Source organism: Canis lupus, chromosome 30, assembly GCF_003254725.2.
Source record: "Canis lupus dingo isolate Sandy chromosome 30, ASM325472v2, whole genome shotgun sequence".
Lineage (NCBI taxonomy): Eukaryota > Metazoa > Chordata > Mammalia > Carnivora > Canidae > Canis > Canis lupus.
In genome coordinates this window covers 37,445,292-37,571,489 of record NC_064272.1, presented here as the reverse complement: position 1 = coordinate 37,571,489, position 126,198 = coordinate 37,445,292, and the positions used below count along the sequence as shown (strand labels likewise).

General features: G+C 53.1%; 4 protein-coding genes, 2 long non-coding RNA genes and 2 pseudogenes across 34 annotated transcripts; 5 read left to right on the top strand and 3 right to left on the bottom strand.

Moving 5' to 3' along the window:
• Positions 1 to 1,053: 1,053 nt before the first annotated feature.
• Positions 1,054 to 3,437, bottom strand: ISLR (immunoglobulin superfamily containing leucine rich repeat). Its single transcript, XM_025472204.3, is given in 3 exon segments — positions 1,054 to 1,924; positions 1,926 to 3,085; positions 3,286 to 3,437. Coding segments are annotated over 3 exon segments (1,305 nt in total). The 5' UTR covers positions 3,296 to 3,437; the 3' UTR covers positions 1,054 to 1,789.
• Positions 3,438 to 33,393: 29,956 nt separating this feature from the next.
• On the bottom strand, positions 33,394 to 41,105 carry ISLR2 (immunoglobulin superfamily containing leucine rich repeat 2). 9 transcript variants are annotated; one of them, XM_049104333.1, is made up of 4 exons: positions 40,946 to 41,092; positions 40,527 to 40,623; positions 37,915 to 38,025; positions 33,394 to 36,469 (listed from the first exon to the last, which is right to left on the bottom strand). In XM_049104333.1, exon 4 carries the CDS (start codon positions 36,459 to 36,461, stop codon positions 34,218 to 34,220), a length of 2,244 nt encoding a protein of 747 aa, XP_048960290.1. In that variant the 5' UTR covers positions 36,462 to 36,469; positions 37,915 to 38,025; positions 40,527 to 40,623; positions 40,946 to 41,092; the 3' UTR covers positions 33,394 to 34,217. The 9 variants fall into 9 exon arrangements, with proteins under 9 accessions (XP_048960290.1, XP_048960289.1, XP_035564856.1 ...); XM_049104332.1 differs by lacking the exon at positions 40,527 to 40,623 and having other exon boundaries at positions 37,875 to 38,025; positions 40,946 to 41,105; XM_035708963.2 differs by lacking the exon at positions 40,527 to 40,623 and having other exon boundaries at positions 40,946 to 41,105.
• On the top strand, positions 40,427 to 43,157 carry LOC125754066 (uncharacterized). The gene is made up of 2 exons (XR_007407379.1): positions 40,427 to 41,194; positions 42,499 to 43,157. It is a non-coding gene; the product is annotated as an uncharacterized LOC125754066 (long non-coding RNA).
• A 2,494-nt stretch (positions 43,158 to 45,651) lies between these two features.
• On the top strand, positions 45,652 to 58,751 carry LOC112675612 (uncharacterized). 2 transcript variants are annotated; one of them, XR_007407499.1, is made up of 8 exons: positions 45,676 to 46,210; positions 46,650 to 46,728; positions 47,550 to 47,664; positions 49,987 to 50,305; positions 51,134 to 51,236; positions 54,311 to 55,150; positions 55,644 to 55,798; positions 56,306 to 58,751. It is a non-coding gene; the product is annotated as an uncharacterized LOC112675612 (long non-coding RNA). The 2 variants fall into 2 exon arrangements; XR_007407498.1 differs by having other exon boundaries at positions 45,652 to 46,210; positions 54,311 to 58,751.
• PML (PML nuclear body scaffold) lies at positions 51,995 to 98,068 on the bottom strand. 13 transcript variants are annotated; one of them, XM_025472208.3, is made up of 10 exons: positions 97,810 to 98,068; positions 95,095 to 95,561; positions 73,424 to 74,004; positions 71,649 to 71,719; positions 65,295 to 65,441; positions 64,661 to 64,916; positions 64,396 to 64,548; positions 63,554 to 63,606; positions 55,625 to 55,775; positions 51,995 to 54,519 (listed from the first exon to the last, which is right to left on the bottom strand). In XM_025472208.3, the coding sequence occupies exons 1-10, from the start codon at positions 97,942 to 97,944 to the stop codon at positions 53,732 to 53,734; spliced, it is 2,802 nt and encodes a 933-aa protein (XP_025327993.1). In that variant the 5' UTR covers positions 97,945 to 98,068; the 3' UTR covers positions 51,995 to 53,731. The 13 variants fall into 13 exon arrangements, 12 of the variants coding, with proteins under 12 accessions (XP_025327993.1, XP_025327994.1, XP_035564851.1 ...); XM_025472210.3 differs by having other exon boundaries at positions 54,375 to 54,514; XM_025472209.3 differs by lacking the exon at positions 64,396 to 64,548.
• LOC118352928 (60S ribosomal protein L35a-like) lies at positions 76,564 to 76,896 on the top strand (annotated as a pseudogene).
• Positions 82,352 to 82,919, top strand: LOC112675610 (transport and Golgi organization protein 2 homolog; annotated as a pseudogene).
• A 76-nt stretch (positions 98,069 to 98,144) lies between the features above and the next one.
• On the top strand, positions 98,145 to 109,487 carry STOML1 (stomatin like 1). Of its 8 annotated transcripts, none has more exons than XM_035708959.2 (8): positions 100,443 to 100,608; positions 102,276 to 102,382; positions 103,530 to 103,679; positions 103,970 to 104,173; positions 107,042 to 107,237; positions 107,854 to 108,066; positions 108,165 to 108,250; positions 108,575 to 108,684. In XM_035708959.2, exons 1-7 carry the CDS (start codon positions 100,476 to 100,478, stop codon positions 108,236 to 108,238), a joined length of 1,077 nt encoding a protein of 358 aa, XP_035564852.1. In that variant the 5' UTR covers positions 100,443 to 100,475; the 3' UTR covers positions 108,239 to 108,250; positions 108,575 to 108,684. The 8 variants fall into 8 exon arrangements, with proteins under 8 accessions (XP_025328002.1, XP_035564854.1, XP_048960454.1 ...); XM_035708960.2 differs by lacking the exon at positions 108,165 to 108,250 and adding an exon at positions 101,884 to 102,043 and having other exon boundaries at positions 100,478 to 100,608; positions 108,575 to 109,487; XM_025472217.3 differs by lacking the exons at positions 100,443 to 100,608; positions 108,165 to 108,250 and adding an exon at positions 98,145 to 98,271 and having other exon boundaries at positions 108,575 to 109,487.
• The last annotated feature ends 16,711 nt before the right edge of the window (positions 109,488 to 126,198 follow it).

The window sequence follows — 126,198 nt, the reverse complement described above, 5'->3', positions numbered from 1 at the left end:
CTCTCGCCTGCTGCTTCCCACCAGGTGCGCAGTCGTCCTTGACCCTTGACGTGCGCTGCTGGTGACCTCAGGGGGAGGGGTCTGGGGAGGTGCTGCCTGTGGACCAGGAGGACTGGGAAGGGGAGCCAGCCAGCCTCCAAGGCTCACAGTTGCCTCCCAGGCTCCTGGGCATCCCTGCCTCCACTTTGCCGGCCTCAGCGGTCCTGAGTGCAGAGCTCGGGAGGCCGCAGAGCCTCCTGCACGGGGGGTCCTGTCCCTCTGTGTAGCACCCTTCGGTCTGGAAAGGGGTGGGGGTGGAGATCCATCTCTGACTCACACACATCTGGGGATCAGTCTCCAGGTTCTGACTCCATTTCCACGTGCTCCCCACTCTGAGAGACCTGCGGCTTTCTGCTAGGCCCTCACCACCCCCCAAGTCCACCTGCTGTGTGGGGAAGACTCCCACAAATGACTTTCCTCCAGGAATACCGTTTCTTCTTCCTGGAAAGCACTACTCATCATCTCCATCATCCCCCTCCAGGACGCTCTCGTCCTCAATCCCTGGGTCTTTCTCTCTCCCCTGGTCTGTGTCCCCACCTCCTCCTTTCTCTTTCTTCTCCATCTTGCCTTGTCTGTTCCTCATTTCCTCTCCATTCCCCAACGTCTCTCCCAGGAGCAGGACTGGGAAGAGGGGCCACAATCCGGGTGCTTCCATCCTCCGTGCCCCCCAGACCCCATGCGTCCTTAGGCCACTGCTGGCAGAAAGCACTGCTCTGGGCCAGCAGGACCCTAGGGAAGCTCTGTGATGGTTATCAGGCCCGCACCCCCACTTGACCCCTAGGCCAGTTGAAAGACAGGGAACACCTGCCGCTCTGCTCAGCTTGAGGCCCGGCCCCTGACCCACGGGCTCCCCCCTCTCGTGCTGGCTCCTCGCAGTCTGGGTGTGCCTCACAGGCCCCTTCGCATGTTGACGGGCAGGCTGGCCTTCCTGACTCTCCAGTTCCCTATCCTTTCCCCAACCGGGGTGATAGGGAGGGGTCCTCGATTCAGACAAAACGCCAGGCAGTCACAAGAGAGCATCAGAAATGCTGTTTATTTCTCGGCCGCCCCGGGCTGGCTAGCCTCTGTGGAGGGGCAGGCTACAGATGCATACTTGGAGAGAGAGGCGGGACAGGTGTCCGGGGTGGAGGGGCACAGAGCGGGAGAAGTTGAAGGCCGTCCTGGATCCTCCAGTCCTGTCTGAGATGAGGGCACAGATTCCCGAGCCCCCAAACCATCAGAGAATGCCAAGAGGCAGCAGGAGCTTAAGCAGGTCACCAAGAGCCCAGAGCCATGCCAGCCACTGCCCCTAGACCCTAGTCCTCTCTCCTACGCCCTGTCTGCTTCGGGCCACCTCCCCGCCAAGCCCCCAGCCCCAGCCCCGGGGCCCCAGCCTTTGCCAGCTCTTTGGTCCCAGCGCCCGGAATTCCATCAGTGAGGCTTCACCCGGTCGGTCAGGCATGGCCCTGCTGGCAGGCCGCCCCGCTCGGGGAGCATGGGCAGTGTGGTTAGCAGCAAACAGCACCGTAGACGGTGAGTACGGAATCAAATTCGGTTCTAGTCCCTAGCTTTGAGCAAGTTTACAAGTTGGGGGTGGTGAGCGTTCCAGGAGAGACGAGAAGGGAGGTAGGAAGACGTGGAGGCCCCCACGCAGGCCTTGGGAGTTGCCATCCTCAGGCCCCTCGGCACAGTGTCGGGGTGGGTGGGGGCGGGAATCAGGGAGGCCTTGGGGTTGCTCCAGCCGGCCCAGGGCAGGGCGGGTGGGGGGAGGCTAGAAGGAAGTGAGGAGGACGAGGAGGAGGCTCTGGCCTAGGAGGAGCAGGCCCGGGGGCTGCTGCCCAGGGACCCCTTCTCCTGCTGCTGCAGCCTCAGGCGCCCCGGCGCGGCTGAGGTAGATGATGACAACAGTTGTCCTCCGGGCCTGAGGGCTGCACCTCGTTGTCAACCGTGTAGCAGCCCTTCCCCTCGGCCGCTTTGCCGTGGAACCTGCGCCCCAGCACATCCTCGCCACCCTCGCCCGGTGTGGCCAGGGCCACGTTCACCGAGCTCTCCGCGCTGCCCAGCTCGTTGGTGGCCAGGCAGCTGTAGGTGCCCTCCTCCGGCTTGCCAAAGTCAGGGATGAGCAGGCTGCCGTTGGCAAAGGCCTGGAAGCGCGGCCGGCTGCTGGCCGCAGGGGCGCCGGGCAGGGCGCGCCCGTCGGCACCCACGTTGGGGCTGGCGATCTCCACGGTGCCGCCGGGCGTCTGGATGTGCCAGTGGAGCTGGGGTGCCGGCTGCCCATCCACGTCGCAGTGCAGGGCCAGCACGAAGCCAGGCCGCAGCTCAGCCCCGTCCTGGCTGGGCTGGTAGGTGAGCTGCACCGAGGGCGCCGAGCAGGGCAGCGGCAGCAGGCGGCTCAGCGGTGTGCCCTTGAGCACGTGGGGCGAGGTGCAAGTGATGTTGTCCTGCTCCGGGATGGACACAGCCGCGGTCAGGGCCCAGGTCTTGAACCACACGATGCCGCAGGTGCAGTCGAAGGGGTTGTCGTTGATCTGCAGGTGGGACAGCGCGGTGAGCGGCGTGAAGATGCCCTCGGCCAGCGTGTGCAGGCGGTTGTGGTTGAGCTGCAGGGAGCGCAGGGCACGCAGGCTGCGGAAGGCGTCCCGGGGGATGAAGGTCAGCTCGTTGCTGTCCATCTTGAGCAACTGGAGGGCACTGAGGTTGTGCAGGTCGCTCCAGGCGAAGTCAGAGAGGAGGTTGTGGCTGAGGTCCAGGCTCTTGAGGTGGCCCAGAGGGGCCAGGGCGCCGGCGGCCACCGCGCGGATCTCGTTGTGCGCCAGCCACAGCGACTGCAGCAGGGGCACCTCTCTGAAGGCCCCCTCTGGCAGGCTCGGCAGCCTGTTGGCTGACAGGCTCAGCGTGGTCACATTGGCCGGGAAGCCGGGTGGCACAGCCTCCAGGTCACGGTAGGCGCAGTCCGCGATCTGGAAGCCGTACTTCTCTCCGCAGTCGCAGGGCTCGGGGCAGGCCCGCACCAGGCCCAGGAGGAGCGCCCAGCACAGCAGCCTCAGCTCCGGCATCCTACCTCCTGCAGAGAAGGACATGCCGCCAAGGTGACCCGAAGGACCCGTGCGAGGTGCTCGGCCCTCTCGGGACCCCAGCCAGCCAGAGCTCTTCCCCATCGGAAGGCCCTGCCCCCCAGAAATCCAGCTAAGCCCCAACACCACCTAGCCCGCAGGCCATTCTACAGAAGGGGACACCGAGACCCAGAGAAGGGCCAGGACTTGCCCGAGGTCATGCAGCCAGGAGAGGCGAAGACGGACCCCAGCTCCTCCTCCAAGCAGAGAGCTCTCCCTGCCTCGCCCGCTCCCCAGCTCCGAGCTGACTTTATGACTTGAAATCCGCTCTCAGCGGCCCCCTCCCCCAGCACTCCGGGAACCTCCCTCCTGCCCTCCCACATCCTGGCCACCGCCCCTCCCACCAGAGCCCCCCATAGGTATGCTTTGCCCCGGCCCAGACAAGGCCCCTTGTGCAGTGCACGCTGCCCCCATCCACCCCGTCCACCCCCTCCCGTCCTACAGGCTCTGACCACAGCAGACACCAAACCCTTTCTACGGAGTCAGACCCGTGGCCTGTTCTGTTCAAGCTGCAGGGGCAGCTGCCTAAATAAACCCCCGCCAGGACCTCTCCGCTGGCTTGGGCGAGGCCAGTGGCTCAGCCCAAGCGCTGTTGGGGTTTCCGGGGATGCGGTTGCTGGCGGGGCAGACGCCCGGTGCACAGATCCAAACAAGGGATCATCCCCAGCACCCCGACCCAACGGGGAAGCACCGGGCCGTCCAGCTCCGGGGCCCAGCAGGCCTCCCGCCTTCCAGCTGGCTTACCTTCAAACTAGTCTTTCCTAGCCAAGTGGACGACTGTCTTCTACGGTGGAACCAAAGAGCAACAAAGGACCGAGTTGGCCCCGGGGAGGCCGCAGGGCCACGGGTGCCCGAGGGAGGACAGGAGGCCGCGGCAGGGGCAGCCCGTCCCGCCCCAACCGTGCCCGCCCTTCCCCAGACAGGGTGCCTGGGGCCTCGCCGAGAGGAGGCTGCAGGAAGGGAGCCCAGGCGGCCCGGACACTCCCTCCTTCTAGCAAAACAACTGCTGCTCTGCAGCAGCGAGGACCCGTGTTTCATAAGTGACACCAGAAACTTGAGAGGGAAAAGATGCCAATTTTTTTTTTCTTTTTTTTCCCTCTCTCTCACTCACTTTTAGCAGCTTCAACTTCCTTAAAGACACAGCACTAGCTGGACAGGACCCAGGAGAAGATGGGGCTAGAAGACTTTTTACGGAGCGAAGCATAAGAATGAGTCTCCTGGAAGGCGGGACACTCTGAACCCCACTTCGAATAAGAGAATGCGCGGGGTTGCGGGGGGCGGGGGGGTCTGGGCCAGGCTGGGGCCGGAGAAGTGCTTGTGTAGGCACACGTGTGTGACATTTCTGTGTGGGGGTGAGTTTGTATGTTTGTGCGGAACGGAGGCGTGAGACCATGTGTGTGAATCTGTGTGTTTGGGAAACGTTTGAACGTGTGTTTGCGTAGGCGTGAGACTGTGCCTTTGTGCGCCGTCTCCGCGTTTGTCCCGGTGTGTGCGAGTCTGTGTGTGGATGGGGGGTGTGTCTGCGTGTAGAAGTGTGGGTCTTTGTGTCCACGTGTCTGTGTGGGTGATGGTGTGTCTCAATGAGAAGCTGAGAAGGCCAAAGTGTGTGAAAAACCTGCCAGGCTCCCACACCTCAGTAAGAAGCCAAAATGTTAGTCCCATTTTTGTGAGAAAACACAGCTTCCTTGTCTGTGTCAGGCCTGCCTGCTGGCTCCGAGGAGAGGCTGCTGGAGACACAGTTGTCCGGGGAGTCCCCGGGCGCCCAGGGGCCAAGCTGGGCTCCCTGCTGTGCCGGGAGGGGCAGGGTCGGGGAAGCAGGCAGAGGGGTGACGAGGCTCCCAACCCTGTGGCCCAAAACTCAGGACAGGGACGGGTCAGCCTCCAGTTTCCCCGGCCAGGAATCTGGGATACCCAGGCTCACAGAGACAGTTTGTTACCCAGGATGGCCCACCTGACAGGCCGGGGTGAGGCTGAGGGTCTCACTCCTTCCAGAATATTCTCTCTGTGTCCTCCCACGGTGCTTGAAATGCCACCGCTGGTGCTGGATGTCTGTGGAGGCGGCTCTGCTCTCTGGGCTCCACTGTCCCAACGCTAGCTGTGTGTGGAAGGGACATATGCCTCCAGGGTGAGGGCATCCGACCTCTTCCTCCGAAAAGGAGGGCTCAGAGGAATAGGAACGGGGAGGAGAAGGTGGCCCAGAACAAGAGAGCCTCAAGAGAAGCCAGACGGTGGGAGAGCCCCCGAAAAGCAATTTGTAGACTGGATCCTTTTATCCTCCACACCTTAAGCCTGCTCACGTCCCCTCAGCCCCCTCGTCCCCCAACCTTCCTTTTCCTTCCATCTGTATACCGGACTGAATCCTGCTCAGGACTCAACTTACCGTCCTGGCAGGGCCAAAGACAGTGTCCTCTTTGGTCAAAAGCATCCCCGGGGGAGCCCTCGTCGCAGTTCATCACCACCCCCACCCCCCATTCCCATCGCCAAGCGAGGCTGCAGAAGTCCGGGCAAGGACAGTATACCCCCTGCAAAACCCCGCAGTCTGATCCTGAGAAGGTTCTGGCAGTCTGAGTTCTGTCCCACTGCGGGTGAAGCCTTGTCTGGCATCGTCGTTGTTGCGCTGGGCAAGTGGGGAGAAAGCCCTGAGCTCGGTGGCTCCGCTGGAGGCTGGAAGCGCGACACCCAGAGTCCATCACGCTGCAAAGGAGAACTCAGCAACCTCCATACCAGTCACGGAGGGTTTCCTGGTGGAAGGGGCTTCCCTGTGCTTCTGTGCAGCCCCTACACCACCTGGCTCACACGAGGGCCGTGCCACCTCCAAGGTGCTCTGAGGAGCTCACGGTCTCCACCCGGCCCAGAGTGTGAAGATCCTCCGCAGCCCGCAGACCCCTGCTGTGGCGGGCACCTGCCCCCATTTCAGGCTTCCGTCAAACATCTCATCAGAGCAGCGCCTTCTGAGCCCGCCAAAACTAAAGCAGGCTCGCCCATTAATTGTCCTCATGGGCCTCCCTGGTTTTTCTTTTCTTTCTTTTTTCTTTTTTTTTTTTCCCCTAGTTTTTCTTGAGAGAGGGAGGCTTGTTTTTAGTTTTATTTATTTATCTTTTTAATACTTATCACCATTTCATTTCCCCACTCTCCTTGAGCTGGGTAAATCTCTCAGTATGAGTAAACACATGCGGTCCTCTGTCAGCTTTGCCTTGGAGGATCCCCCCTGAGGCCTCTGACTCTCCTACCCAGTGCACCTGAAGGGTGGCCGGGCCGCAGGCACAGCGGGTGGCCCACCTCCATTGCTTGGGGGTCCGGGGGTCCGTTACTCAGCTCTCGGGGCCTGGACCTCTTGCTTCCTGATCCCACTCTCACTTTGGCAGAACCCACCCTCCAACGCCTCGCAGAAAAGGTGCATGGGAGGGGTGTTGGGAGAGCCGCCTGTCTGGAGACTCTGGTGCCGCCCCTCCCCCCACCCAGTGATAGTTGGGCTGGGGATAGAACTCCAGCTGGAGCTCTGCACCCCAGAACTTTGCTGGACGCCCTCCCTTTAAAGCCGATGCTTTGCTGGTGCTTACAGGGCTGGTGTGGGGGCTGCACCGCTGCTGGGGCGTCGATTCTGTGCGGGCCACCTGGGCTTTGTCTTTCTGGCAGCCCGTAGGACCCGCTGTATCTCCGGCTTCTGATAATCCACCGTGTTGTTCTCCAGCTCCGGGAAAGCCTGTGGTTTCCTGACCTCCCCTGTCTCTGTTCTCTCTGGAACCCCAGGTAGCCAGGTGTCTTGCTTCCTGGAGGGACCCCTCACTTCCTCGTCTCTCCCCTCCTTCGTCACCTCTGTGTATCTTCCTGTCGCTGTTTCGGGGAGGTCTCCCCTGTGTCACCATTCCACCCTTCTCATAGAGTGGTACATAAATTTTTAATTTCAGAGATTCCTTTTTATTTGCTGAATGTTCTCCTTAAATTTTTTTTTTTTTATGATAGTCACAGAGAGAGAGAGAGAGAGGCAGAGACACAGGCAGAGGGAGAAGCAGGCTCCATGCACCGGGAGCCTGATGTGGGATTCGATCCCGGGTCTCCAGGATCGCGCCCTGGGCCAAAGGCAGGCGCCAAACCACTGCGCCACCCAGGGATCCCTGAATGTTCTCTTTAAAACATGCTGTACCCTGTTCTTGTTTCAGGGATACTTTATTTCTGCAAAGATAGTAATAGCTCTCTCTCTTTTTTTTCTGTTCAGGCTTCCTTCTGTCTGCACTGCCTGTTTCCTTGTTGGCTGGCTGGTTTGGGACTCTGTCTCTCCTGTGAGAGCTCTCCTCAGTTAATTCACTCGGCAGAAATGTTTTCCCATGTGTTTAATGTGAGAGCCCTCCGCAAGAGAGAAAGCCTGTTGAAGGCAGACGTCTTATCCTCCCGGTTGCTGGTAATCCCGGGCACAGAGATGTTTAATAACTATTTCTTGACTTGATGAATGGGTGAATGGGGTGGCCATCAAATGCCAGAAATGATACTGTAGAGGTCACTTTCTCTACCTCCTCGTTTAGGGAGAGGCACTCAGGGTCCAGCCTGGGACAGGGCTGTGCCTGGGGTCACACGGTGCCTTAGGACAGGGCATTTTAAGAATATTTCACACAATGTGGGAGAGCCACACTCTTGGGTGGTTGAGTATGTCAGCAGCCTTCCTGAAGGAGGGGAGCCCTTGAACCCCCATTCCCCATCATGAAGGCCTGATGACAGCTGAACACTAGTCTGCCCTCAGAACCTCACTGTGGAACGGCCAGGGGGTGCTAAAGGCAGAAAAAGTAACAGGGAGCCGCCTACCCAGGCAGAACTGGGTCCACACACATTGGGCACTGACAGCTCTTGCCCACTGTCCAGGGTGTAGTCATGCCCCACCTCCACCAGGAAGGCCAATAGCACAAGGGCAAGGGCCACCATGGCCAAGTGGGCCTTAGCCAAACCCATCTGACCCTCCAAGATGCTTCACAGTGGGTCACACAAGAGCACCCCTGTAGACCTGAGGGGTGGTGGTGCAGCTCCCAGTTGTTCATACACCTTCAAGGATGCGGGCTTATTATGTCCTAGGGAGCCCCTTGCATCTCCCCATGGCTGTCAGAGGCTTAAAGTTCTTCCTGAAAAGCCCGTCCCATAGGAGATAACATGATTGATTAGGCAGGAGACAAGCCTGAGGTTGGCTCCCCTACCTCCTCCTGGGCTACCATCTCCTCTGTCCCTGCCTCCTCTGAGCTGGCCTCAGGGCCCCAAGCCTGGAGAGCCCTTCTCAGACCCCGCCATCCCTCCACCCCCCTGGGTCCTCAGTAGCCCCGCAGCCGTGGAAGGCAGAACTGGGGGGCACAGGGTTGGGAGTCCTTCCTTCCCACCCCAGCCCTGCCTCTTGCAGACCTCACTAGTTATCAGAGAGTGACCAGCTGTCTCAGTTTGCCTAGGATTGAGGCGTGTTCTGCGATGACAGACTCTTGGCACTAAAATCCTGACAGTCTCTGGCATGACTGGTCACCGAGAGGGGGCAGTTCTCACTTGTTCCCACAGGGATTTTCTCTCCTGTGCCCCGTTGTGCACCCTGTGCCCTCGGCAGAGGCCAGCCCCTCCTCCTCCCATTTGTCTGCCCCCTCCCAGGGCGCTGCTGCCTCTGCTGTGAGCCTGCATCCCCTCACCCCCAGGAAGCCTCGCTCCTGCTTACCAGAGGCTGCTGGCCGGGCCACTCCAGCTTTTCCTGGAAAGTTAAAACAGATCCCAAAGAGACAGAGAAAACAGAGGGAGAAGGACAGAGCCCCACAGACAGAGAGGCCTGGAGACACTGAGACGCAGAGATGGGGGCGAGAAAGCAGAGGTGCGGGCACGGCTAGGGCTGGACCTGAGGCAGGGAGAAGGTGCGAGATGCAGACGGGGGTGGGGATAGAGGGTGCGGCGGGCCTGGAGTCGGCTCCGGGCCGGAAGGGCCCGTGGGTGCCTGCTGCGCTGGGGGCCGGGGTCAGCACGCTGCCCGGCAGGGCCGGGTCCACCCCAGCAGCCCCCCGCCGCCCTGCTTAGGTGGGCGGAAGCTCAGCAGCTCCAGGCAGAAGGGGTTGCAGCTCCCCGGGGCTCTCCTGGGAGGGAGAGGCCTGCGCCCTTGACTAGCCGAGGCCGTGGGGGGAAGTCTGCGTGGGCTGTGGGTGCATGTGCATGCGTGTGCTTGCGGAGGGCATCGAGGTCCACCCACACCACCAGCTCACGGGATTCGAGAAAGTCCCTTCCTTTTCCGGGCCTTGGTTTCTCTGTCCTGTGTGCGAGTTGGACGAGAAGATCTAATGTCCTAGAGCCCTGATATGTTTATTTTTTTTAAGATTTTATTTATTTATTCATGAGACACACAGAGAGAAGCAGAGACACAGGCAGAGGGAGAAGCAGGCTCCATGCAGGGAGCCCGAAGAGGGACTCGATCCCGGGACCCCAGGATCATGCCCTGAGCCGAAGGCAGATGCTCAACCCCTGAGCTGCCCAGGTGACCTGAGCCCTGAAATTCTAATGAACGATGAGTCTGCACGCGCGCGTGTGTGTGTGTGTGTGTGTGTGTGAGTGAGTGTGTGTGTGTGTCCACATGCAATCAATCCTACTCATGCACATGAGAGCCTTGCCGGGTTTGCGTATGTGATGGTGAGTGTCGCTCACGTGTGGGTCCAGGGGCGGAGAGTGCATGAGCTCACGAGTGCACCTGGTGGGACCTTCTCCCCTGCATCCTCTGCCGCCCAGAGGCCCAGCCGGGGCAGAGGCGGCCTGGCCCCAAGCTGACCCCCAGCAGATGCCTCACTCCCACCCATTCCCTTTCCCGCTCTCCCCCTTCCTCTCCGCACACCCCTCCCTGTCACACAGATGTGAGGCTCACAGTTCCCCCCACCTTGGAAACCTGGATGTGCCTCAGTGGTCTGCCCCTGGCTCCGTCTCCAGCCTCATCGCTGCCCAGCTCCCAGTGTCCGGCCCACCCTTCAGCTGCTCCCACCTTGGGGTCATCCCTGTTGCTCTTCTCTCGAACTAGACTCTGTCCCTGTGTATTCGAAGAGTTCCGTCTCTCTTGTCTTTGGAGCCTTTGTTCAAATGCCAGCTTCCTGGAAGGGCCTTCCTGGACCAGCTTATTAAAAAAAAAAAAAAAAAGGCCTGGTCAGTCTCGGTCTCCCTCTCCCAAAGAAAGATCTACCACGGACATATCTGGGAGTGTTTGTCGTCCATCCTCCCAATCTGAGAGTGAGCTCCATGTGGGTGGGCACTTGGTTCTGAGTAAGTGCTCAATAAATTGCTGTTGAAAGGATGGATGAAGAATGGCCTTGGTGCATCCAGCAGGAAGCCTCTGCCCCCCGGCCGTCCGCCTCCCGCCGGGGGAACCACCACCTCCTCCCTTCTGTGTGGCCCTGACCTCCCTCTCCCTGGCCCCTCTCCAGCCTGTATTTCTGGTCCTCCTCCCGGCACCATCCTTGCTGCCCTCTCCTGACCTTCCCCTAGTCTGTGGAGCCGTTTTTAGCAGCAGCACTAACTGGGGCATATTTCATGAGAATTATTTTTGTTCTTCCCCAGGCTGATCCCACAATTTCCAGGAATCCAGACCTTGGCCATAGCCCAGGGCACAGAGCAGATTCCAGTTTTCCACCCCCGCCCCTCCCAAAGGCTGGGGGTAGGATGGGGAGCGGCATGAATGAGAGTGTTTGAATTGAGGTTCTATGACACTGGGACAGAGTTACAGGGTCGGGATTCCAGGCCCTACGTTAGCTGTGGGGCACTGGGCCTGAGCCGAGGACCATCTGGTAGCCTGAAAGACCAGGACTGGATGTGGGTGCAGGTGTGGGGGGTGAGGGTGGGGTGGTGTAACCCCGTGGGTGAAGTGGGGCCTGGGGTGTGGAATGGGAGGGTGGCAGTGCCCCTGTGGCCCGTAGCGAAAGTGGAAGTGAAGCAGTGGGCAGAGGGCTAGAGAGCGATGCAGTGAGAGCCCAGAGGAGAAATGGGGAGACAGGGCGGGGGGCGGGGGGGAAGGAGGCAGAGACTGAGCCATGAAGAGAACAGGAGTGGCAGAGGCTGGGGACAGCGGGGAGCAAGGCTGAGCCTTTCACTGACAGCATAGGCATCTGACACAGCGGTCACTGCTTCTCATCAACAGGCAGGCCGCAGCGAGGCTTCCCTGTCACACTGCTCCCCGCTACCAACCAGCAAGAGGCTGCAGACAGGGACCCTGGCTTTCCCACCCCTGAGGGCCTTGACTAGGGGTTCAGGTGCGAGCCCCACCTAGAGACAGAGGCATGGGAGGAGCTCCAGCCGGGGCTGCTGACCGCAGGCAGGGTACGCAACCGGCCATGCTAACCTCAGCCCACGGCCACTCTTGGGGGAGACAACAAGAGGAGACAGGCGGCCAGTCTGCCTGGGGAGGGGACATGGCTGCAGAGGCCTCTGGGAGAGCAGTCCAGGCCGGATAGAATGTTGCACAGCCAGTGAGGGTTATAGAAGCTCCTAGAAGAGAGGTGAGAGTCGGGGTCAGGAAGACTCCGGGGAAGGGTTGGGAACTTGAATAACTTTCAAAACAAAGTAAAGAATGCAAATGTTAACACAGGAAATCAGATTCCCCTCTCTCCTCTCCCCCAATCCATTCCCCAGAGTCAGCAGTTTGGGATGGTTTCTGTTTTTAGTTCCGCTATGGCCGCACATCAGGCCTTGCCCCTAACGTCTGCAGGGCCTGGGGTAAAGGACATTGGGAGGCACACATACCGTATGTCTAAATATTTAAAAGTTATAAACCCTACAAACTGCAATGTGTTTTTTCTTCTGCCTTGACAAATGTCCCTCACAGCCATTTGAAAGCCAAGCTCTTGGACTTCTCCGAGGCCCTCACCTGAGCTAGACGGGCAGCCCCTAGCCTCCAGCTCCCAACCTGCAGCTGTCCTATTTCTCTTCCCACCTCCAGCTCCATCATGCAGCATGCAGGGCGCTGTGCATACAGGCAGGTAGGCAGGTAGGTAGGTAGGTAAGTAGACACCTCAGTCTTCACAGTCAAGGTCTGTCCACGTCCCCAACCTCCCTCAAACGGACTTGGGCCTAGGGAAACACATGCCTTGGTATAGTCCTCTCTGGGGAGGAGTGGTCAGGGTGATAGGCTTACAGAGGCCCTGGAAACACGCTCAGACCATTTCATTTAGGCATAGAATTCCAGGGTCTCAGATCCTCAAAGGCTGGTCCAGAAGCAGGATGTAAGCTCTAGGTAGAAAGATGCCTTGGAAAATTGCCAGATTGCCAGATAAGAATCAGAACACCCAGTTGAATTTGAATTTCAGGTAAAGAACGATAATTTTTTATATAAGCGTGTCCCAAATATTACATGGGACATATTAATTATAAGAACAAGTAAATAAACAGAAAGCCCTATTCCTTGTTTAAAATTCTACTAAATCTGGCAACACTGGGCCAAAGGAGAGTCAGAGCAGAGCCTTCTAAAGCATGGGGTTCCGGGAGTGAAGTGATATTTACCCACATAAGTCTAAATTACGTGCACAGACGACCATGTCTTAGTGTGGAAACTTTAGACAATATCTCCCTATTATGACTAATGACTCCCTATTATGGGTTGGATTGCATTCCTTTCAAAAAAAAAGTATGTTGAGGGGCTCCTGGGTGGTCCAGTCAGTTGAGTGTCCAACTCTTGGTTTTGGCTCAGGATGTGATCTCAGGGTCATGGGATCAAGCCCCACATTGGGCTCTGCGCTCAGTAAGGAATCTGCTTGAGATTGTCTCCCCTTCTCTCTTCCTGTCTCTCTCCACCTCCCATTTGTGCTCTCTCTCTCTCTCTCTTTCAAATCAATAAATCAATCTTTAAAAAACAAAAGGTATGTTGAGGTCCTAACCACTCCCCTCCCCAGTACCTCAGAATGTGATCTTATTTGGAAGCAGGGCCTTCAAAGAGGAATCCGCTTCTGTTAAGTCACCGGGTTTTGGCACTTTATTATGGCAAACCTAGGAAACTAACACATGCATCTACAAAATAAGCTTTAAGCTCACTTACGTGCTCCTGTTCTTCCCTCCCTTCCTCCTTCCGTTTTTTGCTAGTTAAAATATTCTTGGTTCCCCTATTGGTGACATTTGTGCTTTAAACAATGCCCCTTACTTCCTCCTCTGTAGAGTGGAGATGCTATTTAATGACTATTTATGAACATGAGAAATCTTCCACTCCCATCTTTCCTCTTCCCCCAACTCTTCTACCTCTTAGCCTGTCTGTAATAGCCTTACCTTTATATTTCAGAGGTGATAGTGTTTAAGCACTTTTGAAGTTGTTTCAACAGTTGCGTTTTGGCCATATATTGATTTTAAAAGTTAAAAAAAAAAAGTGACAAACCAATATTACATTCTCATGCCTGTGTGAGTACTGAGCCCAGGAGTATGTACCTAAGGATTACGTTTCCTGTCCTTTGATCCCATGTCATGATGGCCAAGCTACACAAAGGGTGACTAGGAACACATCAAAGTCAAATGTATTCAACTTTTTCATGCTCCACCAGTTGCTCAAAGGCAAAGCGCATTTTGCTTGTATGCCATGTCTTTTTGTACAGCTTTTGACTTTCCTGGAGTTTCTAATTGCTGTCTTTATTATTATCGTCAAAAGAATAATATGCCTTCACCAAATACTAAAAATGACCCGGCTTTGCACACATCTCCTTATACTGACATTGCCTCATATTTATAGCCCCCACTTTCCTTAATTACTTGCTATTGACGTATGACCATCTTCTGTTTATGTTTACTTTTCAAGCAGCTGAAAGGCTTTCAAAACCCCAGAGCTTTCTCAGTTGCAGGACTCAGAATGAAGCTGGGCTTGCGAGGACATCTAATCAAAGAGCCTATTTGAAGCTTCAGGCTCTTCCCCAGTGCATGATCATAAATGTTCCTTCTAGAATACTATCAATGGTGGGGAACTTCTATTCCAAAGGGGCCCATTGCTTTGGAGAAGCTTTAAGGTCCCCTTCTTGGAAGATCTCCATCATTTGTCTTTTCTGGTCCCTGCTCTGGACATTCCTGGCTCAGTGGCTGCCCTCAGGGAGCTCCTAATCAGGAAATCAGGACCCCGTTCTGTCTTGTTGATTTTTTTTTTAAGATTTTATTTACTTATTCATGAGAGACACACAGAGAGAGGCAGAGACACAGGCAGAGGGAGAAGCAGGCTCCCTGTGGAGAGCCTCATGCAGAATCGATCCTAGCACCCTGGGATCATGACCTGAGCCAAAGGCAGATGCTCAATCACTGAGCCACCCAGGTGCCCCAGGAACACATTCTATTGGCTTATCCTGACCGTCCTCCTTTGTGAGGCTCACACATGAGATGACCCGTATTGCCTACATTGGAAAATGAGAGTTCTTCACTGGCTGGTCTCCCTATTCTTCCCATTGTACACTTGATCTTTTAGCTCATCTCTTTCCCAAGGAGGAAGGCTAGCCAGTGGGTAGGAAGGGGGTAGAAGGGACTAGTGGGGAGCATCTTGACTGACCAAATTCTGGGTTATGGGAGCTATTAACATGGATGAGGAGACCCTAAATGCCATGGTGAGGGCACTTTTCTGAGAGGCAGCAGCAGCCATACTTAAAACTCTATTTCTTCCAGACAGTTCCTCTGATGTTTTTAGGGAAGTGTCCCCCCAGTGTTTTGGCTGGATGGGGATTAGAAAAAAAGGCTTAATTATCCCTGTTTTTAGCCTTTTTTTCTTTCTTATTCGAGGCAGAAATTACCAAAAATATTATCTACCATTCTTTAAACACCTACTATGTGCCAGAGACCCTTTATACATTCCATCTCCTTACAGCCACCCGAAACGTAGGTTATTTTTATTGCCCATCCTGGAGAAGAGGACATTGAGGCTCATGGTAAAGAATCTGTCAATGTCCCCTTGGTTAGGAAATAAGGGGACCTGCAATGTCTGTCTGATTCTCAAGCCTTAGTTCTTTCATTCCATTGAGGGGCTTCACAGGCTAGACAGGAAGTAGCATTAGCAGAAAAAGGATAGAAGACATGAAGGTGCAAGCTGACCAAAATCCCCAGCCCTGCAGAGGGCCGGTGGGAGCTGGGATGTAGGATGGGAGCAGGGCCAGACTGCCCATTGGCTTTTCTCCAGTGGGCACCAAAGGGCCAGCGGAGATGTGTGCATGCAAAGCTACCAGGAAGGGCTGGGAATGATGAATTTGGCACTGGTGCAGGATAGGATAGATCAGAAGTGAGGGCGCAGGGAGGGCTGTTAGGCAGCTTGTCAGTGGTCCCAGAGGAGGAGCAGTGGGGTGGGTAGGTGTGAGGGGTATGAGGAAGCAACCAGATGGGCCACAAACTGGGCCTCGGGGGAACAGAAGGGGCTTTCTCCCAGCTGGCAGGAGGTGGAGTTGCTACTCCAGGGCCAGATCCACAAAGGAGTGGGGAGAGATGGCAAGACAGGCAGTCTAGTGACACTCCCTCATTCATCCCGCTGTGTCCCAAGGGCTCCTGTCAAGGGGCAGGCAGCGAGCCAGGTTCTGGACAGAGCAGGGGACCAGGCCGACGGCGGATGGATGGGCAGTTCATGGAGCTCGCATGAATGCCACCCTCTGAGAATGGACTTTGAGCAAGCATCTCCCCTCCCCTCCCCTCCTCTATTCTTTCCTCCCTCTTGGGAACTTTCAGGGTTCTGGTGTGAGCTTCTGGGGGAGGGGAGGGTCTGGGTCATCCTGACGCTAAGCTCAGCCAAAACCGGATTCCTTCCCCGGAACATGCTCAGGGTCACGTGCGTTCCCAGGCCCCTCGCCACACCTGTCCCATTCTCCAGCTTCACAGGAAGAATTATCTTTCTGTTTTCTTTTCGTCTCAGTTCCATTTGAGACAGTTGTGAATGTCCATCAAAATAGCTGCGGTGGAATTTTTAAAAAACACAACATTAGAATGGCTGAAAAGGGGGAAAAAATTTAAACTCAAATCACCAAATGCTATTTAGGATGTAGAGCAACTCGTATTGCTGGTGGGGGGAATGTAAAATGGCACAGCCTCCTTGGAAAGAAATTTGAGACTTTCTCTCTCTTTTTTTAAAAAGATTTTATTTATTTATTCATGAGAGACACAGAGAGAGAGACACACACACACAGGCAGAGGGAGAGGCAGGCTCGGTGCTGGAAGCCCGATGTGGGACTCGATCCCAGGACCCCAGGATCAAGCCTCAGGCCGAAGGGGACGCTAAACCGTGGAGCCACACGGGCAGCCCTGGAGACTTTCTCACGAAGTGAAACATCCATTTACCATCCAACATACCAATTTCCGCCAAGGTAGTTACTCAAGAAAAAGAAAAACATACGTTCATACAGAGCCCTACATGCATGTGCACATAATCACCGAAAACCAAACACAGCAAGAATGTCCATCAGCTAGTGAATAGATTAAAAAAAAAATAACAATAGTATATCCATCCTACAAAATACCCTTAGTAGATCTCCCAATAGATCTATTGAAATACATGATGCGGGTGACTCTCAGAAGCATTAGGCTAAGTGACAAACAGGATGACCCACTTTTAGAAAGACAAACCAAGGTGGGGCCTGGGTAGCTCAGTTGGTTAAGCGGAAGACTCTTGATTTTGGCTCAAGTCATGATCTCAGGGTCCTGGGATCCAGCCCCCTGTCGGGCTCTGGTCGCAACGTGGAGTCTGCTTGTCTCCCTCTCCCTCTGCCCCTCCCCACACTTGCAAGGATGCTCTGCCTCTCTCAAATAAATAAATCTTTATAAAAGGGTGGGGGGTACCTGGGTGGCTCAGCGGTTTAGCGCCGCCTTAACCCTGGGGCCTGATCCTGGAGACCCGGGATCGAGTCCCACGTCGGGCTCCCGGTGCATGGAGCCTGCTTCTCCCTCTGCCTATGTCTCTGCCTCTCTCTCTCTCTCTGTGTCTCTCATGGATAAATAAATAAATAAATAAATAAATAAATAAATAAATCTTAAAAAAGAAAGAAAGAAATGACAATGATATGTTTCCTTCCATCCTATGCTGCAGGTGGGTGTTTTTACTCTTCCAGCTTCCTCATTCAGCAACGGTTCTCTGAATCTCCTGCAGCCTTTAGAATATCCTTTTCTTTCACGTCCTGGTAAACCCAAATAGAGACAAATGTAAAATCCTCTCTGCTCTTCTCAAGCCCACGTTGCACGTGTCCCTCGTGTCCATTCAATGTGATGACACCGTGCTAAATATCCTCTCAACCGAAGTGTTTGATCAGGGAAAACTTAAGATTTCACTTAAGCAGTAGTAGCTTTTCTTACACCTGTAGGAATTAATTCCCACCTCTCCAAAAATGCCCATCCTCTTTGTGCTCACAGGCTTGTTTGAATAGACCAACTGTTTGTCAATCAGGTCCTGACATCCTTAAGTTCTTCGTAGAAGCTCTCCATGTCTAAAATGAACCTCATTTTATATTTGAAGCACATCAAACGTCTTCACAGGCTAAACTTCTCCTCTCGGGAAAAATGGTTTTATAACAGAGGTAATTTGAACTTGTGAAATTGAAGTTGGATTTCAGATAAGTTATGGTTTTAGTAAAGAAACATGGAAAGTTCCGTTAACTTGGCTGTCCTTTACTGGTGATAATTTCTTGAGTTCTGAAGCAGTCTTATTTCCAAGAAATGAGTCATTTTCTCCCCCTGCCGGGTGGGGTTTTCTCACACCTAAGCCTAAATGGAATTAGTCAGGTGCCCCTGGTTCATCTTTTTGCATGGCCTCTCTACGGGTCATCAAACAGTTTTGGAGAAACAGCACGCGAATTTCCATTTTACAGTAGCCCCCGTCCCCAGTCTCATCCCCAGTGTATTTCCAAATTAGAGAAGTTTCCACACTTTGAAAATACCATTTTACAGCAGGCAACGTTTTCACGTCTTTTCTACAAGACATCTTGTAGGCATATGTCTAAGGAGGCTATCTCCTTCCACTTCTATAAATAAAAGATCTCATTAAGTGCTTCTGCAAGCTTTGAGGAAACTGAAAAGTGACCAAAAATTTTGTCATGAAAGTCTCAGTATCACGGGTAAATAAATCACACCTTTTTTTCTTTTTTCTTTTTTTTTTTTTTGCAGTGTTATGTGAAAAGTAAGCAGGACATTCAGCCATAGGCTGTGCAAAAAAAAAATTTTTTTTCATTTTTTTGATAAGAAGTTCATAGATTGAGTAGAATTTTCCAAAACTTATTTTTGCACCATTTGCCACATATGCAGATAGATGAGCAAAGTCTAGTTTGCATTTGGAAAAGATAGCAACAGTCTTTGATTTCATATATTCTGTGATTTCCTTAAGATCTTTATAAAAGTCAGGAAAACAATTTGAAGCTCCATTTCTCAAATCAAAATAACCAAGAGCTCGAGAGAACATGTTTTTGTTGCCATGTTCAACGCTTGAAATACTATAGAATATATGCTTGCCGGAGTAGCTGGCAGAATTAGCTCCGCATTGTGAAGTGCTGGCTCGTCTGTTAGCAAAACTGCCCCTCCTTGGACTCCCGGGTGCTCCCTCGGTTAAGGGTCTGACTCTTGGTTTCAGCTCAGGTCATGGTCTCATGGGTTGTGAGACCGAGCCCTGCATTTGGCTCCCTGCTCAGCCGAGAGTCTGCTTGAAGGTTTCTCCCTCTGCCCCCCTCCCAAGTCTCGCACACACTCTCTCTCTCAAATAAATAAATACATGTTTAAACAACAACAACAACAACCCTTCCCTTCTGTTTCCCTACAGGACATTTTATTTGCAACCCCAGAAGCAGGAGACATTACTTATGTTTCATAAAGCAATCAAGGACTCAACACAATAATGAGTGTGTGTGTGACGTGCCTGAGGTTAATTCAGTGGCTGCCAGGGTTCAGCTGAGCCCTAGTGTTCTGGGGGGAAGATGAAAACTCTAGACTGATTTAGAAATAACTGTGTCGTCGGGATCTGTGAGAGATCCAGCCTCCCTGTGTGTGACCAGGTCCCTCCCGCTCAGCCAGGCTGCTGCACACAGCCCAGGAGGCACGTCCGTTGTTGCAAAGAAAGCAGAACGTCTCGGAACAAAACAAGAGTGTGTCCCCTCCCAGACTAGTGGTTTTCAGGGTGACTTTTCTAGACCAGTGCACAGCTCTTCCACCGGAGCTGGAAAGGCAGGAGGCGATGCTGTCATCATCATGACTGCTTCTAGGCCTGCTAGTGATTGAGAGATGTGGGGGAGGGGGCGAGCGTTGGGCACAGTGAGCCAGGCGAGGATTTCTCGAACATGATGTTCTCGGTCCTCTGCGTTGGGGAGGGGTGGGGACAAGGAGCAGATGCAGCTCCTGGGATGCAGCTGAATCTGCGGCAGAGGGAGCGCGCGGGTGCACAGACCAGTTACTTGCAGGCGGCCCTGTGCTCCATGCAGCCCCCCCTCCCAGGAACAAGCAGGTGCTCCGTCACCGCTCCGTCACCTTGGGATGGGCCAGGTGGAGGTCAGCTGGTTGGAAAAGATTCCCAGGAGGACGGAGGGCCAGGCCACCAGACCACAGGTTAGCTACAAGCAAGGCCGGGGGGAGGACATAAGTGAGGCTTGGCCTGCAGCCTGAGCCCGGGAGAGCGCACACCAGGTCCAGGAGGAACGTCTCTTACTGTTGGATAATTACACTGTTTCTGAGCTTGCGGCCCAGAGAAGGAATAGCCGGCTAAAAATGGACTTCAGTGATTTTTTTTTAAGTAAAGGAATCAAAATTAAAATCAGACCATAAAAATGCTTAAAGATGGACCTCCCCAGGGGGAAAGCCAGGGCTGTTCAGCGACTGGGGACATTCATGCGTGCCCAAATTGCTTTTGACGAGTCTATTTTTGCCACAGTGGGATGCTGGTTCTGTTGGACAATGTCCTTTTTCCATGCCTCTCAGAGTTATAGACACCAGGAAGCTGGCAGCGATGTGGGATTTGTCAGAGGACAGATATAGGATCCAGAAATAATCCAGAACCGGTCAAGAGTGAGGAAAAGCTAAACAAGGCTGACAAAGCCACCAGGGGATGGGGATGGGCCTTAGCAGCAGCTTCAGGGGAAAGGTGAACAGATTCTAGACGACTCAGCCTTGTCAGGAGCAGCTGAGCCGAACAGATCGACTTCCTGCCTCAGTCACGTGGGCGGGCCAGGCTGCTGCTGAGACACGTGCATCCATCCAGTTGCAAGAAGCTGGAGAAGGCAAACCTCGGAAGGGCAAGGCCAGTCACCGGCAAAATGCTTTGTCTTTCCAAGCAGTCGTTGGAGCTTTGTGCGAGCCCGTCACACATAACGTGTGAATTCCATTACTGTCACCCAGCTGCTGACTCCTGCAGGAGCAAGGACTTCTAGGGATCAGGTTCTAAATGGGGTAGCTCTTTCAGAAAGTAACTCAGAGCTTCCTGCTCTGTGACTGAACATATTTCCAAGGCAGAAGGATGTGTTTCCTTCAGAATCCCTGGTACCTGGAGCTGTAAATGGGGAGAACCTAGCTTCTAGGGGCAAGAGGGGCCAGGCACCAAGTCTCCCAGCTTCCTTCGCCGTCTCCTGGGTTGACCAACTTTCCATCCGTTCATCCTTCCATCCGTTCATTCGTTCAGAAAACACATAATACCTATCACACTTCGAGTGGTGCCTAAGTTCCAGCAAAGAGGTGAGTAAGGCCCTCCTGCCCATAAGGAGTCTACCTCTCAGTTTCTGATGGTATTCAAGTTTCTAATCCCGGCAAAAGAGGATTATATCTTGTTAAAGACATGCAAATCCGGGTTTAGATGGGGAGAGACTTTCATTGGAAACAAAGACTATTGCAATAGGGAGAAAGAACATTCCCATCGCAGAAATGTGCACGTGTTTTAAAATCAAACAGAGGGGCACCTGAATGGTTCAGTGGGCTAAGCGGCCTTGGTTTTCCGTTCAGGTCATGATCTCGGGGTCCCGGGATCGAGGCCCGCACTGGTCTCTGCACTTGGTGGGGGGAGTCCGCTTCTGGAATCTCTCTCTCCCTCTGCCTCTGCCCCTCCCCTCACTGGTGCTCTCGTTCTCTTTCTCCCTGAAATAAACGAATCTTTAAAAATAAACAAATAAATTAAAATGGAAAAGAGATTTTCTTTCATAGGATAGAGGGGAGGCAAGCAAGGGAAATGCCAGTGAGGTGTGACAAAAGAAGTGTCCCACTGTGGTCAGCCAGTTTCCAGGAGAGACTGGTAAGAGGGTGGGGGGTGCATTCCCCTTTTCTTGTGCTTGCTCAGGCTTGGGGGAAAGCAGAGTTCAAGGCCTATAGGAAAGAAGGAAGCCAACTTGAAATGTGGTTGAGGCCAAGCAGAGGGTAAGTAATGGGCATTGGTGGCCACTGGGTCAATCTCTAGAAACTGCCGCTTTTGATAAGTGTCAGACCAGTGAGCAGGAGGCCACTGCTGGTGAGCTGCAGCCCTCAAGTATCTCCCAGGAACCAGCCGCGCCCGCGCCCACACACGCACAGACCACAGGGCTCCTATCCTGCGGTGATTCTGATTGCTTTACTCTATATTTTATATTTTTCCAGGCCACAAAGAGTCACTTCCCTTCTGTTGGGTAAAATTCAATCTAATTACCCCCAGAGCACACCCGATAGCCAAAGAAAAATGAAGAGACAGGTTCAAATATATTCCTTTGTTTCCTACATGGAAAAGCCAGAAGAATGGAAACAGAATTTTCACCTCCGAGACCTCAAGAGGAAAAATACAATAAATAAAACTTGACCTATCTAACGAAAGGCAAGAAACAGGAGGAAAAAAAGAAACCCAAAAACCATGGTAGGGAGGAAGCTTAAAATAAAGTGTCAGGAAGAGATCCAAACATATCATTCGGTACCATAAATTGTGAATGCATTGTTTTCAATGGAAGGAAAGGTATTCAGGCTGGGTTTTTAAAAATCTCATCATATGTGGTTTACAAGTGTTCACTTATCTATTGCTCCATGACAATTCATTCCAAAGCTTAGTGTTAAAGACAAAAATGATTTCTCATTTTTCACAATCTTGTGGGTTGGTGATCTGAGCAGTTCTTCTGCTGGTCTTCTCATGGGGTTGCTGTCAGCTGATGGCTTGATAGGGCCTAGAGAGTCCAGGATGTCCTCAGTGTATGTATGACAGTTGGTCATGGCTGCTGGCTGGGGCTCCTCTGTTCTCTTCCATGTGGTGGTTCATCCTGCAGGAGGTTAGTTGGGGCTTCTTCACAGCACATAATCAGGGTGAGAGGGAGAAATGTGCCAAATGACTTTCAACAAAGACACAAAAGCAATTCAATGGAAGAAGAATAGCCTTTGGAACAAAAGGTCTTGGAACAACTGGACATCCGTGGGCAATGTGCTCTCCACTTAAACCTCACACTTTGCACAAACAACTAACATGGATCATAGATGTAAATGTAAAACCTATAACTGTAAAACTTCTAGAAAAAAATAGGAGAAAATCTTCAGGATCTAGGGCTAAGCAAAGAGTTCTTTGGCCTGACACCAAAATAATTTCCTTTCCATAAAAGGAAAATTTGAAAACTGGATTTCATCAAAAATAATACCTTCTGCTCTGTGAAAAACCTGTTGAGAGGATGAAAAGACAAGCTTCGGAGTGGGGAAAAAATACTCACAAACCATGTATCCAACAAAGGACTAGTATCTAGGATATATAAAGAACTCCAACACTCAATAGTAAGAAAAAAATCCACTGGGAAAATGGGCAAAAGACCCAAACACACATTTTGCTGAAAAAGGATATTCGGGTGGTATATAAACATGAAAAGATGCTCAATGTCGCTAGCCACTGGGGAAATGCAAACAGAAACCACAATGAGCTATCATCACATGCCTATCAGAATGACTAACATAAAAAAAAAAAAAAGTAATGACACCAAATCCTGGTGAGGATTCAGAAAAACTGGATCACTCAAAGACTGATAGCCTTCCAAAGATAACTACTTCCTAATCCCCAGAATCTGTGAGTATGTTAGGGTCCACAGCAAAAGGAAATTAGTTATAGACAGGATTCAAATTGTTAATCAGTTGACTTTAAGATGGGGAGATTAGGGCAGCCCCAGGGGCACAGCGGTTTAGCACCACCTTCAGCCCGGGGTGTGATCCTGGAGACTCAGGATCGAGTCCTGTGTCAGGCTCCCTGCATGGAGCCTGCTTCTCCCTCTGCCTGTGTCTCTGCCTCTCTCTTTCTGTGTCTCTATGAATAAATAGATAAATCAATCTTAAAAAAAAAAGCACACTTAAAAAAAAAAAAAAAGATGGGGAGATTACCCTTGATCGTCAATGTGATCACGGAGGGTCTTTCAAAGTAGAATAGGGAAATAGAAAAGTCATAAAAGGAGGCATGATGACAGAAGCAGGGTCAGAGAATCCTGAAAAGAATCCCCACACGTATATGGTCACCTGAGTAATGACAAAGGTGCCAAGGCTTTGTAGCAGGGGAAAAGATAATCTTTTCAATAATCTTTTCAGTAAAATTGGATATCTGCATGGAAAAAAGGCAAATCTTGATTCCACCTTACCTCATACACAAAAATAATTTCCATATGTCTTGTAGACTAAATGTAAAAGGTAAAAAAAAAAAAAAAAGAAAGAAAAAGGTAAAATAATAATGCTTTGAGAAGAAAACATCAGAGAGTATTCTTATGATCTTGGGATAGGCAAAAATTTCTTAAACATATTCCAAAAAAGTTTTAGTCATAGAGAAAAAGAAATCAATAAATTAGAATGTTTTAAAATTAAAAAGTTTTTCATTTAAAAAAACCCACACCATTAAAAGAGTGAAAACAGGGGTGCCTGGGTGTTTCAGTCAGCTGAGCATCCAACTCGTGATTTCAGCTCAGGTCATGATATCAGATTGGTGAGCTCAAGCCCCAAGTTGGGCTCTGAGTTCATAGGGAGTCTGCTTGGGATTCTCTCCCTCTCCCTCCCCTTCCGCCCCTCCCTGCACCTCCCCCTCATGCACACCCTTGCTCTCTCTCTCTCTCAAATAAATAAATAAATCTTTAAAAAAAAGAGTGAAAATAGAAGCAAGCTGCAGCAAGAGAAATGACATGTTAAATACAAAGAATTCATATTCCAGAAAATATAAGGAACTCCTATGAATCAATAAGAAAAAGACCTCTTCCAAATAGAAGAATGAGTAAAAGATGCCACATAAAAGGTTATCCAGATGGACAGTAAACAACAGTATTCAATGTATTAATCACCAGCGAAGCATCACTTATAAGCACGTACAATGCTGTTCCACGCCCAACAGAATATCTACAACCCAAAGCCGACAATGCTGAGTGTTGATGAAGACTCTCACTGCTGGTGCAAGGGTCAGTCAGTACATATTGCAAAACTGTTTGGCAGTATCTGCCAAAGCTAGCCATATGTATACTGTACTGCCTTGTGATTCCACTCCCTCAAAAATGAATAAATTCCCCCAAAGACAGAGGGGATTCCTGGGTGGCTCAGTGGTTTGGCACCTGCCTTCGACTCAGGGCATGATTCTGGAGACCCGGGATCGAGTCTCGCATCAGGGAGCCTGCTTCTCCCTCTGCCTGTGTCTCTCATGAATAAATAAAATCTTTTTAAAAAATAGTGTACAGTGCAAAATGAGCAACACGACAAAGAAAAATCGACAAATTCATAATCACGAAAGGAGATTTGAACACACCTTCCTCAGAAATTAATAGAGCAAGCAGAGCAAGACATTGGTGAGGAAATAGAAGATAGAAACAGTAAAATTAGCAGGCTTAACCTAATGAACACGTAATCATGAACCCAATTCAAAAATGAACATTCTTTTTGAACATATCTAAGCATTCACAGAAATTAACTACACGCTATTCCTCAGAGTAAGATATAATAACCAATAGCCAAAACATACAGTCCTCATTCTCTGACAACACAACTGAATTAGCATCAAAAAAAAGTGGCAGGAAAAAAACACATACATTTGGAAATTTAAAAGCATGTGTCTAAATAATTCATGAATCCAAGAACAAATCTCATGAAATAAAATATTTAAAACTAAATGACAATGCAAACACTACCTATCAAAACTTGGGGCATGCTGTTAAGATGGCACTTAAGGCGACATTAATAGCTATAACGGCATACATTAAAATGAATAAAGTTTAAAAATTAATGAATTAAGAACTGAACTCAAAAAGTAAACACGGAGAGTTGTATTGGTCTGAGTCAGAGGGAGCCTGTGCCAGAAGTCCCTGCAGTGCTACTCCAAGAGAAAATTATTATGTTGGTACCAGCAGGATTCTGGGCGACCTCACAAAAGAGTTACGTGCTCCATTGTGGTGTGAAAGCAGCAAAAGACCTTTGTGAGAGTCTCCAGAGGGGGGCTGAGTCATGCCTGCAGACCTCCCAGGCTTCCTCCTAGCAGGCATCATTGCCAGGCGGGCCCTGGGCCTCAGACAAGCTCTCCATGCAGTCAGCACCACGCTCCAGAAATACCCTTACGATATCTCATGCCCACCATTGCTCAAGATGAAGGGGAGTGGAGCCCTAGACCCCTGGTGGGGTGTCGATGGTGAAGATAACGCCCTTCACATTCACCTGGGGAGGTGAACTGAACCAGATGGAAGCTCCCTGGACTGGGGTGGTGATAATGACACTGTTTGTATTTCCATACAAATACATGCATGTCTATAAATGCAAGCAAAAATGGTCTGAAAAGATACATGTCACTCTGGTAAGAGTGATTACTGCTGGGGAGAGCTCTGAGATTGCAGGTGGTGGTCAAGGACATTTCAGTTAATCAGTTATTTAATTATCTTAGAACAAGAATACGCTACTTAGGTAATTTAATAAATTTCTGTAGAAAGAGACTGGAAGGAATGTAAAAATGTTAACTATGGTTTTCATAGGATGGGTTTTATTATATAAATAATAGTTTTCTTTTTAAAAAATTCATGTATTTATTTTATTTTATTTTAGAGAACGTGTGCAAGCAAGGAGAGGAATAGAGGGAGAGGGAGAGAATCTCAAGCAGACTCTGAGCTGAGTGTGGAGCCCAATGTGGGATTTGATCTCACGACCCTGAAATCATGAATGGAGCCAAAACCAACAGTTGGACGCTCAGTTGACTGAGCCACCCGGGTGCTCCAATAATAAATTATTTTTTCTATACACTTCTGTATTTTTTCATTTTTATTATTTTTTAAGATTTTATTTATTTATTCATGAGAGACACAGAGAAAGAGAGAGAGGCAGAGACACTAACCGCTGGGCCACTGGGGCTGCCCCTTTTTCCATTTTTCTATAACACCACCACCAATAGAATTGTGATGATAAAAATGTTCTGTATCTCTGCTGCTCAATATATAGTAGCCACTAGCCAGTGTGGCTATTGAGCATTTGAAATGTGGCTAATGTGATCGAGGAACTGAATTTTTAATCTTATTCATTTTAATTAAATTTTTAATTTAAATAACCACATTGGCTAGTGGCTACTGTATCAGTGCAGTTCTATACTGAGTACATATTACTTGATTGCTTTATTTCCAAGGATTATTTTTCCTTTTTCCTTTATTTTTTAAAAGATTTTATTTATTTATTCATGAGAAACAGAGAGAGAGGCAGAGACACAGGCAGAGGGAGAAGCAGACTCCATGCAGGGAGCTAGACATGGGACTCGATCCCAGGACCCCGGGGTCACAACCTGAGCCAAAGGCAGGCACTCAACTGCTGAGCCACCCAGGCGTCCCTATTTTCCCATTTTAAAAAATCGAGGTGTACAAAAAAGTGTACAAATCTTCAATATATAACTTGAAGAATTTTTACACACACACACCCCCATGACACCACCACCCAGAACAAGGTGGAGAACATTTCCAGCCCCCAGAACGCTCTTTCGAGCACCCTCCCGATCCTGGTCAGTACCTTCCAATACTATTCTGACTTCTCTCCCTCAAAATTGGTCTTGTCTGCCTTGAACTTCATATGAATGAGATCACGCACTGCACATTCTTTCGTGCCTGGCTTCCTTCACTCAACATTACGGGGTCCATGCTGCTGTGTGTAGTTGCAGCTTGTTGGTTTTCTTCATTGTTGTGTGGTAATATATGAATATACCACAGGGTTTTTTTTTAAGATTTTATTTATTTATTCACGAGAGACACAGAGAGAGAGGCAGAGACACAGGCAGAGGGAGAAGCAGGCTCCATGCAGGGAGCCCGATGTGGGACTCGATACCAGGTCTCCAGGATCACGCCCTGCACTGAAGGTGGCGCTAAACCGCTGGGCCACGGGGGCTGCCCCTATACCACAGTTTTTTTTTTTTTTCACATTCTACTCTTGGTGGATATGTGGGTTATTTTCAATTTGGGGTATTAACAAATAAAGCCACTACGATATTCTTGCACTTGTGTTGACCAAAAGACTCGTTCGTCTTTTGATGGTCATTAAGTGCTCACTTCTTTGGGTATATGCCCGAGAGTGAAACTGCCTACTCATGAGCTATAAAGTATCTTTCACCTTTGTATGCCATCAAATATTTTTCTAAAGTGTCTATACCTATTTACATTTAATCAGCCATAACTTTTATACTTAGGGAAAAAAACTGCTATTTTGAGAAATAAGAGAGACAGCAAAAGAAACTCTTTTCTAGACAAACTCCATAGCAGCAAATTTAACAATATATAAAATATATCATCCTTCACTTAAGCTGATTTATAGAGGTATCAGAAGGAGGTTTGGCTTTGTGGCTAAGTGCTCTGTTGGAGTCAAAAAGCCAAAATACAAACCTCAACCCTGCAAATCACTAGTTATGTGACCTTCAGCAAATTACTAACCTTCTCTGCTCTTTGTTTTCTTTGTCTAAGTTGGAATAATAATATTATCACCACACAAGATTATCATAAGGATTAATAAAAGAATGTTTATAAATTCCAGAGTATATATGTGCCTGAAATATAGTAAGAGTTCAATAAATGAACATACTGTTGGTATTATTAATAGGTAATTTTAATTTAATTAAATGTAATTACTTATTTTCAATATTTATTAGGTGACTATTAGCATTTTTAGTCTGCCTAAATGCACAATAAGCCACTTTGATTTATTTAAAAATTTTCAAAGAGTTTGTTTATTTATTCATGAGAGACACACAGAGAGAGAGGCAGAGACAGGCAAAGGGAGAAGCAGGCTCCCCACAAGGATCCCGATGCGGGACTAGATCCTGGGACCCCAGGATCATGACCTGAGCCGAGGGCAGATGCTCAACCGCGGAGTCACCCAGGCGTCCCAAGCCTTTTTATTTAAAAAAAAAACATTGATAATTAATTCTCCACTCCCATTCTTGCCCTATTTCAACACTGATCAATTCTTACGAAGTTCCTCTCTGATGTTTATGATTGTGGCAATTTTTCTCTCAAACGGCTGGACGCCTTGAATGGCTTTTAGACTCAATTTAAGGACCAGTTTGCTGGAGTGTTGCTAAGAGAAAGTGCATCTAATTTGCCAAAACCAAATTAACTCCCAATACACAAGGGGACATATTTAAGCAGTAAACAGTTGATAAAAATATAAACATTTATTCTCCTTATTCCATGTGGACTAAAACTTAATTATTAAACTTACATTCACATGTCCAGACAAAGCATGTGCAATTAACGCAATTTAAAAAATCATATCATCTTCAAATTACCTAAATTACTTACTCAACCAAGAGATGGTACAAAGTCTTTCCAACGAATTTAACCCAACAAGTTGGTTTTATTTTCTGCTCATCATGGGGTCTTTGGATGGCTTTTTGAAAAAAATCCATATCAAGTCTCATTAGGAAAACTGGCCATATTTTGAATTAAATGCTAATACTGCAAGACCATTTCTAATTCAATCTCTTTTATATGCCCGTCACAGCAGATCTTCCATTTTCAGTATATTATTCTTTATTGAGTCCTAAGGCAAAATCTTGTCATTGAACACGTATGTGTAGGTGGGTGGGTTACAAATGCAATCAATTAATTGACACATTACAACTGAAATGGCCCTGCCTTCTCCATTCCCAATTTTCCAACAGAATCAGTCTTGTCAATGTCCTTGTGTTGGCGAGTTACAGGTAAAGGTATTTGTTAGGTCAGACTTCCCAGTTTCTGGCCTCTACAAGGGGCCTTCCTTAGGTCCCCCTTCCTGAGCTTGGCTTTTTCAGCAGAGAATGTTCCTCATCCCTAAAGGTAAAGGTATCCCAGTCTCTCTTCTCAGTTGCTCGTACATCGTGGTTCTTTCTCTGCGGATGATGCGTCCTGCTGGGCAGAGGGGCCCTCTTTCCCTATGGGTTGTCTCATAGCTGGGGCTCTGATATTAAGGAGTCTGGGGCAAGACGGTTGTAGCAAGATGCTACCCTCTTTCCTTTACCTACCAAATTGCTTTGCCTTGAGATCAAGGAGGGAAAAATCAAGATTAGCATCACCACCGGGGATTAACTGTCCAAACATTTACAGACTTGAGTAATCTTTAGAAATGTTAGCTTTAGTTGTGGTTGTTATTCCAATGGCATGAGTGGAGGGCTGCATTCCAAATACAAGATCAGGAAGCGCTGGACCCCGTTCCAGATGCTTCTTCCTCAAAGAAGCCCTGCATCCCTTTGTCCTTTTGTATTAATGGACTTTCTCTAATGATCTTCAAGATGGTTTTCATTCCAGCTGATCTTTAGGAGACACTAAAGAGGGGGGCACTCCTTTCAAATCACCTTTCTGCAGACAGGTTTCCAATCTGATTCAAGGCCACATCCTGGGCATCTGGTTTCTGTAGCTCAAAGAATTACTGCTCCTGATAAATTGCTGTGAGTTCCAAGGCTATTGCTGTCATATTGCATTCTCTGAGCATTTTCCAGTTCCCAACACACGGTTATAACACACACACACACACACACACACACACACACACACTCCTCAACCCACTGGACTCCATTCCCATACCACATCCAGGGAAGTCTTAGGACAAAATAGCACAGGACCTGGAGACACTAAAAAAATCTGCATTGAGGATCCCTGGGTGGCTCAGCGGTTTAGCGCTTGCCTTTGGCCCAGGGTGTGATCCTGGAGTCCCGGGATCAAGTCCCACGTCGGGCTCCCGGCATGGAGCCTGCTTCTCCCTCTGCCTGTGTCTCTGCCTCTCTCTCTCTCTCTATGTCTATCATGAATAAATAAATAAAATCTTTTTAAAAAAATCTGCATTGAATGGAAAGCTTTGCAGTGAGAATTGGAAGTGGGTACTACACTTGCATACCTCTGAGGGTTCTCACAGAGGTGTGTCAGTGGCAGAGTCAGGCTTAAGGGGTGGAAGTCAGGGAGAGACACACTTTATTTATTTATTTATTTATTTTATTTTTAAAGATTTTACTTATTTATTCATGAGAGACACAGAGAGGCAGAGACACAGGCAGAGGGAGAGGCAGGCTCCCTGCAAGGGAGCCTCATGCGGGACTGGATCCCAGGACCCCGGGATCACCACCTGAGCCAAAGGCAGCCGCTCAACCACTGAGCCACCCAGGTGCCCCCTTGCAATAAACTATGATCTCCTATGTTTTGCCTCACGTGAATTCCTTCACGTCCCACACTGCCACCAGCTTCCACCTAATCATCGCCCCACATTTGGGGACTCACATCTGATCTGGACAACCACCCCCTGGCGACACCGCACCCATCTCTGAATCAGCTCGGTGGAGGTCACACAACCAGCTGACGAGGGCTCTGTAGAAAAGAATGAAGCCTCAAATAGGCAAGGTTTCAGGGTTCCTTCCAACCCTGGGATTTTAAGAGATTCTTTGAGGAAGAAATAAGGGAAAAGCAGAAAGAGAAAGAGAATAGAGAGGAGAGATGGGGAGGAAATGAAAGAATAAAATTTAAGAAGAGACAGGAAGGAAGGCCGGAGGCTGGAGACCATTCTGTGCATGTGCCAATCACCCATTCATACGGAAGGAAGCTGGTAAGGGCCTGATGGAGTGTCACGGCTCCCTGGTCGTCCACCTCCAGCACCTGCCCACTCCCGTCCCGTGAGGCTAGCCTGGGGCCTGGCTTTGCCCCGAGAGCACCAGGCTGGCTGAGCAGTGCATGCTCCTCCAGCGGGACGCGGGGCCCGGGACCAAGGAGGGGAAGGACTCTCAGAACCCTGCACATCTCCCTGGGGCCCTCAGGGTTCTAGGAGGTCTCCAGTCCTTAGGACAAGAACCCCGTCTTCCCCTCCTCGCTCCATACCCACGACCAGAGAACTGGGTTAGGCCAAAGCTGCTGAGCACTCACCCAGCCAGGCCTCTGCCAAATGCAATCATGTGGGTGGATTCCTGAACCAGTTATGAAATTGAGCCAGTCCCTGCCCCCTGCTCAAAGGCAGCAGTTTTGAATAGAACAAAGCTTTTATAATATAAGATTATATTTCTGAGCCACGTCCCCGGCAGTGGGCTAGTTGTAGTGGAGGGCTCGAGCTGTGACTCTCAGAAGCGATTTTTTTTTTCTCTGACACAGGTTTGCTGGTCTGAGCAGGGAACCAGGGCTCTGGCCCTGGGAAGAATCACAGCCCCCCGCCTCTGCCAGGAGACAGGCTAGGATAGGAGGCTGGGTGTCTGGACCTGGGCCGGGTCCCCAGAGTGGACTGGTCCTGTTAGGAAGCCTTGATACCCACCGACAGGGTGAGGGAGGAGAAGAGTTGGAAGCTGGAGCTACAGCTGGAATGTTTATCTGCTCCCCTATTTCTATGCCTTTCCTCTTATACTTCCCTTTCTGGCCACTCCCTGTTTTGCAGAGGGATTCCACTGACACAGGGCCAGCCCAGGCCCTGCCGGGTGGGCTGGTCAGGGCCACAGCACTCCCTCTTAATTCCTGTTTCTGTCTCCCGTTCTCCTCCACACAGGAAACCTCACTTCTAGGACTATCGCATCAGTGTGCTTTCAGCACTGATCCTACATGTGCACCCACCTCAGCTCACCCCAGGGACTCACAGACCTTGTCAGTTGTCCATCATCCACTGAGCAGCCCTGTCCCAGACACACACGAGCGCACACGCGCAGGCACCTGCTTGGGCATGCACACACAGCTCCTCCACTGAAGGTGCCAGCTTGTTCTGCGGAACCAGCCTTGCCAGGTTGGTTTTCTGCTCTCCATCATTTGCCTGCTCTGTACTTTGTGTTATCTGGGACTTCTTTTGGGCAAGGTGCAGCAGTCTTGCCCCTATGAATCCCCCCACGGTCTTCTTCTCACTGGAGGTGAAACAGAAACCAGGCAGTCCACACACGTGTGCACATGCACACACACACACACACACACACACACACACACACACAGCAACACCCCATCAGAGCCACAGTGTCGACCCAAGGAGGATTTGGCACCCACACAACACGCTCCACGTGCATGCCCTTGAGCTCCCTGGACTCCTGGAGCTTAGCCTGCAGAGAGCCACCCACCCTCCCTGCAAGCCCTCTCCACTCCTTCCAGCCTCCACCATCCCACGTGGTTTCACCCCCTCCACCCAGGAGTCGGAGGCGCCGCCGAGAAAGAGCAGGCGGCAAAATCACAGGACAGTCAAACCAACACGAAATCACACAAAGGATCCCAAAGGGAGGATCCTGGGGGCTCCTTCCTTCTGTGGTTTCCACCAGCATCCCCCAGGCTTCCTTCCTCTGTCCCCCCCCCCCCCCCCCCCCAGAAAGAGCCAGCGAGCCCAGTTCAAATCGATTGTTTTATTGACTGTTTACATACAGACGCCTTTAGAAAAGGGCGCGGGCTCCGGAGGGGGCAGGGCGCTCCTCCGCCCCGGGCCGCACTTGTGCTGCGCTTTGCGGACGGGCCGGTCCCGACGCCCGACCCCCACCCCCCTCCCGCCCCATCCCCGACGTTTACCTTCAAGAATGAAAACAGGACCCCGCCCCAGGCGCCGCGCCGAGTCCACCCTCCCTCCCGCCCCCACCCCTGCCCGCCCGCCCCCCGCCCCCCTACACTACACGGTCACACTTTACGGAACACAGACTTCTGCTACGGAGCTCGCTCGGCCGTAGGACTAGTCGCCGGGAGGGAGGGGGGCGGGTGGCCCAGGACCGGGCCTCTCCGGTCCGCATCCCGCCGCCCGGCGCGCTCCGGCTTTGTGCTGCGACCTGGGGCGCGGCCCGGGGACCGCCCTGGACTTCCTTTGCACCCCCCTCCCCCAACCTGGAACGCAGGTCTGGGCTGCGGGCAGCAGCGGAGGTGGAGGTGGAGGTGGAGGTGGAGGTGGAGGTGGAGGTGGAGAGCTCCGAGCGCCGGGACCCCAACTCACCCACAACGAAACTCCCCCAGGACCAAGCCCGCGGCTCCGCGGCGCCTTAAGTTAGGAGGAGGAGGGAGAGAACGGGGTCCCCCCCCCCCACGCGTCCCAGGGGCTGGGAAGGGGGTGTTAGCACCAGACCCGGAGCGTCGCTGTCTTTGGGGGGCGGGGGGACAAAAACAAAAACAAAAAAACACAACGAAAATATGAAAATCGGAGGCGGAGCTGAAAGGCGCCCCAGGCACCGGGCTGGGCTCCAGCCCATCAGCAGGTTGGGGGGATGGGGACACCGACGGGTTTGCTTCCCCGGTCGGAAGCGGGCTTCCAAACTAAGACTAGGGAGTTGCCACCAAAGTCCTGGCTTCTGGGACGTGCACCCCAGGAAGGACGGAGTGGGGGTCCAGGCGGGACCCTGCAGCGCTCCGCGCAAGGGGCTTCTGCTGCGGGTCCGGGCTGACCCCGGGCCGCAGCGTTGCCACCAGACGCTCCCCAGGTCGCCTCGGTTTCCTCGGGTTCCAGGGCCCACGGCGAGGCAGGAGCATCACACTTTGCAGATAACAATTGCGGTGGGAGTGGAGAGGCGCGGACGTGGCTTCAGGGGCGGCAGGTGGGGTATCAGAGGGAGGGCAGCGCGGGTACTGTGCTTGCCACGGAGGGGCACTGGGTCCGCCAGGTAGTGGGGGGCCAGGGACGGGTGAAGTCGTCCCCCTCCCCACTAGAGGTCCCCGGTAGTGAAGGTCGGGGATGGCAAAGGGGCGGAGTAAGTGAAGGTTGCAGGACGGGGTGGGGGTGGGCAGCGTCCTGCCAGCCGGGGGCTTCTGCTCCCGGGCACCCAAGGTGGGGGACGGGAATGGGCGGGCCCTCGGCGCTGGGGGTTCAGCCTGCCGTCTGCTTGTAGTTGCCATTAATTTCCTGGGCGATGTTGACCGCCTCAGCGCCCAGGGGCAGCCGATCACTGTACTCAGAGCCCGCCTCGAACTCCTCTTGGTTGGCCTTGGACTGGGACTCCGCCAGCGAGCAGGCCGCCAGGCTCTCCTCCCTCTGCAGGTCCCCGCCTGGGTCCCCCTGCTCCGCGTCTTCGTCCAGGCCCTCCCCGGAGGCCTCCTCTGGCCCCCCCGCGTCTGCCCCGCCGCCCGCGGGGTAGCTTTTCTCGGACTCGAGGTAGGAGGCACGCGGGTCAAAGTCGGCGGCGATGCGTTTCTCCATGGGGTCAGGGGCCTGTGGCCGCAGGATTAGACGGTAGGGCTTACCTGGGTGTTTGGCCAAGAGGTGGCAGCAGGCGGCGCCCAGCAGGGGCACGGTGGCCAGCACCAGGAGGAACACGCTCACCGCCACGATCACCAGCAGGGAGGGCAGCTCCTTCTTGGTGGCGAACACCACCTGCACGTGGCAGGCCTCCCCTGCTAGCGCCAGGCACACGGAGTAGTTAGTGCCGGGCCGCAGGCCGCGGAACCAGTAGGCGTTGACCCCCTCCTCCACGCGCGACCACTGCACGGCCGCGCCGCCCCCGGCTGGACACAGGTAGAGCAGGCGCAGCGGCCTCCGGCCGGGCCGCCCCGGGCCCCCGGGCCCGGATCCCCAGCGCGCCGCCAGCGGCGTCAGCTGCACCCGAGCCTCGCGCTCCGCCACGTCCAGCGCGATGACCCCCAGCTCGAAGACGTGCTGCTTGAGCTCCGAGCTCTGGTTGAACGCGTGGTTGGACACGTACCGCGAGGGGTCCCCGTGGCCGCAGCGCTGCTCCTCCACCGGGTGCGCGGAGACCTGGTCCTCCGCCTCCTCCCCCTCACCTGCCTCCGCCTCCGCCTCCTCCTCTTCCTCCGGCCCTGCCTCCGCCTCCCCGAGGGCAACCCGGGCCAGGCCTTGGCCTTTGACTTTGCCCTCGGGCTTGGACGGTAGAACGCTGTTGCCTCGGCCTTTGGCTGTGGACTTGCGCTCAGAAGTAGGGGCCTGCCCTTCAGAGTCTCCCCCAGCGCCCGGAGCGTGCTTGGGGGGCCCAGCTGCCGCCACCGCCACGCGGAGGGACGTGGAGTTGGCGCCCAGCTCATTGTGGGCACGGCAGGTGTAGATGCCCGCTTCCTTGGCACTCAGGAGGGGCACCAAGAGGGAACCGTTGGTGAGGGCCAGGAATCGGGGGTTGGCTGGAGGTGCGGGCCACGCGGGTGCTGGAGTGGGGGTTGGGGCCTCGGTCTGGGTCGGCCCGTCCCCATCTCCTTCCTCCTCCCTGTCCTCTGCCCCAAGCCCCTCGTCCTCCCCGCTCGGGACGGGAGGCTCTAAGACTATGGTACCACCCGGGATCTGAAGTTGCCATTGCAGGCGGGGTGTGGGGTGTCCTTCCGCGACGCAGTGGAGCATGAGCGCCAGGCCCGCGGGCAACGGGCTGCCCGGAGCCTCAGGCGGCGGCTCCGCACTCAGCCGCACGCTGGGTGGGACACAGGACAGGGCGGGCAGGCGGTGCACCGGCACCCCCTGCAGCGCCGGGGGCGAGGCACACGCAATGGAGTCGGGCTCGGGTAAGGAGACCCTGGTGCTTGCGGCCCAGGTCTGCAGCCACACGAGGCTGCAGCCGCAGTGGAAGGGGTTGTGATACAGTTGCAGATGCGACAGCGCGCTCAACGCGTCGAAGGTGCCGGGAGCCAGAGTACGCAGGCGGTTGTTGTTGATGCGCAGGGAGCGCAGGTCGGGCAGTGCCCCGAGGGCGTCCCGGGGCAGCGAGCCCAAGCGATTGTGGTTCATTTTGAGCAGCTGCAGCGCGCTCAGGTTACGCAGGTCGCTCCACGGAAAGCTGGATATGAGGTTGTGGCTGAGGTCGAGGTTCTTGAGCTGGCTCAGCACCGCCAGCGCGCCCGGCTCCACCGTGCGCACCTCATTGTGGGCCAGCCACAGCGACGTGACCTGGGTGACGTCGGCGAAGGCCCCGCGCCGCAGCACCGTGATCTTGTTGGCCGACAGGCTAAGCGTGGTCACGTTGGCCGGCAGTCCTTCGGGCACCTCGCGCAGCTCCTTGTACGCGCAGTCGGCGAACTGGTGCGCGTACTTGTCCACGCAGGCGCAAGGCTCTGGGCACGCTGCAGCCACTCCTAGCAGAGCCCAGGCCAGCCACAGGGCCCGCGCGGGCACCATCGCGGAATCTGCAGGTGGAAGCCAGGGGAAGAGGGGAGAAGGTGACTCAGGAGCCCCGCTTCCCTCCCCCTATTAAGTACTGTCTGCGCAAACCCATCTAGGGCAGGCCCTAGGGCTCCAGTAACCTCCTCTGGGCTCAGGAGTCTCTCTTGGGCACGAGTGGGGCTCCATCAAAGTCTCAGGATCCAGTGCATGCTCTCTCTCAGGGCCCTGACTTCCTCTTCTAGCGGCCTCGGACCTCGATTTTCCCCCCTATCCCTTCAATCTGGCACCAGACCCCTCGGAGGCTCAGCGGCTCGCCTGTCTGCGCTGGGCTCTGCCCTGACCCCCGTGTGTGTGTGTGTGTGTGTGTGTGTGTGTGTGTGTTTGTGTGTGTGTGTGTGTCTAAGCCTTCGTTTAACTCCTGGGCAGGGAACCACAGTAAAAGTATTTTTGTCCGTGACCTGTTGTCCTTCCTGGAACCATGTGTCCCATGCACAGCGCTCGCACACGCGACCATAGGAGCAGACAACAATACAAACACGCGCTGGGCACCGCCATCAAATCAAGTCCTGCAGGGGTTTAGAGGTTCCCAGCCCATGTGCTAGCATACACACACAAAGACACCCAGGCGTGGACACACTGCACCCTGGAGACTTCATTGTTCTTTCGGCTGAACCTAGCTTTTGCACAGCGTTCTCCCTCGCGGCGCTCTCCTGTTCATTGTGCAGCTGAGCTGACAGACACAAGGACACAAGTCCTCGCACGAACCGACCCACACACGGGCACACGCGCGCACGCTTGCATGCACAAAAGCCCTCCGCTGAGGCTGAAATCCCAGCGGACCAGCAATGCCCAGAACTTGCAGCGGTGGTGGGAGGCGACCCGGGCAGCAGACCCGACGGCGCCCCTCCCTCAGACACCCAAGCACTCTGCCCTGGGCTGCAGCTCCCTGGGACGTGGGAGAACCGAGGTTGCTGGGTCAACTTCCTTCTGAGGGAGGAGGTCCTCCCCCACGCCTGGACCGGGATTGTTGAGGAGGATGTCACTAAAGATGCCTCCTCCCATCCCCAAGAGCCCAGGCGGCTCCCAGAGGGCATGGGGTCCCCATGCTGCAGGTGACGGGCTGCCACTAGCTAAGGAAGCCAGAGATGGTCCCAGAATCTGCCCCTTTTCTGCAGCTCCGATGCCTTAGCATCCCTCAACCCCCCCCCCCCCCCCCCCCAGTTAAACCTTCTCATCCGCAGCCACCCAAACAGCCTGCTGCTCCCACCTGGGGCTCTGGGACGGTAAGGCTGAGCCCCTCCCACACGCCCCTCTTTGGGAACCTGGGTTCCCCACGCCGCCTTTGCTCCCAGGGGAGGCCCCCTCCCCGCCCCTCCTGGTCTCCCCCTGACGGCACCAGCGGATTACGGGCCCCCAGGTGGGACCTACCTACACCCGGGGCGAGGTTGTGGGGCATCCCCAGGCTTACCCGCTGCTCGCCGACCCTCCGCTCGCTGCCCTCGGGCTGCAACCCCTGCTCCGGACGGGAGGTCTGGGGGCCAGGCCACTGCCCAAGGGCGCTTTCCACATCTGTTGCTGGCTGTGGGAAAGACCGGGGAGGGCGGAGAAGGGGCCAGGTGAGAGTGGGCAGCTCCCGGGCCCTGAGGTCCCGCTTCAGTTTTTCCTTTCGCGTGCGTTCCCCCCACGTCTGGCTGGCTGCACACTGGAGTCCTCGCGCGCTCCCGGCTGGGCGGCCACGCGCACAGCCTCTCCCACCTCCCGCATGGGCCGCATTTGTTAAAGCCGCAGCGGCTCTCCCCGAGGCTGAGCCGCGCGGGTCCCCAGGGTGCCCCCGCGCGCACCGCCCTCCTCCGGCTCTCCCCGGGTCCCCGCACACCCAGACCCACGGCTCCCCACGTTCACACACCGGGCAGACATTGCCACTGTGCCTAATCACACCGCCCCCCACATCCAAACACATTAGTGCAGACACACACGGACCCTTCACACCCTCCACGCAGTCGACCTTCACATGTTAGAATTCTTTATCATCATGTAATAATAACCGAGGCGATGTGCGGAGGCCTCTCTACCTTCACACACCTTTTCAAAGGCTCACCCTCGCCCGGGACGCTCACCATTGTCCCCCCCCTCCCCGCCACGCGCACACACACATTCACGCTCACTCACCCTCACGCGCGGGTCCCGCCGGGGCCGGGGAGCTTCGCTGCTAATTGAATGCCAGCCGCTTTTACGCCCAGCAACACGTGAGACAAACCATCTTTGAGGAATTTGGGGGAAGGCGAGGCGCACGACCGGAGGGGGGGGCGTGTCTTTGCCTTTAAACTCTTTCTGCAAACGCGGGCCGCGCCGCCGGCGGACCTGAACTAGGACCTGCTGAGCTGCGCGCAGCCGGGCGCGCGCGGACCCTTCCTTCCCGCACCCCCCTCCCCACTAGCAGCCTCCTCCCCGAAGCCACGTTCAACACGATGCATAATTGATAGTGTTAGCAGAGCGCCTCGCCCTCCCTGCTATTTTTTGCTTGGATCTGGGTAGATGCGAGCCCTGGTCTCCCCCGCCCCCCGCCTGTCCAACCCGGAGACGGGAGCGCACGACCCGCGGGGCGCGCGGGGAGGTGACGCCTACACCCCAGCCCGCCGCCGCCCCTGCCCAGCCGCTTACGCCCTAATCTTTGGGTCTGGATTTCCGTGGCTGGAGCAGCGCGCGAAGCCCACCGCCCAGCCTGCAGCCTGGGCGCACGGCCCGGTGGCGGGGAGCGCGGTACCGGCCTACGCCTCCCTCCCCCGGGGCAGCCTGGGCGCACCCCGGCGCCTTACCGTCAGCTCTTGGCAGCTACCGGGGAGGGGGGCACCGGGGCTGAGCGGCAGGCAGCAGCGCCCCAGGGATGGTTACAAAACGTCTGCTCCTCCCGAGCCGTGTGGGCTGGGAACTTCAGGCCCGAGCCTCTCTCGCCGTCCCTCCCTCGCCAACGTCTTCACAGCCTCTCCGGCAAACCGTCAACCCCACGCACTAGCCCCCAAGCCTCCGCGGCCGCCACCGCCAGCGTGTCTCACACCCTCACACAACAGCCGGCCTCAGCAGATTCGAATACTCGCTGTTCCCGACTCTCGCTCCCTGTCTCTGGCGAAACCCCGACATTTCTTTTAGCGACGAGGAGGTGGAGGCGCAGGAATGTCGAGGCATTTGGCTGAAACTCGATGTGTAGCTCCTGCCTGCCCATAGCAGCCCTGGAGGCCAGAATGGGGAAGGGGATGCAGGCTCCGGGAGACCCCAGGGACCCCCCCCCCCCCGCCCTTCCTTCCCGGTCCTTTCCCTGGACGCTGCGCGCTCTGGGGCTCCCGGTTCCCGAGCCCTCATCCCAGGCCGGTGCGGGGGTTCTCTGGCGGTGGGTCGATGATGCGGGTTTGGGGCCTCTGAGATCAATCTCCCGATTTGAGTGTTGAGCATTTTAATGAGCCAGGGAAGTGGGGAAGGGAGACGGACGAGGAGCTTTGCAGCTACACGGGCTGCCCAACCGGCGCTCCGAGAATCCTTTGTAAATTAAATATGAACCGACCCGCGCGCGCTCAGCATCCCTCTCTCTCTCCTCCTCCTGCGGGGGCTGCAGGCAGCCCAACGGGCTGGGACCGGCCCGGCTCCTTCGGACCAGGATTGCAAACCCAGAATGTCACTCCACCTGCCTGGGCCTGACGACCTAGGGGGAGAGTACAGGGGCGCCCTGAGAGCGATGGGGTCTTCAAGGAGGGTTGGAGGGGTGAGGGCGCCTGGGCTCCGCAGTCTGGGGCCGAGTCCTTGCGGTTGGGCCAGGGAGTGGCGCAGCGGGAGGGTCCGGTGCAACCTCTTTGTCCGTGGAGCCGGGGCGGCGTGTTGGGAACGCGCAGGGGGGCGGTTCTGCGACCTCGGTTCTGGAAGAGGGGTCCCGGAGGCGGGGGGCCCGCAGCAAGGATGGGCAGGCAGGGCCCGGGGGCGCGGGTCTGGGAGATGTCCGGGGACGCGGGGGAGGGGCGCCTGCCCTAGAGGCGGGGGCCGAAGCTCGGGCGGGAGGCGCCCTGCTTGTGGACCTTTCCACCCAGCTTTCACCTTTCTTGTGGTTCTTTTTGGCTTGGTCGAGGAGGCGGACAGGTAGGCAGGCGGGCGAGGGACAACCTGGAAGCGCTGATGGAATGGAAGGCCGAGGCTGGGGAGCAGAAGGGGGAATGGGCTGGCTCATCCTCCGCGGAGAGCTTCCCGGAACCGCAGGGACCCGCCCCGCCAGCGTCCCGGGAACCCCCGGGGCCCGCGGGCCACGCAGGACCCCCCTTTCCGTAGCTCGCTTGCCAGGGTTGCAGAAGCCAGAGGATTCGGCGGGGAGACGGGGCTCCGGGGGCCAGGAGGGCGGCCAAGGATGCGGTGGTCACCCAGGCGAGGGACCGGCCGCCCACGGGCCCCTGCGACCCCCGCCCACTCTCCAGCGAGCGCTTCTGTGCCCCGAGCCCCCGTGGGGGAGAGACGCCCCTTACCCCCGCCTGCGACCCCGGAGCGCCTAGTGCCTGCCCTGCCGGGGCAGAGTCCGCCGAGGCCGGGGCGGGAGCCACGCCTGCAGGATCAGCCTGGGACCCCCCCGGGGCGGCCGGGGCGCGGGAGCTGGCGTGCGGTCTGTAGGGTGAACGATGCTACAGTTGCGAGGGGCCCGGGAGCCGGAGCAGCGAACACCCCACCCCCGCCGCCGCCCACGTCCTTGATCGTTAAAGAAACAGGCACCTAATCAGGTGCGTGGAAGTAGGTAGGCGGGGAGGAGGGATTCAAGGTTCTCAGCCGCCGGGGGTGGGGGGAGGGGGCGGGTTCCAGAATGGGATTCTGTAGCATCCCCGGCTCAGGCTTCTGGACCAGGATGGGGGCCGGACCCTCGACAGCCCCCCCCCCCCCCGCAGCTGTGGCTCCAGGCTGGTCTTTGCGGATCGACTTCTGACTGCAGACTTCGCGGACCCGCGTGGTCCAGAGGGTGAGGAGGGTTGCAAGCCCGCGGCCCCCCGCGCTGGTTCCCGCCGCTCCGTGGGCGCCCGGTCCCGGTCCCGGGCCTGGTCCGTGCGCGCCCCCTGCTGGACACGGTGTGCCGGGCGCAGAGGCCGGGGCCGGGGCCCAGGGGGGCCCGCGCCCCCAGGGCACCGCAGCTTTCCTTCTCAAGCCCACCCAGTCTCGCCCAGGGCGTCTGCAGCCTCCTGCCCGCTGCCCACCACACGCGCCCCCTTGAGTCCCAGCACGTTCCAGTGCGCTCAGTTCTCCCGGGAGGGAGGAAATCTCCCCCTCTGCCTTCCTCACCCACACCCCCCACCCACCCCTGGTGGGGTGAGCGCGTTCTCTTTGAGTCTTATAGGAGGGTTCTAGAACACAGTCCTTAAGCCTTATGACTTTGTCAGGGACCTAAAATGTCCCAGATCTGGAAAAGAAAATCTGCTGGCTCTAAAAGCTGGGGAAACCCCCTGAGAGGTCGGAAGTCGTAGATTTTTTTTAAATTTTTTTTTATTTATTTATGATAGTCACAGAGAGAGAGAGAGGGGCAGAGACACAGGCAGAGGGGGAAGCAGGCTCCATGCACCGGAAGCCCGACGTGGGATTCGATCCCGGGTCTCCAGGATCGCGCCCTGGGCCAAAGGCAGGCGCTAAACAGCTGCACCACCCAGGGATCCCCTGGAAGTCGTAGATGTTTAATAGGAAAAAGTTCAGCACTTTTCTAACACCGTGTGAACGATCCAGTTGCACCTGCACTCAAGAGTCGTATGTGCCCTCGTATTTAGTGTGGCACGTGAGTGACTTAAGGGATGTGGGACGGCCTCGAAAGGCAGAATGCGGGGACCCAGGAGGGCATCAAATCCTCCCTGCATCACAGCGGGCTCAGGAGTCTTCCCACAGCTGCCCTCCAACCAGGGTCTCCAGAACACTCGCCGCTCCCGCCTTGCAGCTCCCACCTTGCAGCTCCGCAGTGTGCCCCCACCCCCTGGCCTCCCAACACGCACTCACACAGCGCTCCTACCTCTCTCCCCCGAGAAGCAGCTTTCTTTTTTCTAATTTCCAGCAAAAAAGCTCCCCAGCCTGGGAAGCCAGTTCCCCTTGAGGATAGCTCCTCCCACCTGCCAGCTCTCCTTCCCCTCCTACACCCTCGATGGAGTGGTCAAGAGGGGAAAGGTTTCAACGGCAGACTCCACCAGGTACCAGCTGTGTGACCTTGGCCAAGTTACTTAACCTCTCTGTGCCTCAGGGGGGGAAAAACGGGCATAAATAAGAATAACTATTGTGTTAAGTGGCTGTGAGGATTCAGTGAGTCAATGCATGCAAATCGCATAGTACCTGGCTCTTAGTGCTCAGAAACTGAGTTATTTTTTTCCAACAATAGCCAGAATTAGCCATTATTATTGCCTCCCAGAGTTGGGTACGGGTATGATGAGATGTTCTGCTACACCTGCTCCCACATGCTTGTGTCCCCCCGCCTGCTCCATAGGAAGAAAGACCTTGGCCCTGCCCCCATGTGTCTCTCTTTCCTCCCTCCGCCCCTACCCCCATGGCATGGGTCGCAATCAGAATTACTATTACGATTTGTAAAGCTCTGTAGTCTCAGATACTGAAACTCAGATTCTCATGCTTGTAGCTGTCACCAGTGTGCCTGTTTGGAAAGAAAGACTTGCAGCTGCAGCCCTGGTGGAAGGTTTTTAATTAAAACCACAATCTGTTTAAGTATTTATTGGGCTCAGTGACTTTAATTATTTTCCGGGGAAAAACAAAACAAAACAAAAATCCACATTTGCATATGGGAAGACCATTGATTTCGGAGGAAAGTAGCAACCTGTGGCAGTTTGCTGGAGGCCACTGGGAGGAATTTCCTGAATGGTTCAAATGAAGCTCGACATTATTAATAACCTGGGATCCAGTCCACAACCTTCCTCCCAGTGCTTTCATGAAATTAGCTTAACATGCTGGCAAGGCCCTTTATTGCCATCAAAATTAACGACGGCTCTTCCGGTGGCGTCTCTTGTAATTATCTGGGACTGTGCTTGTCTCACTAAAAATGGGGGGGGGGGGGAGCTCCTGCCTGGAAGAGGCAACAGACCTGCCTGCGAGGGGCAGCGTGCTTAGCTCTTCTACTCAGCCCGAGCGAGACTGGTTCTCCCCAGAGTGAGGAGTCTGGGCAGCCTGCCCCCTCCACAGTAGGGTGAAGCAGGGTAAAGGAGGGTTTCCATCTGCAGATAACAAAGTTCCCATCTCGAAGGGAGCAAGCAGGCCTGGCTTCAGGGCTGGTTGGTTCAGTGGCCCAGTGACATCAGCAGGGCCCTCTCCTGCCCCTCTCCTCCGCCACCCTTAACGGGGCTCCTGCCTGAGTCTTGTGTTCCTTGATGCCCGTTGGAGGGCTTCGGCAGCAGCTGGGGTAACATGTTTGGTGGCGGCAGACTAGTGGGACAGAGGGACTGGATTCCCTTTCTACAAGCCACAGCCTCTCCTTAGGTCTTATCCACGCCTATTGGCTCAGGACCTCTCATCTCTGAGCCAATCAGTGGTAAAGGGGATCGAATTGATTGGCTGAGAGTAATCATCTAGCCCTGAAAAGGATGTTGAGGACTCAATCCCAAGATTATCTCCAGGCAAGAAATCCCCTTTAAATCGAAGTGCTGGGGAATGGCATGATCGGAGTAATCTATAATTGTGTCAAACTGAATCGAAATGAAACTGACCGTAATGATATTAGATGCCATGTCAGACATTAAACCACATTAGACACCATATCTGGAGATCGGACCAGCCTATGTCCACCATCTGTGACCAGGATCAGGGCGCAGTGCGCCACCAGGATTAGGGAGCTCTCTGGGGTAGGTACACGTACAAGCTAGCGAATTCTCTGCTTTCACAGAATTCTTGAAATGATAAAAATTTGTTCTTGGAAATGCCTGCGCTGGGATCCAAATGCCTGTGCTGGGATCCAAAGCTATTTTGGGAGCAGTAGAAGCTTGAGTCTTCAGTTGGATATTTATGAACAGGAGATGTTTATGAACTCAAAGATGTTCCTACATGACTTCACATCCTGAACATGTCGCCCGGTCCCACGGCAGAGAAGAGAGGCACTTTACTGTCGAGGTGGAAGACAAGGGGGAAGAACTGTACCCTGGTCTTATGAAGAATGTGGAGGCAGCGCAAAGCTGCCAGCTTCACAGACTCCTTGTGTGACCTTAAGCGACTTCTGTCCTCCTTCTAGATGTCCATGCTTGTGAAGGTAGGAAAGTGGGCTGGGTGTGCTCCGAGGCCCTTCCAGTGCTGCTGCTCTCTGAGGCCTTGGCTCTTGGGTGCTGTGGCTTTAGAAGGAGCCAGTTTGCCGGTTGAATTGGAGCATCTAGGGAGCCTCTGCAGGGGCTTCCTGCAAGAAGAGGTCTTTGGAGAGTCTGGGAACCATTGCTTGCCCTCCCCCTCATGGCCCTGGATGGCTTCTTTATTTTCCTTTCTCCACACTGCACCTGCCTTATCTCTTGAGGTCATCAGCACACCTGGGCCAGGAGCTAACTCCTCCTCCCCAAAACTGCTCTCTGTTCTTCTCAGGGCAGGGGGAGTCTTCTTGCTACAAAACACATCTTGAAGGCTCTTCCTGTAGTAGGATAAGTGAGACATCACTAGAAATTAAGTCTGATCACTCAGTATTTCAGGAGCCTGGTACGTGGGCCCAGGAAGAAATGCCAAGGCTGCCAGGGGCTTCCGGACTGGAGTGGGCATGCAGAAGGAAGACACAACTCTTCATGCCGTTCTGGCCACTGCTCTCTGCTCTGCTCCCCTCAGGTCTCCATCTCCTGGTGCCCTTAGTAGTGCCCTCAGAAGCCCCGTTTGCTGTGACCCCCTGAGGTCCCCCTGTGGCCCTCATCTGAGACCATAAGGGTCCGGCCTGGGGTGAGCGGCTCCTTCTCCTTCATCCTCCAGGTGGAAACTCCTAGAGGGTCACCCAGAGCTTTCTCATCTCCTGTCCCCATCAAAGCCAGAACAGCACAGGATGGGGCACATGGTGGCATCGAATAAACTGAATGTCCTCTGGGATAGTCTCTCACTGACAACAGGCTCTTTGTTTTTGGAACCCATTTCCCAGAAGCAAAGCTGCGATAAGGATTCACGCACATGCCCATTGACTGAGGAAATTTCTTAGCAGAAACTGGCAGGAGAAGGGAAGTAGGAGAGGAAGGGGAAGAAGCCAAGGCAGCGGTGTGATCTCAGGAAATCTCAGCCGAGGCCTGATCCCCGGGAGTTCTAGGCATAAATCACACCTCAGAGTCTATACTGATTGAGGCGGGGAAGCTCGGCCTCCTCCATGGATGCACAGCAGCGGTCAGACACTGCCTAGGGGCTGCTCCGGGAGATAGAAACTTCCAGGCACTTCCCCCGCTCACGAAGCTTCTCTGAGATGCCTTCTCAGGGTAGTCTGGTCAAGGACAGGCTTAGCTTGGTGGCCAGCGCTGACCTTGCTGGTTAGGAGGCCCTTGAGACTCTCAGGCAGATGGCTGATTCTGGATGGGAAACAGGCCCCCACGCAGGTCTCCCGTATTAGCCCCCATACCCCGCTCCAGGGCGCGTGGGCCCCAGAAGCAGAGCCATCCCACGTGTGGGGAAGACTGAGGTTGTGCCCTTCATTGGAGCAGGTCCCAATGACTAACAGCATATCCCAGAGAAAGAGCACTCCTGCCAGGCAGCTGGCCGGGGCAGAGACGTGGAGGAAGGAGAGCCCTCCCTCAGGCGAGCCTCGGCATGTCCAATTCTGCACCCAGGTAAGGCCAGATCTGATGGCCGTGTCTTGGGGACAGCCAGGGACATTTCAGTGTAAGGGGGGCCAGAGCAGGAGACCAGGGAGTAGGGGCCTGCCCCTGCTTTCCTCTCTGACTTTCTGCCTTCTTTGCCTCAGTTTCCCTTCCTGTGCCATGGGGCTAAACATCCTTTCCAACCTGTCTGTCTCCTCTGGGACAGGAGCTTAGACCTGTCCTTTCTTGCTCTCAGGCCTGTCCCTACCTAGTCCAAAAGGAGGAAGCATCTTTCAAGTGCAGCCACCCCCAGGAGGGACCGCCCCCTCCCCTAGTTCTCTGCAGGGCCCTCTTTGAAGTGCCCCAAATAGGTTTTCCCTGCCAGCCAGCAAACGCCTCAGCCTCATTTCCCTGAGCCCTTATCTCCAGACCCAGCTGGAAACTTGATGTATTTATTTGCTTCTCCCAGAACCTCTTCTGTCCAACCCACAGCTCTGCTGGTGCTGCAGAAAGTGACCTTCCTGGAGATGGCTGTGTCTGGTAGCCAGGTGGGGGCCGAGGAGGGAAGGGACAGCAGTAAATCCCTCCAGCCTTCAGCCTGCAGGGTGACCCCATTGTCATCGCTGTAGTCATTGTCTTGGCTTCATAGGGGTAGGGGAGACAGTTTAGGAGGCTTGGAGAGATGGGGACAGAAGTACCAGAAGTAGTTGGGGATAGGGTCTTTCCATTCTTAAATGGACTGGAGTCAGGAGGGGGAGGGAGAAAGAGAGAAAGAGAGAGAGAGAGAGAGAGGAGGAAAGTGAAGGAGAGGGGAGCAGACAGGATAGGGGAGGAGGAAGGGAGGAGGGAGCGGGGAAGGAGGAGGAGGAGGGGAGGGGAAGGGAAGGGAGGAAGGAAGGGGAAGGGAGGAGGGAGGAGGAAGGAGGGAGAGGGGAGGGCACTGGAAGGAAGAAGCCCACAGGGCCTTGTGGGGTCAGCACAGTGCCTTCTCTAGGGTGCTGGAGGTATAGAGTTACTTTTTACTCAGTGTTGCCAATTCACAGTTTCGTGCTTTCTGTATGTCACTGCATTTGTCCTCTTCATTTCTGAAGGCTGTATTATCACCCCCAATTTGCATATGAGGCCACGGAGGGAGGCGAAGGAGCTTGTCTAAGGTCACACATGGGATTACGAGTCAGGTGTCTCCAGAGCCTGCAGCGTCCTAACCACCTGCAGACTCCGGGACCCTACCTCGGGCCTAGCCTAGTCCTCTGCCGTCCTCTGCCTCGGGGGCTGCTCTCATTACCGAGAACTCCTCTCCAGCGTCAGCCAGCACCGTGGGGCCATAGAACTCCGAGAGAGAGTCTCTGAAGGCAAATTCTGTTCCCAGGCCCTCGTGCTCAAGCTGGTCAACGAACAGTTTCAGACGATCAGACGGGTGACACCGGATTTCACACTTAGGTCCTCTCACACTTGTCCGGCCCGCTTTGCGGAAGATGTCTGTGGTTAGTTAGCCAGCTTTTGTAATCTGCTTGGCTGTCGGGTTTGGGATCCTGATATTTATAAACTGAGTTTAGCACAGTCCAGGCAGCTGGTCTTTAAGGAATTCCTCAGGGCTGAGTTTAAGGAGGTTGCTGGAGCCAAGAATGAAAGAATTCTCCCTCCCTTTGTCAGCAAATGCGTTTTGTAAGGGTGGGTAGAGACTTCCACACTTTCTGTTGTGTTTTATTTGGGAAGGAGTGTCTCACTTGAAGGTCTAGACCCTTCTCTCTAAAGAATCACCACAGGCATCTGCTGGGTCTGATCTGATCAGATCAGATCTGATCTACTCAGATCTGAAGGGTCTGGAGCTGACACCTGGATCTGGATACAAAAATGAATGATGGGCCTGTCCCCCTCTGGCCCCAAGCCCCGGGCCCAGGTACCAGGCTCACCCCAGCACCAAGGCTACTCCAGGAGAGCGCGTCCTTGCAGACTTACTTCTGCTCACGTTCCCTCCCTACTGCCTCCCTGCAGCCCCTTCCACCTCATTCCCACCAGCAAGTCAACCACATGAAGGGCTTAATAAGCCCCAAGACACTTCTTACTTGCAGTGTCACTGGGGATGGGAACTTCCCCTAAATCACGCATTCTCAACGGAGCAAGATTACCCCACAGAGGATGCAAATTGGTTCAAGGGGGTCCCACTAACCACCTTAGATATTTCAGTGGTTTCTGACCCCGCAAAGGACCACAGCACACACACAGACATATGGTACGTGTGTGTAAGGCAAAAGGAAAGGGATCTCTACTTGCAGATGATAGGATTTTGTATGTAGAACGTCCTAAGTAATTGATAGGGTATCTATAGTATTAAAGTTTCATGGGGGGAGGGGCATGACTAGGTAAAAATAGGTCTAAAGAGGCTCCTTATGGGGGCAAAATAAAAGTTTTGAGAAGCACAGCTGGGCCCAGAGTGTTGGGATGTTAGCTTTTTAAAGCTTGAATTTCACACTTGTGAGACCGAAAGATCAGGAGGGAACAGGAAGGGGAGGGCGGGGAGTGTCCCCGCCCCCGCCCCCGCCCGCCCCGTGGCGCCAAGGCGGTGCACCTGCCAGCTGTGGGTCACAGATGGCTCCAGTCTAGACACAGGCGCCCCGTTGGGCAAACTCCAACTCTGTGACATACAAGTTTAATGACCTTGAGTAAGGTGCACGGCCTTCCCGCCCCCACCCACACCCGCACCCCGTGTTCAGCTGTAGAGAGAGGATGAGAGGGGGCTGGGAAGGTTCCTGGGACTAAATGGGGTGCACGGTTCCTTCGGTCATGCCGCTGCGGGCAGTACTCCCCGGCTCCAGGGGGAGGCTCGGGCTCCCTACTGATCCTCGGCTGGGGTGGAAGCGGATTGCTGGGGCAGCGAAGAGGATGCTGCGGAGGGGGCAGGCCACTCCCAGGGCCCATAGGAGGGGGTTCCCAGAAGCTCCTGCCCCTCTGTCCACAGCTTCATGGACTCTGAAGCTGCTAAAGCGACCTATCCGTGGCCTCAAGAGTGACAAATTCAGGACACCTGGGTGGCTTAGTGGTTGAGCATCTGCCTTTGGCTCATGTTGTGATCTCAGGGTCCTGGGATCGAGTCCCATGTTGGGCTCCCTGCATGGAGCCTGCTTCTCCCTCTGCCTGTGTCTCTGCCTCTCTCTCTCTTTCTCTCTCGTTGTGTCTCTCATCAATAAATAAATAAAATCTTTTTTTAAAAAAAAAGATTTTCGTCTGCTTCCTAACTCCATTGCTAATCTTCATCGCCCAATGTGCCCCTAAATTTCATATAGCCCCAAATCCTAACCTAAGGCCTTAGGCCACCTTACTTTTTTTTTTTTTTTTAAGATTTTATTAATTTATTCATGAGAGACACAGAGAGAGAGGCAGACACAGGCAGAGGGAGAAGCAGGCTCCATGCAGGGAGCCTGACATGGGACTCGATCCCGGGACCCCGGGGTCACGCCCTGGGCCAAAGGAGTGGCTAAACCGCTGAGCCCCCTGGGCTGCCCCCTTACACCACCTTCTAGCCCTTCTGACCCCGCCCTATCCTTACCCTCGGCTCTAACCTGGGCCCGGACAGGACCTTAGCTCTAATCCTCATCCATGGCCCTTACCCTAATTCCCCTGGCAGGTAGCCCAGGATTTCTCCAAATGAAGTCACAAGTTTTGCAATACCTGCCTCCCTCCCGAGCTTGTGGTTACCTAATATTTGTCCTTGAATTAGACCTTCAAATAATCCCACTTTAGCGTCATTCTGAGCAGCGATGTTCCAGAAATCAGGGTTTTGATACGCTGGCTCTATGTTTTTCTAGGACATATTAAACTCAGCACAACCCGGTGAACGATCCTACCCGCTCCCCCCCTCCAAGCTCTACCCAAAGTGCCTCCTGTGCCACCCGCTGCGAGGCCGCACCTAGGGAAGCATCAGGCGCCCCGGAGCCCCAGCCCCATGCACCCCTACCCCCCACTGGCCCCGCAGGGTCTCTGCGTCCCCTGCTGGCTGAGCCTGGGAGCGGCTGTTGCTCAGCTCCTTGGGGGTCCGGGGTCTGGGGTCGCGACCTGCTGCTGCCTTTGGCCTGCCACTTGGTGTCATTAACTGTGGGGTTCTTCAATTGTGAGGGCTGAAGAAAGGTGAGAAAGGACCCCCCCCCCTTCCCATACTCTAGGCACAGGGGCTGGAGACACCTGGGGTGTGGGGTGGGGACAACCTGAGGTCAGAGGATCCAGCAAAGGGGGGGCTGGCAGGTGGAGGGTGAAGGGTAAACTCAGAGAGGGACAATTGTCGGGGTTGGGAGTAGGGGTTGGAGGGAGAATGGGTGGGAGTAAGGATGAAGGGGGGCAGGCAGGGGGTGGGGGGAGAGAGGACAGGGGAGGGACACAGGTACCAGGCAGCAGCTGGGTATTGGGCCGGTAGAGGGAAGAGTAAGGTTGGAGTTAAAGCAGATTTCTGGGCCAGGTTCCTGGGGGTGTGAGCGCCTGGGCCTCAGGAGGCCCTGGAGCAGGCCGGGCTGGCCGCCGCTGGGCCGAGCCGTCCCTGGAAGGTTGCTCTCCCCCTCAGGTATGCGAGGCTGACACCCCTCTTTGGGGTGTGTTGGGGACACAGCACCACTGGCTTCTCAGCCACTCCAGTGTGGACACCCCTGCTCTCCTCCCTGATTCCCTCGGACCCCCCGCAATCGCCTGCTCCATTCCAGATCCTGTTTTTTTTTTTTTTATTCCCTGAAGCCAACCCCATGCGTATATATATATATATATATTTTTTTTTTTTTTTGCTAAGATCTAACATCTATTAATTTTTTATAACTCACGAAGCAATAAAACTGTCATCTTCGTTGTCTGTAAAATAAGATCTTATGTTTGGGTGGTTCTTCACATATTCAAAAGCTATTTCCACATTCTCTCATTGGTTCATGCAAAGGCCTGTGATGTAAAAATGATCCCTATGATCCCATCTGACAGAGCCGGGGCCCAAGCACCGGGGAGCTTGACACACCAGACCCGTCAGAGGCTGTGGAGCGAGGACGAAACTCAGCGCCCTGACCTCTATCCCAGCAAGTTCATGGTGAGCTGACCTAGCGTTCAAACGGGAGGCACAGGGGACGCCTCCGGATTCGCTCTCGGGGACTAAAACTCCAGGACTGGAACTTGGGCGTCTGGGGGCAGGGAGATGCGGTTAAGGGTGGTGGCACTGATCAAATGACAATTCCGGGGCCGCTCACCCAGGCCTGGGGGAAGGCCAGTTCCCACACTGCCTGTGCTGTGGGAATCCCTGCGTGTACTCCTGTGGGTTCCACCTGTGACACCCTGGACAGCAGCACATTGATTACACATTGCTAATGTTCTGGGCTCCCCTCCCCGATTTGGGGGGTTTTCCCACTGGGACTCTGGGGACACAGACAGGGGGTGCACGATTACCCTGCAGGGACTGAGGGGGAAGTTGTTAGACTCTGGTCTCTGGCTCCTGACTCCCTCTAGGGGGCAATTCTTGAAACTGGTGCTTCTTTTCCTCCTCCATTTGCCTCTCCTTTTGGGAGATGATCCCCCGCAGACCCACCCTGGGTCTCCCCCTTTGGAATGGGGGGAGTTCACATCTGTGAGGCCCTCGGCACTGAGCAACATGGGGTCTCAGCTCTCCTAGGTCCCGAAAGGATTTCACAAAGGGCAGCTCTCCCACATCCAGGGTCCTACCCTCTTCCCCCGGCAAGAGGCTGCCCAGTGGCTCCTGGGGTGGGCTGAGCAGCGCTTGATTGGTGCATCAGACTTTGAACATTCACATCTTTTTTTTTTTTTTAAGATTTAATTTATTTATTCATGAAAGACACACAGAGAGAGAGAGAGAGAGAGAGGGATTCTCACAGGCAGAGGGAGAAACAGGCTCCCTGCACCGGGAGCCCGACATGGAACTCAATCCCTGGACCTGGGATCCCGCCCTGAGCCAAAGGCAGATGCTCAACCACTGAGCCACCCAGGGATCCCCCAACATTCACATCTTTATTAAAGGCTGCATAACTGGAGAGAGGCACAACAGCCCTTTGTTAGAAAACCTGCGGTCAAATGCATTGGGGTTCACCATAGGACCAGTGCTCCCACTGTGGCAGCCAGTTCCTAGGTAATCCCTCAGGGAATCTCCAGGGCACCTCGATGAATGGGGGCTGAGGCGTGGGCACGCAGACCTCCCCCCTGTGAAAGCTCAGGCTCTGGAAGCTGGAGGTCTGGGCTGTGTCCTGGTGGCAGGAGCCAAGGAAGAGGGAACGTTGGGTAGCAGGGCAGGGCCAGTGGTTCTGCTAGTCAGAGGGAAGGCCCTGACCTGCCGGTGTTCTGCTGCTGACCTCTGGTACGACCACAACGCTGGGGACCTTGGCTTAGGGCTGAGAGCTAGGTTTAAGGCCTTGTCCACTGCCTCGGTGGCCATTGTCCATGTCTAAACCCAGAATGGCAGAGCTGGACGGGAACTCAGAGACCAGCTGGACCGACTGGCCCATTTATCAGGTGGGGATGCTGGAGCTCGGGAAGGGGTCTTTTCCTAGGTCACATCCCTGTCCAGACTAGGACGGGCTATGTTACGGCGCCCTGCTCCTCTTTCGGGGAGCAGTCTAACCGAACACTGGCTCTGAGTCTTAGCGGGCATCAGAATCATTTGGAGGATGTGCTGAAACAGCTGGCTGGGCCCACCTCAGAGATGCTGATTCCAGAGGGCCGGGGGAGGGCTCTCGGGGGATGCCAACACTGCAGGTCCCTGGTGTATGTGGCAAGCAGCGCTGGGTAGGAGGACACTCCTTGGTGCGGCGGATGTGGGCAGTGCAGAGGGCAAAAGCCATGCAGGCAGGGGCTGGTGGCCTGAGGACCAAGGAGCAAAGCCTAACTAAGAGGAGGTGGCTGCGTGGCCAGCAGGAAAGAAGCAAGCTCGGAAGGGTCATACTTTGGAGGGAGGGGTAGGCATGGAGCAGCAGCTTCTGTCTCTGCAGATATGAGGCCCTCTGGGGACAAAAATGCACTTTGTTCCCAAAGAAGTGAACAGAGAGCTGGCCTTCAGACACGCAGACGGTGGGAGAACCAAACTCAAGAGGGCAGTTTGGTTTGAAAGGCACTTGGGGTACCCGTGGGTGCTGCAGGCACTGTCTGCGGGGACGACCAGCAGGTCCCCTACTGCAGTGACTGGGGGTCAGGGAGGGGCTGCAGGGACACTCATGGAAGTGGCAAGTTGGGGGTGGGGGGGCCACTCGGCCCGGAGGCCAGGCCTTCTTTATGCTCTGGTTTTGGCTCCTTGACAAGAGGGGCCAGGGCTCAGGGGAAACCAACCCACCGGTGCCCCCAAAGCCTGAAAGGGGATCTGGTGGCCCTGGGCGGTTAGGACTCAGACTTTCTTGGCTCAGAACCTTCTCTGTGGGGTTTTTAGAGAAGGGGAATTTGGTCCCAGAGAGCTGATTCTGGACCAAATGACGACCGAGGGCTAGGGATTAGGACACGGGAATGCTGTGATGGGTCGGGGCAGGCGGCTGGCTCAGGGACCCCATCCCTCTCTGTCCCCGGAGATTCCAAGCCAGTCTTGGCTTCCTCTCAGCTCTGCTGGCATGCCCTCTTTGCAAAGCTGTGGCCAGTGAGAAGGGTGGAGAGGCCTTGTGCCGGAGCGGAGACGGCCCCCTCCGACCGGCCTTTGAAGTAGGTGCTCAGGGCCTGCAGGCTGACAGCTCGCTGGCTCGGGGGGGACGTGCTGGTCTGCGGGCCCAGGTAGCGGCTGTACTTCTTCAAGCCCTGCTGTGGGTCACGGCGGTGCGCGGCCAGCAGCTCGGTGAAGCTCACATTGTGCAGGGCCAGGAGGCGGGCCTGGGCCTGGGCCAGGGCGGCCGCCTGCACCAGGGGCTGCAGGGACGCAAAGCACTGCAGGCTGCTGAAGGAGTAGACGTGCTGGGCTAGCCAAGGGCCCGGGGAGATCTCGAGGAGCCGGCACAGGTCTCGCAGGGCCAGCACGGTGGCCAGGGCGCTGCGTTCGTTCACGTTTCTCGCCAGGTAGGTCTTGGCCAGACTCCTGAGTCTGAAGCTGCTGGCCTGGGGAACCCGCTCCCGGACGAGGGGCAGCACAGCCAGGAAGCCCGAGATGGCCTCCTGGAACCCCCACAGCCTGTTCATGTCTTCCAGGGCCCGGAAGAAAATCGGGAGGCTGGGCCCCCACAGTTTGGAGCAGGCCAGGACGGGGCGGCGCATGGAGCCCAGGAAGCCAAGGAAGTGCTGCAGCCCCACCTCCAGGGAGACGGCCTTGGAGAACATGCTGGAGTAGGCCTGGGGCTGGATGAGCACGCGGAACTCACTCTCCCGGTTTACAGCCGCCAGCTGGCTAATCTTCTGGGCTGGGCAGGAGAGAAGGGCAGGGTGAGGCCCCAGGGGCCTGCGAGCCCCAGGGCGGGGGCAGCGGGACCACTAGGGCTGCCGTCCCCCCACACGGAGGCCCCACCTTGGGGCCTGCCGGCAGGAACCGGGCATCAGCCTCCAAATGCGGCTCTACGCGGCTCTACGCTGGCTGTGGTGGGGCCAGGGGTCGGGAGGGGGAGGGCTGGCCACTCTGCAGACATCCCCTACTCACCTGCTGGGAGTCCAGCGCTCCCCTGCCCCCGCCCCCTGCCCAGAGTTTGCCAAGCAGGTTAGGTCCGGGTCCCTCCTGCCCGCCTTCCGTTAGCCTCACCCGCCTACACTGGGGACCCCTCTGTGTCTCCACCACATCCTCCGCTCCCTGCCTCAGCCTCCAGTCGGGACCATCGGTCGCTGAGCCGAGACTCCAGCCTGCTCAGAGCCCTGGGACACACGGCCCACCTGTGCGACCTACTCCCTTCAGAACGTGGCTCAGAGCCGCCCTGTGAGGTCTGCAAACGACTCCCCCATCCTCGGGGGGCACCACTATTTCTGCCTGGCTGGGCCGGCCCCAGGCTGAGTCTGTGCCACACGGCAGGCTGGGACCTTCTGGTTCGACAAAGGGTACTGCAGGTAAGGCCTGTGGGGCGGTGAGGGGCTCCTGGGAGGAGGGCTCATCTTCCTCCACGACCTCGGCCTCCAGCCTCCCTGCGCAGCCCAGCGGTGGCATGAGCCTCTACCCAGAACCCCGCCCTCGAGGCCCAGGGCCTTGCTTGGACTGCCGGCCTCAGAGCGGGGACTTCCCACACGGTGGTTCTGTCTAGAAGTGCGCTGCCAGGGCTCAGAGAAGCGCTGGTCAGAGGTGAGCTCAAGAATGCACCTGCCTCATGCTCTCAGGCGCTGGTCAAGGCAGGAGTCCTTATTCCATCAGCCAAGAGGGACACCTGGGGTCCCGGGGGGACGCCACGCGCTGCCTGCTTTCTGGCTGCTGTCACTGGCCAGAGCTCTGGGCTCTCCTGGGCTCAGAACATAGCTCTGCCTGCACCTATTTCCGGGACTCGGAGACTAAGCTTAGAGCGGGGTGGGGGTGGCCACTGGAGAACCCACTTTCACTGTCAATCTTGAGGTCAAAGAAAACCAGGGGCCTGTCTTCTGCTTGGGGGTCGGCGAGGCTGTTGTCCAGGACCCTGAGGGAGCTAGGGCCCTCCAGCTGGAGGTCACTGGACTCGCTGCTGCTGTCGTCCAGCTCTCGGGAGGACTGCAACACAGAAAAACCAACAGGTCAGGGGTCCGGAGGGCGAGGGTGCATGCTGGCAATGCGAGCCTGTGCCCGTGATGAGCCTGTGTGTGCGTGCCTGCATGGTGTGAATGTGGGGACACGAGTGAGCTGGTGTGGTCGGCGGCACCGGCACGCACACGAGGGAGGGCAGGGTGTCGGGAAGAGGGAGGTGTATGTCTGAGTGTGCGCGCACGAGGATGTGTCGCAAGAATGCACGTCGATGTGTGTGTGCACGTGAGGCCATGTGTGAACCACACAGTAGTGAGCAGGAGTGAGAGACTGAGATCACGCGGCGGCATGTGTGTGAAAGAACGAGCAAGGGAACGAGGGCAAATGTCAAACGTGTGTGTGCATGCATTGGGTGTGAATTTGTGAACCTGTGTTGACAGGTGTGTGGGCCTGTGAGTGTATGTGAGGGAGTGCACGGTGTGGGTGTGGACGCTCAGGGAAGGGGCCAGTGCTGTGGGGGGCACGGCCGGAGGGTCTGCTGCTCCCTTCTCTCTGAACAGACGCGGAAGAAACTCATGAGCTTGGGACAGGAGGAAGGAGGCTCAGCTCAAACCCCAGAACTTCCTCGGGAAGGGGCCTGGAGCCTGGCTCTCCTCGTCCCCGTGGCCAGCCCAGGCCCCAGCGCCCTACACAGAGGCTGGGGCGGGGGGTCCCGCTCAGCCTCAGGAGCGCCCCATCTGTGGCTGCAGGGCCGGGCAGCGAGAGCAGTGGGGAGAGGCCTCGCGACTGCTCAGGGAACCCTCAGGCCCAGGGCTCCCCTACCGGGGCGCCCGAGGCCCTGTTCCCTCCAGCTCAAGGCAGAGACACCGAGCGGCTCGGGGCTGGGGTAAGGCTCCAGGGCTGCAGCTCCCTTCATCTGCACAGCTGCCAACCCCACAAGTGTCTTCGGTGGCCTGCTCAGGATGTCCTGGGAATGCCACCTGCGGGTGGAGCCAGAGACCAAGAGGAAAGGACAAGGCCGATGTCACGGGCCAGGAGGGGGGCGGGGGTAGGGGGGTACTGCTGGCACAGTCCAGAGCAGGCCCCGGGTCTTCCTGCCTCCGGACAGCCTCTAGCACGGTGATGCTGGGTCGACTGCCCTGCGGCTACCTGAAGCCTCCCAGGATTAATGCTGGCTTCCGGCTAATGTCCCTGGCTCGGGGGCGGGGGGGTGGGGGTGGCATGGCTCTAGCCCTAATTTTACTCCCCAGGTGAAACATTTTAACAAAACATCAGCCAAGAGCCAAGTCATTACTCAGCACAGGTAAAATGTGCTGGATTTTCCTAGGAGTGGCTGAGTTTTACTGTTTGCTTTCCATGGCCCTACCCCAGGCTCACCAGGTCCTCCCAGTCACTGACAGAAAGACTATGAATCCATCTAGAGTGGGTCTTGCTTAAAGCCCGAGATGTGATCCTGGAGACCCGGGATCGAGTCCCACGTCAGGCTCCCTGCATGGAGCCTGCTTCTCCCTCTGCCTGTGTCTCTACCTCTCTCTCTCTCTCTCTCTGTGTCTCTCATGAATAAATAAATAAAATCTTAAAAAAAAAAAAAAAAAAGAGAGAAGCCGAGAGTTAGGGGGTTCCACACATAAGGCCCCTGCATATCCCGATCCCTGATTTGGCCATGCATCAAACGTGGATTTTGCCTGCCTTGCTCTGAGTCTTCTCATGGCCCCAGCTCCCTTCCGTCCTGTAAGGAGCCTCTGCAGGTGTCTTCCTCCAAGTTGCTGGCTAACGGACCAGAGACGTCACCTTCTTCCCCTGCCCCGGAAGGAAAAATCCAAGTTTTTTTTTTTTTTTTAATCTTCAGCCTTCCAGACCTTGCTCTTGCACTTGGGCTGGTGGAAAGAGCTGGACTCCTCTTGCTGTGTCCTCCCCAGAGCCAAAGAACTGTCCCTTTTCCCGAGGCCTCTTGGTCACCCACTGACATGGCACACTGCCAGCTTTCTCTTCGTCCTTCCTATTTTTGATCCTAATATAACAGCAAATGCACATACAGTGGCCCGGAGTCCTTCCACCAGTCTCCTTCCTTCTGGAATATCTTCTTGGGCTTTAGAGCCATAGTCAGCTCTTCGGATATCCTCTTCCAAGATCTGAACTCCCTGGAGAGCAGCACCGCAGCTTCCTTGGGCCAGCTCCATCCTCATACCGGGGTCATTTATGATGGCCAGCAGAATCTCATTTGTAGGGCCTCCCGTTGTCCTGGGGTCATTTTCTCTTTTGTGGTGGCACAACATTTTCTCTTACGTTCGGTTTCCCGAACGTATTGAAGACCATGCTGGCTCCCTTCATAGAAGGACAGCCTCCCTTCTGCTGAGCTCGTCCCTGGCGGGAAGGCTGGAACCTCCAGCCCTGACTCTTCTTCCTCTCGGATTCCTCTTCACTCTCCGGACTTCTGTCGAGTGCAGTTAGCGCACGGGGATGATCTCGCCAGAACGCCTTCCACTGAACTCCAGCCGGCCGTACACGCGAGCCCCCTCCCTGCCCTAAATCCCAGCAACACGGCCAGGAAGTACTGGCACGCTTAGAAGAGACGTCGGAAGACCCAGCAATCAACACAAGATGCAGGCTGTCTTCCTGCCCCTCCCTGCTCACAGAAGGGGCGCCACTGCTGGGCTTCCGTCCACTGTCCGGGTGACTGAGTGTGCGGGTGGGGAGCGGAGAGGGATAGTAGGAGAGACCCGGACCCAAGCCAGGAAAAGGCCTTTTCTTGCAAAACGCTTGAGATCTGCTGGGGAGGGAAGAGGAACAGCGGGAGAGGAAACAGAGCGGGGGAAGATGAGAGTCCACATGCATGACCTGGAAAGTGAGAAGTGGGAAGCTCCAGGGAACAAGCGAGCGGGCGGGCGTGGTGGGAATGGAAGGAGAGAGGAAGAGGACTTGAAGATGTGCTTCTGGGAGCTGGGAGTCAAACCCCCTTTAATATTCTTTGAAAGATGCAAGTAAATACTAGGCTTCATTTCTTTATTATACTTGTAACGGACTGTGTTTCTTTGACTGCCACAGGGGGCCCAGGCGTTTTTCAGGATACACACGGCACTAGGATACACATGCAGCCTGGCTGGTGAGCCACAGTTCACTGATCTTCCACACAGATTAACTCAGTCGGGCAACTGCATTCCGAACCCACACAGCAGGCCTACCGGCCATACCAACCCTACCCACAGGAAGCAGCTGGGTTGGCATTTTAATCACCTTCCACGAGCCTAGGAGGTTTCTTTGGGAAGATCCCGTGTCCCCCTCTCCCCTGTTGGATCACATCCCAGGACATACGGGTCACCTCCATTCAAGGCTGATAACACATACAAATCACAGACGTGCCACCGAATTCCCCCAATTCAGTGGTTCTCTCCTTTCTGGCTGTGCATTAGCAGCTTCAAAAAATCCAGATGCCCAGGTTGTACCCCAGACCAATTCAATTACGATCTCTGGGGGTGGGAGCCAGGAATCTGGCATTGATAACCGATCCCCTCATAACCCCCCCCCCCAAAAAAAAGACTCCCGTGTGCAGCCGGGGTTGGGAACTACTGTCCGAGTGGTCAGCAGCCACTTAGACAGGAGCCCGACTCTTTGATATTCAGCATCCGGTCACCCGGCGTCGTCTAGGCAGTATCACCATTAATTCTTATCAAGAGTCCCCAGGTTTCTGAGGAATTTTCTTAGCACCCAAGCTTAAATGACAGCTGGGATCAGTTTGGCAAGACACACACCTCTCTCGTTTTTGCAGACACAAAGCCCCAGGTCTTGCAAAGTCTGGAAGGCCCGAACCACTTCACAGGTATCTGCAAACTGGACCATCCTGTCAGCTAGCCTGTGACTCCCGCTGCCCTCTGCCCACTGCGCCCAGCTTCTCAGACGAGCACCTGCTTCTTTTCCTGACACCCACACTCACCAGCGTCACGGCCCCTCTCATGCATCGGCCATCCCCCACGGGCCTCCCTTCTACGGCTGGCCACCACTGCCACTTCAGCCACGGACTGCCCCCTCCTGTGTCCGCTTGGTCCTGCTACTGCCGGACACTGAGGCTAGTCATCTGTCACAAGGATAGGTGAGAGCAACTATTTTTTCCTGCCTTGGGCCCTAACACAGAGCCTATGGCAGAGGCACCGCTGACCACCCCCTTCCCCCCGCCCGCCCTGCCTCGTTTTCAGGCCTCGTCCTCACCCACAGGCCTGGGTCTTGCCCCTCCGCTGCCTTCTCCCACTCACGGATCACTCTTCCTGTGCAAGCAGTCTCTCCTTGAGCCTTGCCCATCTTGCCAGGCTTGTGCCAGAGCCCCCAGATTCCAGCAACAGACTCAGCTACAGCCTGGGGTGGGGGTCCCTACGCACCTGATATGCTTGGAAAACATGCTCTTTAAGTAGTAGGCCAACTTTCACACCTGGAAGGTGGGATGGAGGCCACGGTGGGGTGCGGTGGGGTGGTGGTGGCTGGGGCAGGGGTGTGCAGAAGCCTGGAACACCTTGCGAGGGTTGCCCTGCTCCCCAGTCAAGTTCCTGCAGGTACTCTAGGAGCTCCAGGGGCCTGGCAGGGGGCATAGGAGGTGGGTGAGAAATGCACAAAGGGCCCTAATTTGTTTCCTTTTAAAATACTATGTTTTATAAAAGTTTGGGTTAATTTTAAAGTAATGGTTAATTTTTAAAATGTACGGTCTGAAAAATACCAACACAAAAGCAGTGGCCCTCTGGCTCTCTCCCACTCCAGAGCTGGCCTCCGGAGGTGAGTGGCTGCTTCTAATTTTTTTTTAACTCATCACAACCTAAAATGAACTTCTTTCTCCCTCCTCCCTTGAAGAACCTCAGCTGTCACCTAGTGCCTCCCTGCTGACAGCTGAGGCTTAGGCTGACACCTGCCCCCTCGATATTGCCGGTGAGACCCCTGGCATGGCCATCCTTTCTCCCAGTGTCCTTTCTAAGCTTCTTTCTACCTCTGCCCCAGGTCAGTTTTGCTTTAGGAGGTTTTGGGGATGGAAAGAGATGCCCAGAGTTTCAGAGGAATGTAGAATGTGGAAAGGGAAGACGGAAAATCTGACTGGTGCTGAGGAACAATCGAGAGATGCCTCCAGGGTGGGTAGAGAGCCTCCGCTTGCGCGGCCAGGCAGATGCTGCGATGTACTGAGAGGAGAGGCAGAGAGATGAGTCTGAGGGATCTATGGGGCATCTGAGGGCAGATGTCAGAGGGCCACGGGCTACTTTGGTCTAGCAGCAGGAGCGAGCGCCAGGCACTAATGGAAGCCACGGGTGTGGCTTAGACCACAGGGAAGGGCACACTAGGAAGAGGAGGGGCTGTGGCTGGAAAGAACAGAGGCCTGGGAGGAAGGAGGATGAGGAGCAGCAGCTGGAGCTATGGGAACTGGGGTGGGGAGGGCAGGGGCCTTCGAAGTACCTGAGAGCTCGAGGGACAGGATGCTGTGGTCAGGGTCCCCATGGGCCAGTTCATGGTAGGATGTGCAGGGGTTGGCCACAGGGCTGCTGGCTGCAGCGGAGTGGGGTGAAGACCCCGGAGAAGACAAGGTGCTGGGTGTGGAGGTCACCCAGAAAGAAGGCTGGGCCTGGCTAAGGAGAGGCCACCTGGGAGGCAAATGCTAGAGCCTTCCCTCTGTGGGAAGGAGGCAAATGCCAGAGCCTTCCCTCTGTGGGAGGGAGGCAGGAGGAGGCATGAAATGGTCTGGGGTGAGTGGGGTCCCCTCAAGGCACAGGGGACCTTACCAGGTGGTGGGACCAGTCTAGGAGGCACAGAAGACCCGACCCGTCTCCCACTCTGATGCTCACGGGGTGTGGGAGAAGAGGGGACACAGTAACCCCCCCACCCCCCAGAGAACCAAGTTTCAGCGCAGGGAGGACACAAAGCCACCTGCAAGGGAAGAGCTGAATCCAGCAGGGAACGTGATGGTCGTGGAAGAAGGGTGTGCAAGGGCAATCATTCAACAAGTATTTATTGAGTAGCCATATCTGCCAGTCCTGACCTCATGGGCTGGGGTCCTGGCAAGGCCCAGTAGAAAGCCTTGGGGTGGCAGGATGGGGCAGTGGGAGGTACAAAGGGTAACAGATGCTTCCTATTTTTTGGGCAAAGAGGCCCGGGGGTGTGAGGAACGGCAGCCTGAATCTCACTCGTGCCCTTTCGGGGGAAGAGGGCTTACATGTCCTTGCTGAAGCCATCCAGCCATTCCTTCCTCGGTCTGCTCCTTGACCACAATGCACTGAATGCCTACGGCGTGCAGGGTCTTTGGTGCATGGGCCGGGCTGGGCCACACAGTGGGGTGGAGGCAGCCCGGGCAGCAGGGGCTGAGTGAGTGGCCACAAGGCTCCAAGAGGATGGTGGCCAGCAGCTAGAGCAGAGGGAGGTGCCAGGGACTCTGAGGCCTGTCTGAGGGCGGCTGGGCTGGTGGGGGGCGTCTCTGGAGGGCAAGGGGGTGGCAAGGCAACTGGAGAGCTGTTCAGTGGGACCTGGACCACGTAGTGGCTGAGGGGGTTCTCCCCGGGGGCTGTGTCAATCCCTGGGGGAGATTCCCGCCCTAAGAGTCTGGGGCGCTCTGTCCCCCTTCATTCCCACTGTTGAGAGAGGTGTCAAGCTGAGCAGCCACAGCGGAGAAAGGAAGGGCAAAAAAGTTGTTGAGCCACTGGGCTATGTTGGGGGAGCCCCGGAGGGAGCAGCCGAGGGAGCGCACTGCTCCGCGTGCCCGGCGTCGGTGGCCCATGGCCCTCTGGAAGAAGCAGGGACCCTCCCGGGCACCGACAGGATGGCCGGGAGGCCCTGTGGCTGCAGGGGTGGTGGCCTGGACTGCAGGGGCAGGGTAAGTCCACATGGGTTTACAGTACACTTTGAGGGGCAGGCGGAAGATACGCCCAAGACGGGTGGTTCTCTGCACTCTACGGGACAGGGGGCCGGTCCCGCGGCGGGGGCGGATGGCAGCCTCCTCCTGGTGGCGGGCAGGCTGGCTGGGAGAGTCGGCCTCAGAGACTGCGGCGGGGTGGTGGGAAGACCGAGCCGGGGGGCGGCATGCGCCATGGGGCAGGCGGGAGGCCCAGCAGAGGCGGAAGGCTCCTTGTGCTCTTGGCAGGGGGTGGGCAGGCGAGGCATGTGGTGTCGCGGTCTCCGTGGACTCCGTGCACTTTCCAACACAGAACCTCAGACTGAGAGCTGGAAGGGACCTCAGAGGCCACCCAGTCCAACCTTTCACTCTGTTCGGATCCCCTTTTCCCCAGCCTCCGTTAACCAACCTCCAGGGACCGAAGGGTGGCAGCCCACAGCGGTGCTCGCTCCACCGTGGGGTGGTTTTAAAGTCCTCTCTTACGGAGTGAAAACTGGCCTAATTGGGCCCTGTGCACTGCTGCCCACACCCTCGCGCCCCTGCGCTGACCCTCGCTGGCTGCGGTTAGCTGGGGTATGGGTTCTCATCCACCCTCCTTGCTGAGGACTTAGAGGTTAGAGAACACATAAGGAAGCTCCAGGCGTAAGGAAGCTCCAGACAAAGGCATTGGCTAGTCCAGCAAAGAGACAGGGCGCTGGAAGGAAGCGTTCTATCAGCATTTCGGAGGAGTACATATGGTTACTGAAGGCTCCTGCCCTGGTACGGGGGGACGGCTGGGGTGGTCCGGGCCCGCAGCTGGCATTTGGAGGCTGTCCTCAGGACAGCGGGGAACTCACTGCCTCGCTGGAGAACTCCCCAGGCGCAGGGCAAGTCTGAGAGTCACCTGCTGTGGCTGTGTCCCCTGGGACCTGGAGTGGGGGGAGGCAGGAGTCCGGGGCCGAACTTCTGGACCACTCACCGAGTTTTCAGCGTCTGAGTCTTCCGAGCTGCTGATCACCACGACGCGTTCCTCTGAAACAAGGCAGGGGGGACAGCATTAGGCCCTCCCGGGACGCCCGCTGGGTGGGGCCCCAGGTATACACTCCGTGGGAATCCCTGAAGGGCCAGTGGATGGGGCAGACGACGTGTGCCCTGCAGCGGGGGGAGATGGGAATATTCCCCGGGCATGCCTGCTGGTCTGGGTCTGTTTATTCAGCTTGGTTCCTGACACCCCTCTTTACGAGGGACCTTCCATCAGGGTCTGCTTATTCAAAACGGCTTTCTGTCACTGCCTACTGTGCCCTGTGCGTGAATACTCGATTTAGCTATTGGCCTTGAAATCGGAATTTGCTCCCCGATACAGGCAACTTGGCAAGCAGCACCTGCTTTGGAACTTTTGCAATCCTGGAGAAAGAAGCACGTTGGTTTGCTCCAACCCTCAGCCTCATGAGCTGAGATGTTTGGCTTAGAAGATACTTTATTTGGTTAATCAAAACCTTTTGATTACCAATAGCATTGTGAGCAAGGAATGTCGGTCAGGGCTCAGTGTGCAAGCAGGATCAGGGCTCAGTCTGGGATCTAGAATGAAAACAAAGGGGGCCTCTGGGTGAAGCAGATCTAGAAAGAACTGTCTCGACCATTCCAGAATTCTATTAGTTGACCTCAGCTCATGCCCCAGGACTCCCTGTCTGGCAGCGTCCCTAAGAGAGATTGAAGGACAAATGAGGCACACTTGAGGCAGGTGACCTTTGCAGACAAATTTGGGAAGTGAGAGGTGTGGACTTTCCCCGAGGTCTCTCTGGGCACGTGCTAGGTACCCACCAACAGATGCACCCTTGTGTGTGTCGGGGGAAGGAGCTACGGAACCACGGGCTTCCTCGCACTGGAATCCCAGTACATCACGCAGTAACTTGTATCCATCCTCACTCCCTCCTCTGGCAAACCGTGGGTGTCCCCTCTCCCCTCTGGTGGCAGCTGAGGGCACAACAAAAGGGGGACGATGTTGCCTTTGGCCTCCCTGGGTCCCACCCAGGCCTTGGAGGACAGCACGCTGGCTTTGGCCTCTGCCGCCTGCCCGCCTCCCTACCTGCCTCCCCAGGGTCGCCGGTTGAGTGGTTGCTGTTGGGCAGAAAGACCTCGTTTCCCATGATGGGACTTTCGGGGCTGGAGGGCCCATCCAGGGGTGGCGAGACCGCCTTGGAGGTGCTGGGCCTGGGCTGCTCCGGGGAGCTCTGGGCCAACCGAGTCTCCCGCTCCTCCTCAGACTCCATCTTGATGGCCTTCCTGGGGCACTCAGTTTGGCAGGACTTCCTCTTCTGGGGAGTGACTTTGTTGCAGACCTCCTACACGGCAGGGAGTCAGAGGCCAGGTTAGCAGCCTTCGGGGGTGCCGGGGCGGTGGGAAGAGATGCAGACCTGGGTGGCAGGGGCCTGTGGGCCTCCCTCACCCCGGTCCCCCCGCTCTCGCCGTGCAGATCGTGTCTCTCTCCACACAGGGTGCCCCCTGAGCCATCACACGCACTGACTGTGCGCTGACCACTGCCTCTGCAGGCCTCTGCCCGCCCCGGAGCGGCTCGTGCTTATGGGGGGCTTTGCAGCATGGCCCCCAGGAGCAAGGGAGAGAACAGAGTCGGTGCTGACAAAGGCCTGCATTCTCACCCCAATCGGCCCCGCCTGCCGGGTGGGACCTGGGCCTTGGGTGGGGTGCGGAGGGAAGCTCACCTCTCTGCAGGACGGGTCTCTGATGGAGTAGGCGTGTACCGGCACCGGGTGGACCCCGGGCACCGACTGTACCAAAGCCCCAGTGTGGGTCTCCGTCAGCTGCGGGGCCTGCGCCGGACTCCCCAGCATCTCCTCCGGCGGTGGGGTCTAGAAACAGATGGAAATGAGAACCCCGGCCTGGGGGCGGCCCAGGGACCAGGAATTCCTCCTCGCACCCTCCAGGACCTCACCTTCTCGGGCCCGTGAGGTGCTGGCTCTCGCCCAGAGCCAGCCAGTGACTTCTGGTATCGCACCGACCAGAAGGCCTGACAGCTTGCTCAACAGCTAGCTCTAGAAACAAAGCTCTCACTCCCCACGGAAGCCAATCCTCTCCAGGTGCGGAGTTCCAACAGCGAGGACACCCTCCCTGGGAGCTTCGCCGTGACCCTCACTCTGCCCCCGGGCCTTGATCCCACGCGGCCAGAGAAGCCAGTACACACCCGGGACACATCACTTAAAACTGCTCCGGCCTCAGTTCCCCTGTGCAGAACGGGAATACCGGTACCAGCGGTCTCAGGGGACGCTGTGGATGAAGCGTGCTTAGAAGAGCACCTGGCACTTCCTAAGTGCCACCACCGATAACGGTCAGTACTGTTTTGGTCGCACCAGGTGAAGTGTGTCCTACATCTAAGTCAAAAGGAAGCAGGCAGGGGCAGTTCCTCCAAAAGCTAACCACAGAATTTCCAAATGAGCCAACAATTCTGCTCCCAGGCACAGGCCCAACGGACTGGAAACATGTTCAAACAGAAACCTGCACACGAATATTCACAGCGGCCAAAAGGTCCATCAGGTGCTGAGTAGATACACAAAATGCGGCGCAGCCATTGGTCGGGACATTATTTGGCCACGAGAAGGAAGGTGCAGCCTGGATGAACCTTGCACGCTGCGCTAAATGAAATGAAGGCAGCCAGAGAAGAACGCACGTTGTACGGCGCCCCCCAGGCGAACAGGGCCACGTCTCCTTTCGGGGCAATGGCCCACCAGCTGGGTGGGGTGGCTGTACAAGACTGAGGGTGCTAGAGGTCACCCAACTGTACTCTCTAAGATGGTTCAGATGGCGACTTCCCTCTATGAATTTTCCCACAATAGAAAAAAAAAGATTACCGTTAAAAGAAAGAAACAGGGACCATCCCATGGTTATTGCCAACCTAAGAGAAGGGTCAGAGGGACAAGGGGTGAAGCGATCTGATTCCCCAAGGTCCTGGACCAAGGCAGGGTTTGAATCTAGTGTTTCTGAAATGCAAGTTTGTTTGTTTGTTTGTTTGTTTGTTTATTTATTTATTTATTTATTTGACAGAGAGGGGGTGGGGAGAGAGCCTAAGAAGGGACAGTGGCAGAGAGAAGGAGAGGGAGAAGCAGGCTCCTCACTGAGCAGGGGGCCAGCTGTGGGGCTCCATCCCAGGACCCTGGGATCATGACCTGAGCTGAAGGCGGACACTCAACCGACTGAGCCACCCAGGTGCCCCCAAGTTCCCTTTTCTTTAGTCACTGTCTCTCCTTTCTATCCCTCCACACCACCTTTCTCTACTGTGAAGCATCCGCTGGACAGTTTGCTGAAAATAAGTGACAAGTGATGTGGGAAGTGTCCCTCGGAGAGGGGAGGCCCAGACTCTGGCGTTCGGCTCCAGGAACCCTGGCCTGCTATTCCTGCCTCCAATCCTGCCCCGTTGGTGCTCCAGCTCCGTGTGTGCCCAGGAGATGACCATGAGCAGAGCCCTGCGGTGAGCTGTGTAGTGAAGGAAAGGGAACCCCTCACAGCTGGACGGGGTGCGTCCTCGAGCAGAGCTACTCTGGAGAAGCCAGACCCTGGACTGTGAGATTAGGAGGAGGCCGGGGATATGCCTTCCTCCCAGGGACAAGCTCTCTCCCTCCTGTGTGGTAGAGGAGGGGTCAGGACCACACTCACAGGGGGAACCCCGGGAACTGCCTGGCCAAACCCGTGCTGGGGGCAGGAAGGGGAAACCCAGCACGGGATGGAGCCACGTGCTGCACCGGAACCCCCAGCCGGGGCTCTCCTTGGTCTCAAGCACTCTGATGTGGGATGTGGGCTCCCGTATCATTTGCTATAATGGACTGATTTCTTTTGCCCCCTCTTCCTTCCTGGATTTCTTTTTCTCAGCATCTTTACAGAAAGGAAGGAGAGCGGTCCCTCTGGATCAGAGCAGAGTGTGTATCTGGGGGAAGGGGAGAGAACAGACGATCTCCTGGGCCTCTAGGAACGCATACAATCTCCGCAGAGTGCTCTACACCAGTATTTTTCAAACTGTAGTCTGTGACCCACTGGCGGACCATGGAAGCAATCCAGTAGGTCAGGACTAGCATTTTTAAACGTTATGCACAATAGTACAGAACAGAAAGCATTAGAGCACATCCCATGTAACAAGTGTAATTTACTGTGCAAAACTATCATTTTAGTCACAGTTTGGCATGTCCATGTGCATATACTGTAGACTAGATATAAAATATATTTCTCAGGGGGTAGTGGTCAAAAATTGAAACCACCTCACACCTGTGAGGATGGCTATTATGGAAAAAAATGCGGGTGAAGATGTAAAGAAAACAGAGCCCCTGCACACCGTTGGTGGGAATGCAGGACGGCGTAGCCCACCATGGAAAATTGCAGAGTGACTCCTCAAAACATAAAAAAATAGAATGACCAGGATCCCTGGGTGGCTCAGTGGTTTGGCGTCTGCCTTCGGCCCAGGGCGTGATCTTGGAGTCCCAGGATCGAGTCCCACGTCAGGCTCCCTGCATGGAGCCTGCTTCTCCCTCTGCCTGTGTCTCTGCCTCTCTCTCTCTCTCTGTATCTCTCATGAATAAATAAAATATTTTTTTATTTTTTATTTTTTTATTTTTTTTATGAATAAATAAAATCTTAAAAAAGAACCAGAATGACCATATGATCCAGCAATTCTGCAGCTGGGGTTATTTTACATTATGTTGTATTTTATCACATATTATGTTGTATTTTATCATTTATGGAAGTTTTTTAAAAGAAGTTGAAAAGGTCCTTTTTTAAAAGAAGTTGAAAAGGTCCTTTTGCGTCTGGATCTATGACTCACTAGTAGGTGAAGACCCCCTTCTATGAACTATGAACTTCTATGAGCTATGAACGCCCCACAGGTGGGCCTGCCTTCTTCTCTCTGCCTCTGCTGCACCCATGACACCCTGACTCTCCTGTTAACGAAGCAGGGGACACACAGGAGGGCTCACTAAAGATAAAAAAATCATGATGACTGATTTCCAGTCACTTTATAGCTTTAAAATGTTTTATTTTTTTCATTGAAGTATTATAACATCATTACAAAAAGAGCCTAGAGGGATCCCTGGGTGGCTCAGCGGTTTAGTGCCTGCCTTTGGCCGAGGGTGTGACCCCGGGGTCCGGAATCAAGTCCCGCATCAGGCTCCCTGCATGGAGCCTGCTTCTCCCTCTGCCTGTGTCTCTGCTTCTCTCTCTGTGTGTGTCTATTATGAATAAATAAATAAAATCTTTAAAAAAAAAAAAAAGAGCCTAGAAGTCAAAGGAAAACGCCTCTAAGCTGGGCAGTCCCAGTCAAGCCTACCGCTGCGTCTTCTCATCGCCTCTCACACCCATGCCATGAAAGTAAAGCAACGCTTTCAAGAGGGATAAAGTGTTGGTACCAAAAGCCCAGCTCCTGCTTCCTAAAGCCGGGGCATGGGCCCAAGAGTGGCCTTTCTCCTCGCCTCGAGGAAGGACCGGACTTTCTCCTGGGACAGCCGGACCGTGCCTGCCACCTCGCCAGGGCTGCTCCACGGGTCCCTGGGGCTCCCAGTGTGTGAAATCTGTTCCCCTCCCCCAGCTCCACTGGCCTCCCTGCCCCCTCCTCCAGCCTGCTACCAAAGTAAAGCAAGAGGCTTTGCAAAAAAGAGCATTCTTTTTTTTAATTAAAAAAAATTTTAAACTAAAAAATTTTTTATTATTATTATTATTTTGCATTCTTCTGATGTCCCAAGTTCAAACTGCTAAGTAGTGGATAGGATAGTGAGAGGTCACATAAGACCCAGCAAAATGCTGTTCATTAACCAGGGACTGGGACCTGGAAGACAGCCGGGCTCTGTGGACCCGGGACACTTTGCACAGTTATTCATAGGAATTTTTTTTTTTTTTTTAAATAGGATTTCTGTGGGGACTTATTCATTCTAGCACTGTAATACCAAAACAACCCAAATATGCCCTGGCAGGGAACTGGCTAAATATAGTACGTCACATCCATTCCATAGGCCACTATGCAGATGTCAGAAGGCATCAGGAAGCTCCCTACCTATGGACAGTGTAAGAATTCCAGAGAATTCCAGAATACTTCCTTGGGTGAAAAAGCTTGGCCACAATACTATGAATATATGGTATTATGCTACCTTTGTACCAAAAAGGAACGGAAAAACCAACTACCTGTAATCGTATTTGCTTGTAGTTAGATAAAGAAATTCTGGAATGGGCAGCCCTGGTGGCGCAGCAGTTTAGCGCTGCCTGCAGCCCAGGGCATGATCCTGGAGACCCTGGATCGAGTCCCACATCGGGCTCTCTGTATGATGCCTGCTTCTCCTCTGCCTGTGTCTCTGCCTCTCTCTCTCTATGAATAAATAAATAAAATCTTAAAAAAAAAATTCTGGAAGGATATGTAAGAAATTAATAGGTACATGGGCATGAGAAGTAGAAAGACAGGGACAAGGTGGGAGTGAGACATTATGTATCATTTTCTTTCTTTTTTCAAATCCAGGTAAGGTATGTGCAGGACTTGGGCGGCAAGGTGCCATACGTAGGGTATTATGTGAAAATATAGGATATGCACAATTACAGTCTTAGGCAGTATAAGAAATCATTGTGATGCTGGCTAATGGAAGGCTCAAATGAGGAATGGAGTAGGGAGGGATGCTAGGTGAGTGCTAGGTGAGTGTCCTCCCTACCTCAAAACAGTGGTTCTCAACTTAGCTATAAATTATCATCACCTGGGGGCCAGGAAAAAAATTTTTAGTACAACTTATATACAGTGAAATGCAGAAATTGTGAGTGTACAAAAGTTTAAAAAATTGGAGTACAGTTGACATATTTATCACTTTCTGTGTTTTTATTTCTGACAATGTGACTGTATTACTGATCTAAAAAATACAATAAAATGTCCTTTTTTACTTTTCAAGCTAAACATATGGGGATGCAGTACCCAAGGCAATTAGGAGTTGGCTTCTAGTCCTACCTATAGTTCGCCATGTCATGGAGCCCTGAGTTAAGTCACCCTCTCCCTGGGCCATACCTTCATCCTGTACAACAGAGGGGGTTAGACTCCATGCTCTCTCCTAGCTCTAAAATTCTCAGAGGCTAAATCCTGCCTCCTCCAGGAAGTCTCTCCAGATTGCCTCTGTCTATAGCAATCTCTCTCTCCTAAAGGCCATGCATGGCAAAGCTAGGAAGGCTCACCTGACTGCTACCACCAGACCTGCTTTCCATGGATCAGTCTGGCGTGCACATCCTTGACAGGGAGGGGCACGCACACATGGATGAGCAGGATGTGGAGGAGACCAGATGCCTGGTCCAAGAAGGAACTCAGGAAACTTAGTCCGAAGGAGAGGAATCATGCCTGCAATCATCCAAGAGAGCAAGCCAAAGAGGTGCCCCTGCATTTTCACCCAGGCAAGCAATCTAAGAGCAATCCAGAGACGGGAGTGGCCGCCTCAAGAATGAGTGAGCTTCAAGTTCCTGGAGGTGTGTGTGTGGACAGCCACAGGTCAAGGGTGCTGCAGAGGGAATGCCAACACAGGGGGGTTATGGACACCTCCAAATCCTGAGAAACTATGGTTCCTGCATACATGCTGCTCCTGAAATCACACCAATGAAACCCAAGCTGCTGGGCCTGAGGTCTGACTCCTGGCCCCATTCTTGCTCCAAGAGCCAAGTGTAGGGGGAGAGGAAGGGAAGGCCCCTATGTCGATTCCAGGAAAAGGCTCACGTATCTGGGGTGGGGTACAGGATAAGGGAGAGGTCCTCTACCACAACTATCAGGGCCACCCACAGCGACCGCCTTCTTCACCTCCTGTCCACCCCTTCCCGAACCCATCAAGTGCCACTCTGGCATTCAGCAGCCCAGAACCAGCCAGTTCCAGAACCAGCCAGCCTTCCTTTCTTCCCTCCCACCGAAAGCTCCAGTCCAGCCACCTGCCATCCCTCTCAGGCACTCTCCCTCCCCTACTGCCTGCAGACATGGGGACAAGAAGACTGTTTCCTTCCTGACGCAGGGGAACTCCGGAGCCGCCGATCTGCTGGACCATACCGCCTCCCCTTCAGACCTCAACCCCTCTCACCTGGTCAACGTCTAAAGAATCCCTGGGAGTGCCGGCAGCGTCTGGGCTGGCTCTCCTGGGTACAGCTAGATCTGGAGAACACAGAAAAGGTCAAAGGCAGGTCAGGGATATTTTGGCTTGGGCCGGAGACAGAGGAAATGTCCCTGCTGCTTTTCCTAGAGACTCATGCTTCAGGACCTCTCACAGCAGCGGGAGAGGGGCTCCGTGGAGGGGCTGCCATGTGGAAGGAGAGCTCCCTAACTGCAGTGAGCATGAACCCAAAAGGGAGGGGGGAAGCAGAAGAGAACAAGCCCCAGGCGCACCTGTCCATTTCTTGGCCGCCACCAAGGCAAAGTGTGAACAATCCAAAGGCTGTTATTGCTCGCTGACTTCTCTGCATACAGTGAGAGCGTCACGGTACTCTTATGACCCACAGCTCCTTTCCCTGCCACTGCCCAGTTACGGTACCAAAGACAAGCTGCTTAAACTCTGTGGGGGTCATTTCCTGTATATGGAGTAACATTCGCTGCCTTGTGGAGGAGGCACGAGTCCATGACCACTCTAGGATTATGCTTTTATGGGCCCACATCCACCAGCCCCAAGGGCAGGAGAGAGGGAGCTGAGGGAGCCCCCATGGCTGGCGCTTGCTCAGATGCCTTCAGATTCTGTTGCCACCCACCCCTCTCCCAGTAAGGGCGTCCTCACACCAGTTATCTATCTAGAGCTCAGATTTCAGCCTAGAGATTTTTGTCTAAGGGCTTTTAAAGGTTCCTCGCCCTGGGGGCCCTGTTGGGCATCTCTTCCCCCAGTGTCTTCTGAAAGCCCCCCACCCCCTCCCCGACATCACCAGCTCATACAGAGTCACCACGACTCCTGGATTTGGACTGCAGAGCCAAGCACTACCTCATCTCCAGCTATGTAATGTGTCCCATCTGTGTCCTGGTTGGACTGGACAACTCTTGAGCTCAGGAACTGGCCTGCTGTCCACTTCCCAAGTGCCCAATACCAGGCAGGGCCCACGAAGGTGGGCAGCTGGTCCAGATGACAGGCCATGGGGGAGGCAAAGCATCTCCTCCACTGAGCCACAGCATGGTTTTGGGTAAACATCCAACCACTCAACAACCAACCAACCATCCAAATTTTGGGGGGTAAAAATCCATCCAAGGGGACAGCCCGGGTGGCTCAGTGATTTAGCACCGGCTTTGGCCCAGGGCGTGTTCCTGGAGACCCAGGATCGAGTCCCACGTCGGGCTCCCTGCATGGAGCCTGCTTCTCCCTCTGCCCGTGTCTCTGCCTCTCTCTCTCTCTATGTCTCTCATGAATAAACAAATAAAATATATTTTTTAAATAAAATATTTTTTAAAAAAATCCATCCAAGGGAGCAGGTTTTCTCCGCTCCCTTCTGCTCTAACTTCACCGCTGACTGCTCTGTTGCTAGATACCGGGCTAAAGAGGAACTTCCTGGAGTGCTTCTCTCTCCGGGGCTGAACTGATACTGGGTCTGGTTCTCAGCTTTGTATTTTGACTTCTCTGAGGATCGCCACATCACAGCTCATCCTAAAGGGTCTTGCAAATTGGTAAAACGTGACCCCCTTGGGAGGCCGCAGACCCACCCCAGGGCCTCCCCTCCTCCTTACCCTGTGCTCTAGAATCTACCATGCGAGCAAACCCGAGACTTCACGTGTCAAAAGCCACAGTTTCCGCTTCTGCCACATGCAAATGGTCCTTTCCGGGCCCCTTCCCCCCACCCAGGGAGCAACAGTGATGCAAAAGGATGCAAAGGGGCGGGCGCTCACCTGTGCCCCGGGTGATGCAGGAGACGAGCTCCTGCAGGCGCACTTTGAATTCCTCGAAGCCGTCGGTGCGCACGGCCGTGTGCAGGTCGTGGGGCTCCTCCTGGCGCAGGCGGTGGAGCGCGTCGCGCAGGAAGCCGTGCATGTCCAGCACCTCCTGGTCCGAGGCGTAGAGCTTCATCCTGCGCACCAGCGCGCTCCCCGTGCGGATGCGCTGCAGCACGGCCTCCAGGCGGCCCATGCGGCCCGCCAGCTCCTCGTAGCAGCGCTGGTACCGCGCCGTGACCCCCGCGAGCAGCTCCTGCTCCCGCGCCAGCACGTGCTCCACCAGCTGGCGCACCCGCGCGTGGATCAGCGCCTCGGTGTCGGCGCGCGCGCGGCCCAGCTGGCTGACGGCCGAGTGCATCTGCGCGTGCGCCGCCCCGAAGGCGCCGTCCTGCTCCTGCAGCACCCGGGCCATGGTGTCCAGCTCCTCCTGGCGCTGCTGGATCTCCGCGCTGATGTCGCACTTGAGCTCGCCGTGGCTGCTGTCCAGGAGCGCGCACGAGCAGCACAGCGGCTTGGAGCAGCCTCGGCAGTAGATGCTGCGGACACACGAGGCCGGCGCGGTTGAGGGCTCTCCTGCGCCCCCCCCCCGCCCCCCAGCTCTCCTAGGGAGACTCCCCTTCGAGGGTGACCTCGAATCGTGGCATGTTCCCCGGTTCCGTCTGTGGCCAGCGCGATGGTGTCCAAACCACCAATAAAGCATTAGCACAGGGAAAGGTACTGAGGTTCCAACCGCTGGCCTCCACCCAGCCTCCACCCAGCCTCCAGCTAGCCTCCACCCAGCCTCCAGCTAGCCTCCACCCAGCCTCCACCCAGCCTCCAGCTAGCCTCCACCCAGCCTCCACCCAGCCTCCCCCTAGCCTCCACCCAGCCTCCAGCTAGCCTCCACCCAGCCTCCAGCTAGCCTCCACACACACAGGGGATCAGTGCTTCACACACTTCTGAACTTCCTTTCCCTTCGTGCGAGCAACCAGATGAGCGTCCGGATGCCTCCTTCCAGCCCTCTGTCTGCTTTAAACCACTTTGCACAGATACAGATAGCCAGGCTATGCAGCTGCTCGAAAGGATCTTAAGGAGCTGAGGCGATGCATCCCGTGTAATCCTCACTAGAGTTTCAGAGGCGAGGAGAGCTACCGTTACCCTCATTTCACAGGTGAAGAAACAGAGGCCCTCAGAGGTTAAATAATTGCCCCAAGTATCTACAACAATTCTAGTAGGTTGATACTTGGTTTACAAGAAGGATCATGCTACAAATGAGATCATGAGTCATGACTCTGTAACTTCCTCCTCTAATTTAACTTTTGCTTAGGACAACATTCCTGGAGGTCTGAGGAGTATGGGTCTAACGTATTCTCTTTAAAAGCTCCCTGAAAGGGGATCCCTGGGTGGCTCAGTGGTTCAGTGCCTGCCTTTGGCCCAGGGCGTGATCCTGGAGTCGCGGGATCGAGTCCCGCGTTGGGCTCCCAGCATGGGGCCTGCTTCCCCCTCTGCCTGTGTCTGCCTCTCTCTCTCTCATGGTCTATCATGAATAAATAAATAAAATCTTTAAAAAAAAAAAAAAGCTCCCTTAAATTCCATGTGTACCACAACTGATCCAGTCAGTCTCCCGTTATGAACAATCCAGTGATTTCCTATTTGTGCTCCCCCTGCCCCTTTATGCCAATATGGACAATGTTAGGCCGACTTTATGTGGCCTAACGCGTCTTCTGTTCTATGAAATAGGTTACAAATGATAGGAGTGCTAAATCAAACCGTATGCATGCTTTTAGTTATTTAATATATTTTAGCTAGCAGACACTTCTATGGCATTATTATAAACATTTGAGGAATATCAACCCTTTTAATCCTCCTAACAGTCCTACAGAGTAGGAATTATTATATCTTCATTTTTTTAAAAAAAGATTTTATTATTTTACTCATGAGAGACACAGAGAGAGGCAGAGACACAGGTAGAGGGAGAAGCAGGCTCCATGCAGGGAGCTCCATGTGGGACTCGATCCTGGGTCTCCAGGATCACACCCTGGGCTGAAGGCAGCACTAAACCGTTGAACTACCTGGGCTGCCCTTATATCTTCATTTTATTTTATTTTATTTTTTTTTTTAATTTTTATTTATTTATAATAGTCACACACAGAGAGAGAGAGAGAGAGAGAGGCAGAGACACAGGCAGAGGGAGAAGCAGGCTCCATGCACCGGGAGCCCGACGTGGGATTCGATCCCGGGTCTTCAGGATCACGCCCTGGGCCAAAGGCAGGCGCCAAACCGCTGCGCCACCCAGGGATCCCTATATCCTCATTTTAATGATGGGGAACCTGAACAAGAGGTACAATGACTTGTCCAAGGTGACACAATTAGTGAGTGATAGACTCTAGAGACAAACTGTAGTAGGCAGAAAATGTACTAATAATCCCCAGAACCTGTGTATGTTACCTTATATGATGGCAAGGACTTAGTACATGTGATTAAGTTAAGGATCCGGGATGGGAAGATTATCTTGGATTATCTGGGTGGACCCAGTATAATCACGAGGGTCCTTATAAGGAAAATAGAGGGGGAAGCAGGCAGGCGTGAGGAAGAAGATTTGATCATGGAAGCAGAGGTCTCATGATGCTATCCTGCTGGCTTTGAAGATGGACCGGGGTCATGAACCAAGGCAGCCCCTAGAAGTTGGAAAAGGCAAGAAGACAGATTCTCCCCAAGAGCCTCCAGAAGGAACACGGCCCTACTGACACCTTGATTTTATCTCAGTGAAACCCGTTTCAGGCTTCTGACCTCCAGAGGTACATAATAATAACAACTTTGTGATATTTCGCTATACCTTTCTCTTCCTACCATCTTGGGGCCTGTGGAGGCTTTTTTTCCTTTTTTTTTAAAGATCTTATTTATTTATTCATGAGAGATACACAGAGAGAGGCAGAGGGAGATACACAATGTAGGCAGAGGGAGAAGCAGGCTCCTCGCAGGGAGCCTGATGTGGGACTCGATCCCAGCACCAGGACCATGCCCTGAGCCAAAGGCAAACGCTCAACTGCTGAGCCACCCAGCCGTCCCAGGGCCTGTGGACGCTTGCTGGGAACAGGACTCTTAGAATGACAAGTATGTCCACAGGGCTGTGGTGCTAGGCCGTGTTTGCTGGCTATACGTGGGGTTTCCAGAACCAGAGGGAGCACACAGATCTTCTTAAAATTGAAGGTGTTTATGCGTGAGATGAAACTGAATTCCATCCAGGCAAGAGCTATGCTTACGTGAACAAAGCAAAGAACAACAGAGTGACTCCCGGTGGCAAAACAAACCAAACCAGAGTAGTCTGGGGAAAAGCAATTCATGCTTGTGGAAGCAGTGGCATGGTTCATGCCAAATTCCCAAGCAACCTTCCTGCTAAAGCCATTGGCCATAGAATTCATGTGATGCTGTACCCCTCAAGAATTTAAACTTACAAGTAAATACATAAAGGTGTAGAAAAGAAAATCAATTTGTAATGTTTTAAGCTCCCAAATTTGCAGTAATTTGTTACAGCAGCCATAGGAAACTACCATAAAACCCCAGGCAGTCTGGCTCAAGTCCATGGTCTCAAACACTCCAATGCTGCCTCTTCCAACACTCCCAGGAAAATACTGTTAGTCATTTCCCCAGAAATATTGCTGTAATTTGTTCTCACTAGCAACGATAGCCCACCTGAGGCCAGGAGAAAGGATCTTAGCTGGAGCCACTTTGGCCTCCGTTACTGAGATCAATTTGTCTTGGAACTGCTAGCAGAGACCCTGCTGGCCAACCTGACTTCAAAATTGTGGCACCAGGCACAGGGCCTCAGCTTCGCCAGCTCTCAACCTCCCCACATCCCCCGAGAAGGGAAGGCCTTAGAGCTTAAACCTCTTGATCAAACACAGGAGGACTTATTCCAGGCCAGCATAGGTTTCCTGGAGAGCCCAGAGTATGAGGGAATCATGGAGGCTGCCACTAGGTCAAGGGCCTTCAGCTCCTTCCAGCCTCGGGAAATATGATGTAAGTGACAGAGACCCAGCAGCAAGAGGCAGGGCCAGTGACTGATGTCAGTGGCAGCTGAAGCAGAGAAAAGAGCTGGACAAATGCAGATCTGACCTCGGCCCAGCGCCCTGGGCAAATACCTAACCTCCTTGCACCTCAGTGTTCTTATCTGTAAAACAGGGATAATCCCCAACTCACATGGGAGTGGAGTAGAGGATCAAATGAGAGAAGTCCTACATAAATGTTCTCAACAAAGACTGTGATTATTGTAATTGACTGAAATATTCCTACTCAACCAATGATACGAGTAACGAGAAATGCTGAGCAATTATGAAGAGAACTAGTAACTCTGCAGAGGGCAGCTTGGCACCAGCCATCAAAATCACATATGTTTTTATCCTCTGACCCAGCAATCTCTCTTACAGGTATCTGTTCTATAGCTCTATCTCTACGTCTTTGAAACAACATCTGTACAATGTCACGCAGTATGTAAGAGCAAAAAATAGAAACAATGCTAGGCAATATGTTTTATAAATTAGGATACAGCCTTACAGTGAAATCCTATGCAGCTTTAAGAAACCACAGAAGCTCTTTATATGGAAAAATCTCCATGGCAAAATGAGGATGATAATAGGAATGATAGAAAGATTAAATGAGTTTTATATATATACATACATACATAAAAGGTTAGAGTAGTGACTAGCATACAATGATGTTCAATATTTGTACTATTATAATGTATATTTTATTTTATATTTTTTAAAAAAGATTTTATTTACTTATTTGAGAGAGAGTGAGCAAGAGAGAGAGGACAAGTAGGGGGTAGAGGGAGAGGGAGAAGCCGACTCCCCATTGAGCTGGAGCCTGATGCAGGGCTTGATCCTGGGACCATGGGATCATGACCTGAGCCAAGGCAGATGCTTCTCTGACTGAGCCATCCAGGCCCCCCTATAATGTATATTTTATTTTATTTTTTTTTAAGATTTTATTTATTTATTCATAGAGACAGAGAGAGAGAGAGGCAGAGACACAGGCAGAGGGAGAAGCAGGCTCCATGCAGGGAGCCCGATGTGGGACTCGATCCAGGGTCTCCAGGATCACGCCCTGGGCTGCAGGCGGTGCTAAACCGCTGTGCCACCGGGGCTGCCCTATAATGTATATTTTAAATTAAAAAAATCAATAAGATGCTACCTATTGTGTAAGAATGAAGTAAGATGGAGTTAGGAACAGATGGGGCTAGGCAGGGCAAGATAAGAGAAAGGCCCAGAGTCAGGCTCCCATAAATACCAAGGACACTGAGAGGCCCCAGAGTCAGGCTCCTATCCATCCCAAGGAAACAGAGATAATGCAGCAAAAACAGAAAAAATAAAAAATAAAAATAAAATAAACCTGCCTCCGTAACTCCAAAATGTTAGGGAGTATCTTCCTTTGGTGGTTAGATGGACAGACCAGACCCCAAGACAGCCATATGTCAATCACTCAAGACAGCACAAAGAACTCTCAAGGCTGTGGGCTGCCTGGTTAGGTTCTCAATAAAAGGCCAGCCAGAAAGCCTTCAGCGGCAACCCTGTCGGGACCCCCCTCACTTCTGAGATCTTTCTCTGTATCTTGGCTTAATAATCTTCTATCACTTTACTCACTCTCTGTTTGTCCACGACATTCATTCTTCGACTCTGTGAGACAAGAACCTAGCTCTTCCATATCAAGACTATATTCAGGGGCCCCTGGGTGGCTCAGTGGCTGAGCATCTGCCTTTGGCTCAGGTCATGATCCTGGGGTCCTGGGATTGAATCCTGCAGTGGGCTCCCCGCAGAGAGCCTGCTTCTCCCTCTGCCTATGTCTCTGCCTCTCTCTGTCTCTCATGAATAATTTTTTAAAAAAAGACTATACTCATATTTGGTTGTATCTACATAAAGACATTTTAGAAGGACACACAAGTTGATAAAAGTGGTTCTGGGTGGGGCAGGGCAGAGGTGGAATGAGACATTTCACTGTTAAGTCCTTTAAATGGTTTTTATATTTGGGGTGCCTGGCTGGCTCAGTCAGTTGAACGTGAGACTCTTGATCTCAGGGTTCTGAGTTCAAGCCCCACACTGGGGGTAGAGCGTACATTTAAAAACAACTGTTCTAATGAAATCTTTTGACTGCTTTCATGTTTGAACCTTGTGAATGGATGCCTATTTTCTAAATGAGAGAAGAGAACACAAGTCAATGTGGGCAACCACATAGTGCATAGAAATAGAGAACTAAAGCTTGCTGTCACTTTCCCTGCTTTGGACCCTGGGAAGGGCTGAGTCTGAACTCAGCCTCCCTTCCTTAGGAGGAATGTTCCAGAGCTACCTTGGTGGCTCAGCAGTTGAGCATCTGCCTCCAGCTCAGGGTGTGATCTGGGCCAGGGATCGAGTCCCACATCAGGCTCCCTGCTGGGAGCCTGCTTCTCCCTGTACACCTAGGGTAGCCTGGCTGGCGGTAGAGCAAGACTTTCTGGGTTGACCCCAGTCTCTGCTAGGGCCTTACTCTGAAGCCCCATCTCCCCTAAATGGGTCCTCCTAGGGCAAGTGGCCACTGCTCCCCCACTGGACAGAGCAGACAATTGGCAGCAGGTTTCCGTGAGGTGGTTGGCCTGCATCAGACTCCCTGGGTCTGAAAGCTCCCAGCCTTCTGATAAGACCGAGGTGCAGACCATAAATTGGAGTGGCTCATCAACGGGCTGCCCCCCGGGACCAGGACTTCCTTGGCCTAAGATTCCTTCACCCTCATTCAAGGGACCCTCACTGAGCAGCACCTGTGTGCTTGGCACTTTGCGGAAGGCAAGGTGAGGTGGGCACATGCCCACAAGGAGCTCCATGACAAAAACCAGAACTTAGACACAGACATAGAAAATAGCTCTGAAGCAAAATGACAGTAATTTGCTCCTGGATTACTCAAAAGAATGAACTAAAACAGCATAGAATTAATAAGAAGTTGCTCCAGAAAGTGGCTGGAATATTACAGAATTAAGAGTCGAAAATCACTTAATTCTAGCCTAGCAATTCAGATGAAAAGAGATATGGAAAAAAATTTCGATGCTCTCATTCACAAACAGCAATTTGCAAATGCTTAAAAAACAAACCCAAACAAACTGTAGACGTAATTCTAGCAAAAAGTATACATATGGAAAAAAAAGACAAAACTACTGAGAAAAATCTAAAAAACAGGAAGATGTACCCAGGTCCCAATGAAGGAGGCTAAATATTAATGATTATCAATTCTTCTCAAGTTAGTATAAAGGGTTAAGGGAATTTTAATCAAATCACAGATGAGATTTTGAAACTGTACTGACTGATTCTACATTTCACAGGATGGAATAAACAGATCAAATAGTTAAGAAATTTTGGGGAAGCCAGTGTCAGGAAGGGGAATTTTCTCTGCCAAGATAACATAGGACAGAATGTCCATTAAGAGAGTACATGTGGGGGCACCTGGGTGGCTCGGTTTGTTAAGCGTCTGGCTGTTGGTTTTGGCTCAGGTCATGATCTCAGGGTCATGGGATCGAGCCCCATGTCGGGCTCCGCACTGGGCGTGAAGTCTGCTTAATATTCTCGCCCTCTCCCTCTACCCCTTCCCCAAAGCACATGCTGTCTGTCTGTCTCTCTCTCAAATAAATAAATAAATAAATAAATAAATAAATAAATAAATCTTAAAAAAAAAAAAAAAAAAGAAGAGTATGTGTGGAGCTAGTCTCAGAGTAATGAGAAAGATGAGCAGAACAGACTAGATAGTCCTGAAATAGGCCCTGGCATCTATAATAATGTGACATTTTATGGAATACAGAAAGCATCCCACACTAATGGACATTAAACAATTCCATTCAGCAACTGGAATCAAGAAAACTGGCTACCCAGGGGCAAAAAAGCAAGTTAGAGCTTGCTTCATATATCACACTTCAACACATTTGTGATGGGTCACAGAATTAAAGATGAACCCTAATGATATGATATGCTAGTTGACTGTTTACTTATGATGGTAAAGACCTTATAACCTCTGAAGAAATGGAAGAAATCATACAATCGACGGATGCGACTACCTAAAAATTCAAAACTACGTATTTTCTGGAAAGGCATTCACAACTGTCTATCATGAGAAAAGCAAGTTACAGAATGCCACACACTGTTCGTTTTGGTTTAGATGATTATAGAGATCCCAAGAGGGAGAGAAAACAGTCTACATTGATGGGAGTTAGTCACTTCTTTCTCTTTCTCCCTCCCTCCCCCTTTTCATCTATTTAGATCTTCCAAAAATTTCCATAATCACTTCAAAGTAAAGGAGTTTGGGCTTTAAATAGAAGGCAATGGAGACCTCAAAAAACATTCCATCTGGGAATTACAAAACTCTTCCTCTTCTTCCCTGAGATGGGTTGTTTCGCTTATCCATTTATGACTGTTCAGTGAACTATGTTGTTAATATTTTTTTCATTTTTTAAAGATTTTTAAAAATTTATTTATTAATGAGAGAGAGAGAGAGAGAGACAGAGACACAGGCAGAGGGAGAAGCAGGCTCCATGCAGGGAGCCCAACGTGGGACTCGATCCCGGGTCTCCAGGATCAGGCCCTGGGCTGAAGGCGGCGCTAAACGCTGAGCCACTGGGGCTGCCCTTTTTTTCATTTTTTAAAAGATTTTTAAATTTATTTATTGATGAGAGAGAGGCAAAGGCATAGGCAGAGGGAGAAGCAGGCTCCCTGTGGGGAGCTCAAGGTGGGACTCGATCCCAGGACTCCAGGATCACGCCTTTAGCCAAAGGCCGACACTCAACCACTGAGCCATCCAGGTGCCCATGTTGTTAATATTTTAATAAAAGCCTCACATTGGTGGCAGCAGAGGCGACTAGTGACCCCGTGTGAACAAAGCTGCTCTCAGGGATCCATGTGCATCATCTTCCTTAAGTTCGATCCTCGTCCTGTTTCCAGAAATGCATACAGGCTCGTCCTGGGGCCAACAGGGATGAATTTTACCACAGACCGTCCAGGTTGGCTGACCTCTGGGGGACAAGGAGGTCCTCAGTGGGCGTGACATGGAGGAAGGCAAGGAAGGGGGCGCGTGGCTGGGCCTCAGCACGCGGACCCACTGGCCGCGCTCACCGACCACCTGCAGCCAAGCGAGAGCGGGGCGCCCGGGCCGAGGTGAGCTGGCGGCCCACCTTCGGACCACAGACGCGGCCAGCCTGTCCTGCCCGGAGAGGGCACCCACGGAGGGCCACCTGCACAGCGGCTTTAACCTCCCTGCCGGCCTGAGCACAGACAAGGCAGCTGTCCTCGGCTACTACGGAAACGGGGGTGGGGAGCCCCCGCGGGTGATCCTGGCACCAGGGGCCCGTGCAGCAAGCAGGGCACTGCGGGAGACGCCGGGGGAGCCATGCTCTGGGAGCAGCTCCTCCTGGGACATCCCCATTGCCCGCTCCCGACCGAACGTGCTCAAGGATGGCGAGGTCTGAGTGGGCAGATCTGCTGGGGCCAGCAGAGCACCCTCCTCCTTCTCTAGCCCTGGGACACCGAGGCAGGCGGCTGTGCTGCCCTGGGAGGCTCAAGGTGACTGGGCCCCCACACTCGGCCAGCGGGGACCCGATGGACACACTATTCTTCGCTCCTCCTCTCCTAACTGCTCCCCTCCTGGACCAGTACACTTGGAAACTCAAAAATAATGAAATGAAATGAAATGAAATGAAATGAAATGAAATGAAATGAAATGAAATGAAATGAAATGAAATGAAAGCCTCAACAGGTCTCCTGGGTTCTCGGTGTCCCCATCCGAAAGCTGCCTATGTCTACATTGCTCTGCCAGAGGCTACGTGACAGCAGGAAGGGTAGAGGACAGCTTTGGGCCTGAATCTGGTCCCTTTTCATTTCTAGCTACGAGGACTTGAGCAGGGATCCCCGGGTGGCACAGCGGTTTAGCGCCTGCCTTTGGCCCAGGGCGCAATCCTAGAGACCAGGGATCAAGTCCCACGTCGGGCTCCCTGCATGGAGCCTGCTTCTCCCTCTGCCTGGGTCTCTGCCTCTCTCTCTCTCTCTCTCTCTGTCTATCATGAATAAATAAATAAAATCTTAAAAAAAAAAAGAAAGGACTTGAGCAAATGACTTTCTTAGAGTCTTTACTTCCCTGTCTATAAAATGGGGATAAATAACGATGCCTCTCATAGACCGTTGCAAGGACAAAGGGGGGCTGGTCTATGTGAAGTCAGCTGCACAGAGCCAGCTCCACAGTGGACATTCTGGAACCATGTAAGAAGGGGAGGCATTAACTACACATGTACATATGGCAGGGCAAGCCCTCCTTTGGGTGGGCAAAGCCCTCAATCTCAAACAGTAGGAAACATCACATTGAGCATGGTCTCCAGGCTGCCCTCCTTCCTACTGCAGCCAGGCCACATCTCCTGCTGGGACCAGGACGGCATACCTACCACTTCCACTGTTCTAGGGAACAGGGTAGCTTGGAAATGCAGGAAGCGAAAATCCTATGAAAGTGGGACCTGCGCAGGAGAGCTGGTCCTAGAGCAGGACTCCGGGGCAGGGCCCGGCTTGCCTGAATGGCAACTGCAAAACTCTCTCCTCTAGCACCTTCACCTCCAAAGAATGTTAGGGAGCTTTCACTTTGGCGGAGCAGAAGAAGGAGCAGCCTCCCTTGGAAACTCAAATTATTAGCTATAGGGCAAGTAAAAGGGATCCGTCAGTCATTTCCACAGGAGTATGAATGCATTTAATCAGGACTGGTTTCCTGAAGTCTGCGGAGGGGACAGAGTTGAGGAGAGATTTCTGAAGCCGGGAGTGGAGCTGGGTAAGTACAGAGCCTGGGACACTGAGAGTAAAAGCACTATTCCAGTTGACCTCCCCTCTTCCACCCATTCTTTGGTTGAGAAGGTGGTGACAAAGGTGGGGGAACCCGAGGGCTCAGGGAGGAAGATACTAGAAAAGAAGCAGCAAGGAAAAGTGAGAGGAGAAAGCCTTGTCTGTCTCACATGGCCATCTTATGCCGACCCCACACCCAAGAATGACAAAGAGGAAGTTTGTGCTTTCCCTCCCCACTCTTTTCTCTACAGTCCCTGCTCCCAAGTCAGAGGACCATACCCCTGGTGGACAGTGTTCTCTCAGCCACACCACTGTCCTATATATGGCAGTTAATGGCACTACCATTGAAAGGCCAGGCAAGCCAGAGACCAAGGGGAATGCCAGATACACCCCCCACCACCACTTCAACAACTCCTCTTTAATTCTTGTTGATTCCTTTCATTTACCCAAAAAAGATTTATGAAGTACCAACTATGTGCAGGTGTGGTGCTAGGATGTAAAAGTGCTCAAGGTGGAATCCTGGTTCTTATATTTGACTCATCAGTTCCCATTGCAATAACCTTTGTTCTTGCCTCAGTAATGACTTATCTCCTTTGGTGCTGTCCCCTAAGACCTCCCTGCCTCTGGTCTCTCCAATCAACCCTTCCCAGTGGCCACCAACATGATATTTCTAAAATGCAATGACCATCATGCGCTGAGATGACTACAACGATGCCCCTCAGAAGTACAGTTGAAACGGCATCAACTGCAAGACAATTTTTAAATCATCACATAAGTCATATGTTAATAAGAGAGTCAATTTTTGGAACAATGATAGATAACTTAGGGGAATTCACTGAGTTTTATAAAAATGCACTACAGTTATACAGTATTGAATACCAGTGTACATTGATAAAATAGGAACTTAGGTGCCAGGAAATGTTGCAAGACACCAGGACAAGGTTTATCACATAGGTAAGTATAGTGATTGTCAAATTATTTAAGTCCAATCTAGGGACACCTGGGTGGCTCAGCAGTTGAGCATCTGCCTTCGGCTCAGAATGAAATCTCGAAGTTCCTGGATTGAGTCCCATATCAGGCTCCCTGCATGGAGCCTGCTTCTCCCTCTGCCTGTGTCTCTGCCTCTCTCTCTCTCTCTCTCTCTCTCTCTGTCTCTCATGAATAAATAAGTAAAATCTTAAAAAAAAAAAAAGTCTAATCTAATTTGGGGTGCCTGTGGGGCTCTGTCGGTTGGGCATCTAATCTTGGTTTTGGCTCAGGCCATGGTCTCAGGGTAGCAAGATCGAGCCCTGCCATTGGGCTCCACACTCAGCAGGGAGTCTTCTTCTCTCTCCCTCCCCCTCCATGTGCACATGCTCTCTCCTGCTGTCTCTCTCTCTCTCTAAAATAAATAAATATATCTTTAAATCGATCTAATTTCAGTAAAGGAGATGGCAAAAGAGACAGAAATAGCTAAAACAATCAATTAAAGCCATGAATGAGAAAACGTTATTTGATGATTAGGTTAACAATAACTTAACACTGTATTAATTATGTGACATATGGTATAAAGAGGCAGCTCTTCTACTTAGCCATACTAATCTTGAAATACTTCTCCAAATTTCAGCTTTGGCAGAACAAATACAAACTGTAAAAGATGCCAAAGCAGGAATTTGTTACAAAATTCAACAGCTAAGGTTAATCATTAAATATTAATAGAATCTCGTAAAGTAGAAAACTGGCAGTAACTCCTTATATGTGACAAACAATTCTGATAGTCTCAAGTACGTTTATCACAATGTGTATAAAATGATTTTATGTAACTCAATGTATACTGTGGTTCTGAACTTCATTATTCATTCAACGGTCATCAAATAAATCAGTTGCCCCCAACTGAAATAATACTATTAAGATTATGAGTTAGAAAAACCTGGAAACAAAAAATTAAAGCTTGTAATACTAACAGTGATAGAGGAAAATGAGAAGGAAAAGAAAGGGGGGAAGCCTGGGTGGCTCAGTGGTTTAGCGCCGCCTTTGGCCCAGGTTGTGATCCTGGGGACCTGGGATGGAGTTCCACGTTGAGCTCCATGCATGGAGCCTGCTTCTTCCTCTGCCTGTGTCTCTGCCTCTCTCTCTTTCTCTTTGTCTCTCATGAATAAATAAATAAAATCTTAAAAAAAAAAAGAAAAGGAAGAGGGAAAAAGAGGAAGAGGAAAAAAATTTCACTGAAATAATGTAAATAATAAGTAATAAGAATTTTTATTTTTATTATTTTATTTTCTAAGATTTTATTTATTAATTTATTTGACATAGAGGGAGAGAGAGAATGCATGAGCAAGGGGAGGAGCAGAGGGGGAGTGAGAAAGAATCCCCAAGTAGATTCCATGCTGATTCAGAGTGCTAAATGGGGCTCAATCTCACCAAACTGAGGTCATGACCTAAACTGAAACAGAGTCAAATGTATAACAAACTGAGCCACCCAGGTACTCTGAAATAAAAGGAATTTTTAGATTGAAGAAGCCTGCCAGGTTCTAGAATAATCTGATACAAAATGCTCAACATGAAGACACTTTGGTTAAATTAATAAACTTCAAGAATGAAAATGTCTTTAAGTCTCAAGACAGAAAAAGCAAATACATTTGGCCTCAGGACTCTCCTCATGAGCATTTGATGCTGAAAGACAATGTATCAAAGTCTATAGAATTCTACAGGCAACAGTATGACCCAGGTACATTATACCCAGCTAAGATATCATTCAACAGCAACTGATAGACATTTTCAATGCCAAGAGAGCCTGGGAATTGAGACAACTTATTGACAACATCCATCCAATTAAGAGGTGGATCAAAATAAAGAATTTGCAAGAAGGAATGCTAGAGTACAAGGCCCAGGGTCATGCATGAGAGCCATCTTAACATAGAACTAAGATAGGTAGATGAGAATGGGCCATGGTGCTCTTTTCCAGCAGAGACCCTATCACAATTGTCTAAAAATGGAACTGTTTCATTAAAAGCAAACTACAATGACTCTAACCTCTTAATGTATTAGCAATTTTTTTTTTTTTGCTTACTCTTAAATATTTTAGGAAGCTTTTTTTTTTAAAGAATATATTTATTTATTCATGAGAAACACTGACAAAGAGGCAGAGATGTAGGCAGAGGGAGAGGCAGACTTTCTGCGCGGAACCCAACATGGGACTTGATCCCAGGACCCCAGGATCACAACCCGAGCCAAAGGCAGACACTCAACCACTGAGCCACCCAGGTGCCCTATTTTAGAAAACATTTTAAGATGAAGAAATATTTCTTTGAAGTTTAGTAAGTCCAATCTTACTTCAGTATCTTTTTCTTCTGTTAAAGTCAAGGAAAATTAAATTTATTATTGCTTAAATAGCATGCTTCTTTTTAATAATCCACTTCTGAGGGGGAAAACACTGAGTTCTGAACAAGCAACTTGCAGAATCCCTTTTTTGCAATTCAGCCTGGTTGTTAATTGAGGACTGTCTGAATGTAGAGGCCAGCAGTGCCAGGAGAGGCTTTGCAGTCAGGAAATCCTGCACCCATTTGGGCCTTGGCTCAGACAAGATCTTCTATTTGGGTTAGCTCCCATTAATGCACTGGCCTCTTGCCTCACTTATACAATGGGAACAATCCTCTGCTCCTCAATCATCTTTCAAGAAGGTGTGAGAATTAAGGAAACAACCCAAGAAAAAGAGCTCAAAGAAGGAAAATACTGTTATATTAATAAGGGGGATCCTCCTACCAGAAGAGCCCATTCTCTGCCTATATAGGAAGAGGGAAAGCTTCCTGTTGGAAAGGGACTGCCCAGGTTCCAAGGGGTTGGGGAGCTTCACTTGAGGCTGGCTTCAAACCTGTCCCCTGCACAGACAGGTATCTGATCCAATCAGAAACACACTCAAACTAGGCTTAGAATTTGGGAAGAGATTCTTACTCTCTCCCACTGGATTTGAGGATGACGGGGTCTAACAAGGGCCTCTGGAGCTGCTGTAATCATTTGGCAAGCAACAGGGAGAAATCCTTCTGTGAATAGAGCTTGGAGGAAAGCCACATCACAAGAAATACGGGGAAAATAGGTCCTGGTGACACAATTTGAATATCTAATCAAGTAGGGTCAGAAGCCAGCCACAACCCTATTCACTCCTCACATCGGCCATTCATTCATTTTTGCTTATGCCTCTAACTAAACATTTGTTACTAATTTACACATTTGTTTCAGTTGTAACTTATACAGACAAGATTCTTTGAGGCATAGCTCCCATGTCCCTTCATCCACACATTCAACCAAATCTACCTTCCAGCTCTACCCCCCCACCCCACCTGCCACCATGAAAGGAAAAGCAGTTGCTCTTGGCTATGAAAACAAGTCCCCTGGGTGAGTTCATAGGAAAAAAAAATGGGTGATTTGACTGTGCCTGAACTCCTGGGAGCAGCCTTCACCCCGTTTGTGCGGTGCTCCTGGGCCAGCTTTCAATCCCAGTACAATCCCCAGGAAGGTGCAACTTACACAGCTATGGTGCAGGAGGCACTCTCAGGAGGCACTTGCTTGGTTCAGGAGGCACTCTCAGGAGGCACTTGCTTGGTTCAGGAGGTCAGGGGGGCTCCCCAGAGTTGGCACCTAAGGTATCTGGCCTTCCTCCTCCAAGCCTTGACCTTACAAGGGCCCTGACAGGATGTCTTTTCCATATCCTTCTCAGCTAGACGCCCTTCGCTTCCTTGCCACCAGCTCTGCCACTGCATGCTGGCCACCTCTGCCCTGAATCTTTCCCCTGGGCTGTCCAGCCTGCTTCTCCTTGACCCGTTGTGAATTATCCCAACTTCAAGTCTCAGGAACCCTCTCCCCAATTTATGATCTCATCACACCTTTCAAACTGGATTAATAGGTCTTTTGTTTTTTCCACTCAACTAATCCAAACACTTTCTGGCTATAAGCTTTGATGGCCCTGGATTAATTCCCCCACCCCATCTGGCCATGCTTTGGGATCTGAGACCCAGATGTGGGTGCTCTCCTAGACCTATATTACTCTTGGGTGGAAGACACTCCCCATCCCTCCCAAATACACACAATGGAGAGGCTGGCAGCCACCTGGACCTCCCTCCAGGTCAGGTAGGCCCTGGGAGTGTGAGATTTGGGCATTTTCCCCAGCCTTCCATCTCCACATTCTTGTAGGCCTCACCCCCACCTGGACCATGGCCTCAGTCTCCTAATGGGGCTCCTTTTTCCCTGGTGCTGATTCTTTGTTTCAGTCTTTGCTAGATACATATAAACCCAACACTATGGTGGTCAATCTCTTCAAATTCTTTGTGGAATGGGGTGAAATGCAAAGAAGCATGCAGCCAAAGAAACAAACACTCACCTCCCATCTCCCAAACGTACCGCTTTACAGAACCACAGCGCAGAGAGAGAATCTAATCCTCCCACCCTCTGCCTTAACACCCATCAGTGGTTTTGAACAGAGCCCCTGCTAGGGTCCCCTTCAGAGTACGTCCTATAAGCCATTCCCCTGGTAAAACAAGAGTAAACTGAGTGAAAAAGGAGCAAGCTGAGAACATTCTATGTTCCAGAAATGATAGGCTAGAGTCCTATCACCAGGCTCCCCCATGTCTGACTCCAGCTCCCCCTTCCAGCGCCTGCCTTCAGGCATACCCTTTACTTTGCAATTCCTGAAATGCAACGGACTCACTAGTGCCTCTGCCTTTGTACCTGCTGCCCCCACACCATTTCTTCTTTCTTACACATCAGGCTAAACGTGACACCCTCTTGGAGGCTACCTTCCTCAGCCAATGTCTTTTCTAAGATGACTCACTTTTGTGCCTGTGCTCCTCTCCTTTCTGCCCTTAACAACGGACTGAGCACACACGCAGCCCTGTGCCAAGCAGGGATACTAACTAGCAAGGGAAAGTTTAAGATAGAGGACAGTGCGAAATTATTCAACCTCAGGGTGAGCAGGTTTCCTGTTGGCCTTACAGCCTTGGTGGTTAGTTGTAGATCTGGTTTTTCTACCACACTATGACCTCACAGAGCACCACAACTGTATCTGTCTGTATTTACACTCTAGTCCCCTAGCAGATGGCCTAACACATAGGAGGAAGTAAGCTGAAAAAAATGTACTCCGTGGAGGTGGTGATATCAGCCCCAAGGCAGACACTGCCAGGCTGAGTTCTAAGTTCAAAGCCACCTCTGGTGCTGCTCCCCAACCTGGGTCTGAAATCAACTCAGCATCAATGGATGGAGTGGTCTTTCATGAATAAATAAATAAATAAAATCTTAAGAAAAGAAAAAAAAGAAAAGAAAAGAAAGAAAAAAGAAAAAAGAAAAGAAAAGAAAAGAAAAGAAAAAAGAAAAGAAAAAAAAAAGAAAAGAAAAGAAAAAAGAAAGGGGGGCTGGGGATCCCTGGGTGGCTCAGCGGTTTGGTGCCTGCCTTTGGTCCAGGGTGTGATCCTGGAGTCCCAGGATTGAGTCCCACATCGGGCTCCAAGCATGGAGCCTGCTTCTCCCTCTGCCTGTGTCTCTGCCTTTCTCTCTCTCTCAGTCTGTGTCTCTCATAAATAAATAAATAAAATATTTAAAAAAGAAAAAAGAAAGGGGGGGCAGCCCGGGTGGCTTAGCGGTTCAGTGCCACCTTCAGCCCAGGGCGTGATCCTGGAGACCTAGGATCCAGTCCCGCATTGGGCTCCCCTCAGGGAGCCTGCTTCTCCCTCTGCCTGTGTCTCTGCCTCTCTCTCTCTCTATGTCTCTCATGAATAAATAAATAAAATCTTAAAAAAATATATATGTATATATATCTATATTTATATATATACAAATATATATATATATATATATATATATATATATATATATAACAAGGAAGGAAGGAAGGAAGGAAGGAAGGAAGGAAGGAAGGAAGGAAGGAAGGGGGGATCCCTGGTTGGCTCAGTGGTTTAGCACCTTCAGCCTGGGGCATGATCCTGGAGACCTGGGATGGAGTCCCACGTCAGGCTCCCTGCATGGAGCCTGCTTCTCCCTCTGCCTGCGTCTCGGCCTCTCTCTCTCTCTCTCTCTCTCTCTGTGTCTCTCATGAATACACATAAATACAAATACAAATAAATAAATCTTTAAAAAAAAGAAAGAAGAAAGGGGAGAGCATTAAAGGTATAAAGGAGATTTTTAAATTATGAAAGAACTCAGGACAAACTGGAAAATTTTCCAGAAAATCTGACTCAAGATCCCTAACAAACCAATACCAGGGAGAAAATCTACTCTTGGGATTCCTGAATGGCTCAGCGGTTGAGCGCCTGCCTTCAGCTCAGGGTGTGATCCTGGAGTCCAGGGATCGAGTCCTGCATCAGGCTTCCTGTGTGGAGCCTGCTTCTCCCTCAGCCTCTGTCTCTGCCTCTCTCTGTGTGTCTCTCATGAATAAATAAATAAAATCTTAAAAAAAAAAAAAAGAAAATCTACTCTTCAAAAAAAAAGCACCAGTTCCAGGTAATTTTTCAAGAAACTTCTATAAGCTCAAACTACGTATGTTCTTTAGTTGTTCTAGAGCAGAGCAGAGAAATTATAGGACTAGGATTTTAACACTGACTTAGTACATAATACGTGCCAGGCATTGTGCTAAGCAAATCCCAGGATCACGTCCCACATCAGGCTCCCTGCAGGGAGCCTGCTTCTCTCTCTGCCTGTGTCTCTGCCTCTCTCTCTCTGTGTGTCTCTCATGAATAAATAACTAAAATCTTTGAAAAAAAAAAAAGCTTACAAATTCACTGATGGAGATCAGTATAAAATGGGTCAAAAACCTTGAAAGAAATCATACATACTCATAAAAATTGATCACATTTGTAAATACAGATAATAGCCTAAGTAAAATAGCATTGAATGAAATCCAGCTATGAATTAAAATAATAGTATATCATGACCAAATAGCATTTTTCCTCCTGGGAATTAAAAAAAAAAAGGCTCAACATAAAGAAACACATTGCTATATAATTCACCACAGTGAAAGGTATAAGGACACCTTCATAGAATCCCAAAGAACACCCATTCCTGAGTTAAAAATAAAACAAAATAGTAAAACAAAAAACTCTTAGTAAGCTAGAAGTGGGAGGCAACTTTCTAAATGTGATTTTGTAAAGTTACCTAAGGAAAGCAATAATAAATAGCATCATATATAAGAAAAAAACTCTCTCATGAAAGCTAGGAATAAGATGAAGTTTCTTTTTAAGTTTTTTTTAAAGTTGCCTTTCTAACCACTTCCTTTCACCATTCAATATTGCTCTGATGGTTTTAGCTATGAGAAACAACAAAACAAAGCTACAAGGAGGTAATACATGTAAATTTTGGAGACAATAAAGTTTTTATTACTTGTGGATGACATGAATTGTTTACCTAGGAAATTCAGAAGAATCAATTGGAAAAGCTTACAAAAATAAAAGAGCTCAAATGGCTAATATAATACATAAATTAGGGGGATTAAAGGATGTTAATGATCACCAGCTAGAAATAATAATGGAAAAGATTTTATTCACAGGCTCATTAAATATTATATATATATATATATATATATTTTTTTTTTTTTTTTTTTTTTTTTTTTTTAAATTCATGAGAGACAGAAAGAGAGAGGCAGAGACACAGGCAGAGGGAGAAGTAGACTCCATGCAGGGAGCCTGATGTGGGACTCGATCCCAGGTCTCTAGGATCATACCCTGGGCTGAAGGCGGCGCTAAACCGCTGAGCCACCTGGGTTGCCCAAATATTATAAATTTAACTACAACTTAAAAGTTCAAGAGGTATGTCCATAAAAGTATAAAGAAAGATATAACCAGAGATGAGGCCAACTCTCCCCAGATTTAATACAATTTCATTCAAAATCCCAGTGAATATATAAGTTCTGAAACGGCATCAACTGTAAAAACATAAGAAAAGCAAAATTTGGGACGCCTGGTGGCTCAGCAGTTGAGCATCTGCCTTTGGCCCAGGGCGTGATCCTGGAGTCCTGGGATCAAGTCCCGTGTCAGGCTCCCTGCATGGACCCTGCTTCTCCCTCTGCCTGTGTCTCTGCCTCTCTCTGTGTGTCTCTCATGAATAAATAAATAAAATCTTTAAAAAAAAAAAAGTAAAATTGCTTCTGAAGAAGAATGGGAATTTGCCCTATCAAACATGAAGCTACTAGATTCCCTAGGACAGTAAGGATTAACGGAGAAATAGATCATCAGCACAGAACAGATCTTTACAAACATACCCATGACTGCTTGAGCATTTAGTATAGGGCATGTGAGATGAAGGCAAGAGTGGATTATTCAATAAAAGTTGTTGAGAGAACCAACATTCCAGTTGGGAGAGAAAAGCAAAGTGAGGAATCCTACTTTATGCCATGCAGAAAAATTGATTCCTTATGAATTAAAGATTCAATTATAAACATAAAACCATGGGATTATTAACACAGGATATAAGAAAATATTTTTAACATTGGCATGGGAAGAAAATCTTTCCCAGTATGATCAAAGCAGGACACCATACAGGAAGACTGATGAACTGGATTCTATAAAACAAAAAACTTAAAACACAATCCCACGTAGGAAATGACATGGCAAAAGTCAACAGGAGAAAACGTTTGCACCGTCACTGGCTCTTGAAATTAAGGATTGCATGGAGCCTGCTTCTCTCTGTGTGTGTGTCTCTCAAGAATAAATAAGTGAAATCTTTAAAAAAAAAAAATTAGGAACTAATTTCTTGAAGAAAAAAACAAACAGGCAAAGGACCTAAATAGGCAATTCACAAATGAAGAAATAACAATAGGCAATAAATTTATAAAAAGCCACTAAATCTGAATCTTAACAAACAAGGAAATCCGAATTCTAATGTCCTTCTGTTGGAGGAATCTGCTGGAAACAGAAACTAATTCTGGTAGTAGAAGTCCAAGCCAGAAGCAAGCCACACTCAGGTTTAGGAAGAATGCAGTTCTGAGTGTGTTCCCAATGGGCAAAGAATACTTTTGCTATGCAGATCCCCAATGAGCACACCTAGGAATCTTACAGAAGCAATCTATTGGGAGCAGGAATAGTTCACATAGGTAGGTATGTTACCTCTTTGGCTAAAAGGGGGAAAATTAGAATTTGTAGGGCTATCTACCCCTATCTGTGGATAATTCACAAAGAAACTCTGGAGGCATTCCAAACTGGTAACATTGGTTAACTGTGGGGCGGGGGGGAGAAGTAGGAATTAAGCAGATGGGGACAGAGTGGAGTGGAGACTTTGCCCCCTTTATAAATTTCATAATTTTTTTTAACCATACACATGTATTATGAAAAATATTGGATGAAAATCCCGTGCTGTTTAATAAAAATAATTTTAACTGGATTCAATTGGATTTTTTTCCTATAGACATTCTGAGACAGCATCGTGTTATGGTTTTGACTTTCAGACAGAAACTACCTGCATCTCCTCTGGAATCTATCCATGACCCACACTCCATGGACGGTGATGTACAAAATCCCACTGTAAAACTTTCTAAAGGGCAGTTTGGTAACATGTATCGAATTTTCATACCCCTTCTCCTAGCAATGGCATTTCCAAAATATACCCTGAAAAAATTATTGGGTAAGCGTGTAAAGATGGTTCTGCAGCACTATCTACTACAGGGGGAGGCTGTTACCGATCATTATCCATTTGCATGGGATAATATACACTGCGGTCATGGCCACAGATGCTGCTGGTCCCTGGACCACATTTTGAGTTGCAAAGGCCCAGAAGCCCCTTATCCCCCGGTGCTCGTTATGTGACTCTCTGCTCCCTGCACCTTCTACCCGGCTCTGGGATGTGCCACCCCACCAGGACCAGCAGGCTCACCTCGTCAGCATAGGGGTGCGGTGGTTGGGGTTGGAGCAGAAGATGCTGTTGGACTTTCGAGTGCTGTCTAGGAACTCACACACCGACTGGCTACGGAGCTCTGCCAGGGGCCGAGCCTCATGCTTGAGGAACCACTGGTGCGCCTCGAAGCACTTGGCACAGAGGAGCTGCTCGCACTCAAAACACCAGAAGTCCGCAGGTTCTTTGCATCGGGTGCAAACAGCTTGCGCGTCCACGATCTGCCTGTAAACCGACAGGCGCCGCTGCAGGCTCTCGAAGAAGACGTTGTCCAGGGCCGGCGAGCCAGCGCCTAGAGGCCCGGGCACCTGGCAGATGGAGCAGCGCAGGCCCGATGCCTCCAGGCATCCCGAGCAGAGCGTGTGCAGACACGGCAGCAGCTTGGGGCACTTGGCTTCGGCCTGGCAGCTCTGGCAGCACAGGAACTGGAACTCCTCCTCCAGGGCTTGCTGGGGGACCAGAGAGGTGGGGTGAGGCCTGAAATCCCGGAGCCCCCCCCCAGATCCTCTGCAGGGAGCACGGCACTACGAGGCCCGGACACCCAAGGATGGGAGCATAAATCCCTACCTTCAAGGGACTCGCTCTAGAAAGGAGATACGTGAAGCGTATCTCATGTAAATCATAAACAGTGCTTAATATGGTTTGGTGGAGGGGCACCTGGGGGCTCAGGGCGTGATCCTGGGGTCCTGGGATCGAGTCCCGCATTGGGCTCCCTGCATGGAGCCTGCTTCTCCCTCTGCCTATGTCTCTGCCTCTCTCTCTGTGTGTGTCTCTCATGAATAAATAAATAAAATCTTAAAAATATATATGGTTTGGTGGCTCCTGAAGAAGTTAAACACAGGAGTACTATATAACCCAGCAATTTCATTCCTAGATAGATTTCCCAAAATAACTGAAGACGAGTAGCTGAACAGATACTTTACACCCATGTCCAAAGCACCATCATGCACAGGCTCCAAAAGGTAGAAATAACCCAAGTGTCCATCAACAAATGAACAGATAAACAAAACCGGTCTACGCGTGCAATGGAGTATCATTCAGTTTTTAAAAATGAAGGAAGAGGGACGTCTGGGTGGCTCAGCAGTTGAGCATCTGCCTTTGGCCCAGGGCGTGATCCTGGGGTCCCTGGATCGAGTCCCATATCGGGCTCCCTGCAAGGAGCCTGCTTCTCCCTCTGCCTGCGTCTCTGCCTCTCTCAAATAAATAAAATCTTTAAAAAAATCTTTAAAAAAATATATAAATAAAATAAAATCTTTAAAAAAGAAAATGAAGGAAGGGGCGCCTGGCTGGCTCAGTTGGTGGAGAATGTGACTCTTGATCTTGGGTTTGTGAGTTCAAGCCCCACACTGGGTGTAGAGGTTACTTAAAAATAAGATCTTTACCAAAAATAACATAAAATAAAATGAAAAGGAAGTAAATTCTCATACATGCTATGAGAACCTTGAAAACATTAGGCTAAGCAAAATAAGACAAACACGAAGGGACAAATAATTGGATGGCTCACTTATATGAAATATCTAGCATCGGCAGATCCACAGCAGCAGAAAAGTAGAGTGGAGGTTACCAGGAGCTGGGAGAAGCGGGTAAATAAGGAGCTACTGCTTAGGGAGTACAGTTTCTGTGGAGGGTGATGAAAAAAATTCTGGAAATAGATGGTGGTTGACGGTTACCCAACATTGTGAATATATTCAATGCCACTGAAATGTACACTTAAAAACCGTTAAGTTTTTGGGGCACCTGGCTGGCTCAGTGAGCGCAGCACGAGGCTCTGGATCCTGCGGTTGTTAAGTTCAAGCCCCATGCTGGGCGTAGAGATTACTTAGAAGAAATAAAAATGTTAAAAACATGGTAATTTTAATATTATGGATATTTTCTAGAAAAAAAAAGGGGGAAAAAGTGCTTAATAAAGTACTGGCCCACGAGGAATGTTCACAAGGAAGTAGTACGATTCCTAGTTGTAATAATGCACAGAATAGAAGTTACTGCAGGATGGTGCTTTCATGAAGGGCCTGGGAAAACACACTGCATGAGATGTGAAGTAGCTCCTCTGGGGCAGGAGCGCAGCTGGGGAGCTTGTCCCGGAGCAGACCCAGGCAAGCTTCCGGGAAGAGGCCCCAGGAAACCCGGAGCAGACCCAGGCAAGCTTCCGGAAGAGGCCCCAGTACACCCTTTGTGGACCCAGGGTGGGGGTGCGGGGGTGGAGGGCACACAGGGTGTTCCAACAGAAGGATCTTGGAGGTAGGTATCCTAGCGGAGAAGCCACCCCAAGAGCTGTGAGGCCTTAGCCAAGACACTTCTCTCGTCTGGGCCAGGTTCCCACTTCCTGATCTGGGAACTCGGCTTTTGGTTTTCCACACTTGGGACATGCCCCTGGCTCTCGGCCTGCTCCCCAGGGCTACCCCGCCATCCCCCGAATCCCTGGACCTTCATCTGAGGCTCAGGGGGGCAAGTCGCCAGGGTGGGCAGATGAGTCCAGGCCCTCAGCACCTTGCCCCCTGTCCGTGGGGCATGCCAGCCCCGAGGCCCCCCCCAGCTCACCCTGGTACCCTTTCCCACTCTCAGCTGCCCCGAGGGTCGGGGCCCAGTGTCTGGCTTTCTCTCTGGGTCACTCTGGGGAGGTGCCTGGCCTCGCTGTCCCCTCCCTTTCCCGAAGCCATCAACCAAGCCTCCACCCCACCTCCCCAAGCCCAGTGGTACCTCCGCGGGGCTGCGGCTGGGGCTGGGCTGGTGGCCCTCGGAGGCGGGCTCCGGGGGAGGCATGCTGGGCGCCCCGGACGGTGCGGGGTCCTGCCCGGGCGCCGGAGAGCGGGGGGGCGCGGGCTCCTGCTGCATGGATCCCAGCACAGTTTCGCTTCTGGGTTTTGAGCCTGAGGGGGGAGGAGAAGCGAAACCGAGAGGCAGGGACCGGATCGCGGTCGCCGGAGCCCGGGGGAGGGACGGCCCCACTCAGGGCCCGCCTCCCCGGAGGAAGTGAGACAGAGCCGGGGGGCGGTTCTAGGGCCGGGGAGGGGGGGTCTGGAGACACGCCCCGAGCCGGAGGGAGGAGGGGAGGAGAGAAGATGCTCAGCCGACCTGGGGGTAACCCGGCCGCGGCCTGGCCTAGCGGGAGGGAGGCCGGGCCGCCCTTGGCTTGACCCCGGGCACAGACAGGAGCCACAGGTGGGCCTGCTTTGGAAGAACCCAGGTCTAAGCGAGAGCAGTCACCCAAACAGGTTTGCACGCTGCAGAGGGGCAGGCCGGAAAGGAGATCTCAGCTGGGACGTGCAGGAACTTGGGGATGGGGAACGCTTGCAACAGCACGAGCAAAGGCATGGAGGTTTGAAACAGGAGAGTCTGTTTAGAAACCAGTTTCCAGGGATGCCCGGGTGGCTCAGCGGTTTAGCGCCTGCCTTCAGCCCGGGGTGTGATCCTGGAGACCCCAGATCGAGTCCCACATCGGGCTCCCTGCATGGAACCTGCTTCTCCCTCTGCCTGTGTTGTGTCTCTGCCCCTCTCTCTGTGTGTGTGTGATGTCTCATGAATAAATAAATAAAATCTTAAAAAGAAACCGGTTTTCATTATTTTCAAATTTAAGAGGGGACCCATGAGCAGGATCAGGGCTAAGGAGATGCACTTGTTCTGTGGGCAACAGCGTGAGATTAGAACCCAGAAACATGACCCAACACGCATGTTGGGACAGTCACTCTGGCAACCTGGGATGGGTGACCTGGTCTAGGACAATGGCTGTGGGATGCAGAGGAGGGATCTGAGTCTGAGACACCAGGAGGACAGTGAGTGGAGCTGAGGGGAACAGGATGATGCCTTGGTTGAGAGTTGGAAAGGTTGGTGAGTCTGAGGCAGCGCAGGCAGGGAGTGGAAGGGGAGAGCCGACGAGCAGGTATGAAGACAGCGAGGAGAGAGCAAGTTAGTTCTTGGCTAAAGGGGAAGCATGCCAGCTCCCAGCTGGTGAGGGTAGGAAGCACAACCTCGGGCAGCTTCACTGGATGAAGGGCCCTGGCTTCAAACACCAAACCACCCCAACCACTGTATTACCCGCTGGGTACAATTCTGTGCTCAGTTCCAGCTTGGAGCGGACTAGGGATGGTGATGGGACCTTGCTCTTGTAAAGTTTATCCTCTGGGCTATGTGGGGAAAGGGATTGGCAGGGAGACCCCACTTCCCAGGACCGTGTGAGGCCTCAGGGGCCCTACCCTTCCCTCCAGCCTGATCAGTACCCTCAGGGCTTCAGAATCAGGCCATCAAACTAGAAAAAGCCAAAGATGGTGAGCAGCATCTGCAGAAGGGACCTGGAAGGGTCACATCAGGGGGTGTGAGGGTCTGAGGAGGCAGGATTGGCATGTGGCTGAGACAAGGAAAGCTTCATTATTTGTTTGCTCACTTTTTTTTTTTTTTTTAAGATTTTATTTATTTATTTGACAGAGCACAAGTCGGCAGAGCGGCAGGCAGGGGGAGATGGTGAAGCACACCCTCCACTGCGCAGGGAGCCCATGGGGCTCAATCCCAGGACCCTGGGATCATGACCTGAGCAGAAGGCAGACGCTAGGCGCCCCTCTTGGCTCACCTGCCCCAACTCGATGTTGAAAGTCAATGCTGCTCAGAGTGAATTTACCATCTGCATTTAGATTTTTCCCAAGTCATGGAGAGGCGAGCTAAAGCTACCTCTAGGTCACATTACGTGTCTGGGTCAAGGGGTGTGCTGTTTCCTGGACGTCTGTGATGACGAAATTCCTCTTTTTGTGCCAACAGTGAGCTGGCTATGGCTTCACTCAACAGACAAGTATCTTTTTTTTTTTTTTTTAAGATTTTATTTATGAGACACACACACACACATATATATATAGAGAGAGAGAGGCAGAGACACAGGCAGAGGGAGAAGCAGGCTCCATGCAGGGAGCCCCACGAGGGACTCGATCCCAGGTCTCCAGGGTCACGCCCTGGGCCAATGGCGGTGCCAAACCGCTGAGCCACAAGTAATTGAGATCCATTCTATGCCAGACCCTGCTTGGGAGGCTGGGGGGCTGGGGGGGGGGGCCACAAGGAAGAATCATTTGCTGACGGTGCCTAGAAGAAGCCCTACTTCTAGATAAGACGCTCCAACCCGCCAACCCCGCAGTATGGGGGTTTGCAGCAGCAGCGCCCCGCAGGCTTGATTCCGGAGGGAACCTGGTTCGCGGGCTCCCCCCCCCCCCCACCTGGCCTGCGGGGCGCCGAGGCGCGGGCGGGCGCGGTCCTCCAGCCGCAGGGGGCGCTGTGCCGCGCGGGCCGGCCCCTCTAGCCGCCGCCTCCCGCCTCGGTGGCCCGCGACCCCGGAAGCGGCGGCCGGGGGGGGGGGGGGCGGGGCGCGGGTGCACCTGCCGGGAGCCATGCTCGGCAGGTCGGGGTACCGGGCGCTACCCCTGGGGGACTTTGACCGTTTCCAGCAGTCGAGCTTCGGCTTCCTGGGCTCGCAGAAGGGCTGCCTGTCCCCGGAGCGGGGCGGCGCGGGGCCGGGGGCCGGTGAGTGGCCGCCCAGCGCCGCGGAGCCGGGGCCCGGGAGGAGGAGGCCGAGGGGGGGGGGGGGTCGCAAGTCCCCATTTCGAAGATTTAGTTTATTATTATTCTTTTAAAGATTGTATTTAATCATGAGAGGCCGAGAGAGAGAGAGAGAGAGGCAGAGGGAGAAGGAGAAGCAGGCTCCGTGCAGGGGGCCCGAGGCGGGGCTCGACCCCGGGACCCCGGGTCACGCCCTGGGTCAAAGGCAGGCGCCCAGCCGCTGAGCCCCCCAGGGGTCCCCTGCAGATTTATTTTAAAGAGAGAGGGAGGGAGAGAATCTCCAGCAGATGGGGCCACATCTCAGGACCCAGAGGTCACCATCTGAGCGGAAACCACCAGAGGCAGCAGCTCCTGGACTGGTCCTCCCCGACCCCCGACCCCCGACCCCGGGCGCCCTTCAGATTCCCATTTCGGCCAAAAGGAGCCCAGGGTGGAGGCCTAGGAGGTGGTCCGCCTGCTAAGGGCGCCTGGCTGCGGAGAAATGGCACAGTCTTCATTCCTCCTGGGGGTGCTTCTAGACGCCCCAGACGCCCCAGACGCCCCAGGCCCAGGCATCCGCCTGTCTCCCGGTGGGTACGGGCAGGCCCTCGGCTGCCTCTTGTTGAGCTTCCGTCATCTCCTGCTGCAGAGCCTTGAGGGATTCCCTGGCCCTGGGGTAAGATCCCCACGAGCCTCCGTCGTTGGAGGATTTGGTCCTGGTCCCTCCCGACCCTCCTGTGATGACAGCCGGCCCCCTCCCCGGGCTTCCTTTCCTGCAGGGGCCGCGGGGGGTCAGAGCCGGGCAGGAAGGTGCCCCGGGGTCTTGGAGACCGCAGAGGGCACGGCGTTCCTGGGAGCCCGGAGCAGAGCCTCCGGGGTTGCTTCCTGTCTAGGCTTGCAAGGGGAACGAGAGCAAAGAGAGCAGAGGATCACCATGCTAGGTTCTGGGGCTTTCTCCGCTCCACTTACATCTTGAGCCCTTGGTGCTGCAGGAGCCGGGCTCACGGGCCTCTCATCTTCCTAGTTCACACCTCCCTTTCAAGTAAAGCATTCCGTAGTCCTTAGGGCATTAAAGGGCGGGGGTGGGGGGTGAGTTTTGAACTAGGGAAGAACATCTTCGCCCTCGCCCTCGCCATGCCGTTCACGCTTTATCCCTTTAGGCTAAAGCATTATTTCCAAGAGGTGGCCCTGAAAGCACACTTTTTGGGGCCGATGGTAGAGGAGGAAGGTTCAGGAGCATTCGGTTCACCCCCAGTGCAGTGTTTACAGATGCCTGGATGCTCCTGGCTCCATGCCAGGTGTGGGAAGCACTCCGCGTGAGCCAAGAGCATTGATCCAGGTACCCGGTGAGGAGAGCATCACTTGGATTGGCTTCTCAAGTCTAACGGCTGTTGCTTAGCAGAGACTCGGCCTTGTGGAGGTGGGACTTGGGACAGATTAGTTTTGACGAGTGGGAGGAGGGAACATCCTTACCTCGCACCTGGCTAAAGACCGGAGTCTTAGGGAGGCAACTGAGGGCCCTGAGAAGGGACGAGCCGCCAGAGAGGGAGGTGGGCAGAAAGTACCCTCGACCAGCTTCACTCCGCCCACGGCTCTGCTGCCAGAACCCGTCGGTGTTCCCTGACTGCCTCTTTCTGCTCTCTCGTCCCCAGATGCGCCCCAGAGCTGGCCCTCCTACCTCTGCCACGGCCTCATCAGCTTCCTGGGGCTCTTGCTGCTGCTGCTCACCTTCCCCATTTCCGGCTGGTTCGCCTTGAAGGTAAGGCTGCCTGGGTCAGACTCCGGGGCTTCGGGCCACGCTCAGAGCTTTGGCATTGTTGGATCAATCTTCCCTCCATCCTCTGTCCCCTTCCCCTACGGATTACATTATCGCATCCCAATGAAATGGGCTGGTCCGGGATTATCCATTCACATCTTTCAGATGAGGAAAAACAGGCTCAGACTTGCCCAAAGTCACACTGGAAGCCAGTGAGTGGTGCAGAAGCCTTCCCAAACTCCCAGGTCCTGGGGTCTGGGCACTGGCTTTAAGGGTGCACACACACAAGAAAGAAAAAAAAAAAAAGGGTGCACACAGATATTTTCCTTTCTTTGGGTCAGGCTAAAATTTGAAATGAGAAATACTCCGCTTGGCCCAGGGGTAATAAGTAATAGGAATTGAGGCCTGGTTTTTAACAAGGGCTGGTGAAGAGGGGAAAGGGTGAGCTCTCCCTAAGGATCACATCTGCAAGCCACAGTGAAGGGGGAAGCCCAGGCAGGCCTTGCCCTTTGTGTGGCCCTAGGCAACAGCCAACCCTTCCAGGAAGCCTTTGGGTTTGGTATGGTCTGGAAGGAAGTCTCTTAGAAGGTGCTAAACCCTAGTCCTAGAAGTGCCACTGAAACAAATGCTGTGTGACCTTGGGCAAGTCACCTTGCTTCTCTGGGCCTTCATTTCTCAGTTTGGACATATTTACTTCTAAAGTTGGCAAAGCCCTTTGCTTGGGGTTGGAGTCATTCAGAACTGCCTTCAAATCTTGTCTGTTTCACTTGGGGGCTGTGTGATTTTTGAACAAGTCATGTAACCTCTCAGAGCCTTGGTTTTCTCTTCTAAAAAGATCTAAGAAGGGATACCTGGGTGGCTCTGCGGTTGAGCGGCTGCCTGTGGCTCCGGGTGTGATCCCAGAGTCCCGGGATCAAGTCCCACATCGGGCTCTCTGCAGGGAGCCTGCTTCTCCCTCTGCCTGTGTCTCTGCCTCTCTCTCTGTGTCTCTCATGAATAAATAAATGAAATCTTTAAATAAAAAAATAGTAATAAAAAAGATCTAAGGATAGCTGACACTGACCAAGGCAGAGGGGGGCGGTGGGGGGACCTGGGCAGATGCTGTTGTCAGCCCGGTACTTTGACCGCTTTCCCTCCCCCTCATGAACAGATTGTACCTACCTATGAGCGGATGATCGTGTTTCGACTGGGCCGGATCCGTACCCCTCAAGGGCCTGGCATGGTTCTGCTCTTGCCCTTCATTGACTCCTTTCAGCGGGTGGATTTAAGGACACGCGCTTTCAATGTCCCTCCCTGCAAGGTGAGGAGCTTCTCGGCTCTCCCAGAAAGAGGGGGTGGGGGCTTTTGCAGAGTGATTGTGGGAGCCAGTACCTCGGTGTGTGAGCAACCATCAAGGTCAGGGTAGGGGAAGAAACCAAAATGTTGAGGATGGAGGCTGGGGGACATCCTTATGCAGTGTACCTAATGACATGAACTTGGGGACATCGGTACCCAGTGGGTGGGTCAAGCTGGGTGGTCTCAGAGGGCCTGACCCCCCTGCAGCGCCAGCCCCTTGACCATCTCCTCTCTCACCAACCCTCCACCCCAAAGCTGACTTCTAAGGATGGGGCCGTGTTGTCCGTGGGGGCCGATGTCCAGTTCCGCATCTGGGACCCAGTACTGTCCGTGATGACCGTAAAGGACCTGAACACGGCCACGCGTATGACGGCCCAAAATGCCATGACCAAGGCCCTGCTCAAGAGGCCTCTGCGGGAGATCCAGACGGAGCAGCTCAAGATCAGCGACCAGCTCCTGGTAGGCAGCTCCTCGCACGGTAGAGGTCAGTGGTGGGCACCTGGGCCTGGCTCTGCCTGCCGAGGCTCTTTGAGCAGAGCGCCAGATCGCTCTGCGCCTCAGTTTATCGTGCGTTCCAACCTTTGAAGAGCCAGTGGTCTGGGTAGGACTGAGGAACAGAAGATGAGTACAGACCATAGTGGTTTTGGAGAGGCACTGGCGCCCTGAGAGGGGAGTGGCCCCACTGAGATTCTCGGGGCCCTGCCTCACTGCTGGGGCTTTACCCTTCCCTGCTCTGCCAGCATTGCCATTGACACAGCCTCGCAGGCAGGCAGACCAGCAGATGGGCGGGCGGGTGAAAGGAGCAGGGGCCTGCCTGGGCACAGTCACCTGGGGAATTCCATGCCCCACAGGGCAGCATTTGTGTTTTGAGGGCTTTGTGTTCCTTGTTCAGAACAGAACAAGGGGACACAAGGGCATTCGGACCTTTTTCCTGCCTCTTCCCCTGAATAATGATCTGAACCAGAACTACCCTTGCCTCCCTTCTGTGGCAGGACAGGATGGAAATGCATGTCCCCTGCTCCTTGTGCTCACCTTGGGCTCCCCCCGCCACCCCGCCCCAGTGGCGCTGGGTGAGGTTTCCTTTTACTCCCCTTAGCTCTGCCTTCTGGGGGCCTAGGGTTCCAGGACGGGCGGGGCAGGTAGGATTCCAGAGATCCCAGGCCCTGGGGCAGTGAGTCAGCCACGGGAGGGAGGGAAGCCCCCCCCCCCCCCCAGGAGGAGCGGCTGCTGTTCTGGTGAGAGCAGCTCCTGCGTGCAGAGCGTGCAGAGCATCGTAGTTTACGAGTCCTTTCCCTGCCCAGGTGTATCTGCTTTACGTTTTGCTGCAGGAGGATTGATATTCTGGTTTTATTTTGGAGGGAGGAAACTAAGGGCTTATTTGGTGCCCCCCCCCCAATCAAGGGCAGAGCGGGCCCAGCACCAGATCAACTGCCTTCTGCCCCCCCCCCCCCATCAAACCAGTGCTCCGTCTTCTACAATTGATAACAATTTTTATTTATGAAGCTACATGGCATTTTAGTGTACTTTTTGAAGGAGAAAGCTGATCTCAGCCTAGTTGCTGTCAGGGGCGGGCAGGGGAAGAAACCAGAACACCAGGCCTGTTGTGCAACAAGGCCGAGAGGGGCAGTCTGGGGGAGGTCGGTCCCACTCCACGACGTTAGTCATTGAGGGCCTGTTGCCCAGACGGAGTTGGCGCCCAACTCCCGGGAGAACGGGGTCAGTGCCTGTGGTTAAGGCGAAGTCTCCAGAAAGCCAGCTGCCTCCTGGAAGCCCCAGGCCAGGCGGACATCTCTCATCCTCACTCCCCTTTCTGCCTACCCCTGGAGGTCTGCCCCCTGCAGGGGCGGTGCTCTGGGCTGGGGGTATGGCTCCTGCCTCTGTTGAACCTCCCTCCCTCCTCCCCTTTCTGTGAGGCTGCAGGCTCTGTCTGCACCCCAGGCCCTCGCAGCTCTCCCCCTCCACTCCCCGACACCAGATCCCCATCATTTCTGCCCATAATTTGAAACAATGGCCCACGTGGTCTCCATGCTGCCACCCTCCGCCCCCTTCAATCTAGTGTCCGTGGAGCAGCCAGGAGGCTCTTTCTAAGGAGCAAGTCCTGGTCACCTCCCTGCTAAACTCCTCTCAAAGGCTCCGTGTGTCAGGGTAAATCCAAGTGAGCCGAGCCCCCGCCTCTGAGCCAGCTGTCTCCTGGCCCATTGCGAGGGTCTAGCTAAACGGGACTCTGGTTACTCCCATTTCCCCAGACATTCCAGGTTATCCTGTCCCTGCCCTTGTACACGCTGTTCCCATTGTCTGGAAGAGCCCTTCTCAAGGAGTTCCTGGACCTGGTTCCAATGTGGGGAAGGGAAGTTTGCACACCCACAACACCAATCTTCAGATGCCTGTAGGGTGTCCCAAGAATCCAGCTCCATTCTGACACTGTCTCCCCAGAGACAGCATCAGATCCCATGGGTTAAGTCCCACAAGACTGCCCCCTGGCCCCCACTAAAGACGCCAGTCACAAGCCCAGGCTGTTACTGTGCTTCTGGCAACCAGCTACAGATTTGGGGGTTCCACCGACCTCCCTGGGTTCTTTTGCTAGAGTGGCTCACAGAACTGTGTTTACCAGTTTATTAAAGGATATGATAAAAGATATGAATTAACAGCCAGACAAAGAGAGGCACAGGGTGAGGTCTGGGGAAAAGGCGCGGAGCTTCCATGCCCTCCCCAGGCACACCTCTCTGGCATTCACCAGCCTGGAAGCTCTGGAGCCCAGTCCTTCTGGGAATTTTCTAGAGGCTTCTTTGCATACTGAGAACTAAGTCATTGGTCATCTGTCCCGTCCCAGTGGAAATTCCAACTCTCCAGTCACATAGTTGGTCCTCCTGGCAACCAGCCCCCATCCTTGGGTGGGCTCCAAAAATTACCTTTTGTAACATAACAAAAGACCCCTTTATTTCTCTTCTCACGGCAATTCCGAGGGTTGTAGGGCTGGGAGTCTTGAAACAAAGACATACTTGGAGGTATCATTTAAACGATCAGTGCGCATTTCTTATAAATTACAGCATCTGCTCAGTCTTCCTTCCTGCTCTACCCATGGACCAGACAGCTCCCCTCCTCCTGGTGTCACCGCCCCCTCCCTGGACCTCCAGGGGGTCAGGCCCTGTCCTAGTTGCTCACCACCAGCTGCTAGCAGCTGGGTTGTAATTGCCCTCTGCCTGCATTCCCCAGGAGGGAGCTTGGCCCCAAGGGAGGGAGGGAGGCGGTGGGGCCTCCAGACCAAAGAAGGTCCTCCCACAAAGGCTTGCAGATTTAATTCCACATCTCCCCACCACTGTTTTCCAGCTGGAAATCAATGACGTGACCAGAGCCTGGGGGCTGGAGGTGGACCGAGTGGAACTAGCAGTGGAGGCTGTGCTCCAGCCACCCCAGGACAGCCCAACGGGGCCCAGCTTGGACAGCACCCTCCAGCAACTGGCTCTCCACTTCTTGGGAGGAGGCCTGCCCTCAGTGGCTGGAGGCGCCTCACCCCTCGGGCCAGGTGAGGAGTCCTGGGAAGAAGGAGAGGTGCCCCCCAGGGCACTGGGCTGGTTGTCCGCACAGGCTCTGCGCGGAGTACTTTCCTGCACGGGGACGCCTGCCCAGCCGCTCAGGCCACCCCTCTCTAGGGCCCATGGGAAATAAGGCCAGGTGTCTGAGCGTATAGAGGCCTTGGGGAGCCCCCGTGGGGGGAAGGGACGGCACCCAGGGTCCGGGGTGGGGGGGGGTGGGGGGCGCGGGTTAAGCTGAAAGCTGAAAGGCGGGCAGCCCTGGTGGCACAGCGGTTTAGCGCCGCCTGCAGCCCGGGGTGTGATCCTGGAGACCCAGGATCGAGTCCCACATCGGGCTTCTTGCATGGAGCCTGTTGTTCCCTCTGCCTGTGTCTCTGCCTCTCCGCTCTCTCTGAATGAATAAAGAAATAAATCTTTTTTTTAAAAAAAAAAAAAAGAAAGCTGAAAGGCTGCCTCTTAGCAGAGGAGGAAGGGGAACTCAGGCCAGACTGGCGCAGAAGAGGGAGCAGCCACAGACAGTGCAGAGGTCACAGGGAGCCTGACCTCGGCAGCACCCTGACTATCTTCTCTCTGCTTCCTTCCCCCTGGCTGTTGGCCACCCCTCAGCAGACACCTTGGAGATGGTGAGCGAAGCTGAGCCGCCTGCCCCTCACGTTGGTGCTGGGCCCAGTCCGAAGCAGCCTGTGGCTGAGGGGCTGCTGACTGCCCTGCAGCCCTTCCTATCAGAGGCCCTGGTCAGCCAGGTCGGGGCCTGCTACCAGTTCAATGTCATCCTGCCCAGCGGCTCCCAGAGCGTCTACTTCCTCGACCTCACTACAGGTGCGCCTGCCTTCCCCGCCCTCGCCGTCCCAGCCAGGTGGCCCGTAGCGGCACCCACCCCCGTGGTCCTATTTTAAATTGCCCCCTGCTCCTGCCAGGAGTTTTGGGTGAACTTGCACCATGTGCGGAAAGTGACGAGCCGAGCCGTTGTCTCCCTGCCCTGCCCCGGTGAGCAGGGGAGCAGGTGAGCAGGGCCCCTGGGGCGAGAGCTTCACACACACGGTGCAGCTCTGCTGGCCAGGGTCTGTGCTGAGCACGGCAGTGCGTGATCCCACCTGCCCCTCACCGTGGTTCTCTGATTCTGGATGATTGTCATCCCCGTTTCACCAGTTTGAAAACCAGGGCCCTGAGTGGTCACACAGCCAATAGTACTTGAACTCAGTGAATTGGAACCTGGACACTTAGCTGTTACTTTCCACTCCTCCTTAGCGGGCCATGCTAACCCCGTCTTCCCCCCTGCTGCGTAGCTGTCCCCCTGCTAATGCTCCGTTTTTCTCTTCCCCCATAGGGCACGGGAGCATAGGGCACGGGGTGCCCGACGGCATCCCTGATGTGGTGGTGGAGATGGCTGAGGCAGACCTGCGGGCCCTTCTGTGCAGGGAGCTGCGGCCCCTGGGGGCCTACATGAGTGGGCGCCTAAAGGTGAAGGGTGACCTGGCCGTGGCCATGAAGCTGGAGGCTGTCCTCAGGGCCCTGAAGTAGCAGCTTTGGCTGACTGCCCATAGGCCAGCCCCGATTCTGGCGTGAAGCCGGGGGTGGGGGGACGTCTTGGAGGAGGAGGCGCTGGTGCCACACCTCGGGTTGTTGAGCCTTGAGAAGTTTCAGGCTCGCCAGGAGCCAACGAATGGAGGCTGGCAGACACAAGAGGCTGGGAGAGACTGAGTCAGGCCGCCTTGCCGTCTCACCTGGAGTGCTTCTCTGGACAAGCCTTTGCCCATCCCGGCCCCTGGCTGAACACCCAGCCCTGAGCGGGCCCACAGAGTGCTGATCAGAGAGCAGGGCCCGCTCCCCTCTGCCAGCTACCTGAGTGGAGAGACGGGGCCCACAGGGCCAGCCCGACTGCACCTGATTTGGTCCCAGTGTGAGGGAGCCAAGCGTATGGCTCGGGTCCCGGCTGTAGAGTGGGGATCAGAGAGGTGATGGGGGCGAAGGAAGGCAGCCCACCGCCGAGAGTCACCGCAGGGCAGGGATGTGCCCTCGTGGCAGTGGTTCAGGCCCAGGCCAGTGGGCGGTGTGGATGGAAAAGCGCGGGGCCTTCTCGGCGTCCAGCCCTGCTCCTGAAGATGGCTTGCCTCACCTCCCGGCTCCGTCTTGCATGCCTGGCGGGCCGGGGCCCAGGGCAGCATGTAGGAGGGCCCTGCTGTTCTGTGCTTTTTACCAGAGGTTTACGAACCACCAATAAATGTGCTGTTTACAGTGTATGGAAGAGAAGTGGGGGCACAGGGGTGGGTTGTGGGGGTCCCCGAGGCCATGCTCCTGCTGGCACCTGGGCGAGGACAGGGGCTCAAGAAAGGAGGGTGTGTGCATCACCCACAGTTCCCCTTCCTGCCACGGGGTTCAGAGACCGTGGGGCAGGTGCAGGATCTTCTGCTGCTCTTTACGGTAGAAGCTGGCCCAAAGAGAAGGTGTGGGTGTGTCAGGACTGGTCCTGCAGACGCCCTGCTGAGACCGGGGTGAGGGGTCTTACCAGTCGCCTTCAGGAGAGTCCCGTCCCTCTTTCTCCACTAGCACAAGGGAGGGAAGGGGACGGAACGGGCCTGGAGTCCTGGCCCAAACCCCAGGGACCTCAGGGAAGGGGCCTTTTGCTTGTTTAGCCCTAAGAAATGAATCTCAGTTCCTGAAAAGGCTTGTGAGAAAAGGAACCCACAGAAATCGGGACCTCCCCTTTGCAAAACAGCTCTTGGCTGGTCCTCCGGGCCCGGGCTCCCCGGGGCCTCCCCGGCACCACTGGCTAGTTGTCCCTCTGTTCCCGCCAGTGCCCACCCTCTCCCTCCCAGCGTGGGCTGCACAGCCTTGGGGTTCAAGGGTTGGCCCCGGGGCCCATCCTGGAGGGCCAGAGCCCCAGCCAGCTGGCCCTCCTCTGCCCTCAGCCTGTTCAGGAGCCGTCCCCGTGGTCCCCGCTGGCCACTCCCGCCATCCTTGAGGCCCAGTGGGGCACAGTCCTCTGCCCTCGACTGGGCCCCCTCAGCACTTGGGCGTCGCGCCCGTTCCCCACTGTCCTTGTCGCCGTTCTTGCCTCGGTGGCTGCTCTCCCTGCCGGACCCTGAGCCTCCCGCGCGAGCTCTGGTCCCTCCGACCCGGCTGCACGCGGTGGACCAGGAGTTCCAGGAAAGCCCGCGCCTCCCTCCCTCGCAGAGCTTAGGAGAAACCGAAACTCAGATTCTTGTGGATGTGGGAGGATCAAGAGAACATTTACAGGAAACTGAAACTTGTGGGTGTCTCTCTAGGTGGAGGGTAGGGCCTGCTACTGATTCCCCTGGTGGGCAGAAGTCATTCCTTGATGAGGCCAGCCCTCCAGGCCGGGGGCCCCCAGGTTCCAGGGCCCCTGGGCTTCTGAAGACTGAGGAGACCTTGCAGTCTGTGTGTTGGGGGCGGGAGGGGGGGGGACAAGGGGCACTTAACGGGCAGTAGGGTGTGAGGAGGGAGGGAGAGGATGTCAATCAGAGGAGGCTTCCCTGAAGAGGCGATGCCCTTGCAGCCACAGGGCAGGCTGACGAGGTGGGGCACGAGGTGGGGCACGGGGTGGGGCACGGGGTGGGGCGTGCATGCCACAGAGTGGGAAGCCCCTGCGAGGCTGAGGCTGCAGTCGAGGCAGCTGAGCACCTCTGATTTTGGGAAATGGAGCCTAAGGTATGGGGGTGGTGCAGAGATTTGGGGGAGAGACCTTAAAAATAGTAACACCAGACCATGCATGTCCCTGCACTGGGCTAGACCCTTGCTAGCTATCCTCTTCTCCCTCAAGGTAACCTTGTGAATAACGATAAGACGCTTATGTTGACATCATGTAATGTATTACTTTTCTTTTTTAAAGATTTTATTTATTTAGGGCAGCCCTGGTGGTGCAGTGGTTTAGTGTCGCCTGCAGCCCGGGGTGCGATCCTGGAGAGCCCGGATCGAGTCCTATGTCAGGCTCCCTGCATGGAGCCTGCTTCTCCCTCATCCTGTGTCTCTGCCTCTCTCTCTCTCTCAATAAATAAATAAATCTTAAAAAAAAAGATTTTATTTATTTATTCTTGAGAGACACAGAGAGAGAGAGAGAGAGAGGCAGAGACACAGGCAGATATGGAAGCAGGGCCCACGCAGGGAGCCCAACGACATGGGACTCGATCCCGGGACTCCAGGATCAGGCCTTGGGCTAAAGGCGGCACTAAACTGCTGAGCCACCTGGGCTGCCCCATGGAATGTATTACTTTGATGTCATTTTAAAAATAAGTAAATTTGAAAAAAAAATAAGTAAATTTGGGGGTAGCTGGGTAGCTCCCAGTCCGTTAAGCATCTGCCTCCAGCTCAGGTCATGATCCCAGGTCCTGGGATCAAGTCAGGCACTGGGCTCCCTGCTCAGCAGGGAGTCTGCTTCTCCCTCACCCTCTGCCAGACTCTTCCCCTGCTCATGTGTGCTCACTCTCTCTCAAATAAATAAACCTTAAATTCATAAATTTTGGGTAGCCGGTACAGTCATGTCACTCAAAATTTTTTGAAGATTAAGAAGTCATAGTATTAAAAATTTCCCTCATCTCCTGACTCCATCCACATATTTCCTGCACCTGCCTCCAAACAGGTATCCCCTAATATTAGTTTCTTGGTTATGCTTCCAGAAGTTGTTGTTTTTTAACTGCATATACAAGAAAACCCAAATATATATATATCCTCCAGGGTTTTTTTTTCATACAAGTGGCAACATAGCATATGTAATGTTGCTTTATTTACTTAATATTACACCTTTAGCATCTTTCCATAATAGTACACTGCAACTTTTTTCACTGGGTTTTTTAGTTACACAGGATTCCATTGTTCAAATGTACACTATTTAACCTGCCTGCATTGGTACAGTTTATTTTTTGTGTTTTGCTGTTTCAAACAATGTTGCAGTGATAGCCTTCAACATATGCTTCTTTGCCGGGGTTGAGTTTATCTGTGGGATAAAATCCCTGTAGGAAATGGCTAGGTTAAAACATTTGTAATTTAATAAATATTGCCCAAATGCCTCTTTATAGATGTTCAAAGGAGCTTTATTTGATCATCAGAAACAGAAAACTACAAATAACTAAATGGTGCCGCTCTCCATACGGTGGGAGGGGCAGACGGTAAAAAGGTGCAAACAAACTATAGACAGACGTGATAACTTGGGGTTATTCCTATTTACACTCCCATCATTTGTGAGTAAGGGTGTGTTTTCCTCGCAGCCAGGCCAACACACACTGTTATTAAACTTCTGGAATTTTTGACAATCTTGTAAGTGAAAAATTGCATCTCAGTGTAGGGTTTTTATTATCATTATCCAATTGTTTATTGCTTTCTAACTTGGATTTTCTTTTTTTAGATTTTATTTATTTATTCATGAGAGATAGAGGCAGAGACACTGCAGGGGGGAGAAGCAGGCCCCATGTAGGGAGTGCAACGTAGGACTCGATCCTGGGACTCCAGGATCATGCCCTGGGCCAAAGGCAGGCACTAAACCGCTGGGCCACCCAGGCGTCCCTCTAACTTGGATTTTCAATCCCAGCAAAAGCACAGGATTTTTGCTGTCTTCCTCCAGCATTTACTTTTTTTTCCCCTTTTTAAAACAATATACTGCCAGGGGGATCCCTGGGTGGCACAGCAGTTTGGCGCCTGCCTTTGGCCCAGGGCGCGATCCTGGAGACCCGGGATCGAATCCCACATCGGGCTCCCGGTGCATGGAGCCTGCTTCTCCCTCTGCCTGTGTCTCTGCCTCTCTCTCTCTCTCTCTGTGACTATCATAAATAAATAAAAATTAAAAAAAATTTAAAAAAATATACTGCCAGGAGATGCACCCATTAAATGGAGTGCTGGATGAGTTCTGACAAATGTGAACACGGTGCACCCATCAGCCAACACAAGACGGAGGACAATTCCATCAACTCACAAAGCTCCCCCAGGCTTCTTCCCAGCCCCAGGCCCCCGCGGGTCTGCTCGTCCATCGCAGGGGTTACATTTCACGTTCTGGAACTTCAGACAGATGCAGTCGCGGTATGTATCCTCCCGGGTCCAGCTCCTCCCCGCCCTCGCGTGTCTGAGAGTCCCATTCGTAGCGTCTGTCTGTAGTGGCGCCTTTTTGCTGCCTGTTCCTCCCACAGTGTGGATGGCTGCACCGTTACTTTAGTGTCTGTTAATGAGGATCAAATAAAGCTCCTTTGAACGAGTGGGGACATGCGTTTTATTTGGGTAAACACCTAGGAGTAGGGCACCTGGTGGTTGAGTGGCTGCCTGCAGCCCAGGGCGTGATCCTGGAGTCCCGGGATAGAGCCCCACGTTGGGCTCCCTGCACGGAGCCTGCTTCTCCCTCTGCCTGTGCCTGTGCCTCTCTCTGTGTGTCTCTCATGAATAAATAAATAAAATCTTTTAAAAAATAACATCTTTCCTTCCATTAAAATATCTGATTGGGATGCAGGTGCTCTCACGGTATTTTGCACCTCACTAACTTCCTGTCTTTCTCCTCAGAGCACTTTACCTGCAGTACACGGGCGTCGGCGAATGTTAACTTCATCTCCTGCCACTAAGGCTTTAAGACCCTTTCTCTTGCCTAATTGCATCGGCTGCCATGGAGGTGGGCACTTTGAGGGTGGAAGTGAGAGGCAAGATCCAGCAGGAAGAGAGAAAGGGAGGGGGAAGGTTCTAGAGGGAGGCTAGGGAACAGGACCCAAGCCTGATGGAGGGATTAGCTGTGGACAGAGTGGCCCCTTGCCCCTATAAAGAATGAGGAAGTCGGATGGGGTAAATATCTGGGCGAAGGTAAAAAAAATCTGTGGTTCAGCCCACCCACGCCCCCGTGCAACACACAGGTCGGTGTGGTTGGTGGGAAGATCTCAGTCCTTGGGTGACTCACTCAACGTCCGGGCTTAGCCTCTGATGCGGGGGGCCCCCCCGCCCCAAACCTTGAAATGAGAGCGATGAGGAGGTGGGCCTGGGGAGAGTTGTGTAGGGAGGGATGGGAGCTGGGAGGAGAACACTTCTGGCTCTTTCCTCTTTCCGGTGAGTGTTCCTTGGACGGGAAGAGAGGGGCCTCGAGGGAAGGGGGAGGGGAGAGGGAGGAGGCAGAGAAGAAGGGGCTCCCTACCCCAGTCCTCTGCTGGGACGGCACCTACCTTCCCCGACTTTCCAGAACCGGCCACAGCGTCTGCCATACAATAGGCACCAGCACCTGTTTTTTAAAACGAACCGGTTGAAGGAGGCGGGGAAGTACTGGATTTGCTGGGGAAGGTGGAGGTAGGGGATGGGGAGAGAGACGGGAAGAGGAGGGCCGCAGCTGGAGGCTGGAACAGAGGGAGCAGCAGTGCAACTGCCGGCGGCCCCCCGGGGAACGGCCATGTGGACCACCCAAGGGGGCCAGAGTCGGGTCAGCCTGGGGAAGGAGAAGCCTGGGGGGCACCCGGGGCCTCCCGACGCCCATCTCCTCGAAGGGAGCCCATAGCAGCCCAGGCATGAGCTTGTGGCTCCACCTGGTGGCGGTGTCCCCGTTCCCAAGCCGGCCCGGGCTCTCCGGGAACAAAGAACGGGGCGACCCGAGGGGCAAGCAGGTAAAGGGGGGACCAGAGCCTGGGAAATGTACACCTCGCCTGACCATCGTCACCCATAGGCGCACACACCCCGTGTATCCCCAGGCCCCGGGTGGGCCTGTTGGTGGGGGGGGGGGGTGGAAATAGGAAGGCAGGAGGACCTGGCCTGGAGAAATTGGGGAGGTCGACTAGTGTGACCAGGAAACTGCAGTCCATAGAGTTAAATCTGTAAAATGGGGGACGCCCCAGTGGCTCAGGGGTTGAGCGTCTGCCTTTGGCCCAGGGTATGATCCTGGGGTCCTGAGATTGAGTCCCACGTTGGGCTCCCTGCGTGGAGCCTGCTTCTCCCTCTGCTGTGTCTCTGCCTCTCTCTCTCTCTGTGTCTCTCATGAATAAATAAATAACATCTTTTTAAAAAAATCTGTAAAATGAGGCTGATTGTATCAAAGGCAAATTTTAAGATGTTCCTAAGATGCAGTACTATTAGGTTTGGAAGTTCCTCCCCAGATCAATTATGAAACTCACAGAATTGCTACATTAAATATAACATATTACTGTGAAAGAACATGAAGTGATTTTTGTAAGTCTGCTTGGAAATTATTTGGCTAAAAGTGATTCATTTACAGTATAATCCCACGAGTTCTCAGGGCTCTTGGGTGCTCATTTGCATTCTTGAAGTGCTCACGGAGTTTTTAAAAAAATATAATTTACAAATTATTTCCAAATGTAATGAAATTCTTATGAACACTACATTTAATAATTAAAGAAGTTGACACAGAATTGATGACATACATTAACAACTGATGACATCTTGTAGACATTTCATTAAACATTTAATAATTTGGGTTATTGTATAGTTTTTGCATTTTGGAACTAGGGCTCCTCTTGGGCTTTAAACTTTTATGTAGGTCTCTGAGAATCTCCGGGACTCGGTTCTGTTTCCCTGGAACTACCTTACTTGGACAGGAAGTGGTTCTGATAACACCCCAGTAGGAGAGCTATGAAGGATAAAAATGGGGTAATATATTAATGCACTTAGCACAGTGTACACTAAACTCCAAGCACCTGATAGAAAGTAGTAGATGTTATTCACTATATTTGCACACACGTACTCACATACTAGTTCCCTCATTCATTAAAAAAAAAGTTGTATTGGGCACTCACTCTGTGCTGGACAAGGCAATGTTCCAGGTGCTGGGATAGAAGTCAAAAAACCAACCCAAACTTGTATCCTCATGAAATTTATACTCTAGTTGGGAGTGTAAATAATATATAGGTATATAAACAGCAAGCATGAAAAATAAGAAAGTCTTTCTCCTTCTGTCTGTGTCTCTCATGAATAAATAAATAAATAAATAAATAAAATAATAAATAAAATATTTAATAATAAATAAAAATAAATAAATAAATAAATAAAATCTAAAAAAAAAAAAAAGGGACTGCCTGGGTGGATCAGCAGTTGAGTGTCTGCCTGCAGCCCAGAGCGTGATCCTGGGGTCCTGGGATCGAGTCCCGCGTCGTGCTCCCTGCATGGAGCCTGCTTCTCCCTCTGCCTGTCTCTGCCTCTCTCTGTGTGTCTCTCATGAATAAATAGATAAAATCTTTTTTAAAAAGTTTAAAAATAAGAAAGTCAGGCAGTGTGTGAGAAGGATAGAAGTGCCTTGGGAGAGGACCTGGCATGCTCTAGAAGAGCAAGGCAGCCAGTGTGGCTGGAGTGGAGAGTGCACGAGAGTAGGAGGAGGTTAGAGGGACAGAATGGGGCCAGGTCACATAGGATGTTGGAGGCCATTGTGAGGACTCTATGGGATGAGGACCCGCTGGAGAATTCTAGCAGAGGGAATATGAAAGACTGAATATACGAGCTGACAATGGCCAAGCTACATATAAAATGAACTTCGACCTCAACCTTCAAACCACTGCCTTTTCTACAATAACCAGCCCAGGAAGCCAGCCTGCTGTGCGTCAGATTTGTGAGAGGCCAGACCGCTGTCTCATGTCAATCCAGGAAGCCAGGTTCCTTTGTGCTCCTCCTCCCAACTTAGAATCAACCAGAAAAAAGCCAAATGTGCACTCCTAACCCATCACACAGGATGTCTTACTTCTGGTCAGCCACCTACAGCCTCCCTGTGCCAGCAGCCTCCAATGGGGGCACACCCAAAGCCTCCCCATTTTCCACCATAAAGCCTCCCCATGCGTCTGCTGCCTTTGAGTCTCTGCCAAAACACAAGTGACGGTGTGCTTTGACTCCCTTCCAGAGCAAGCTTCCGATAAATAGCCTTTGCTTTTCTCATCTGGTTGGTCTCCATTTATTTCTATAAATGACAGAAATTGCCTTCCGTTGTAGAAGCTGCTCTTTTTGAGGACAGACTGTATGTAAAAGCAGGAAGATCCAGGAAGAGGCAGTTGCAGCAATCCAGGCAAGAGTTGGTAGTGGTTTGGACCTACCTGGTAACTGGGCAGGTGACTGGAAGGGAGTGGGCTCTGGGTATATGTATTTAAAGTTGTTCTTAGGGATCCCTGGGTGGCTCAGCGGTTTAGTGCCTGCCTTCGGTCCAGGGTGCAATCCTGGAGACCCGGGATCGAGTCCCATGTCGGGCTCCCTGCATGGAGCCCGCTTCTCCCTCTGCCTGTGTCTCTGCCTCTCTCTCTGTGTCTCTCATAAATAAATAAATAAATAAATAAATAAATAAATAAATAAATAAATAAATCTTTAAAAAAAATAAAGTTGTTCTTATTTGGAAAAAAATTACATATTCACAGGTGTGCAAAGGAGCACACCAAGAGGTCCCCTCCCCATCTCACATAACCCCAGCAAGGTAGCAACACCAAGGAATTGGCATTGGCATCGTGTAGTTTATTCAAATTTCACTGGTTGCCTGTGCCCTCTGTGTGTGTGTGTGTGTGTGTGTGTAGCTCTACTCAACTTTTGTCACATGTGAACCCAAAGTCACCACCACAACAATCAAGACCCTCAACTGTACCGTTGCCATGAGGTCTCTTGTGTCACTCCTTTCTAGCCACATCCCTCCCCTCCTGTTCCTAACCTCTGGCAGCCGCCACCGGTCTGTAACTCTGGGATCACGTTACCCACAAGTGTCGCACACATGGCATCGCGCAGCAGGTATTCTTCTGAGACTGGCTTTTCCATGCCCCGTAACTCCCTGGAGGTTCATCCCAGCTGGTGCTTGTATCACTAGCTCGTTACCTTTGGTTGCCCAGTGGCGCTCCACAGTCGGGGTGCGTCATGGTTATGTTTAACCGGTCACCTGTTGAAGGACAGCGGAGGTCTCCAGGTTGGGGCTATTTACAAAGAAAGCCGCTTAGGAACGTTTGAAAATGAGTTTCATTCATCCAGGATAAATGCAATTGCTGGGCCCTTGGTAAGTCCATTTTTTAAAAAAGATTTTATTTATTTATTCATGAGAGAGAGAGAGGCAGAGACACAGGCAGAGGGAGAAGCAGGCTCCCTGCGGGGAGCCCGACGCGGGACTCGATCCCGGGACCCCAGGATCATGCCCTGGGCCAAAGGCAGGCACTCAACTGCTGAGCATTCCCCCCCCCCCCCCCGGGCATCCCAGTAAGTCCATTTTTAGTTTTGAAAGGAACTGGTTATATTTTGAAGCTCGAGCCACAGGATCCCCCAGCAGATTAGATGTGGGTGTGAAAGACAGGAGTCAGGGGAGCCTTGAAAGGACCTAATGCACGTAGAGCAGTGCTGGGACGGGTGAGGGCTCGTGTCAGCTAGATGGCAGCTCCGCAAGTGACAGCGAACGACAACACAAACCGAGGAAATGAGAAAACCCGCGAGTCACCGTAGACCACAAGCACCAGGGAGTCCTTCAGAGGCAGGTAGTGCCCGAAACCCCTTTGCTACCTGCATGTATCAAAAGTGGGAGAGGACTTCCACCCTCTCTTGGGATGCGGAAAGGCACAGGACAGTGTCACCCCCATTCTAGTGAGAAAAAGCCAAATAATCCACAAACTGTAAGTCTTTAAACTCACCAGAGAGCTGAGGTCGTCGGGAGCAACCATGAGAACTGAATTCCAGAGAGTGACAAGTGCCTCTTAGGGAAGACAGGACAGACAGTTTGCCTTGGGGGCTCCCGAGGGGGCAGGGGGGAGTCGTGGAGTGGAGGAGCAGGGGAGGGGAGAGGCCCTTTCCCCAAGACACATGTGCAGGGGGTGAAGGCCTGCTGCCGGTGCGCAATCCCTGGACCTCACTTGTTTCTCGAGGAGGTTCTTTCCACCACCAGGGGCAGGGCCCGGGAGGGTAGGGGGAGCCCCCTCTGGTCCCTGGGCTGCGGGAGGAGAGGCAGAAACTAAGATCCTGTTGCTGGGGAAGGATAAAGGTCAAACGCCGCTGCTGCCGCAGCCACTTGCCCTTGTGGGAGGTGCACACCTACCACTCAGGTAGGGTTTTGTCTAAGACCCACCTGGAGGCACAAGGTGAAGGTCAGGAACACCGCCAGGGCGCCCCCTCTGAGTGGCAGGTGCACGACTCCCCGATGCTGGGCCCGGGACGGAGAAGCAGCAACAGCAGCCTACCAATGGGGGGGGCAAGAGCACGCCGAGGGACCACGGGGACAGGCAGGGACCTCAGCGCGGCTGAGGATGCGACACCAACAGCAGGACCTGGCCCCTCCTCGGAGGACCCGGGCTGCCTACAAGAAGCCCTCTTCAAATATAAAGACCGAGGTACGTTAAAGTAAAAGAATGAAAAGTAGACAAGCCATGCAAACACCAACCCAAAGATAGAGCGAGTGCCTACACTAGCACAAGGTGAGGGAGCCTATGGGACAGAGACTATTCCAGGAATAGAGGGACACAACACAGAATGATAAAGAGGAAAATTAACCTCAGAGTGGAGAACAGACCCCCACCCCCGGGATAATTACAAGTGATAGAACCGGAAGGAGAAGTAGACTCACCCACTCATCTCTCAATAAATACCTCACAGAACGAATGAGTAGTCAGAACGTCAGTCTGGACGTATAACTCAAATAACAATTTTTTAAATATTTATTTTTTTACTTTTTAAAAGATTTTATTTATTCATGAGAGACACACAGAAAGAGAGAGAGGCAGAGACACAGGCAGAGGGAGAAGCAGGCTCCATGCAGGGAGCCCGACGTGGGACTCGATGCCTGGACTCCAGGATCACACCCTGAGCCAAAGGCAGATGCTCAGCCTCTGAGCCACTCCGGCATCCTTTAAATAACACTGTTAACTGTCTAAAAAACCCGTTGACATTTATAGGACACTCCACCCAACAACAGTGGAATACACATTCTCTTCGAAGCACATGGAACTGGCCCAACATTGATCATATTCTGAGCCATAAAACAAATCTCAACTTAAAAAAAAAAAGATTTTATTTATTCATTCATGAAAGACACACACAGAGAGGCAGAGACACAGGCAGAGGGAGAAGCAGGCTCCCTGCAGGGAGCCCCATGTGGGACTTGATCCCAGGACCCTGGGATCATGACCTGAGCCGAAGGCAGACGCTCAACCACTGAGCCACCCAGGTGTTCCTGTGGAATAAAATTTAAAGTATTGCTTAGAGGAAATGGCAGCATTGCGTATCTGTATTAGGGAGTAAAGGAGAATATCTTGATGACCTTGTTTAGGTAGACTTCTTAGCTAGCACAAAGAGTACAATCTATAAAAGAAAAACATGGTTACATTGGCTTTCACCAAAATTAAAAACTGCTTTTCTGAAGGTACTAGGAAGAAAATGAAAATACAAACTCCCGATTGGGAGAAAATATTTGCAACACCCATAAATGATAAAGAACCTGTGTCCAGAATAGATAAAGAAAACTTTTGAATCAATAATAAGGCCATTTAAAAATGGGCAAAGGATTTGAAGAGAGACTTCATGAAAGATGAGATATGATGGAAAATATGTACATGAACAGATTCTTCCCATTATGAGTCATCAGGGCAGGGCAAAATAAAACATAATGAAATACCACTGCATACCTATGAGAATGGCTTAAAAAAAAAACAAAAAAAACGAAGTTCTGGCAATAGCCAGTTTGTGAAGCAATAGCCTCTTCAGACAACAATTTGGCAGGTTCTTGTACAGTTAAACATGCACTTATCCTATGACTCAGTAGTCTCATTCCTAGATGTTTACCCAAGAAAAATGAAGATGTATGTCCACTTAGAGATCTCTTTGTGAATGATTACAGCAGTTTTCTTCATAATGGTGCCAAACTGGAAATGACCCATATATTCATCTTCTGGTAAGTGAAAAAAAAAAAAAAAACAAAAACAAAAACCCAACCCCGTGGTCCCTATGATGGAACACTACTCAGCAATAGAGAGGAACAAGCTATCGATACATGCGAGAGCACGGATGAATTTCGAAAGCCTTCCATTAGGTCCAAGATGACAGATAGAAAAGGCTGTGTACTGTGTTTTATATAAGATTCTAGGAAAGGCAAAATATGGGGGCTGAAAGAAGATCAGTGGTGGCCGGGGGTTGGAGGTGGGGGTAGAAAATTGGCCACACAGCAGCATGAAAGGGCTTTTTTTTAAAAAGATTTAATTTTTTATTTTATTTATTCATGAGAGACAGAGAGAGAGAGAGAGAGAGAGAGAGAGAGAGAGAGAGAGAGGCAGAGACCCAGGCAGAGGGAGAAGCAGGGTCCATGCAGGGAGCCCGACGTGGGACTCGATCCCGGGTCTCCAGGGTCACACCCTGGGCCGAAGGTAGATGCTCAATTGCTGAGCTACTCAGGTGTCCCCATGAAAGGGCTTTTAAGGGTGATGGAAATATTTCACATCTTGACATGTTGTATTTTTTTTTTTTACAACTGCACATACTCATCCAAACCTTTCCTACACCTGAACTGGGTGACCGTCACCGTACGCAAATTATTCGTCAATATATCCGGTTGAGTTTAGAAGTGAAAGAGGCAATTGCTGTGAATCAGAAAGGAGGTGGCCTCCGATGTCATGTATCCTGGAAACGGAGTCCTGCACCCTCTGGTGGCGTCCGGGGACAGTGACAGTCTGTTTTCTGGCTGAGAAGCTGCCAGACTGCTGGGACCCCAGTCCCCATCTGTTGCCTGGTTCGGGTGCACCACCAGCTGGCTCAAGTCCCTGGGGCCAAGTGGGTTTGGTGGCCCGTGTCACCCGACTTTGGGCGGGTATGTGTAGGGACACTGCAGAGAGGGAACTCCATCAGGACCTGTTTATTTAGTCAGACGTTCCCAAGCGCAGCGGGGAGAAGCCGGAGGATGTAACCTATTTAAAAGCAAACAAACAAAGACTTCAGAAGTTCTCAAGGAGAAAAAGAAATGACAAATTGTCGGCCTCTCGGGGCACTCCGCCTCACTAGAAGTTTCAGGGAAATAGCAGTGACTCAGTTATGGCCTTTTGGTATCGTTGCAAGCTTTGCCTACTGTCCGCGCGCCCTGGGAGGGGCACGTAAGCCTGGAAGGGGATGTCCTGTCCCCTGCGCTTGGACCCGGGTCTCAGGGTCGAGTTTAGCCCCAGCACAGACCGGGGCTGCGGGAAAGAAGGCCTCACTGGGTGTTGGATAATGATGGGCAACGCTGGCTGCATCCGAGGACACGACAGCCCGGGGTCCTGTGAGCTGCCCTTTTATCCAGGACTTTCGTGTCCACGGCCCAGAATAAAATCGCTCTGTGATTATCATCATGAGGGCGGCTGGGGCGATCCGGTGACCTTTGTCAGATTTGGGCGTGGGGACTGGGTTAGCTTCATAAAATCAATCCGGAGGCATAACATCAATCCACAGTTTCCCGCCTGCCCGCTGGGAAGAGTTTAGCATAGAGCTGACCCGCTTCCCTTGGTTTGAAAGAACTCCTTCTAACGTGGGGGGTCTTTTTCAGAGATGATAACTTTTCGGATTTCTCCTGTGGTTATTGGTCTTTTGCTCGTTGAGTCATTTTTGGCAATTTACAAATATATTCCTAGAATGTTATGCTTTAATGTTGAAACACTCTAATTTGTAAGCATGGGGTTATACGTCCTACTCTCTTAAATTTCAGAAATAATCTCCATGGCTGTGTTAATATTCCCTCCTGAATCTCATGTTTTTATTATTATTTTGTTCCTGACCAGACTAGTTGATGGATTGTCCATTTTATTTATTTTTTTATTTTTTTAAAGATTTTATTTATTTATTCATGAGAGACACACACACACACAGAGGCAGAGACACAGGCAGAGGGAGAAGCAGGCTCCATGCAGGGAGCCCGACGCGGGACTCGATCTCGGGTCTCTAGGATCAGGCCCTGGGCTGAAGGCTGATGCTCCACGGCTGAGCCACCCCGACTGCCCGGCTTGTCCATTTTAATTAGTTCCTGCCTTCCCCTGCCAACAAAGAACGATCTAAGTATGAATTATACTGCTTCTAAGAAGAATTTTGCCTCTCCCCTCGCAGCTGCTTTTTGAACCGCTCTTTCCAGGAGTCCTGATTCCAGGGAGCTGCAGAGGAAGGAGATGAAGGTTTGAGCAGTGGTCTGGCCGTGCTTCAAAGCACAGGCGTATGGTTTTCCGTCTGGTCCCAGAGGCCTGCGACGACCTCGTGGGAACCACGCCCCTGTCTCCAGAAATGGGCTTGCCTTTGAATCCCGGCGCTCCTATTCACTAGCTGGGGGAAGTGGGACAAGTCGCATGGGCTCTCTTTGCCTCAGCTCCTCCATCTGCAAAATGGGAATAGTAACAGCACTGCCTTCCTAGGGACATTGTGAGGATTAAAAGGGAACATTTGTATAGCATTTAGGGCAGAGCCTGGCACAAGGCTGTGGTCCACAAGGTAGCTATGGTGAGCGTCATTCTTGGTGTTCTCCTGCACGGTCTTTTGCTTCTCCCATTCCCCCCAGAAGGTAACTGTGCTTTTCCCAAAGGCCAGATCTGAAGAGGCTTCGTGAACGGAGGCACGGGGTGGGGGTGATGGAAGGTTGCCCTAGAGGGCAAGAGGGATGGGGCTGGGGAAGAATGAGGGAGGGCACAGTGAAGCAGGCAGAGAAAAGAGGCTGGGAGAGCTTCTCCCAGACTGGAGAGATGGGCCTACGCCTCTGCTAAGTAGCAAGGACAGCGTTTGCTCGGGCCAGTGCCCTGATGACGCGGTGAATCTCCAGGGACACAGCTGTATGGTGTCCCTGTGCTGTGCTGCCGAGTTCAGCCACTGGGCCAGCTCGCAGTGCCTGGCGTGGACTAAGGACCACAGGGTCCGTCTCTGTTGTTCTGGGTCTTTTATTTTAAAATGTATTTATTCATGAGAGACACACAGAGAGAAGCAGAGACACAGGCAGAGGGAGAAGCAGGCTCCCTGCAGGGGGTCCGATGCGGGACTGGATCCCAGGACCCCAGGGTCACGCCTGAGCCGAGGGCAGACGCTCAGCCACTGAGCCACCCAGGCGTCCCTCCGATGCCCCCACTGCAAGCCTCTGTGGCTTCCCCCAAGCCCAGTGACGCCTCAGGTCCTCCAGAGGCTACAGTGTCTCCCCCTGGCTGTCCTGCTCTGAGGCCCTGGCCTGTCACCGTGCAGCTGAGGTTTTGCATGTCACCTCTTCTCTCTTCTCTGTGTCCTTCTCCACCCTCCACCCTGTTTTCTTCTGTCCAATTCTCTGGCAGAAGAGGAGCAGCACGGAGCCCAGGGCGCCCCCGCTCCTCAGGGCACAGATGGGGAGACTGAGGCCTAGCAGCCCGGAGAGTTAGGACCACAGCCAGGTCCCCTGCCACTTGCATGGCATCTGCTCTCTCTGCCCCTCCTGCTTCCAGCCACGCCAACCCCAGATCGTCAGTATTTAACAGATTCTGTGGCCTAGACCTACGAGGAGGCTGACAGGAGGCCCACGGAGCCTCGAGATGATTCTAATGGCATAGTCTGGGAGGTGGGGAGCGTCTCCACCTTAGGGCTGAGCAAGCCCGGGGCAGGGGGTATTGGGCAGGTGTCCGGGAGGCTCTTTGCAACCCAAGTGGCTCAGGAGTGCCTGGACGTGATGCTGGGGCCCCTCTGGCTTGGGGAACCCTGGAGGCAGGTGCTGAGGCAGGGGTGGAGATGGCTTGGCCGCCAAGCCTCCCTTCTGCCCTTGGAAGGTCCTGCCTGTATGGGGCCGAGTACCGGGCTCAGGTGGGGCCCACAAGCATTGCCAGGGACGGGGACTGAGGATGAATCACCTTTTCTCGGTTCCGGCAGGGAAGGTGATCCCACCCTCTGGCCCTGGGAGAGCAAGCAGCCCCCCGGCCCCTGAGCCCTGTGCCTCCGGGAGCCTTGAGCTGAAGGCACGGCTTGTCCCCGGAGATACACCAGCAACACCCGGCCCCGGGTCCCGGACGGGGGCCTAGAGCATGGCTTCCAGCACCGGATCCTTCTTGAACTCACCTGTGGCCTCAGACAAGTTCCCATGCTGGGCTTCAGCTGCCTGACCTGGGAACTGGGGACTCGTGACTCAACCTCATAGGGTCCTTCTTGTCTGAGACCCCCCTTCACCTGGGGGGGGGGCACCTGGAGAGGAGGGGGCAGGGCCGGAATCAGGACAGCATCTCCGCGGGGTACAAGGGCGAGGCCACAGCAGAATGGGGGCCCCCGGATGACGGGCACCTGCCCACACTCCTCCTCGGTCCTCCAGCACCTCATGGAGGGTGGCGAGGTCCCAGCACCTGGCACCATGCGCCAGGGAGGAGCTGGCGCCCAGCACGACTCCGTGGGGAGGTGGGGCTGCAGCCCCGCTCCGTCCTGTGGACTGGGCTGGAGGAGCCAGGCGGGCTGAGACTCTTCTGGAGGAGCTGCTTGGCTCCAAGAAGCCCTCCCTCTCCACCTCTGCTGCCAGGCATCGAGGCACGAATAGCGTGAGAACCAAAGCGGTGTGTGGGGGGGGGGCAGCCTGCACTCACCCAGGGCTCCTTGGAGGGCACTCCAGGTCGGCCTGTGGGCCACGCACCAGGGCATTCCCATGTTTCCACTGGGGAAACCGAGGCCCAGAGCACGACTTACCCAAAGTCACAGAGCCTGTGAACAAACACGAGCCTGGCCCCTAGAGCCCTGGTGCTTAGACCCAGGCCTCCCCTTCCTCACTCACGTCAATCCCCTGGGAAGGAAGGAAGCTGGCAGGGCCAGGTGGGTGCTCACGGAAGGGGAAGAGGAGAGGTGACCCAACCGTGTCCAGGGCTCAGGGATGCTGTGGGGGGGCGGGCAGCCACAGGGCCCCTCTCCGTGCCCTTCAGCCTCACTCAGGCAGATGCCTGCGCTTCCCTTCCCGGCAGACGCCGCAGCAAAGGCTCCGCCACCCCCCCAGGCCTGTGTGGCCAGCTGCGGGGAGCACCAGCTATGGGGAGCTCCCCATGTGAGCTCCGGACAGCAAGCCTGACCGCAGGCCCAGCACAGGCCCGGCATCGGGAGGCTCTCAGGCTG

Bases quoted from the DNA above. Each gene is read 5' to 3' on its own strand.
- ISLR2 (XM_049104328.1), bottom strand. From the start codon at position 38,406: ATGTGTTTGGATGTGGGGGGCGGTGTGATTAGGCACAGTGGCAATGTC. The intron at 36,470-37,874 runs GTAGGTCCCACC...TTCCACCTGCAG, and splicing joins CAACCTCGCCCCGGGTGTAG to ATTCCGCGATGGTGCCCGCG.
- STOML1 (XM_025472214.3), top strand. From the start codon at position 100,476: ATGCTCGGCAGGTCGGGGTACCGGGCGCTACCCCTGGGGGACTTTGAC. The intron at 103,680-103,969 runs GTGAGGAGCTTC...TCCACCCCAAAG, and splicing joins TCAATGTCCCTCCCTGCAAG to CTGACTTCTAAGGATGGGGC. The intron at 107,238-107,853 runs GTGAGGAGTCCT...GCCACCCCTCAG, and splicing joins CGCCTCACCCCTCGGGCCAG to CAGACACCTTGGAGATGGTG.
- PML (XM_025472208.3), bottom strand. From the start codon at position 97,944: ATGCAGCAGGAGCCCGCGCCCCCCCGCTCTCCGGCGCCCGGGCAGGAC. The intron at 95,562-97,809 runs GTACCACTGGGC...CTGGTCCCCCAG, and splicing joins CCAGCCGCAGCCCCGCGGAG to CAAGCCCTGGAGGAGGAGTT. The intron at 63,607-64,395 runs GTGGGTACCTAG...GCCTTGTTTCAG, and splicing joins ACACAAGGGTGCATCTGTTG to AGGAACGCGTCGTGGTGATC.